General features: G+C 40.4%; 1 protein-coding gene across 1 annotated transcript; it reads left to right on the top strand.

Annotated features, from left to right (window-relative positions):
- The first annotated feature begins 59,497 nt into the window (after positions 1-59,497).
- On the top strand, positions 59,498-137,084 carry srpk1 (SRSF protein kinase 1). Its single transcript, NM_001017351.2, has 16 exons — positions 59,498-59,532; positions 64,080-64,134; positions 64,687-64,808; positions 69,368-69,476; positions 75,592-75,679; positions 93,812-93,899; positions 97,068-97,174; positions 100,018-100,183; positions 108,542-108,567; positions 109,168-109,333; positions 109,436-109,774; positions 110,075-110,175; positions 118,867-118,974; positions 133,503-133,572; positions 134,516-134,608; positions 136,386-137,084. The coding sequence occupies exons 1-16, from the start codon at positions 59,520-59,522 to the stop codon at positions 136,568-136,570; spliced, it is 1,836 nt and encodes a 611-aa protein (NP_001017351.1). The 5' UTR covers positions 59,498-59,519; the 3' UTR covers positions 136,571-137,084.
- Positions 137,085-144,179: the final 7,095 nt, after the last annotated feature.

Here is a 144,179-nt window from a genome sequence, read left to right as displayed (position 1 = left end):
CACTGTTTATGGGGGACTCTGTGGCCATATTCCGTTTTTGATATGTGGAAGCTTGTGCTTCCGTGCCTGCTTCCTGAGATCGGTGTTTCCATTTGTGTGTATTAAATTAGCCCAGCCTTTTTTTCTGTCTATTTTTACTTTGCTTTATTGGTTTTCTTTATTGTTCATTCTATGGATTTACATTTGTATGTTTTCACTTCATTTTCACTGTATGTTTGGGTTGCCTAGCAACAACTTTGGCGCCCTTTTTGGGTTTAAATACGCTTGCACTGCACTTTGGTGTTGTTGTCCCTGATGAAAGTTCCAGTCGGACTGAATAAAAACCTCACTTTTGTTTTTTATCTGATGTCTCTGGTGTGAAAATTCCTGTGACTGCCGTCATCTCTTCTCTATGTACAAATTTACTACACTGCACTGGCACCCAGGTAGCATCTAATACTTATGGTGTGCAGCTTTTTGACTGTGTCTATATATTTATATATATATATAAAGCACAGTAAATCCTATTAAAACTGTATATACTGGAGTAGTTAAGTTACATTATTACCATATTAAATATAAACATAGCTTAGCCCACTGTGTTACGTGGAGACATGATGGGCAGAGCAGAAGCTGACACAGTAGTAGAGGAGGAGACTGCCTGCAACTCATTTATGCCTCAAACTACGGCCCACAGCAGCGGGGGTGGTGGGCTGGGTAAATGGCCGCAGGGGGGTGTAGTTTGAGGACCCCTGTATTATGTTGAGTAAGGGATTGTCCTTCTCACCCAGTAGACACTTTGACATCTTTGAAAGAGTTTTACATGTTAATCTTTTTATTAGGAAGGTAGTACTTAAGAAATATTTTTTACACAGTCCAAACTAGAGACCACAAACTATCAGTGACAAAGCTGGTGTTGCTTATATTGATACCACTAAACTTAAAAACCGTAGTTGTTTCTACGCTACTCATTTTAGGGGTCCCCTGGTTGATATTTAGCAACAAAGAGTTGAAGAAGCTCTGTTAGTAACTTTTGCATTAGACCAAAACTTTTAATCAGGGTACCCCCAATTTTACTAAAGGTGGCCATACACATAGCAATTTTGATCTTTCATCCGACCATTGGTCACACGAAAGATCGGTCCCACCCTCCACTGACGTTCAGGACTGAATCGTCAGATATGGAGGTAGAAACAATAGAAATTCTACCTCCACCTGCCGATTCAGCCCTGAACGCAGATTTTGCTCAAATCTTTTAAAGGACATGTAAAGCCTACATTTGCCTACAGTGTAGGCAAATAGTTTATCAGATAAGGAGCTTCCATTGTTACAAGGGAAACAGACTAATTTTCACCTTAGCTCTAACTGTCCTTTAGCTAATGTAAGCATCAGAGGAAGAAGTAGTAATCTCCGCTGCATGCTGGCTAATGCGCGTAGCTTGTCGGGTAAATTAGGGGAGCTGCAGGCTATTGCATGTATTGAAAATTATGATTTAATTGGTATCACTGAGACCTAGTGGGATGAAAAATGCGACTGGGCTGTGAATTTAAATGGGTATACGCTTTTTAGGAGGGACAGAGTGATTAAAAAGGGTGGAGGGGTTTGTCTTTATGTAAAGTCAGATTTAAAGCCATGTAATAAAGACATTACCAATGAAAACGTTGAATCTCTTTGGGTAGAAATTTCAGTAGGGCTGAAGGTCACAAAGAAAATGATCATTGGTGTATGTTGTAGATTGTAAGCTCTTTTGGGCAGGGCTCTATTCACCTCTTGTATCGGTTATTGATTGCTTTATATGTTACTCTGTATGTCCAATGTATGTAACCCACTTATTGTACAGCGCTGCGGAATATGTTGGCGCTTTATAAATAAATGTTAATGTAATGTAATGTAATATGCTATAAACCACCCCGTATAGATGAGGGAGGAGGCTTCAAAATTGGGTCAAGTTGTTATTATGGGGGACTTTAATTATCCGGACATTGACTGGAGTAATGGGGTGGCTAAGTCAGAAAAAGCTAGTAGGTTTGTAAACATGCTAAATGACAACTTTTTATTTCAGGTGGTTCAAGAACCTACTAGGAATGATTCTATTTTGGACCTGGTAATATCTAATAATACTGAACTTATCTCTAACATTTGTGTGGGTGAGCATTTGGGGAACAGTGATCACAACATGGTCTCCTTTGAGATAATGCTACAGAGACAGCTCTATAAGGGAGTAACTAAAACGCTCAATTTTAGACGTGCAGACTTTGCCAGTATAAGGGCATCTCTGCAATGTGTCAACTGGGAAAGGCTTTTCATGGGGTTAGACACAGAAGGAAAATGGAACATCTTTAAAACATTGCTTTGCAGGTATACACAACAGTATATTCCCCTTGTAAGCAAGGAGAGGCATCGCAAAGCAAAACCTTTATGGCTGAATAAAAGAGTTAGGGTCGAGGTTGGTAATAAAAAACGTGCTTTTAAAGCATTTAGGTTAGCTGGGACAGCGGAAACTTTCATCAGGTACAAGGAAGCAAATAAAGCATGCAAAAAAGCTATCAGGCAAGCTAAAATAGAGATGGAAAGGGATATTGCAGCTAGGAGTAAAAAGAATCCAAAATTATTTTTTAATTATGTGAATAGTAAAAAAATGAAGCAAGAAGGGGTGGGAACTTTATTATCACGGGGGGGTACGTTGGTTGATGAGAACGGGGAAAAAGCAGAAATTTTGAACTCTTATTTTTCATCTGTCTATACATCTGAGGAGCCACCTAATGAAGGCTTCCCTTTTAATATACCCAGTGCTAGTAATTTAGCTACTGACGCGTGGGTCACTCAGGAGGAAATTCAAAAGAGACTTGAACATGTAAAGGTAAACAAAGGTCCAGGACCGGATGGGATTCATCCCAGGGTATTAAATGAGCTGAGCGCTGTGATTGCCAAGCCTCTTCACATAATTTTTCAGGATTCGTTGAGGTTTGGCATGGTGCCGAGAGACTGGCGAATTGCTAATGTGGTGCCATTATTTAAAAAGGGATCTCGTTCTCAGCCTGAAAAATATAGGCCTGTTAGTCTGACATCAGTAGTAGGAAAGCTTCTGGAAGGGGTAATAAGGTATAGGATAGTTGAATACATTGCAATTCATAATACTATTAGTTTGTGCCAGCATGGTTTTATGCGTAACAGATCTTGCCAGACTAATTTAGTTGCCTTTTATGAGGAGGTGAGCAGGAACCTGGATGCTGGAATGGCAGTTGATGTCATCTACTTAGATTTTGCTAAAGCGTTTGATACAGTACCTCACAGAAGGTTAATGATTAAATTGAGGAATATTGGCCTAGAACATAATATTTGTAATTGGATAGCGAACTGGCTGAAGGATAGAGTACAAAGAGTGGTGGTAAATGGAACATTTTCTAATTGGGCCAGTGTGGTTAATGGAGTACCGCAGGGGTCAGTCCTTGGTCCTTTGCTTTTTAACTTGTTTATTAATGACCTGGAGGTGGGCATAGAGAGTAATGTTTCTATTTTTCTAATTCTAATGCCTTTAAGAGGGGTCTGGATGAGTTATTGAACAAGCAGAATATCCAAGGCTATTGTGATACTAATATCTACAGTTAGTATTACTGGTTGTATATATAGTTTATGTATGTGAGTGTATAGATTGGTTAGTATAGGTTGTGTGCTGGGTTTACTCGGATGGGTTGAACTTGATGGACAATGGTCTTTTTTCAACCCTATGTAACTATGTAACTACATCAGTGTATGGCCGGCTTAAAGAGGAACAAATAGCTCTGAAAGAATTACCAGACGATAATGATTACAAATTCAGACAAAGGAGGTATGGTTGTTATACTGGATTCGAATGTATACAGAGAAGAGGCTTTGAGACAATTAGGTGATAAAGCTGTAGATTTAAATCTAATTTATATTCTGATTAGAGAATTTCTCATACCTAAACATCTTAAAACCCAAATGTTTTATCATATGCCTAAGGTACACAAGGAACAAAGACTTCCAATAGGGAGGCCCATCATCTCAGGAATTAATTCACTTAACAAACAACTTTCAGTTTTACCTGGATAGCTGTGTTAGAGATACTGCTCATGTCCTTTTGAAACTTAGGAATGTTGAGAGGCGGACTGGGCAGTTGGGCCACATTAGATGTGGCCTTGCTGTACTCATCAATACAACACGATAAGGGTTTGGAAGCGGTGTGTTACCATCTTGAGCATTATACATATATATTATATATATATATGTAAAAAATGCTGATGCACACCAGGAAAATTTAATCAAAAAAAGATACTTATTTTATTTAGATCGACGTTTCGGTCCTCACCCGGGACCTTTATCAAGATCATCTTGATAAAGGTCCCGGGTGAGGACCAAAACGTTGCTGATGACACTAAATTGTGCAAAACTATAAGTTCCATGCAGGATGCTGCCGCTTTGCAGAGCGATTTGACAAAATTGGAAAACTGGGCAGCAAACTGGAAAATGAGGTTCAATGTTGACAAGTGCAAAGTTATGCACTTTGGTAGAAATAATATAAACGCGAACTATCTACTGAATGGTAGTGTGTTGGGGGCATCCTTAATGGAGAAGGATCTAGGGGTTTTTGTAGATCACAAGTTGTCTAATTCCAGGCAGTGTCATTCTGTGGCTACTACAGCAAATAAAGTGCTGTCTTGTATAAAAAAGGGCATTGACTCAAGGGATGAGAACATATTTTTGCCTCTTTATAGGTCCCTGGTAAGGCCTCACCTTGAGTATGCAGTGCAGTTTTGGGCTCCAGTCCTTAAGAAGGATATTAAAGGGACAGTAACACCAAAAAATGAAAGTGTATAAAAGTAATTACTATATAATGTAATGCTGCCCTGTACTGCTACAACTGGTGTGTTTGCCTTAGAAAGACTACTATAGTTTATATAAAGAAAGCTGCTGTGTAGCCCCGGGGGCAGCCATTTACAGGAGAAAAGGCACAGGTTACTTAGCAGATAACAGATAAAACCCCATTATATTCTAAAAAGCTTATCTGTTATCTGCTATGTAACCTGTGCCTTTTCTCCTTTTTCCCAGCTTCAATGGCTGCCCCCGTGTTGACATAGCAGCTCATTTATATAAACTATAGTAGCGTTTCTGTTGCAAACTTACCAGTTTTACCAGTGCAGGGCAACAGTACATTATATTTTAATTACTTTAAAACACTTTCATTTTTTGGTGTTACTGTTCCTTTAATGAGCTGGAGAGAGTGCAGAGACGTGCAACTAAACTGGTAAAGGGGATGGAAGATTTAAGCTATGAGGTTAGACTGTCGAGGTTGGGGTTGTTTTCTCTGGAAAAGAGGCGCTTGCGAGGGGACATGATTACTCTGTACAAGTACATTAGAGGGGATTATAGGCAGTTGGGGATGTTCTTTTTTCCCATAAAAACAATCAGCGCACCAGAGGTCACCCCTATAGATTAGAGGAACAGAGCTTCCATTTGAAGCAGCGTAGGTGGTTTTTCACGGTGAGGGCAGTGAGGCTGTGGAATGCCCTTCCTAGTGATGCTGTAATGGCAGACTCTGTTAATGCCTTTAAGAGGGGCCTGGATGAGTTTTTGAACAAGCAGAATATCCAAGGCTATTGTGATACTAATATCTACAGTTAGTATTACTGGTTGTATATATAGTTTATGTATGTGAGTGTATAGATTGGTTAGTATAGGTTGTGTGCTGGGTTTACTCGGATGGGTTGAACTTGATGGACAATGGTCTTTTTTCAACCCTATGTAACTATGTAACTACATCAGTGTATGGCCGGCTTAAAGAGGAACAAATAGCTCTGAAAGAATTACCAGACGATAATGATTACAAATTCAGACAAAGGAGGTATGGTTGTTATACTGGATTCGGATGTATACAGAGAAGAGGCTTTGAGACAATAAGGTGATAAAGCTGTAGATTTAAATCTAATTTATATTCTGATTAGAGAATTTCTCATACCTAAACATCTTAAAACCCAAATGTTTTATCATATGCCTAAGGTACACAAGGAACAAAGACTTCCAATAGGGAGGCCCATCATCTCAGGAATTAATTCACTTAACAAACAACTTTCAGTTTTACCTGGATAGCTGTGTTAGAGATACTGCTCATGTCCTTTTGAAACTTAGGAATGTTGAGAGGCGGGCTGGGCAGTTGGGCCACATTAGATGTGGCCTTGCTGTACTCATCAATACAACACGATAAGGGTTTAGAAGCGGTGTGTTACCATCTTGAGCATTATACATATATATTATATATATATATATATATATATATGTAAAAAATGCTGATGCACACCAGGAAAATTTAATCAAAAAAAGATACTTATTTTATTTAGATCGACGTTTCAGTCCTCACCCGGGACCTTTATCAAGATCATCTTGATAAAGGTCCCGGGTGAGGACCAAAACGTTGATCTAAATAAAATAAGTATCTTTTTTTGATTAAATTTTCCTGGTGTGCATCAGCATTTTTTACATATTTACATTGTTTATCTGATTTGCACCCAGGTTGTGATCCCTATAAGTGTGTGCCTAAGCCTTTATATATATATATATATATATATATATATATAGTCCAAACATCGGCACTCACCAAGCTAATAGTCAATGTCCGGGTGCTGACCTTAAATGCATAAATAGTCTCTTAGAAAGCACTCACGGAAAAATATAAAAATAAGACAATTTATTAAACCAAAAGGTCTACGCGTTTCGATCCATATAGGATCGTCATCACCCTGATGACGATCCTATATGGATCGAAACGCGTAGACCTTTTGGTTTAATAAATTGTCTTATTTTTATATTTTTCCTTGAGTGCTTTCTAAGAGACTATTTATATATATATATATATATATAAACACCAGATTAATTCTATAAGTCCTGTGAGTGCGGATCTCTTCGCTGCTGTATCTAATTTTTCACTTGGACGTGCGCCCAGGCTACTGTGACCCGATTGACGTGAGTGCCGGCTCTCTCCTGATGTATATATATATATTTATATGAAGTAACTAAAAAACTTTCTTTTGACAGCCATTGATTATCTTCTAAAACATCATTATTTTATGTTTGATTCTAACTTGATTGATTACAACAATGAGGGGGGAATGCGTTCTTAGCATTCTTGAGGGAGGGGGAGCAGGAGAGGGGAGAGAGCTGCATGTCTCTGGCAGAGGAAAAACAGACGCAAGAAATCTTTTGACGGAGAACTGATGTGCAGCGTCTGAGTGCTTATGGCTGTATTCACATAGACCTTTCTGATAAAGCTTACTTAGTTTTTACCTTTCTTTCTCCTTTAATAGAGAAAGGTCTGGGGTTTTTTGTAGATAACAAGTTATCTAATTCCAGGCAATGTCATTCTGTGGCTACTAAAGCAAATAAAGGGCATTGACTCAACGGATGAAAACATAATTTTGCCTCTTTATAGCTCTCTGGTAAGGCCTCACCTTGAGTATGCAGTGCAGTTTTGGGCTCCAGTCCTTAAAAAGGATATTTATCAGCCGGAGAGAGTGCAGAGACGTTGGAAGAGGCCTAGCTTTACCAAATCTCAATATCTACTTTTTAGCTGCCCAGCTAGTTTTTGCCCGCTGGTGGATGGTCCACAACATTAACAATCCAGCAGTGGTCCTGGAGCCTGCTACATTAGGTTCATATGTGGCCCTATCCCCTTTCTATGCCACTACACCCCCCATGGCTACAGTGGTATGGGCCTTCCAGAAATCACAGAAGCTGACCCATGGCTTTCTTGAGACCTGGTCGCCACGGGCCCCACTTTGGGGTAACAAGCAACTTCCACACTTTAATGCTGTCCCAGATATTGCAAGATGGGCACAGCTAGGCATCAAAACTCTAGGGGACAAATTCACCGGGGGTGAATGTAAAACATATGTACTAAGACAAGAGGTGCACCCCCCCAGACATGCTCTTTAGATTCCTGCAGTTACGCCATGCCTTCAACATCCAATTTCCTGCAACGCTTTTAAGGATAGCCAAAACAGCCCTGGAGTCCTATCTCCACAGACAGGACCTGTCCAAACCCCTCTCTTGGTTTTACATCATACTGTCTTCCTCAGGCCCTTCCCCTCTACAGAAAGAAAATCAAATGGAAGAGTGATATCCCCGCGCTTGATGACGAAATGTGGTGGGATGCCCTTAAACAAGTGACAGAAATATCAATCTGTATGAGGGACAGATATATTCAGATAAAATTTTTAAATAGAGTGTACCTAACCGCCTGGCCAAAATCTATGAAAACTTGTTTTACCAATATCCCAAGTGCAGAAGTGATGTAGGTACTCTGTATCATGTTTTCTGGTCCTGCCCAGTGATACAGAGATACAGAAGTATTACAGTTTCTTAATGAGAAGCTTTCCTTCCCAAACATACGCTCTCCGGAACTTTGTCTGCTAGGACTAACCGGTGACCTGCAACTCCGCCCCTACTCTAGACTGTGCTATCTGCAGTTGCTCTACTATGCTAAGAAATCCATTCTCATGCACTGGAAGTCCCTAGATCCTCCTCCTCTTCAATTTTGGCGAAAATTGGTGGATAATTCCCTTCCTAGCCATAAACTGACTTATCTAGCAAGGGGGTGCCTGGAGAAATTTAATGCCGTATAGGGCACATGGCTGGACCTATAAAGCATGAATAAATATAGATAACTATTAATCCTGTATAACCAGAACCGCTACCTTAGCCTTACCCCCCCCCCCTTCTTTTTCTTCCTTCCTTCTTCTTTACTTTGTCTTTCTGTTGTTTAATTGTTTGAAATTTAAAAGATGCAAAATAAAATCTTTTAAAAGGAAAAACTATGAGGTTAGACTGTCATGGTTGGGGTTGTTTTCTCTGGAAAAAAAAGTGAGGGGACATGATTACTCTGTACAAATACATTAGAGGGGATTATAGGCAGATAGTGGATGTTATTTTTTCCCATAAAAATGATCAGCGCACCACAGGCCACTCCTTTAGATTAGAAAATTGGAGCTTCCATTTGAAGCAGTGTATGTGGTTTTTCATGGTGAGGGCAGTGAGGTTGTGGAATGCCTTTCCTAGTGATGTAATGGCAGATTCTGTTAATGCCTTTAAGAGGGGCATGGATGAGTTCTTGAACAAGCATAGTATCCAAGGCTATTGTGATACTAATATCTACAGTTAGTATTGATGTTAGTATATATAGTTTATGTATGTGAGTGAGTATTGATAGGTCAGTATAGGTTTGTGTGTGCTGGGTTTACTTGGTAGGGTCAACCAAAAGACTCTGCTCTTTTTTCAACCCTATGTAACTATGTAAGTATATCTTTATAGCTAACAATTCAAGTTACAGGTTGTACTGTGTCTAGTGCACATATTCAGTACACTTCCTTTTGTAACAGTAATGTTTTCTGATTAGTACCCACATGGTATGGGTACTCACAAGAGCATTTCAGATGATAAATACCATTGCTGGACATGCATGTAGAAAAAGGCTGTAACTTTAATTTCGATTTAGGCAAAATTCTCCCCTAATAATTCCATTGCAGTGAGTAAAGTTCATATAAGAAAAAAATACCTTTCTTGTTCTTTTATTGTGACTGTGGGATCTTGTTAAGTAAATGTTAGGTGTAGTTCCAGCAACGTTATGGGTTAATCCAGGGGTCCCAAACCTTTCTTACTTTGAGCCACAGGCAAATGTAAAAAGACTTGGAGAGCAACACAAACATCATAAAAGTTCATGGAGGTGCCAAATAAGGGATAAGATTGGCTATTAGGTAGCCTCTATGCACACTATCAGCTTACAGGAGGCTTTATTTTGTAGTAAATCTTGCTTTAATGCAACCAAAACTTGCCACCAAGCCAAGAATTCAAAAATAAGCACCTGCTTTGAGGCCACTGGGAGCAACATCCAAGAGGTTGGAGAGCAACATGTTGCTCACAAGATACTGGTTGGGGACCACTGGGTTAATCTTACCTGCACCTCTCCCCCAATCAGCAACAGGAGAAACCTTTTTATAGACCCTTCCTCGCTTTGTTCCTTCTGTTCTGAGAGAGTTTAGCATTTGTGCTCTGATTTCTGTGCTAGGCTTCCCAAACTGCTCTGTTGTATGACGTGACTGAGGCTTTCCCCCACAGACTGCTCTCACATCTGAACACCACGGCTCCAACTGGAGTTAGCAAAGCTAAATAAGCTGTGCTGACTTTCTGAGTTACTGCTGCTATCTGTGCCTGCACAGTTCTCTAGCCTGTAGTACTCATTACAGGGGTGTATTCAGTGTAAGCACCCTTGGGTCTATAACACCCTTTATGTGATTCCCTAACAGTAACATAGTAAGTTAAGTTGAAAAAATACACATCCATCAAGTTCAACCTTAATGCCTATATACTGTATAGCATGCCAACTGCTAGTCCAGAGGCAAAAAACCTCTACTGAAGCCTCTTATTTGCCACAGAGGGGAAAAAAATTCCTTCCTGACAAGATGGCAATCCGACCGGTCCCTGGATCAACTTGTACTAAGAGATATCTCCCATAACCCTGTATTCCCTCACCTTGCTAAAAAGCCATCGAACCCCTTCTTGAAGCTATATAATGTATCAGCCAGTACAACTGGTTAAGGGAGGGAATTCCATAATTTCACAGCTCTCACAGTAAAAAATCCTTTCCGAACATTTAAACAGAACCTCCTTTCTTCTAAACTAAGTGGATGCCCTCATGTCAGTTGGAAGGACCTACTGTTATATAAAGTATCAGAGAGGTTATTATATGATCAGTCTTTCTTTATAACGGAGACTTTACATACCCTTCACTGCTTAGTTGCCCTTTTCTGGACCCTAATTCAGTAATGTCCTGTTTGAGCACTGGAGACCAAAAGTGAACGGCATATTCTAGATGGGGCCTTACCAGCGCTCTGTAAAGGGGAAGAATAACCCCCTCCTCCTGTGAATCTACGCCCCTTTTAATACAGCTCAAAACCTTGTTTGCACTTGCAGCTGCTGCCTGGCATTGCTTGCTACAGCCAAGTTTATTATCTACATTATGGATTTGCCAAGTGCAGTCCCATTAACAGTGGCTTGCATATTTTTATGTCCCACCTTACATTAATCCACATTAAATCTCATCTGCCACTTAGCTGGCCAGATTGTCAGTTTGTCAAGATCCTGCTGCAACGATGCCACATCCTGGATAGAATTGAGTTTTGTGTCATCTGCAAACACTGATACATTACTTTTTACATTACATTTACTATAATACCCTGATATTATACCCTACTTGTAATATCAAAAGCAATATAAAATCTGCGGTATTAGATCTCACCTGGACCACACAATTCACTACTTTCCTCACTCGTGGTGCTGTTGCTTAAGGCACATTCCAAAATGGAACTGATGCATGCATTCCACTGACATTCCACAACTCTGCACTTGCAACTTTTTAAAAACAATTTTGGTGTTCTAAGCATTCAATAAAAGTTGCTACGAGTTTCACGGATATAGCTTTCAGCAACCATATCTCGTCCACTCATGTCTTGTCCTTATATCAGATATTTTTCCATTGGTTTATTCATAGATTTGGGCAGTACTTTACTATACGGTCTTAAAGGAGAAGGAAAGGCTAATAAAGAGTTAATCTCAAGCTGCAGGCATACCTTCAGTTTTCTTAATAGTGCCCTTAAGTCTCCCCATATTTCACCTGTTCAGAAGATCAGAAGCCAAACAGGAAAAAGAAACGCTGAGCTTGGTAGAGAAGATTCCCATAATGCAGCGCTCCTGCACTGACAATAGGACCAGATCCGTAGCTTGCACATGCGCACACATCAGGAGCATGTGGTTGCTATGGCAATGGCAGATGAGGACAGCCAGCAGGAGGAGAAGAAAGAAGCGAGACGGCAAGTGTGGGGAGCGCACAGCGGGGGGTTGGTTCGAGACAGAAGGGGGAGCATGGCAGACACAAGTAGGAGGAGGAGGTCAGCAATTTTACAATATTAGTATATTGTCGGAGCGGAGAAGGGGGGGCTTCTGGAGTGCCAACAATTTGTGGTTTGTGAGCAGGTAGGTCAGAGGGGGGGGCAAGTGCGAGGATCGGGGGGGGGGGATGCTGTGTTTGTGTGCCGTAAAGGATCAGAGGGGGAGGCGGTGGCAGGGGATGGCGGCGAGTGTGCTGGCAAGTGCAGGGATTAGAGGGGGGGGATGCTGTATTTGTGAGTCGGCAGGTGTGGGAATCACAGCGAGTGTGCCGGCAAGTGCAGGGATCAAGGGGGGGGGGGGGGGGTAGATGCTGTGTTTGTGAGCCGGCAAGTGCGGGGATCAGAGCGGAGAGGGGGAGAGACTTGCTTGTGCTTTTCAAGAATAGCCCATACAGACATGCTGGACAAGATGGCGGCGCCGTTCACTGAAACAAATATGTAGTTGTAGTATGTGTATCTCTGTAAATGTTTCATTAAGCAAGCCAGAAATATAGCGTTTTTACATAGCAATAGTAGTACTATTTAATAGTATGCTTAATAGATTTTGACTTTCCTCCAGTAAGGGTTAGCTTCCACTAATTAAGCAGCACTCCAGCAGCCACAGGGTTAATTTACAATCACACTCTCCTGCTGACAGTCCACTAGTTAATTGGCCTGTACACAGAATCTGCCCCCCTACTTAACACATATACAGCCACGCCGTTTATACATTTAGGCCCGAGCATTTATACAAGGTACGTGGGGATCTTTATAGAGCCAAAGGACGTAACTTATTAAATTTTATATTTAATATTACAAGGGTAAACAGTGCTTTTTAAAAAGAGACATATACATACAAACAGTAAATAAAATAAAAGGAAATAAAACACAGAGAAAACCCTATGTATGTTACCGAGTTATCTTTTGCGTCCTCCTGAGGCAAGAGTTTAGAAATCCTGAGCCCATCCCCCAATATAAGTTGAGACCTCCAGAATGAGCTAAATAATACCTGGGCCTGTGTGCTTTTATGTTCCGCTAGGCCCCTCCCTCATTACCATATGCATGAGGAGGGAGTGCCCAGAAGCTTGTCACATGACCCCCCCCATCCTGTAGAGAGCTACACTTCTCATGCCAGTTTCTTGTCATATAATATTGGTACTTGCCAGTACCCAATATTATTATGAAAGTAGGGGCTTGTTTTAACCCATATGTGGGTGATCAAAATGATGCCAAACATGAGGGGTGTCTCATGTCCCAGTCCCCCATAAACTATCCCTCCTAACTGGTGGGTATAGGAAGTCCCTGTTTGGTATCATTGGGAAGCATGGGGCCTCCTCATAAACCATATACCGTATATACTTGAGTATAAGCTGATCCGAGTATAAGCCGAGGTACCTAATTTTACCTAAGCAAACTGGAAAAATTTATTGACTCGAGTATAAGCCTAGGGTGGGAAATGCAGCCATTACTGCTAAGTCTCAATAATCAAATATTTAATGAAAGGACACTCAGCGTGACCCCCTGTGAATTCTACATAAATATATAATGTTGGCAGCTGCAGATTAAGAGCAATATTATAGTCAATTAATATATCTCCAAAACACGTATGTATTAACAAATATATTTCTATTAATGTTAAATATTAATTGGAAGTTTGTATATTACAAAATTCACATCACATTTTTATCACATTTAAAGAAGTATACAGAAATTTAGATAATGTCTTCTTTATTTTTTTGCTGCCCAGTCTATGGTTGATAATGCCCCATCTACCCATTTCCTTTCTCATTCTGTGGCCAATAGCACACAGTGCATTTCAGCATTAGGTCTGCCACAAACAGCAACGCTGTCTGTCACATTGCTAGGATGAACAACAGCAGTGCTAGCACTTTCATACACATTAAACTCCGTAGAAGACAGCAGTGGGTGATTTTGGGAGCTTTGGCACCAGGCTGTAAAATAAAGCAGCCCAACTGCCAAATAACCACCCGCTTGACCATAGACCTTAAGTCCATTTTACTTGGATTTACTGGTTCTGGTGTGGCTGTATAAACACAGTTCATACACGTAAGATATTTATACTACTTAACATCCCCCCCCCCGTGCCTGCGTGCGACGAGCGCACCCCCTCGTACCTGCGTGTGCCGAGCGCACCCCCCCGTACATGCGTGTGCCGAGCGCACCCCCCCCCCGTTCCTGCGTGCGCCGAGCGCACCCCCCCCGTGCCTGTGTTCCTGCGTTGATAAGGAGAGAAACAGGCGAAGAGTCTTTGCTTGGTGGGACACAATTACCGTATATACTCGAGTATAAGCTGAGGGTTCCTTTTTTAGCACATTTTTTGGGCTGGAAAACTCGGCTTATACTCGAGTATATACGGTATGATTTATGAGGATGTGAACCCTAAAGCAAAGGAGATATGGATCCCTTTCTATGATCCATATTTTCTCCTAGCTGCACCCTCCCCCCGCTGTTCCTAGGTCCACACTTGGCTGGCTTTGATCAACAGATCAAAGAAACCAATAGCCTCAGGTTTCCCGCCCTCTAGCCAGCCCGTCTGCTTCCGTGTCTTTAGGGGGTATTTGTGAATTACCCCCTATTGTGAAGGGTTTCCCTCAAATGTGGATTCCAGCCAGACTTTCTAAATTGGAAACTTAACCCTTTACTGCTGGACCTAACATTACATCCAGCATCACAGGTACTAACCAGCCAACATTACATGGCACAGTTATATCCAGCATCAAAGGCACTGACCAACCAACATGAAATGGCACAGATATTTCCAAAATAACAGACATTGACCGCCCAACATTAAAAAGCAGTTACGTCCAGCATCACAGGCACTTACCATCCAACATTAAATGGCATTGATGGCTAAACTTTAAATGGCACAGATATGTCCAAAATCACAGGCATTGACCACCAACATTAAATGCCAGTTACCTCCAGCATCTCGCGCACTGAGCACCCAACATTACTGACGGACCAACATTAAATGGCACAGTTATGTCCAGTATCACAAGCACTGATCGCCCAACATTACTATGGCCAACATTAAATGCCACATGTACGTCCAGAATAACAGTAATCGCTTAACATTTAATGGCATGGTTACGTCCAGCATTATTAGCACTGATCTCCAACATTAAGGGGTATATTTATTAAGCTGTGTAAAAAGTGGAGTGAAGCATTACCAGTGATGTTGCCCAGGGCAACCAATCAACAGTTAAATCAAACCAAAGCATGAGCAACATCGCCGGTAATGTTTAACTCCATTTTTTACATAACATGATAAATATACCCCTTAAATATTAGTTACATCCATCCAGTATCAAAGGCACTGAACGGCCAACAATAAATGCAGTTACTTCCAGCATCACAGGCACTGAAAACCAAATTTTAAAAGGCCAATTAACTTTCAGCATCTCAGGCACTGATAGGCCAATATTAATAACCAACCAACATTAAATGGCCAGCGACCAGCATCTGGCATTAAACATTAAAAGGGAAGGAAAGTAATTTTGCCATTTTACTGCCAATAGATTTGCCACATTAGTGCCAACTAGAACCCTATATTTATTCAGCAGAAAACTTTACTATACCTGAGTAAACAGCCCTAGAAGCTCCCTCTGATAGCAGCTGCCATTTTAACTTGGTCTTGGTAGCTTCCTGCTGCAGTTATAGCCGTTGGAAGATCAGATCACACAGGGTGGGGGAAGAGAGTTCTTGTGCATTCTTATGGGAGGGGGAGCAGGAGAAGGAAGGGAGAGAGTTGAAAACTGAGCAGACTCAAGCCCAAAACCTGAAGGATCCCTAAAAGAGAGGAAGTCTGATACTGAAGAACATGTTCCTATGTTTCTTTTGATAGAGGACTCAGTGCAACGTTTTTGTGAGTGCTTATGGCTGTATTTACGTAGACCTTTCTGATTAAGCTTACTTAGTTTTTACCTATCCTTCTCTTTTAAATGGCACAGTTACGTCCGCCATCCCAGGCACCAACCACCCAGTATTAATTGGCAAAGTTATGTCCAGCATCACAGGCACTGACTGCCCAACATTAAATGGCACTGACTGCCCAACATTATATGACACTGTTATGTCCAGCATCACAGGCACTAACCACCCAACATTAAATGGCACAGTTACGTCTACCATCACAGGCACTAACCACACCACCTTACTGACTGGTCAACATTAAATGGCAGAATTACGACCAGCATCACAGACACTGACTGTCCAATATTAAAGGACAAGGAAAGCCCACAAAATATGAGAGGCCTAACTACATCACCTTATAAAGTGCTCTTGATTCATCTGAAATCATGTCTATTTTCATGTGGCACTAGTATCTTTACCAAAATAGCACTTACTAGCCCTATCACAATTCTCCATGATGCTTTGGTCTAAGTCTCAGACCAAGACTGTGATTCTGCATATTGAAATCTGTCAGGTAACTGGACTATGCGCATAAAACAGCAGGTAGAACAAGTATGTCAACATCACTAGTGACCTCCAAAATACCCACCTGCCAGAATACCTCAGGAAACAGCAAACTGAGAGTTCCATTGCCATAGCAACATGGGCTTTCTCCATGAGGAAATTACCAATCGGCAACTGAGTTAGTTTAGTCCAGCACCATTTAGGGACAGGATTCTCTGGCTTTCTTAAAGGAAAACTACTCCCTTCGTCTAAATAAACCATTTTCATAAAAATACACTTTTTTAATAGTATGTGCTTTTGGGTACTCCTAAATTGAAAATTGCCATTTTAAGAATAAAGGGCTGCCTCCTGGGATCATAGGATTCATGGTGCACACAAACAAACCAAGGGCATACATGCTAGGCCACATCAGCCAATTAATGGACAGAGTTCTGTCTTTTGCTTCCACACTTCTTCCTGTTACAGTTAGAGCTGCAATATTTCTGGTTATGTGGTCTCTGTATTTGATTTCCTCTCTCAGAAAAATCCTTCATTCCCGGGCCAGAGTCTGCAAAGCTCTCTCCTGCTGCCCTCTCCTATAAGAATTCATAAAACTCACTCCTCCCACCCTTAGGAATCTGTGATCTGAGCTATAACGGCTAGACTGCAAGCAGGAGACTATGAAGACCAAGCTAAAATGTCAGCTGCAATCTTAAAGAAACAGAGAAAGATTTTAGGGCTGTTTACTCAGGTATGGTAATGCTTTCTGCAGAATAAATATAGCATTCTAGGTGGCACTAATGTGGTGAATCTATTGGCAGTAAAATTCCAAAATGACTCCTTCTCTTTTAAGTATTCATTCTGGGGTTATACTTTTCCTTTAAATGAGAACTAAAGCTTAACTAAAGAAATAGTACATTATGTTTTGGCCTTCTGTACCAGTTCAAGGCAACCACAGCCCTTTAGCAGGGTTGATCTGTGCCTCCAAAGATGCCACCAGTAGCTCCCCATCTTCTTTTCAGTTACTGACGCACAATATACTGTATATATAGAATATAAATATAACACTATAAGGCAGATTAGTACCGTAATTAATTCAGATTCACATAACATGGCAGCTCTAAAACCAGTTCAATTAGCATCAGAATTTAATAATCAGACCTGTAGCATCAGTTTATATGTCAGGCCAGCCTCATTTTTTGCTTGATAATTTGCAAGGACCCTTAAGCCAAGCTTCTCAAGAGCTGCCTAGAGCGCACTGAGCATGTGCAGTGTCCCAGACAGTTCTAACAGAATCCAAGATAAAACTCCTGTGATAACTGAAAAGACCTATATCATTACTACTAGAGATGCTGAAACTTTTGTTTCCTTTTATTAAGGAAAATATAATTTTTGGGGTTGACATGTCCTTTAAATGGCACAGTTATGAGCAGCATCACAGGCAATGACCACCCAACATTAAATGGCACAGTTATCTCCAGCATCACAGGCACTGGCTGCCCAACATTAAATGGTATAGATACATCCAGCATCAGAGGCATTGTCTGGCCAACATTAAATAGCAGTGACCACCCCAATATGAAATGGCACAGTTACATCAAGCATCACAGGCACTAACTGGCCAACATTAAATGTCACTGGCCGCCCAACATTAAATGTCACTAACCATCCAACATTATAGGTAACAGTTATGTCCAGCATTACAAGTACTGAACACCCAACATTAAATGGCACTTTGATGTCCAGCATAGACTCCATTTAATGTTGGGCAGTCAATGCCTGTTATTCTGGACGTTGAACATTTAATGTTGGGCGGACACTGGTTGTGATATTGGATGGTCAATGCCATTTAATTTCAGCAGTGATGCTGGATGTAACGTTCCATTTAAAGGAGAAGGAAAGGCATACCTTCAGTTGTCTCAATAGTGCCCTTAAGTCTCCCCATACCTCACCCGTTCAGAAGATCAGAAGCCAAACAGAAAAAAAAAACGCTGAGCTGGGTAGAGAAGATTCCCATAATGCATCGCTCCTTCAAGACTTGGCGACTTGTTACTGCAGGCGGCACATGGCAGGAGCGTCCGGTTGCCATGGCGATGCAGCATCGCCGAACTCTGTGACAAGCAGGTGGGGGAAGCGGGGGGCAGGTGCTGCGAGCGGCGGAGGGTTTGTGGCAGCAGCGGGGGGGGGTTTGTGGAGCTTGGGGGGGTTTATGGCAGGAGTGGGGAGCTGCAGAATCTTTGTGACAGGAGCGGGGAGCTGGCTTGTGCTTTTCAGCCCATACAGACACGCTGGACAAGATGGCGGCGCCGTTCACTGAAACAAGTATGTAAGTTCTAGTATGTGTATCTCTGTAAATCTTTCATTAGGCAAGCCAGGAATATAGCGTTTTTACACAGCAATAGTAGTACTATTTAATAGTGTGCTTAATAGATTTTGACTTTCCTTCTCCTTTAATGCTGGGGCGGTCAGTGCCTGTGAGCGTAACTGTGCCATTTAATGTTGGGCACTGACTGCCCAATAAGAATGAGATAGTTATCTTCACATGATCCCATTTTTTATATAATGGATTCTTATTGGAGGCAAAACAATCCTATTGCACAACACCTACATTTATCAATGATGAGGGCTGCTGCCAGGGATGCCAGTATTTGACCGGTAATTTTGTAAGGGTGGCAAGCCTACCTATAAATTCGCCCTTGTCTGAGACTTTTAGAAATGCAGTGACCAGAGTCTTCATTAAATTTATAAAGCTTATAGCAGACAGTGAGATTTCTGGGTTACAGGTAAATCTGTGCTACCTCAGGGGACAAAATCTCCCAAAAATGCTTTCCCACCAGCAATAAAATGAATTGCAGTTGGGAAAACATATGGGGCTCTTCTTTTTCTTTTCCAATCTATCATTACCCTAACACCTATTGACCAATTGGCAAAGTAGGCCTGCCAAGGCTGAGACTGGTATTACAAATACCAGTATTACTGGTATTACAACTACAACTACAGCAATGTAATTGTCCCAATCTTACCTCTTCTCTTCCCTGTAATCTGGCCTTAATGCCCTGTGTCATTGATCCATCCTATTTTGTCAACACCCCTCCCCTGTATAAATTGTATGTCATGGCCCTGCCCCCTTTATGCCACACCCTGCCCCTCTTTATGTCTGACGAAGCCTTTTCAACTTCGCCTCCACTGCCCAGAAAAACATTACATTTTGATAAGGGTGGCGACCCTTTTACTGCCAGCCGATTTTTTGTAAATGTATTGCCAAGCAATTTTGAAGCATTTTGCGCTCATTACATTTGTTAAGCTTTTTTGACAGGAAAACCTTTATGAAATCAGGGTTATTTTATATTGTTTTTTCCGGTACGAAGTGGACATTAACATACATGCTTTATTTTTTAATTATTCTTAATGTGTAACCACATTTTTTGGGTAAATATGCAAAAAAAGAAAAAAAATATCAAAAGATTTTGATAGTGTTTACTGACAAATTTTTTTTTGTTTGAAAAAGCCCTGGTTCTGCTGAACACAACAATACCGAACATGTGTAGGCCACCCACTTTTTCTGTCCAGGAGACCCCCCAAAAGTAAAATAGAATTTTGTAACATTTTTACAGAAAAACTGAACAGATAAGCATATATCTAAGTTAATTGGTGTAACTAACATCTAAATGTGAAACACCCCCAAGTTGTATATTTTTAGAAACTACATACCTCTAGGTTTGTAGTTTGGTATACTTTTTGGTGTAAATGTACTCGTAGAGGAATCTCAAGAATTTCAGCTCAGCAGAAAAGGGGCAGGACTGGGTCTGGTCTAAACTTATATACCCCCAACAGTAACACGTGTCTGCTGGTTGGGGTTATGAAGCTAATCATCAGGTCGGTGGGAGGGAAAGAGGCTCTGCTCGTTGCCTAGGAGGTATGCTGGGTGCGGTACAGGGAGGAGGCTGGGGGGAGGGCTGCTTATTGCTGTCCAAACAGCATATACGTACCGATTACGTATCTGCTGTTTAGAGATACAGGGGAACTGATCCGATCTGATTCGATCGGTGGGAGAGGAGGGGGCCTCTGGTCTTTGCCTAGGAGGTATGCTGGGTGCAGCATACCTCCTAGGCGATCAGAGGCGGCATTCCTCTTTACAAGCAGTAGATACGTACTTATAACTTATATGGTGTTTGGAAGCATGGGGGCACAAATCCGGGTGGTGGAAGGGTTAATGAGCAGCCTGTTGTTTGTACCCACACACACACAGAAGGCTTTTGCTGAAGGCTTTATTTTATAAAACTGTAAGGCTGCCAGCTCTGCTCACATGGCTGTATCAAAACCATAGTGACTATGATACTATCTGGCTTGCTGGAAAGGGCACCTTCTAATGTCAGCAGTGCTGCATTGTATTGAACATTAACAAAACATAATAAACATCTTATAACAGTTGTTGAACACTACATCCCTCCCTTAATTCAGATTTGAAACAACATAAGATACATTGGCTAAAACAGATAATAGCAATGTGGTCAAATATATTTAGGTCTCATAGTCTTTGAGATATGCAGGAGGCTTTCTTCCGGTTCTCACTGGATATCTGTTAGTGGACACAGGGGTCTGCTGTACTGATGTGTTTTCTTCTTCTGAGCTCCTCTCTGTAGGGCCATCATTGTTTGTTTCAGTGTTCTCTTGAAATAGTCTTTCCAAAGGCACCACTGGGTATCTGGAATAATCATCAATGATAACCAGCAGGTATTCACCAGTATGAAATAATCCATAAAAATCAATGCTCACAATACACCAGGGGGCTGCTGGTAAAACAGACATTTGTAATGGTTCCTTGTGTGTACCAGGTGTAGTTGCCTGACACGCAATGCATCTTTGCACCACCATCTCTGCTCTCTGATCTGTGTTTGGAAACCATACTTTTTCTCTAAGAAGTCTTTTCATTTTTACTATACCTTGGTGTCCTTCATGAGCAAAGACAACACTCGGTTTTGTAGAAAGTATGGAATAAGTATTCGGTTACCCCTTAAGAGGATGCTGTTATCATCAGTGACTGTGAGCTCCTTTGCAACTCTTTTGAATGTTGTAAGCTTTGCTGAATGTTCGGTGCTTTTGTCTACAGTGTACCATTTACTATTGCGTATCAGTTGCGCAAGTGCTTCCTGAAGCTCTTGAATTGTAAGAGCCTTTGGGACTGCATGGCTGGACACAAAATTTACATACTTTTCTGCTACTCTACAATCTCTGGAATTTTTGAAAGGAGTAGACGGTATGGGGTGGCGTGACATGCTGGATTATCTTTACCAGATTTGTATACCACACAGAAATTATATGGCTGTAGTCGTAGGCCCCCTCTCTCTATTCTGGCTGGAGGTTTAGATTTAGGATTATTCCAGATAAGCTGTAGTGGCTTGTGATCTGTCACTAGAGTGAAAGGACTCCCATACAGGTACAGGTGAAAATATTCACAGCTCCATACTATTGCCAATGCTTCACGCTCTGTTTGAGAATATCATTTTTCTTTATCACTGAGTGAACGGCTGCCATATGCAATGACATATTGTTTACCTTTGTGTTTCTGTGTTAGCATGGCACCAAGGCCAACTGGACTGGCATCAACTATTAATTCAGTTTCTCTGCAAGGATTGAAATATGGCATAATCAGCTCACTCGTTAAGCTTTGTTTTAGTGTTTGGAAGGCACTCTTCTCAGTTTCTCCCCAGTGCCAGGTGTCATGCCAGGCACCATATGGCCCTGGCATGGCAAAGGGTTAACCTCTAGCCCCATCTGGTCTCCTGCAGAGACCCTTAATTAAATATGCACCCAGGGAATGCTGGAAGGTGACAACTTCAGCAGAGGGAGCAGACTATCCGTATCCAGCCATTTGGAGGGCGGGAAACCTGGGGCTATTGCTTTCTTTGATCTGTGATCAAAGAGGTCAGCTGGGGACCTAGAGCAGCAGGGGGGGTGCAGCTATCAGAAAATATGGATTATAGAAATGGATCCATATCTCCACTGCTTTAAGGTCCACATCCTCATAAATCACGTAGTATTTATGAGGAGGCCCCAAGCTTCCCAATGATACCAAACAGGGCGGCCTATACCCGCCAGTTAGGAGGAATGGGTTCTGGGGGACTGGGACATGAGACCCCCCTCATGTTTGGTATCATTTTGATTGCCCCCATATGGGTTAAGACAAGCACATACTGTCATAATAATATTGGGTACTGGCAAGTACCAATATTATATGACCAGAAATGGGCAGGAGAAGTACAGCTCTCTACAGGGGAGGTCCTGTGACATGCCCCTGGGCACTCCCTCCTCATGAATACAGTAATGAGGGAGGGTCCCAGGAGTAGGATAAAAAAGGGCACAGACCCAGGTACCAGTTAACTCATATTGTGAGGCTCCATGTTCTTTTTGGATTGTGAGTTCACTGTTTCAAACTCTTGCCTCAGGAGGGCACAACAGATCACTTGGTAATGTACTTAGAGTTTTCTCTGTGTTTTTATCCCCGTTTATTTTATTTACTGTTTTGCGTGTATGTTTCTCTTTTGTAACATCTTTTTAAAATTGCACTGTTTACCCTGGTAATATTAAATATAAAATTGAATAAGTTCTGTCCTTTGGCTCTATATCAATTCCCATGTACCTTGTATGACTGCTCAGGCCTAGAGGTGTATTAACTGCTTGGTTGTGTGTATGCTAATTAGCTAGTGGACTGTCAGTAGGACAGTGTGTATGTAAATTAACCGTGGCTGCTGCTGTGTGTGTGGAAGTAGTAGAACTATCCCTCACTAAAGTAGGACAGTTGGTGTATGAAATATTTGGGAAATTAGGTTTCTATCGCCTGTTAATGATAGATGGTGGCAGCGAAATAGTTGTATTTGGGGCGGTGGTGTGTTTGGGGGTGCTTGATGTTAGTCTAACCTGGGTGAAAGGTGACTGAATGTAACCCCTTGTTCCCCGTCCTGGTGTCAGGCGCATCTGTGAGTGGCGTTTCCCTGACACCAGGGTTCACCTTTTTTTGTCAGATCTCTCAGTGGAGCTGCAAGAGTAGAAAAATGAGGAATGAAACTAAAACAATAGTTAGCCATTCCAAGGAAACTGCGTATTTCGCAGGCATATTTGGGAGCACTTGCCTCATGAATGGTTGCAACCTTTCTGGGGTCTGCAGATACACCATCTCTAGAAAAAATAAAAACATAGAATTTCAGCTGAGTCTTGTTAAATTCACATTTTCTGCGGTTCAATGTTAAACCTTTTTCATGAAGTCTTTTGAATAATGCTGTTAGATTATCATCATGTTCTTTCTGGGTTGCCCCATACACTAAGATGTCATCACTGAAATTTTTCACACTTGGAAGTCCAGACAGCGTTTACTGTATTACATTCTGGAAGACTTCAGCAGCAGAAGATACCCCAAAACGCAAGCGTTTGCACCTCCACAGTCCAGTGTGTGTGGACAATGTTGTTATGTATCTGCTGTCTGGATGCAGTTCAAGTTGATGATAACCTGCTTTTAGGTCCAACTTCGAAAATATTTTAGCCTGGTTGAGGTCATGGATAATATCATCTATGGTTGGCGTGATATGACACTCTCTCATCATTGCATTGTTAGCTTGTCGCATGTCAATGCAGATTCAAACATTGTCAGGGTCTTTGGGTTTTGGTGCTGTTACTATTGGGGAGACCCAAGGAGTGGGCCCATATACATGTTCAATAATACCCTGCTTTTCAAGGTTTTCTAGTTCTATGCTGACTTTTTGTCGTAAATGGAAGGGGATTCTCCTGTGTGGCTGTATTAATTCAAATTCAAATCAAATTCAAATTTTATTTGTCACATACACAGTCATACACAGTACAATATGTAGTGAAATGCTTATATGACCACCATTGACCTTAGAAAGAGAATTACAGCTTGTATAAGAATTCAACTAGGATACAATAGAAATAAAAATAGAAATAAAAGTAGAAATATACAATAAAAATAGAAATATACAATATGCATATACAATAAAGTAGAAATATACTTGTACACAAGAATATACAATAAAAATAAAAATATACTAAGGTGCCTTTTAAGTGACTTTGTGCAATGGTCCAGAATGTAAACATAAACATGTAAGTGAAGATATGAGTATAGATGTGCGTGAATGTGTCCATATTGTCCATGGATGTTTAAGAATTGTATTAATTCTGCGTGTGGGTGTGGTTGAGAGACCTTATCGCCTGCGGAAAGAAGCTCATTCGAAGATCATTATTGGTTTCACAGCAGGATTAATGTGAAGTTGAACCTGAAAGTCTTTTAACCTTCCAATTCCCTCAAACAAGTGATTATATTGAAACACTAAGTTGTTTGCAACAGAGTGTGAAGTAGTTGAGACTGCGTTCATGAGTTTGATTAGACCCAGGCAAGAAGATGTTAAAACTCAAAAGTGAATTATGATTTCTCTTGGTCACATAAAACCATGTTTTTAATTTTTTGTCTCTGAATGTACAGGTGGTGATGAATTTACCACATATATCAAGGGGTCTTTCTGCACCATATGCATATATTTTAATACTGCTTTCTAACAGTTGTTATTTCAACAGCTGAAATGTAGATTCTCCAATGAGATTCACAGCAGAACCTGAGTCTATCATTGCAGTGATTTTAGTGTTGTCAAGGAGAACATCTACCTGTGGTTGTTTGCCTTTGCACTGGGTAGTGGCCACAAATGTATATTCATTTTCATAACTGAAAGTCTCAGGCTTCATTATTGTGTGGGGTGTGATGACTCACTTGCCTTGGTTGCACTTGTGTGTAAGAATGTGATTCACTTTTATAAAGCAGTTTTGTCCTGCAGTATTTTGCAAAATATATAGGTATATATATAGGTATAAGTTTGTTTGCATAGAAGCACGGTAGGCTCTTGGTATGTCTAGATTTCCCTCCCGACTTCCTCTCACGTAAATTCAATTAGCAACGAGATCTAGTGTGCAGATTCTGTGCTGGGTAAGACACGAGATATTACGTATTATAATTGGGAATCAAACACATCCACGGCTAAGTCTCAGTATGCGTTTGAAATGTAGGTTGCAACACCTATAGTCGATCAGAAAATGTGGAGACAATAGTGGGGTAATGGGGTCTCCCTTAATGGTTTACTTACCTGTAGCTCCCTTGCCGTGATTAAAAGCACTGTGAATGTTTAGGTTTGTATAAATATATAGAAGGTGGATTGAAGTGATCAAGAATAGATCAGTATTGCTATATTATATACTAATAATACCTACCTTGGGAACCATACTGCACATAAATTTGGCAGAGAGTATAGAAACAAACAGGAGACCGAGATAAGTGTTTAAAAATCTTTATTGTTATACCACATATAGAAAGAGAATACTTACCTTAGGAATCACGCTGCACACTAAATCTGAGACAAGAAATCGAGTAAAACCTATAACCTCGATTCCCCAGGTCTCAGAGCAGCACTGAAACATTTTAGTAACTTTGTAGCCTCTATCCCAATTTCCCTCAAAAGGATTTGTAACTGTAGCGGTTATTGTGGTTTGTAAGCTAAAGGATTGTTATAGTAGTAGCAACTCTTACGATAAGCCCATTCAATAGAGAATGATTTTAAATTTAAATTTTCTTCCTACTTTTTCTATCTAGGGTTTTATAAAGGGGTTTCAAGTGATTGAATAAAGACCAAATTTTAATTGTGGAATACAGGTGTGCCAGAAAAGTTTTTGTGTGCCTTCCTTCTAAGGAATCTTTTTCAGTTACGATTACTACCACACACTGTGCACCCTGAAACTATAGTGCAGGGCCATTTCTTTCTTTTGTTATAGATATCATACACCTTTTCCCCAGCTAAATGCAGTAACATAGTAACATAGTAAGTTGGGTTGAAAAAAGACATACGTCCATCAAGTTCAACCATAATGCCTATATATAACCTGCCTAACTACTAGTTGATCCAGAGGAAGGCAAAAACACCCCATCTGAAGCCTCTCTAATTTGCCACAGAGGGGAAAAAATTCCTTCCTGACTCCAAGATGGCAATCGGACCAGTCCCTGGTTCAACTAGTACTAAGAGCTATCTCCCATAACCCTGTATTCCCTCACTTGCTAAGAATCCATCCAGCCCCTTCTTAAAGTTATATAACGTATCAGCCAGCACGACTGATTCGGGGAGGGAATTCCAGAACCTCACAGCTCTCACTGTAAAAAATCCTTTCCGAATGTTTAAATGGAACCTCCCTTCTTCTAAACGGAGTGGGTGCCCTCGTGTCCGTTGGAAGGACCTACTGGTAAATAAAACATTAGAAAGGTTATTATATGATCCCTTTATATATTTATACATAGTTATCATGTCACCTCTTAAGCGCCTCTTCTCCAGTGTAAACAGACCCAACTTGGCCAGTCTTTCTTCATAACTGAAACTTTCCATACCCTTTACCAGCTTAGTTGCCCTTCTCTGGACCCTCTCTAACTCAGTAATGTCCCGTTTGAGCACTGGAGACCAAAACTGAACAGCATATTCTAGATGGGGCCTTACCAGCGCTCTGTAAAGGGGAAGAATAACCCCCTCCTCCCGTGAATCTATACCCCTTTTAATACAGCTCAAAACCTTGTTTGCCCTTGCAGCTGCTGCTTGGCATTGCTTGCTACAGCCAAGTTTATTATCTACAAGGACTCCAAGGTCCTTCTCCATTATGGATTTGCCTAGTGCAGTCCCATTAAGGGTATACGGGGCTTGCATGTTTTTACATCCCAGGTGCATGACCTTACATTTATCCACATTAAATCTCATCTGCCACTTAGCTGCCCAGATTGCCAGTTGGTCAAGATCCTGCTGCAGGGATGTCACATCCTGGATAGAATTGACTGGTCTGCAGAGTTTTGTGTCATCTGCAAACACTGATACATTACTCATAATACCCTCCCCTAAGTCATTTATGAACAAATTAAACAAAAGTGGACCCAGTACAGAACCCTGAGGGACCCCACTGAGGACCTTATTCCAAGTAGAGAATGTACCATTAACAACCACCCTCTGTACCCGATCCTGTAGCCAGTTTTCTATCCATGTGCAAACGACTTCACTAAGACCAATAGACCTTAGCTTAGAAAGCAGTCGTTTGTGGGGAACGGTATCAAATGCTTTGGCAAAATCCAAATAGATGATATCTACTGCATCCCCACTGTCCAGCTTCTTACTTACCTCATCATAAAAAGCAATTAAATTGGTCTGACATGACCTGTCCTTCATAAAGCCATGCTGATTACTGCTCATAATGGCATTCTCCACTACATAATTTTGAATGTGATCCCTTAACAAGCCTTCAAATAACTTGCCCACCACGGATGTCAAACTTACAGGCCTATAATTGCCAGGCTGAGATCTTACTCCCTTTTTAAATATGGGAATGACATTCGCCTTCTTCCAATCCCTAGGTACCATACCTGATGAAAGAGAGTCTGAGAATATCAGAAACAAGGGCCACTGCAATTCTGCCCCTAGCTCTCTCAGTACCCGAGGGTGTATTCCATCTGGCCCAGGTGCCTTGTTTACATTTATCGTGTGTAACCCTTTAAGCACCATATCCTGTGCCAACCACTGTGTAGTTGGAGCTGAGGCAACAGTGCAGCTATTGGGTGGGACTTGTCCCACTGGCTCCTCTACTGTATACACAGAAGAAAAGAACTGGTTAAGCACATCTGCCTTTTCTGTATCCGCTGTAACCATATTGTTATTATAACTCAATGGGGCCACACCCTCAACCTGCATCTTTTTACTATTAATATACTTAAAAAACTTTTTGGGGTTAGTCTTGGCCTCGGCCGCGATGCGCTCCTCATTTTCTATCTTTGCCTTCCGGATTGCTGTTTTACAACACTTGTTATAGTGTTTATAATCATTAAACGCAGCTACTGTCCCCTCTGACTTATATTTCTTAAAAGCTTTCCTTTTTCTCCCTATTAACTTCTTTACCTCAGAGTTAAGCCACATAGGGTGATTCTTAACACTTCTACTTTTTCTTATTAATGGAATAAATTGAGAACAGTAATGATTTAATATCATTTTAAATGACAACCATTTCTGCTCTGTATTTTTATCAGAAAACATAATGCCCCAATCTATGCCCTGAAGCGCTGCCCTTAAGGAGCTAAAATTTGCCTTCCTAAAATTCATTGTCTTTGTTGCCCCCGTGTAAATTTGTTTCCTGCACCAAACATTAAATGAAATAACATTATGGTCACTATTACCCAGGGGTTCAACCACTTGCACATTTGCTATACGTTCTGGGTCATTAGAGATCACTAGATCTAGTATAGCATGGTTCCTGGTTGGCTCCTCAACAACTTGTGACATAAAGTTGTCATGCAGCAAGTTTATAAACTTGTTCCCATTTACTGTCCTGGCAGTACTATTGCCCCAGTCAATATCAGGGTAATTAAAATCCCCCATTATTATCACTTGCCCCAAACTAGCAGCCTTTTCTATTTGCAACAGGAGCTGGGCCTCCTCCTCTTCGCTTACATTAGGGGGTCTATAGCATACCCCTACAATTAGTTTGGTAGATTCCTTACTATCTGTGAGAAGCTCAACCCATAAGGATTCAGCTCCCTCTGTTAACCCCATCACTTCCTCCCTAATATTTGCTTTTAATTCCTGCTTAATGAACAGACACACTCCTCCTCCTTTTCTATTGCCCCTGTCCCTCCGAAACAATGTATAACCCCCAATATTAACTGCCCAGTCATGAGACTCATTCAACCAAGTTTCAGCAACTCCAATCACATCATATTTCCGCTCCAACGCCAGTACCTCCAGCTCTCCCATTTTACCAGTCAGACTCCTTGCATTGGTAAACATACATTTAATACTGGTTCCGGCGTGAGAATGACGTGTAAACAACTTATGGGCCTCCCTGCCATTATCAGTATCCCGAAGCAAGTCTCCTCCCCCATTTTCCCTTACTATGCCCACTACCTCATCTATCCTGTCTACCACAGAATTTCCCTCTGCACCCTCCCCCCCACTCCTAGTTTAAAATCTCCTCCAACCCTCTAGCCATCTTTTCCCCCAAAGCAGCTGCCCCATCATCATTGAGGTGCAGCCCATCCCTGGCAAAGAGCCTGTAGCCGACTGAGAAATCAGCCCAGTTCTGGAGAAACCCAAAGCCCTCCTCCCTACACCAATCTCTCAGCCACGCATTAATCTCCCTAAGCTCCCGCTGCCTTCTTAATGTTGCTCGTGGCACAGGTAATATCTCTGAGAAAATTACCTTGGAAGTCCTCGCCCTCAACTTCGCACCTAGCTTTTTAAAATCGTTCTTGAGGACTTCCCCCCCTCCTCTAACTTTGTCATTGGTACCTATGTGTACCAAGACCGCCGGGTCTTCCCCAGCCCCTCCCAACAATCTGTCCACTCGTTCCACCACATGCCGAACCCTAGCACCAGGCAAGCAACACACAGTTCGGCATGTAGGGTCTTTGCGACAAATTACCCTATCTACCTTTCTAATAATTGAATCCCCTACAACTATAGCCTGCCTTCCCTTCCTAGCACTATTCCCCCCACCTGTATTAGAGGTGCCGGCTCCCAGGGTGCTCTGAGAGTCAGCCCGCTCCATACATGCTAGCTCAGAGCTGTCTTCCCCAGCATCTTCACCTAAAGCGGCAAATCTGTTGGATTGTACAAGCTGTGAACCAGCCCCCCTACCCTTGTGTCCCCTACTTCCCCTCTTAACTGTTACAAATTTGTCTCCCTCATTAACCTCCACTGTCCCTTCTCCACCCCCCACTACACTGGCCCCTGCCAGTGGTTGCTCAGTGAGCCTCCTGTTCTCCCCCATGCTTGCAGCTGCCCTCAGTGCTGCCAGTTCCCCCCTTAGATTCTGCACCTCAGATTCCAAGAGTAAAACCCACCTGCATCTCTCACAAGTAAATGCTGCATGGAACTGCTGCTCCAGGACCACATACATGCGGCAAGATGCACACTGAGTAACACCAGCAATCATACTGCAACTCATATTGCCACTGGGTACTTACAGTCTCCCGAGTGCAATCCCTTGTATGGTGCCTTTTAAGTTTCAAACGCCTTTTTTGTTTTTAACGCCTACTATACACTTAATCTACATGCAACACTTTAAATTACATGCAAAACTCGCTAGCAGCTCCCAAACTCGCTGTGCAGTCAGAAACTTATTGAGGTTCAAACCAGTAATAAAGCTTTCTTTCTGTCAGCATTAGTGACATCAATAGCAATCAGATAATTCTCAAATCTTTGTATCCATCTCATCCACCTTTGTCCAGCAGAGTTAGGTTTAGTATCAGAGTCAAATGGTGGAAAAGTGTACTCAGTGCAAAGGACCATGACAGGGGAGCATAAATGCAGGCTACTCACTTTTAGTAAGATTCAGTCAATAAAATTATGTAGAATGTTGACCCCCGTCGGCAGTTGTAAAGCTTATACCCACACACACATAGAAGGCTTTTGCTGTAGGCATTATTTTACAAAACTGTAAGGCTGCCAGCTCTGCTCACATGGCTGTATCAAAACCATAGTGACTATGATACTATCTGGCTTGCTGGAAAGGGCACCCTCTAATGTCAGCAGTGCTGCATAGTATTGAACATTAACAAAACATAATAAACATCTTATAACAGGGTTGCTGTTGAACACTACACCTGTCCTTGTTGCCGAGCTGCTTCCAGAGTGGGCTGATGCTGGGTGGGAGCGGCTAAAGCCGCAGATGCAGTGTGCAGTATTGGTCAATTCTGCACCAGGGCAGTAATCCATGGTGACCAACCAAATTTTTGCTTTCGTAGTTCTACCTGCAATTGGCTGAGCTAAACTAGTCACTGATTGGTTGCTAACGGTTACTGCCCAGTACAATCTCCCTTAGAGCGATGCTCTCTTAGAGGATTGGTCAAAGCAAAAAAACACATCCTAAATATGAAAGCCAAGGGTCCACTGAACAGTTTGATGCCCATTGTTTGTGTGCTTTTTTATACTAACCTGGGGACAAGCAGGCAGACAGATCGTTCTGAAGGAGGCAGGAGGGACCCAGGAACCGGAGCAGCAGCTTCTTCCTCTGAAAACTCACCCTCTTGTAATTTTACACTTTGATAAATCTGCCCCAGGTTTTTTTGAATGATAACTTTGCCCTCTTTGGAATTTTTTAGTAGACACCCATGGTATCCAAGCTCAGGGCCATGCCTAAACTTGAGTAATAAACTGTTTTCTAATTCAAAGTATCCTTGGTATACTTATGCACTTGAAATGTTAATCACAAAACAAAAACTGTAGTACCGTGTTAGCCAGTGTCAAAAATAATAATAAAAAAAAAAAACAAAACAAAACACAAATACAAGAGTATTGTAGAAATGATACCTATATTGGCTAACAATAAAAATACATTGCAAGCTTTCAGAGCTCTAAAGCCCCTTCATCAGGCAAAATACAAATGAGAACTGAAATGGCACAACATTTATACTGATAGATCAGAGAGAAGTGTTTACAAGCAATAAATTAGGAAGTTACAGATAGATAGAGATAACTTGTGAAGATAGTGAAAGTAATTAAGGTTTATTAGGGTGGGTTGTAAATAGTCCAGGGGTCTGGATTCAGTCAGATCAGATAGTGTGACATGAAACCTGACCCCAAATTAAGGCCCTGTCTTAATGTGTTAAATAACTCCATACATTTGAATTCATAGATCTTCCTTTCTCGTTCAGATCCAAAGTTCCCTTTTAGAATTAACACCTTCATGTCCTGAAGCCTGTGGTCCTGATTGCAGAAGTGTTGTCCCACTGGTGTATCACATGCTTTGGTTTTGATCTTATGTCTGTGATGGTTCATCCTTGTGCGCAGTTTTTGCCCTGTTTCTCCAATGTACATTCCTCCTGTAGGGCACTTAGTACATATGATCAAGTACACAACATTGGAGGAAGCACATGAATAGCAGTCCCGAATGGTGTAGACTTTTTGTGTATTCGGTATTGCAATTTGATCTTTGCACAGGATGTATTTGCAAGTCTCACATCTTTTGCTGTTGCAGGGAAATGTCCCTGCTTTAGTTGTTTGGGGAAGAGCACTTCTAAAAATCATTTTCCTCAGACTGGGTGGTTGTCTATAGGACAGAAGGGGTAGTTCAGGGAATATCTCCTTTAGTCTGGTATCTGTATGGAGCATGGGCTGCAGGTCCCTGGCTATTTTTCTTATAATGTTCAGCTGTGGGTTGTAGGTGACTACAATTGGTACCTTGTTGATTTCTATTTTTTGTTTGTAATCCAAGAGTGTGTCTCTGGGTATTTGAGTTGCTCTGTGGATCTGATCATCAATAACCTGTGGATGGTAGCCCTGATTAACAAAAGTTTTCCGTAAGGAATGGAGATGTTTATTTCTTTCATCAGGATTTGAGCAAATCCGGTTGTATCTAAGAGCCTGGCTAAAAACAATTGATCTTTTAATGTGATGTAGATGGAAACTGTCCCACCTAAGATATGCTGGATGGCCTGTTGGTTTTTGGTATAGGGATGTCTGTATGATTCCATTCTTGATGTAGATAGTGGTATCCAGGAAATTGATGTGTGAAGAGGAGTGGTTGAGGGTAAGGTTAATCGTGGGATGAAATTGGTTGAATCTTTGGTGGAATGTCAATAGTTCCTTTTCTGATGCTGTCCATATTAAAAGTATGTCATCTATATACCGTAAATAGGTCAACGGTCTGGTGTTGCAGGAAGCCAGGAAATTTTCTTCTAAATGGGCCATAAACAAGTTTGCATACTGAGGTGCCATTTTGCTTCCCATAGCACTTCCCATCAGTTGGAGGTATATGGCATCTCCAAATGAGAAGTAGTTGTGTGTTAGTATAAATCTGATTAGTTGTAGAGTTGGCATTGTGGACATATGAGATTTTTCAAGGAAATACTGGCAGGCTGCAATACCATCTTCATGTGGGATGTTGGTATAAAGAGACTCTACATCCATGGTAGCTAGGATGGTGCCCTTTGGAAGTGGACCTATGGTAGCCAGTTTGTTTAGAAGGTCAGTAGTGTCCTGTATAAAACTGGGTGTTCTCTTGACAATTGGCTTCAGAATGTTTTCTACCCAGCCAGATATGCCCTCAGTTAATGTTTCAATACCAGAGATGATGGGTCGTCCTGGGTTGCCTTCCTTATGTATTTTTGGTAACATGTAAAAAGTACCAATTCTGGGGTTAACTGGCATCAAATCCATTAAGTGTGTCTGTGGGGGGGAGAAGCTTCTGATGACCTGTTTAAGTTTCTTTGTATATTTATGAGTTGGATCCTCTTCTAACCTTTCATAATATGTGGTGTTAGACAATTGTCTATTGGCTTCTTTTATATAATTGGTAGTGTCCATTATTACCACGGCACCCCCTTTATCAGCTGGTTTTATTATCAAGTCTTTGTTGGTTTTCAAAGCCCGTATAGCCCGTTTCTCCTGGATACTAATATTGTGAGTCAACTTTCTTTGTTTGGCCAGAATATTAGATTTAACTCTGTTTCTGAAGCAATCAATGTATTGGTCCAGTTTCGGGTTTTGTCCTGGTTGTGGGGTCCAGTTGCTCTTCTTTTTTGTTTTGATTAAATGAATGGGTTGTCCTCTGGTGTTATATTTGGTCTATCATGGAAGATACTTTGGTCTATATTTGGTCTATCATGGAAACAGAGCTCTGCAGTGACATGGAGGAATTTTTCCGGAGATTACGACTCAAAGAATTCTTCCATGATAGACCAAATATAACACCAGAGGACAACCCAGAGAAATCAGATTTATACTAACACACAACTACTTCTCATTTGGAGATGCCATATACCTCCAACTGATGGGAAGTGCTATGGGAAGCAAAATGGCACCTCAGTATGCAAACTTGTTTATGGCCCATTTAGAAGAAAATTTCCTGGCTTCCTGCAACACCAGACCGTTGACCTATTTACGGTATATAGATGACATACTTATAATATGGACAGCATCAGAAAAGGAACTATTGACATTCCACCAAAGATTCAACCAATTTCATCCCACGATTAACCTTACCCTCAACCACTCCTCTTCACACATCAATTTCCTGGATACCACTATCTACATCAAGAATGGAATCATACAGACATCCCTATACCAAAAACCAACAGGCCATCCAGCATATCTTAGGTGGGACAGTTTCCATCCACATCACATTAAAAAATCAATTGTTTTTAGCCAGGCTCTTAGATACAACCGGATTTGCTCAAATCCTGATGAAAGAAATAAACATCTCCATTCCTTACGGAAAACTTTTGTTAATCAGGGCTACCATCCACAGGTTATTGATGATCAGATCCACAGAGCAACTCAAATACCCAGAGACACACTCTTGGATTACAAACAAAAAATAGAAATCAACAGGGTACCAATTGTAGTCACCTACAACCCACAGCTGAACATTATAAGAAAAATAGCCAGGGACCTGCAGCCCATGCTCCATACAGATACCAGACTAAAGGAGATATTCCCTGAACTACCCCTTCTGTCCTATAGACAACCACCCAGTCTGAGGAAAATGATTGTTAGAAGTGTTCTTCCCCAAACAACTAAAGCAGGGACATTTCCCTGCAACAGCAAAAGATGTGAGACTTGCAAATACATCCTGTGCAAAGATCAAATTGCAATACCGAATACACAAAAAGTCTACACCATTCGGGACTGCTATTCATGTGCTTCCTCCAATGTTGTGTACTTGATCATATGTACTAAGTGCCCTACAGGAGGAATGTACATTGGAGAAACAGGGCAAAAACTGCGCACAAGGATGAACCATCACAGACATAAGATCAAAACCAAAGCATGTGATACACCAGTGGGACAACACTTCTGCAATCAGGACCACAGGCTTCAGGACATGAAGGTGTTAATTCTAAAAGGGAACTTTGGATCTGAACGAGAAAGGAAGATCTATGAATTCAAATGTATGGAGTTATTTAACACATTAAGACAGGGCCTTAATTTGGGGTCAGGTTTCATGTCACACTATCTGATCTGACTGAATCCAGACCCCTGGACTATTTACAACCCACCCTAATAAACCTTAATTACTTTCACTATCTTCACAAGTTATCTCTATCTATCTGTAACTTCCTAATTTATTGCTTGTAAACACTTCTCTCTGATCTATCAGTATAAATGTTGTGCCATTTCAGTTCTCATTTGTATTTTGCCTGATGAAGGGGCCTTAGAGCTCTGAAAGCTTGCAATGTATTTTTATTGTTAGCCAATATAGGTATCATTTCTACAATACTCTTGTATTTGTGTTTTGTTGTTTTTTTTTTTTTTTTATTATTAATTTTGCACTTGAAATGTGAAATTGTATCCATGCCCAAGACCTGTTTTCCCATGTTTAAGTGTTGTATGTATATATGTATGTATGTATGTATAACTTTATTTATAAAGCGCTACTTATGTTCGCAGCGCTGTACAGTAGAATACATTAATGTAAACAGGGGTATTAAAATGGATAAATACAAAGTATTACAATAAGCACAAATAAATACAAGATACAGTTGCAATAAGTTAAGAGTCAGAGACACAAGAGGATGGAGGTCCCTGCCCCGTAGAGCTTACAATCTATATGGGAGGGTTGCAACTAATGATACAAAGTCATTGAATAAAAATTTAAAAAAGGCATTATTGAATTAAATAGACATATATATCAATGTAGCCCAGATAGCTAGCTAACCTTTCTTTTCCAATATTCAGTTAAAGGAGAAGGAAAGGTAAAAACTAAGTAAGCTTTATAAAAAAAGGTTTATGTAAATACAGCCAAAAGTACTTACAGTAATGCTGCACTGAGTCCTCTATCAAAAGAAACACAGGATTTCTTGTTTCTTTTTTTGTAAATATGATGTTCCACTGTCTGACTTTCTCTCTCAGAAACAGCCTTAATGCCCTCGGCCAGAGTCTGCACAGTTCTCTCCTGTCTTCTGCTCCTGCCTCCCCTTTCCTGCTCCCCCTCCCACCAAAATGCTTAGAACTCCCTCCCCCTCCCTTAGGAAGGTGTGATCTCAGCTATAATGGCTAGAGATTGCAGGCATGAAGCAACTTAAAATGGCAGCTGCTATCTTAAGCAAACCAAAGCAAAGCTTCTAAAGCTGTTTACTCAGGTATGTTAATGGTTTCTGCAGAATAAATATATTGTTCTAGGTGGCACTAATGTGGCAAATCTATTGCTACATGCTACAATGACTTTCCTTCTCCTTTAATGTGCCGTAACCATTCTGAAACTTAAAGGAAAAGTAACACTAAAAAATTTTAAGTAAAAAATCTATTCTACCCTGCCCCAATAATTACCCTATCCTGCACACCATTTATTATTTTGAATGCTTTATTAGAAAATACCTGCTAAAACTTGGCTTCCGGTCATTTGAAATAGGGGGATATGGCAATGCAAGGCAGAATCCACTATGCGACGATTGGTTGACGATCCTAGCCTTCCGTCTGTATAGGAAGGAGTTGGGCTAGGATCGATCAATCGATTGTCGCATAGTGGATTCTGTAATGCATTGCCATATTTCAAATGACCGGAAGCCAAGTTTTAGCAGGTATTTTCTAATAAACCATTCAAAATAAGTGTGACCAAAAGTAGGTGCGGCCTTATTTTTGTCACTTTTTTCTATTACCTGTAAACCCATTTTCCAAAATGCTTTATTGTTCAAACAGACCTATTTACTAGCTTAAAGTGATAATGACATGTTCCTATGACAATTCATAGGAACATGCCAGCAGTACCTACTCAGCAGTAAAGGGACAGATACTAGAAGCCATGCTGTTTTCCTTCTGTCAAGCTGGTGTGGGGACGGCGTGATCCTTTAACAGGCTAATTACAAAAGAAAAAAGTACTTAAGCCCGTGGAAAGATTGTGCCACCTCTAACTCAGTGTGAATGTCACAGCTGCAGAAGGTAAATATTGCTGGGCAGGGGCTGGCTTTGGGGGACCTATGGCTAGAAGGATTTTGGTGTTGCAACTCCTTAGTAATAATGACATGTTTATACAGTCTCAGGCAGTTGCAACCCTGAGAGTGTAAAATAAAGTCACCCCCATTTCTAAATAATTCCTCCACCCCTGAGTAAAATGCAAACTACTATTTTCTTTTATTGATGCCTAATGTGCATAGATTTACCAAAGTATGTGGCCTGTAGGGACCTCAAAATGAAAATTGTGCATATGACTTTTCTTGGCTGGCAATTCTTTAACACCGGCCTGTGTATTATATGTTGTAACACAGCACAACCCCTGTTTCCTGTTTACTGCACTCATGGCAGTGGGTCACCTGTATGTACTCCTGCCCCGTCAGGATTGGACAGCAACTAATTAGCAAAGCAATTAAAAGCTCCTCCTCCCCCTCTACCTTCACTTCTTTTTTCTGTCCCCATGTCAGGATGTCAGGCTTACCCTTAATGATCATTCCAGTCAGGTCTCAAGCTCTTTCTTCCTGGTCTGAAGCTCTGGGATAAGTGCTAATCGTAACCGCTACCCAGGGGCCCTGTTTCTTCATGCGACCAGGGACTGAGGCAGCAGGAATCCATAGCTGCCAGGCATCCAGGCTGCATGCAGCAGGCGCCATCTTGGAAACAGCTTGCTACTCGCGTTGCTATGGTGATGCGCCATGAACGTTTTGACGTCAGGTGCGCCTGAATCTTCATATTTCAAAAGCTAATGGTGCCTCTTTCTCCATCAGCTGCCATCCAACCGGCTGGAGAGTATTTTGCTGCATCTGGTGAGTAATGTAGTTTTATTGGGGTTTATGCTTTCCATCTGGCATTATATTAAAGTTTATTTTTATGATGTTTTAGGATTAACCCTTCATCTACATCAGTGAGCTCAAGTCATTTATTTTTGCTGGCAAAGTGAGTATTTTTTTCAATGGATTATCTGCTATTTCTCTGCAGAGTTATTTTTTTTATCTTTTCAGCACTTACTGTTTAAAGGAGCCATAAGGTTGCTTTATTATACAGGGGTGAGTATGATGGATGTGCTTTATTTATCATTATTCAATCCTAATGGTGTTCCCTATGTTCAGGCATTCTGGGGATCAAGAGCAAAAGAGCATAAAAAAAATTAAAATGTGCAAATCCTGTGATAATGCTGCAGAACAAGGCAGAAGATTATGTCAAGACTGCATTAATTTAGCCTCAGGAAATATGACAGGTCAATTGGAAGATTTCATAGTCGATTGAGATGGCTTTGTCTAGAGATACAGGAAAATTTCTGAAAAGACCTAGAGTACAGGAGAGGTCTTTGTCCTCTTCCTCTGAATCGAATTTTGATTAGATGGTACAAATTTCAGAGGGTGAATTGGAGGATTCTCAGGAGGAGAATGAAGTAGACCAATCAAATTTTGATCTAAACTTGGTAGCACCTCTAGTGGAGTCCTGTTGAGAGCCTTGGAGTTGGAGGATCGTCAGGAAAGTTCTTCAAAAAGAGGTAAGCTGCAGAAAACAACCCTGCTTCCCTGTGCAGGAAGTCTTCAAAACTGAAATTCCAGGGTGCAATCCAAACACAATTATAGGGGTGATCACAATTTTTCATGTATATAATAAATCTTACCCATAGTAAGGATGGGTCCGGGTGCTCATGCCCCAGACCTTTCAGCTTAGGGAGCCATCATGGGAAAAACAAGAATAAAGCAGGCAGGCACTCCGGATATTCAGGAAGTTGTAGAAAAAAAGCAGGCAAAAAAGGTAAAAAAAGTATACATTTTATTTAATCCATATGTAAAAACAGGGGAAGCCTTGCGCGTTTCGTACTGGAGGGTACTTAATCAAAGGCTAAATTCAATTTACAGAAGGCACGTTATTTAAAGACAGGATAGCCAATGGGAAAGTTTCTACAATCACAGACATGGGGGTCACATGACTAAGAAAGGGTAGTTAAAAAAAAGTCAGTAATTTACATAAGGATATATTGGAAAAAACAGTATAAAGTGGATATCTGCATAATGTTTAGGCTAAATATTTATTAGACATAGCAAGTTACATCGTAATCAAAGTTTAAACCATTTGGTTGTCTAGTTTTCAGGAAGAAAATCCATTTTGTCTCTTTTCTTACTAAAATGGAAGAAATATTACCTCCTCTGGGATTGGGAATTACTTTGTCAATTCCTATAACATTAAGGAGTGATAAAGATCTGTTTGAACACTCGTGAAAGTGTTTTGCAACTGTTGTGTGGCAGTTTACATTAGTTACAGTAAGTGTGGATCAAGCTAGGTGATAGTTGATTACTTAAAGTTTCTGTCTTTCTAGTTACAAATCTATGTCCATTGTTGAGAATTTGTCTCAGGATAGGATCAGTTTTTAAAATGGTTAAATTGTTGTTAATGATATTTTCTATCATTTTTTGTTGAGGGCTGTAGGTTAAGATACATGTCAAAGTCTTATTGTCGTTCTTATGGACATTTTTCGCATTTTTGGATATTGTAGAGTTATGCATTTTATATCTGTTGAAAAGGCTGGATCTGTCATTAGATGCAGCCTTTTCAAAGGCTTTTTGGATAATGGCCATTGGATAGCCTCTTTCTAACAATCTATGAAAGAGGTTGTTTGATTTAGACAAAAATTCAGATTCCTCAGAACAAATACGCCTAATGCGTAGAAACTGACTATATGGGATATTGTAAATATAGTGCTTCAGGTGACAGGATGTTGCATTAAGCAATGTGTTTGCTGAGCAGTCTTTTCTAAAAATAGTACTTGTGACGGACTGGTTTAAGGTGCTGAGCGTGATATCCAGAATTAAACCACATTAAATCTCATCTGCCACTTAGCCGCCCAGATTGCCAGTCGGTCAAGATCCTGCTGCAAGGATGCCACATCCTGGATAGAATTGATTGATCTGCAGAGTTTTGTGTCATCTGCAAACACTGATACATTACTCATAATACCCTCCCCCAAGTCATTTATGAACAAATTAAACAAAAGTGGACCCAGTACAGAACCCTGAGGGACCCCACTGAGAACCTTATTCCAAGTAGAGAATGTACCATATCCTGTGTCAACCACTGTGTAGTTGGAGCTGAGGCAACAGTGCAGCTATTGGGTGGGACTTGGCCCACTGGCTCCTCTACTGTATACACAGAAAAAAAGAACTGGTTAAGCACATCTGCCTTTTCTGTATCCGCTGTAACCATATGGTTACTATAACTCAATGGGGCTACACCCTCAACCTGCATCTTTTTACTATTAATATACTTAAAAAACTTTTTGGGGTTAGTCTTGGACTGCGCTCCTCATTTTCTATCTTTGCCTTCCGGATTGTTGTTTTACAACACTTGTTATAGTGTTTATATTCGTTAAATGCAGCTACTGTCCCCTCTGACTTATATTTCTTAAAAGCTTTCCTTTTTTTCCCTATTAACTTCTTTACCTCAGTGTTAAGCCACATAGGGTGATTCTTAACACTTCTACTTTTTCTTATTAATGGAATAAATTGAGAAGAATAATGATTTAATATCATTTTAAATGACAACCATTTCTGCTTTGTGTTTTTTTCAGGAAACATAATGCCCCAATCTATGCCCTGAAGAGCTGCCCTTAAGGAGCTAAAATTTGCCTTCCTAAAATTCAGTGTCTTTGTTGCCCCCGTGTAAATTTGTTTCCTGCACCAAACATCAAATAAAATAACATTATGGTCACTATTACCCAGGGGTTCAACCACTTGCACATTTGCTATACGTTCTGGGTCATTAGGGATCACTAGATCCAATATAGCATGGTTCCTGGTTGGCTCCTCAACAACCTGTGACATAAAGTTGTCATGCAGGAAGTTTATAAACTTGTTCCCATTTACTGTCCTGGCAGTACTATGGCTCCAGGGCCGGAACTAGGGGTAGGCAGAAGAGGCAGCTGCCTAGGGCGCAATGATTGAGGGGCGCCAGGCAGGAGCCTCTCCTGCCTACCCCTAGTGATACTTTGTCATTGCCTCCGCCGCTTGTCATTAGCGGCGGAGGCAATGACCAATCTAATCGCCCCGCCCCCCCCTGCACCTCCTGAGCTTTGGCACGCATGCGCCTTTCAGGGGGGCGGGGAGGTGGGCGGAGTTGGCCGACCGGGTTGCCTAGGGCGCCTGGTCGGCTTGGCCCGCCCCTGCTCCAGTCAATACCAGGATAATTAAAATCCCCCATTATTATCACTTGCTCCAAACTAGCAGCCTTTTCTATTTGCAACAGGAGCTGAGCCTCCTCCTCCTCACTTACATTAGGGGGTCTATAGCATACCCCTACAATTGGTAGATTCTTTACTAACTGTGAGAAGCTCAACCCATAAGGATTCAGCTCCCTCTATTACCCTCATTACTTCCTCTTTAATATTTGCTTTTAATTCTTGCTTAACGAACAGACACACTCCTCCTCCTTTTCTATTGCCCCTGTCCCTCCAAAACAATAATATAACCCCCAATATTAACTGCCCAGTCATGAGACTCATTCAACCAAGTTTCAGCAACACCAATAACATCATATTTCCGCTCCAATGCCAGTACCTCCAGCTCTACCATTTTACCAGTCAGACTCCTTGCATTGGTAAACATACATTTAATACTGGTACCAGCATAAGAATGATGCATAAACAACTTATGGGCCTCCCTGCCATTATCAGTATCCCAAAGCAAGTCTCCTCCCCCATTTTCCCTTACTATGCCCACTACCTCATCTATCCTGTCTGCCACAGAATTTCCCGCTGCACCCTCCCCCCCACTCCTAGTTTAAAATCTCCTCCAACCCTCTAGCCATCTTTTCCCCCAAAGCAGCTGCCCTATCATCATTGAGGTGCAGCCCATCCCTGGCAAAGAGCCTGTAGCCGATTGAGAAATCAGCCCAGTTCTCGAGAAACTCAAAGCCCTCCTCCCTGCACCAATCTCTCAGCCACGCTTTAATCTCCCTAAGCTCCCGCTGCCTTCTTAACGTTGCTCGTGGCACAGGTAATATCTCTGAGAAAATTACCTTGGAAGTCCTTGCCCTCAACTTCTCGCCTAGCTTTTTAAAATCGTTCTTGAGGACTTCCCCCCCTCCTCTAACTTTGTCATTGGTACCTATGTGTACCAAGACCGCCGGGTCTTCCCCAGCCCCTCCCAACAATTTGTCCACTCGTTCCACCACATGCCGAACCCTAGCACCAGGCAAGCAACACACAGTTCGGCATGTTGGGTCTTTGCGACAAATTACCTATCATGTATCACGGTAGTCTGGTGATAATTAGCCTCTCCTGCGCTTCCCACTGGGCCTGAACACCGGGAGTGGGAACGGTAACAGACCCAGCTGAAGAATAGCAGTAGTGCCGTTGAAGGATAGCCAGTAATTAACAGTCTGTATAGTGAAGTAGGCAAAAATGCACCTGGAAGCAGGGATGGTCGAAGAACAGGCCGAGGTCACAACAAGAATCAGAGTCTGAATCAAAGCCGAGGGATAACCAGAAGAATAACCAGGAGACGAGCCAAAAATCAGAAGTCAAGTATCAAGCAGGAAAACACAGGAACGCTTAGTGTCAGTTGCAGGCAAAAGATCACTTCGCAAAGGTATCCAGGCCTGGGCGTCCTTAAATTCACAGGGAGCATGCGCGCAGCGTCAGTCGCCGCGTGCGTCTGTACGTGGCGTGCGTAAAATCGTGCGCCCGTGCACAACATGCGTCAAGTCGCGCGCCTGTGGATAGCGCACGCCTTGTCGCGCGCCTGTGGATAGCGCACGCCTTGTCGCGCGCGTCCTGTCGCGTACCCGTGTGCGGCCTCCTTCCGGCTGCGCGACTGCACCGCCGCACACCTACGCCGGAACCGCCGCGCACCCGTGCGGAGACTCACAGCACCGGGTAAGTGCACACGGGGCTGACATTACCCTACCCACCTTTCTAATAATTGAATCCCCTACAACTATAGCCTGTCTTCCCTTCCTAGCACTACTCCCCCCACCTGTATTAGAGGTGCCGGCTCCCAGGGTGCTCTGAGAGTCAGCCTGCTCCATACATGCTAGCTCAGAGCTGTCTTCCCCAGCATCTTCACCTAAAGCAGCAAATCTGTTGGTTTGTACAACCTGTGAACCAGCCCCCCTACCTTTGCGTCCCCTACTTCCCCTCTTAACTGTCACAAACTTGTCTCCCTCAATAACCTCCACTGCCCCTTCTCCACCCCCCACTACACCGGCCCCTGCCAGTGGTTGCTTAGTGAGCCTCCTGTTCTCCCCCATGTTTGCAGCTGCCCTCAGTGCTGCCAGTGCCAGTGCGTGTTGTACGGCGAAAGAAAGCCAGTGGTTGCTTAGTGAGCCTCCTGTTCTCCCCCATGTTTGCAGCTGCCCTCAGTGCTGCCAGTGCCAGTGCGTGTTGTACGGCGAAAGAAAGTCTCAGTCTTATAGGCAAGCTAACAGTGGCTGCTTATGCAGTGGAGTGGGTGCATTTTTATTGTCACCAACTACAGTGGGACTTCTTGATGCAGTGGTTCAGGGACCCTTTCAACCTCAGACAGAAGATTTTCTTGAAGGGAAAAACCAAAGAGAGTCTCAGGTGGTGGCTCCGTCCATTTTCAAGAGGGGAAGATACTTCTCATTGCCTCACTGGCAAACCCTAACAACAGATGCCAGCGGCATAGGTTGGGGAGCAGTTGTCAACAACCACTCAGTACAGGAGTTGTGGTCGATAGAGAAGAGGAGATGCTCTTCAAACCTGCGAGAGCAACAGGCTGTCTGGGAGGCTCTTCAGGCCTGTCAGGGTCTCCTTAAGGGGTTAGCTGTGAACATTCTGTCAGCATCTTACTTGTCCTGCTCCAGCGACGTGCGCTTCGGTGCACAGATCCTCTCTGACTTTGGGCCAAAATGGCCGTTCGTTGCTTCGCGTTAGCGCGGTTTGGTACGGAATGATGACGCCATGACGCGGATGGCGTGACAAAGGCGGAAAAGCACTACATTGTAGTACGGACATTGTTTCCCTAGCTGTGTTTTGTGATTCAAATCAGGGGCAGGCACTGGTGCTAACATTTCCTAAATGCTAATCTCTAAAAATGCATTTATTTAGAGAAGCTTACCCTAATCTAGTTTAGCAATACCCAGTGCCACACCTCTCACAACTCTGGTCATGCCCATTCCCACACCTTGTGTCTCAACCCTTTCTCCTTGTAGATTGTAAGCTCTTTTGGGCAGGGCCCTCTTCACCTCTTGTATCGGTTATTGATTGCTTTATATGTTACTCTGTATGTCCAATGTATGAAACCCACTTATTGTACAGCTCTGCGGAATATGTTGGCGCTTATAAATAATAGAATAACAGATTTCTGTTCTCACATGGGCTGTTCAGGATCTCCAAGCGGCTACCAGGATATTCAGTCTCAACTGGCTGAATTGCCCACGGCTCAGCTGTTGCAAGCCCCATCTTCATCGTCTTCCGAAGCTTCCTCAATTTCACCTGTACTGCACCCTGAATTTAAGATCTGCATATTTTTCATGACATTCTGGATGTATTTGCGGTAGCTTATTTGGATGATATCCTTATCTACTCTACTTCCCTTGGGGAGCATCGTAGGCACATGAAGTTTTTTCTCAGTTACGGCTACACAATCTAGTTGTTAAAGCCGAGAAGTGTGAATTTGAAAGAGACAACATTGAATTCTTGGGGTTTGTCATTTCTACTAAGGGAATAGTTATTCCCTTAGTAGAAATGACAAACCCCAAGAATTCAATGTTGTCTCTTTCAAATTCACACTTCTCGGCTTTAACAACTAGATTAACAACTAGTATTGTAGAAACCTTCTCAGTTATGTACACTGAGAAGGTTTCTACAATACTTGATTGGCCTGTACCAACGGACCACAAAGCGGTACAAAGGTTTGTGGGCTTTGCTAACTTTTATCGTAAGTTCATTTGCAGTTTTTCTGAGGTCATTAGACCCCTTACTGACTTAAAGAAGAAGGAAAAGCTAAGTCACTTGGGGGTGCAAAAATGTTAGGCACCCCCAAGTGACTTGAATCGCTTACCCCGTACCCCTGTACGGAGAGAACAGCACCAGCCCGGGGTACCTGCAGCGCTTCCTCCTCCCTGCTTCGCCGCACGTATGCGCAGTAGAGTGAAAAGCCGAACTTTAACAGAGAAGTCAGCTTTTTCACTCTACTGCGCATGCGCCTGACTCACAGTCAAGGCTGAACGGAGCAGGAAGGAGGAAGCGCATCGCCCCAGGTGCCCCGGGCTGGTGTGGTTTTCTCCTAATAGGGGCACCAGCCCGGGGTACGAGGTAAGTGATTCAAGTCACTTGGGGGTGCTTAACATTTTAGCACCCCCAAGTGACTTAGCCTTTCCTTCCCCTTTAACCAAACAAAAAGTTAAATTCAATTGGTCTCCACAAGCTCAGTTTGCTTTTGGTAAGTTAAAAGAGACTTTCACCTCAGCTCCTGTTTTGGCTCACCCAGTGCCCTTCCAACCCTTTATCATGGAAGTGGATGCTTCCGAATGTGCTGTGGGGGCAGTCCTTTCTCAACGCTCTGTTCCTCAAGGTCTTTTACATCCAGTGGCCTTTTTCTCTAGGAAACTGTCAAAGACTGAACAGAATTATGATGTCGCGGAGAGAGAGTTATTGGCGATTAAATTAGCCTTGAAAGAATGGAGACATTTGTTAGAAGGTGCAGCACATCCCGTCCCAGACAAGCTCGTTGGGCTTTGTTTTTCTCTAGATTCCAGCTTCATATCACGTATCATCCAGGCTCAAGAAATTCTAAGGCTGATTGCTCTGTCACGGATGTATTCTTCAGATTCTTCTTTGGTTAAGATCCTGCTCCTATTCTTCAGCCCAGCAGTTTTTTGCTCATTCAACCTTCTCTATTGCATAAGATCAGGCAACACAACAATTCTGATGTTGCAGATACAATGCTTAACAGACTCTTTGTTCCAGTCGATGTCAGACTAGATGCCTTTAGATGCCTTAAGAAAGACTTTGGATTTGGTCCATCGTTATTTTTGGTGGCCTAAGTTGGGGAGTGATTGCGCTAAGTTTGTCCGGTCCTGTGAGGTGTGTCAAATGTAAGGGGACAACTTTGAAACCTTTGGGGCTTCTTTATCCTTTATCTGTTCCGGAGCGCCCATAGGGATCTATCTCTATGGATTTTATTACTAACCTATCTGCTTCGTCTTACTAAAATGGCCCATTTCATTCCACTCTCTGGTGTTCCATCTGCTTCCATACTGGCCAAAGTTTTTATTAAAGAAATTGGCCATTTACACGGTTTACCTGAAGATATCATCTCTGAACATGTAGTGCAGTTTACTTCTAAATTCTGGCAAGCCTTGTGCAAAGGATTACAAATTGATTTGTCTTTTTCCTCAGGCTATCATCCACAGACTAATGGACAGACAGAGAGAACTAATCAGACTTTAGAACAGTATTTAAGATGCTTTTCCTGTTTTCTTCAATATGATTGGGCATCGCTTCTTCCGATGGTGGAGTTTGCTTACAATAACACCATACAATAACATCATCCAACAAACAGACTCCATTCTTTTCCAATGTTGGCTTCCATCCAATCATGATTCCTGGGATTCCCCAGGATGTCTGTTCCTGCAGCTCAAGACAGACTTACTTTTCTAGCTACAAATTTGGGTACTCTTCACTAAAACTTACTTAAAGCCCAATTGAATTTTAAGTTTTTTGCGGATAAGAATCCAGATCTGGAATTCGAAGTCGGGGACAATGTGTGGCTCTCTACTTTAAACCTAAGACTTACTTGTCCCACTAAGAAGCTTGGCCAACGTTTTATTGGGCCTTTCGAGATCCTTCAGAAGATCAATCCGGTTTCTTTTAAACTACTGCTTCCTAAGACCTTGTGCAGTCACCCAGTTTTTCATGCAGCGCTTCTCAAACGCTTTGTTCCAAGTCAGTTTCCTGGTCACGGATCCCTTTTACCGGATCCTGTGGTTATCTCGGATCACGACGAATATGAGGTGGAAGCAATTGTGAATTCTAAATTAAAACGTGGGGAAGTGCAGTACCTTATTAAATGGAAAGGGTTTGGTCAGGAAGAGAATTCTTGGGAACCAGCAGTTAATGTACATGCTTCCAAACTGGTAAAGACTTTTCATCAAAGATTCCCAGATAAGCCTGTTCATTTTCACGTCCGGAGGCCGTCTCTAAGGGGGGGGGGCAATGTCAGCATCTTGCCCGTCCTGCTCCAGCGGCGCGTGCTTTGGTGAGCAGATCTTTCCTGGCTTCGGGCCAAAATGGCCGCGCGTTCCAGCACACACATGCAAGTTAGCGCAATTTGGCACGGAATGATGATTTAGACCGCCTTAGGGTCATTGTTTTCCTAGCTGTGTTTTGTGATTTAAATATCCCCTGTGTACAAACAAAACAGGAATACGCACAGATTTTATTCCAAAATCTTGTATCACCAAGTGGAAGGAAGAGATGCGTTCTTCATTCCTTGGAGGTTTCATCTATCTTAACTGTTCCCTCCTTTTCCTCTAATTCCAAATATATTGAGGAATTTAAGACAAGGCCGGGGCGTGAGTAGTTCTCATAACTCCTTGGTGGCACAGGAGGTCATGGTTTGCTCAGATCCTGAATATGGCAATAGACCATCCCTGTTTGCAATCCAAACCCTCACAGGCTACAGCTGACGGCTTGGCTACTGAAAGGAGGAATTTAGCTAAGCCTGGATTATCTGGCGCTACAGTAGATACAGTGTTGCAATCCAGGAAGTCTTCTACTTCAAACACATATTATAGGATCTGGTGTAGTCAGAGAAGGATTGATCCAACTATGAGTTCGGCAATCCATGCAGCTGAATTTTTTCAGTCAGGTTTGGAGAAATGTTTGGTGACTAACATTTTGAAGACTCACATTTCAGCTTTAACGGCTTTCTGGGATAAGCCTTTGGCTTCAGATCCAATAATTGTAAGATTCATTCAGGCTACAAAGCACATAAAGCCACATAAATCAGATCCAGAGTACCTTCATGGGATCTCTCTTCAGTGTTAAAGGCGTTGGTGGACAAAACTTTTGAGCCACTGCAGTCAATATGGTTGATTCACTAAAGTGCGATAAATGTTATCGCACGCTTTTTTGCATTAAATAAGACGCGTCAATTAGCGCGCGATTCACAACAGTATTACCGCGTGCGTTAAGTCGCGTATCGCATGCGTTAATTTTAGCGCTAGTGCATGCGGTAATGTTAACACATGCGTTAATTAGTGCGCAGAAAAGAATACGAACGCATGATTCACAAACACTTAGGCGCGCTACATATCGCATTGGTCTATGCGAAAATTAACACCTACTTCAGGCAGGCGATAATTATAGAAAAATACAGTAAATGAGCTTTTGGCAATAAAATATGGACTTAGCAGTGGGATTTATTCAAGTATGTGTTGGCCCTAGAGTGATGTAGCCTCCAATTTTCAGGGAAATGGTCATTTTTAATATAGTAATTTTACGAAAGTATTGGCATGTATGGCTAACATGGCGTGCGTTTATTCACATAATTTCGCTACTATAGCGGTAAATATTTAGTCGCCATAATATGCAGTACTATAGCGGTAAATATTTAGTTGCCATAATATGCAGTACTATAAATAAAATAAAGTAAATATTTATTCTATTTACCATAAATACATTACTAGGTATATTTTGGGTAATCTTGCGACTTGCGGCCATTTTATAGCGACTTTGTAATCTCGTGACATGTGCGACTTGCGGCCATTTTGTGTCATAGAGCCTGCTGTCACCAAACTGAGAGCATCATGCCTGGGGTTTCTGAGCTGCTACCGGGGGAGAGGCGCTATATTATTGAATGCTTCCTGCGCTCAGGGTATGACAGGCTGCCGCTGGGGCCCATAGGGGTCCATGAGAGGAAGAGGGCTATCCTGCGTGACCTAATAGATGGGTTGCGCAGGGGCTTCAACCTTCAAATGGACCTCCGCCGGCTCCAGTGGATTGGGTCGGACCTGAAGCGCAGGAATTTGGAGCTAATTGTGGAGATAGCACAAGGTAATTATTGTGTAATTACTGTGTAAATATTGTGTAATATGGTTTTACACAATACGTTTCTTAAAAGATTTAGCAAGTAATTTGAACTAAAAGTACAAATGTAAGAAATGTATATTCTATATATATATATATATATATATATATATATAGATACATGTGTATATGCATGTTTTTTCAAAAACACACTATAAAGTTCACAATAAAGAGGGAATTTTAAATATGTTGTGGCATTTTGGGGCCCAAAAAATGTTCTTGTGAGGGGCCCCGTTATTTATGATGGTGGCCCTCTGTGTATGAATGTATATATATATGTATAATAGATTTTAATAACATCTTGCAATACTATCTCACAGAACTCCAGCTGGATATTGCGCCTCTTCTCCCTCCAGAGGCCCAACCCCAGGCTCCTGAGGCCCCCTAGGCTCCCGAGGCCCACCAGGCTCCCGAGGCCCCCCAGGCTCCTGAGGCCCTCGAGGCCCACCAGGCTCCTGAGGCCCCAGCACCCACCCAGGCCCCCGAGGCTCCAGCACCAGGCGAGGCCCCAGCTCAATCAGAGGCCCCAGTGCCACAAGAGGCCCCAGAGTCCCCCGAGGCATTTTGGGGCCCAAAAAATTTTCTTGTGAGGGGCCCCGTTATTTATGATGGTGGCCCTCTGTGTATGAATGTATATATATATGTATAATAGATTTTAATAACATCTTGCAATACTATCTCACAGAACTCCAGCTGGATATTGCGCCTCTTCTCCCTCCAGAGGCCCAACCCCAGGCCCCCCAGGCCCCCGAGGCCCACCAGGCTCCCGAGGCCCCCCAGGCTCCTGAGGCCCTCGAGGCCCACCAGGCTCCCGAGGCCCCAGCACCCACCCAGGCCCCCGAGGCTCCAGCACCAGGCGAGGCCCCAGCTCCATCAGAGGCCCCAGTGCCGCAAGAGGCCCCAGAGTCCCCGGACACTCCCCCCCCTGATTTCTCCCCCAGTTTCCCCCCAGGCCCCAGACTCTCCCCAGGCCAAGCACTGGGCACCAGGTCCTCCTGCGGACGAGGGACCATCACGCTGAACCAAAGATGTGGGGACCCAAACAACACCTGGGTGGACTGACCCCACACTTCGGTCAATGCAGGAGGATCTGGACACTATCAAGGCCCAGTTGGCCGAGCTGCGGAGGGACATGCGGGAACTCAAGGGCAGCAAGCCCTAAGTTTTATTTTTTATATTTTCTAATTTTTTAATGTTAAAATAAAAGTTTTTAGTTTTCTACTTTTGAACTGGTTAATGTCTAATTATTTTGCCTTCCTTGATATGGTATTCTATACTAAACATGTAGTTTCTCCTACACTCTTACATTTATCAGTAACTGCATCAATATGCTATATGGTTTAAATTTTTGCAAATATTCTGCCAACAATTTTGTCTTTAGCCCATTTTGCTCAATAGTAAAGCTTGCGTTAAAGCGGACCTGTCACCTTAAGAAATAATTCCAAATTGTTTTCTATTGTGTTTTTCAAGCAAAATAAACTTTACTTACACTATATAAATTATTTTAATCTTAGTTTCTTCAGCCTTGGAATTCACAATTGCAGCAAGCAGGCAGGGGCCATTTTGTGGACACTATTATCAAAGCAGGCATTGCATTCTGCCAATATCTTGTTTCTGTGCCAGTATGGGGGGACCTGATGCCCAGGCCCATGCACTGGTTACATAATTAGATGGTGAGGAGGGAGGGGGAATGTGAGGGGTGCAGCAACATCTAAAAAGTTCTGAATTGAAAGTGAAAGTAACTCTCTGCCCCACCTCTATGCCTGAGGCATAGAGGCGGGGCAGGCAATATATGACTGACAGCTGGGATTTTTAAATGCTTTTATAATGGGTATGGATGTGGTAATAAAAAAATGATTTTGGGTTTCATGTTTAATTTGAAAAGGGCTTTTATTATACAGCTTTTTATGTCTGGGTGACAGGTCCACTTTAATTAGTACGTAGTGTATTTTCTGCCAATCAAATGTTTTGTTGACAGAATAATTGCAATATTATATTTGTTCCCGTTTAATAAAGTGCCCATAACATATTTGCCATATTTGTCTAAAATCTCCCACTTAATTTAAGCCACTTTAGTAAATGGACCCCTAAGTATTTGCCTAAATATTCTTAAATGCCCCCCTATTTTATTCTCTCTAGCACTTCTTTTTTTTTGTTACTTATATTTTTATTGGGTTTTTTTTTTTTGCAAATAAACATTTATACAGCACCTCTCTAGCACTTCTGTGCTCTCCCAGGGCAAATGCGCAAAATGTCGCCAGTTTTATGCTGCCGCAATTGCGCGTGCGTAATGTCACGACAATTAGTGCAAGCGTAAAAGCTATCGCACTTGCGATAATTAGCGTGCATGCGAAAAATACCGCGCTGCGCGTGTGTTATTTACGCTATAAATAGCGCACGTTAAAACGCACTTTAGTGAATCAGCCCTAATATCTCTTAAAATGTTAACTTTCAAAGTAGTTTTCTTGGTGGCAATAACGTCAGCAAGAAGAGTAAGTGAGATGCCACTCTGTGGCAAAGGATTGTCTTATTTTTCATCAGAAGTTTGTTTCAAAAGTTTTGTCTTCTTTCCATTGCAATAAAGGATATTGTACTGCCAGTTTTTCACAAAAAACCCTAGTAACGAGCTAGAAGATAGACTTCACAAACTGGATTTTGCCCGGGCTCTGTCGATTTATACTCAAAGAGTTGAGAGTTTTTTGATTAGTGCGCACTCAGTCAGTGCAGCTTCGTGGGCATCCGTTCCTCGGTGAGTCCAGAGCAAGTGTGTTGGGCAGTGGTGTGGTCCTCTATGCATACGTTTATGAAGCATTACTGTATGGATGTGACCGCTGCTTCAAATGCTAATTTTGGTTCATCTGTTTTTAAAATTATTTGAATTGATTACTCTCCCTTCTTTGTATTGCTTTGGTATATCATACAGTTGACCCACTGCCATGAGTTATGTGAACAGGAAAAGAGAAAATTTATTTTACTTACTGTAATTTTCCTTTCCTGGAACAAACTCATGGCAGTGGGTCACAAACCCTCCCTGTTCCTAACTTGGGGGAAACCTAGAACTGAAGGTGGAGGAGGACATTTTAATTGCTTTGCTAATTACTTGCTGTCCAATCCTGATGGGGCAGGGATACTTACAGGTGACCCACTGCCATAAGTTTGTTCCAGGAAATGAAAATTACGGTAAGTATAATAAATTTTCTCTTATTTTCTATTACCCATGTGATTAAATATATATCATCCTCTCACCATTTGTCAGGCACTTCTGGGTTGCACTGGGACACGCACACGCCAGGCAAATTGGCGCGCTCTTATGCTCGCGACAGTCTGTGCGTCAAAATAGCCCACTACTAGCCAGCATTGAAACCTTCATTCAAGCCTTATCCTCCCTGTATGATGACCCCCACCAAGTGGAAACTGCAGAAGCCACTCTCCATTCTCTTTTCCAAACGTAGCCCTTTTTAAACCCACTGAGGGAATCACTTGGTGCTTGATTATAGGCCTAGCTTCCCTGCTACTTTCTCGTTAATTCTGTATTTTACGACTTCTGCCTGAGTTTGGACCTTGCAGATTTCTGGATTACTGACCCTCGGTGTCACGATCGGTATCCCAAAACTCAGAACAGATGCCAAGGGTCCGGTCTCGGCTCACGCTTCTGCCTATAACAGCCTCCTTTCACGTTGGGAGGAGCCCTTCGCTACTCGGATACCACCAGGTCTTATTGTGAGAGACCCAAGGAGAGAGTTCTGAGCAGGCAAGGGAACCGAAGGTGTAGCAGGGAGAGGATCAATTCAGAATAGTCAGGGACAGGTCGGAGTCAGCAACAATCATGCAGCGTAGTACAAAGTTGAAATCCAGCAGACTGGTCAAAACAGGCAAAGGTCGGTCCAGGCGGCAATAGAAGGATAGTCAAGTACAGGCAGGACTCAAAAAACAGCAAAACAATACATAGAACACACCCAGGAACTAACAGGAAGTAGACCTACGTTGGGCAAGGAATACAGGACAGTGAGCGCTTTTAATATTTGAATTTTGTGCCAAAATGACGTAATGCGTACGCCGGGGATAGAACGCAAGTGTGCATGCGCATGCATCAAAAGCGCATTAAAAGGCAGACTGAGGCGCACGCCCGCACCTAAAGGATGATGGCGGGCGTCTCCACCTCCCCACTAGACCACCAGGTATTGTTACACTCGGCCTGACACTGGATTTGCTTGAACGCTGCCTGCCTCGACTTTTGCTTGTTAAACAACTACGTCTTATTCTTCTGCCTTGGATTAAGACATCTCTCGGATTGACCCTCTCCTGTCCCAGTTGCCAGCATTAATTCTTCACGTGGTCGAGCTCCGCTACCAGGTAATCATTACAGTATAACCAAGCCATCATGGAGCCCAAAGAAGAGCCGTCATTCAACCTCTTACCCAACAGATTGCAGCACTAACTCAAGTGGTACAGGATCTGCAGGGTGGCTTCCAAGTGATGCAGGGGCAGTTGCAGGATCTCCAGGATTTTTCAACCTCTTTTGCTGCAGCCGCTGCACCTTCTGGACTTTTGACACCTCCTCCTCCTGTTCCAGCACATGAGGCTTCCACGTTTCCAGAGCCAAAGATTCCTATGCCTGATAAGTTTGCCGGAAATCGTGCTACTTTCAGAACTTTCATTAATAGTTGTAAATTTCTTTTTACTATAAAACCTTATCCAACCGATCAAGTCAGAGTTGGGGTAATGATTTCTCTGCTCCAAGGCCAGCCACAAATATGGGCACATCTTCTACTGGAGCAAAATAGCCCACTACTAGCCAGCATTGAAACCTTCATTCAAGCCTTGCCCTCCCTGTATGATGACCCCCACCAAGTGGAAACTGCAGAAGCCACTCTCCGTTCTCTTCAGCAAAAGCCTGTGGAGGACTACATAGCTGAATTCCGTCATTGGGCTCCTGATACTCAATGGAATGATCAGGCCCTGAAGCATCAGTTTCGTTCAGGTCTAACTGAGCTTCTCAAAGAAGAGAAGGGGTTAATTCACCTGTCTATTCAGATTGATAAAAGGTTAAGAGAGAGACGTCTGGAGAAAGCTTCCTCATCTACCTCCCTATCTTGGCTCCTTCCAAAAGCTCCAACACCTGTTAACCCAACTACTACTTCTGAGCCTGAACCTATGCAAATCAGGGTTGTCCGAGGAGCACTACCAGCTGAAGAACGACTTCGCCGCAGGCGATTCAACTTCTGCCTGTATTGTGGTCAAGCCAGCCATCTTCTAAGAAACTGTCCTATTCATCCAGAGGGTAAATCTACTTCTAGCTCTCGTCCTATTGCTTCTACTCCCGACCTAACGAGCTCTTTCATCACTATTCGTCTTATTTTGCAGATGGATGCAAAGGAAATTGAAGTAGAAGCTGTGGTGGACTCTGGGGCTTGTGGATGTTTCATGAATAAGACTTTTGCTCTATGTAATAATATTTCTTTATGTTCTAAGTCACAACCTTTAAATATTAAGATGGTGGATGGTACCCTAATTTCTTCAGGTTCTTACTTGAGACTTCCTTGCTAAATGTTACTATTTCTTACAGTCACAAGGAGTTAATAAAATTTGATGTGATGGAATCTCTGCTCTTCCCTGTGATCCTTGGTCTCTCGTGGTTAAAGATTCTTAGCCCTCTGATTGATTGGCATCAAAAAACTGTAGTTTTTAAATCTAATTTTTGTAAATAGAATTGTTTTTCATCTCGGTCACCGGTTAATCTAGCTCTTCTGGACGATGAGAGACTTCAACTGATTCCTCAGGCATATAATAATGACCTCGGTGTGTTCAATAAGAAAGGAGCAGACTTCCTTCCTCCACACTGGGAGTAAGATTGTCCCATGGACTTACTTCCAGGGGCCACCATTCCCTTTGGCAGAATTTACCCTTTATCTGAACCCAAACTTCATACCTTAAAGAATTAGATAGACGAGAATCTCGAGAAGGGGTTTATTAGACCGTCTACGTCTCCTACCGGTGCTGGAATATTTTTCATTAAAAAGAATGATCTTACTTTAAGACCATGTATCAATTATTGGGAATTAAATAAAATTACCATTAAAAATCGGTATCCGCTTCCTCTTGTTCCAGAACTATTTCAGAGGCTCAGCCATGCCAAGATCTTTCCTAAGTTGGACCTTCGGGGAGCTTACAACCTCATTCGGATTTGCGAGGGGGATGAATGGAAAACCGCTTTTCATTCTCAGTTTGGGCATTTCGAATACACGATAATGCCCTTTGATCTTTGCAATGCTCCAGCAACATTCCAACATTTTGAGCTCTTTGACGAGTATGTCATTGTTTATCTGAATGATATTTTAATTTTTTCTAAGGCTTCACATCAGAAGCATGTTAAAGAAGTACTCTCTCGACTTTGAAAACATCATTTGTATTCTAAGGCCTCTAAATGTGAATTTGAGAAATTGTCCATTGAATTTCTGGGGTTTGTGGTTGCAACTGATGGTTTTCCAATGGATCAAAAGAAAGTGGAAGCTATCCTTAAGTGTATATGTATAAAGATTTGTTGGCTTTGCGATCTTTTATAAAAAATTCAAAAAACATGTTTCAGCTATTACTAAACCTATTACGGATCTTACTAGTAAAAAGATTACTTTTTTTGGTCCCTAGCTGCTCAAGAAGCGTTTGAAAAACTTAAAGCCTTGTCTGCCTCTGCTCCTATTTTAATTCATCCTGACTCATCTAGACCGTATATTTTGGAAGTGGATGCCTCCGAAGATGACATTGGAGCAATTCTTTCGCAAAGGGCTGGTATCAAAGATATTATACATCCTATCACATTTTACTCTAAAAAGCTTTTGCGACTTCTGCCTGACTTTAGACCTTGCTGATTTCTGGATTACTGACTCTCGGCCTGGATTTGCATAAACTCTGCCTGCCTCGACTTTTGCTTGTTAAACAACTACGCCTTATTCTTTTGCCTCGGATTAAGACATTTCTCGGACTGACCCTCTCCTGCCCCAGTTGCCTGCCGTGACTCTTCACATGTTTGTGCTCCGCTACCAGGTAATCAATACACCATTCCTCTGTCTGCTCCTGTTCACTACCTTTATTTTCTCTTTTTGTTTCCCGTTTACCTTTTTTTTTTTTTTCCTGTTTACCCTCCTGTTCTCTATAACCCTCTTTGATGCCTCCACCTTCTAATAAGCTTTATCTCCTCTCTACCAGCAATCTTTTCTCCCCTTTTACCTTCCATATGCTCTTTTTACTTGAACTTTTTTTATTTGCATGCAGAACTGGGAAGCAGATTACAATAAACAAGTTCCACAATTCAAAATTCTTGCATCCACTCTGAGGGGATGCTATTTCACAAATATTAAGAACTGGAGGGATGGGTGGAATCCCTCACCATTTCCAGCACTGCTGAGCACTCCAGACACATACCCCCCCCCCCATATATATTGGATATGAAGCAGCAATCCTTCTAATCATGGTGTTTTCATGCTTGCCTGACCCTAGGGAAGTCTGACACGCAAAGACGCACATTTAAGAAAAAAAAAAACACACACACACCAGGCTTTGGAAATCCATCCTCCATTAAATAATTCCTCCACCCCGGCAACAAGCAAATAGGGAAGGCACCAGACAAAACATGGAAACCAAGACTTTTGTTGTCAATGTTTCCTGAGCCCCCAGAGACATCTTCCGCTTTTCATATGGGGCATGTAGAAGCCCTCTAGTGGTGTCTCCATGCCTGCTGACCCAAGGAAAGTGCTACACATTGGGGCACATTCATTAAAGTACGATTGAATCCGAATACAAAAAAATAGTATTTTTTCTAAGTTTTCGTACTGTGCGTATTTTTTGCGACTTTTTTGTACCTTGCGACAATTTGCTCGACAATCTGTGCGACAAAATTGTATTTGTTGCGCCGAGTACAAAGGTTTCGGATTCATTAAAGCTTTGTTATCGTGACTTTCCTTGGGCCAGGTTGGAGCTACAGAGTGCCATTGAGTCCTATGGGAGGCTTCCAAAATCATGCACTGAAGGTTTAAAGTCAAAAAAGGTTTTCCCGCCGTATATAGTAACATAGTAACATAGTAACATAGTAAGTTGGGTTGAAAAAAGACATACGTCCATCAAGTTCAACCATAATGCCTATACCTAACCTGCCTAACTACAAGTTGATCCAGAGGAAGGCAAAAAACCCCATCTGAAGCCTCTCTAATTTGCCTCAGAGGGGAAAAAATTCCTTCCTGACTCCAAGATGGCAATCGGACCAGTCCCTGTATCAACTTGTACTAAGAGCTATCTCCCATAACCGTGTATTCCCTCACTTGCTAAGAATCCATCCAGCCCCTTCTTAAAGCTATATAATGTATCAGCCAGTACGACTGATTCGGGGAGGGAATTCCACAACTTCACAGCTCTCACTGTAAAAAATCCTTTCCGAATATTTAAATGGAACCTCCCTTCTTCTAAACGGAGTGGGTGCCCTCGTGTCCGTTGGAAGGACCTACTGGTAAATAAAACATTAGAGAGGTTATTATATGATCCCCTTATATATTTATACATAGTTATCATGTCACCTCTTAAGCGCCTCTTCTCCAGTGTAAACAGACCCAACTTGGCCAGTCTTTCTTCATAACCGAGACTTTCCATACCCTTTACCAGCTTAGTTGCCCTTCTCTGGACCCTCTCTAGCTCAATAATGTCCCGTTTGAGCACTGGAGACCAAAACTGAACAGCATATTCTAGATGGGGCCTTACCAGTGCTCTGTAAAGGGGAAGAATAACCCCCTCCTCCCGTGAATCTATACCCCTTTTAATACAGCTCAGAACCTTGTTTGCCCTTGCAGCTGCTGCCTGGCATTGCTTGCTACAGCCAAGTTTATTATCTACAAGGACTCCAAGATCCTTCTCCATTATGGATTTGCCTAGTGCAGTCCCATTAAGGTTATACGGGGCTTGCATATTTTTACATCCCAGGTGCATGACCTTACATTTATCCACATTAAATCTCATCTGCCACTTAGCTGCCCAGATTGCCAGTTGGTCAAGATCCTGCTGCAGGGATGTCACATCCTGGATAGAATTGACTGGTCTGCAGAGTTTTGTGTCATCTGCAAACACTGATACATTACTCATAATACCCTCCCCTAAGTCATTTATGAACAAATTAAACAAAAGTGGACCCAGTACAGAACCCTGAGGGACCCCACTGAGAACCTTACTCCAAGTAGAGAATGTGCCATTAACAACCACCCTCTGTACCCGATCCTGTAGCCAGTTTTCTATCCATGTGCAAACGACTTCACTAAGACCAATAGACCTTAGCTTAGAAAGCAGTCGTTATGATATTATCGTGACTATTACGATTTTTTCGTAAGCATATTCGTGACATTTCCGATCGTCAGAAATGATCGCATCTGATCCGAATTTTACCCATTTTGGGATTCAAACTTGTACTTTGATGAATCTGCCCCATAGGACTGCCAAATGGTATTTCACCAGTGGAGCCAGTAATATAGCAGCCCAGGCTGGCACAGCAGTGTATTTGCCAGTAAAATTATAATTTCCACCCCAGTCATTCTGCCCCTGGCTAGCCACAATTTCCCTTTAACCCCTGACTACTAGCCCAATCCGCTCTCTGTAATAACGCAAGTTTTAAAGTATAGCTCAGCCCTTCCTGGTCCTATCACGCCCCCTTTTTTTATCCAGACCTTTTACCCTGCTGGCTTCTACTCCTTGGTAGACGCTGACAACACTAAACACCCGCACTTTTTTTTTTTTAATTGGATTGAGGGTTTTTTGCATATTTACAACAAACACATATGCACACGTGTCATGCTATGTACTTCGTTCTTTATTGTTCTTCACTGATAGCATTTTTTACGTGAAATTGCACAACGATTCAAGCGGAATTAAAAAAAAACTCATGTTTTCTTATTTAGTTTTACTAAACAAAAGTTCCTTTAGTCTGTTGTAAAAAATAGGCGCACATTAACTCAAAAGTCCAACTACAACATGGCTACATCCGCCCAGGCGCCCCTCGAGGAAAAGGCGTAGCCAAAACGAAAGTGGGAGTGATATTTTCTCGTCCAAACAACTTACGCGCTTTTGGCGTTTGTAAGCGCACACTGGTGACGTTTTGGGGGTCGCACCATAAGCGCGTGGTTTCACCGGCGTACCATGGAGAGAAAAGGTGAGGGAGTAATAAGGGGTTCTATGATTATAGACGGATCATGTAATATAAAACTAAGACAGACTGACTTACAAGCCATGTATTACTAGTGAGTGGTTGCGGTTTTAAATGTATGCGAATAGCAAGTGTAAAGCTGTGAACGTTTCTTTATATTATCTTGCAATTCTTATTGAGAATAATACCATTTGTATGGAAGTGTTTTGCAATTCCTTTTAGCATATCAAGACTTTGTTTTATTACTGTACTTGATAACTTAAAGGAACAGTTCAGTGTAAAAATGAAACTGGGTAAAAGACTGCACAAAAGAAAAAAATATTTGTAATATAGTTAGGCAAAAGCAGATGTCTTAACATAATAGCCAGAATTCTACTTCCTGCTTTCAACCCTCTAACCTCTTAGTTAGTGAGTGACTTTAGGGTGGGCCACATGGGACATAACTGTTTAGTTAGTTTGTGAGCACACAGGACAGATTAAATACAAACCTTACATTTATCAACATTAAAAATCCCCAGGCTTAGTGGCAGATGATATTCAGTTTTTCTAGATCTTGCTGCAAGGATGGATACATCTTGGAAAAATTAATTTACCTGCATAGTTTTGCATGAAATGCAAGAACTAAGTCACTAATAAATAAAAGTGCACTCAATACAAAACCCTGCAGGACCACACTAAGAACAATACTCCAAGCTGTTTTTCAAAACGCATCAGTTAATACAGCTTCTGCAGCAGAAGCCTTGAAATCCATTTTTCAAAACACAATTTTTTTTTTATATTTCAATTTGAAATTTCCCATGGGGCTATAGCCATATTCTTTATTTCCCAGGGTGCCAAAGCCATGTGCCTGTGATCTGATAAACTTTAGTCACACTTTACTGCTGAGCTGCAAGTTGGAGTGATATCACCCCCTTCCCAGCAGCCAATCAGCAGAACAATGGGAAGTTAGCAAGATAGCAGCTCCCAGTAGATATCAGAATACCACTCAATAGTAAGAAATCCAAGTCCGGCTTGCTACTTCTCCAGTTACATGGGAGGGTTTTTCCTACCTATCAGTTCTAATGTGTAGCACTGGCTCTTTCTGAAAACTCAGGCACAATGCACTGTGAAATATTAGCTTTGTAAACTGTGTTTACAGACAATGGTTTTCAGAAGTATTCTCAAACTTGTGCAGTCATTTTCAGTACATAATCCTGTATGTTTTTAATGCAGTGCTGCCCGAAGATATAATATTGGCTTCTGGCCTTGTCCTTGCACACACAGATTTCTCTAATAATATTATGCACTGTAGGTAATGATATCTTTGCAGTTTTACATATTATTCTTAATTTGTTGCAATATTTGCCCAAGCAGTGATTTGTGGAGTGGTGTATCTCTCCTATCTTTATTTTCAAAGGCCCACCCTCTCTGGGATGCTCTTTTTATCTTTACATAACTTTACTAGACTTTAGTTGCTCCTGTCCCAATTTGTTTTTAAGGGCCGTGGCAAATCTCCGTTGTCGCAGGCGACTTATCTCCCAAATATGACATCCCACCGGCGAGAATGTAAATAGCTGGTGAGATGGCATACACGGTGCGGCAATTTACCGAAATCGCAGAAGTTGCTGTGAGAGGCGATTTCGGCACCGCGTATGCCATCCCACCGGCAACATACATTCTAGCCGGTGGGATGGCATTATGGGGAGATTAGTTGCGCGCCGACTAATCTACCCGTCTCTCATGGCCCTTAAGCATTGCTGGCATCATATTAGAATTGAGCATATATTTGATAAGTTTATTTAGTGCTATTTGCAATTACATTTAGGGTTTAAATGATCTGTAACTCATTCCATTCTTTTTCATTTTTTTAATATTTTTTTAGGGTTATGTCCAAATTTATGTACTGAAGTAAATTTAGATTGTTAATTTTAGCTATCCTAAATTGTATAGTCTTTGTTGACCCAGTGTATATTTGCTTTTTGCAGCAAATAAATGAGATAATATAGTCACTTTTGCTCCAGGAGTTGTAATACTTGCAATGCCGGCTCCCCTACACATCCAGAGAATTCAGCCAGCAGGAAGTGGGAGAGATGGGTGTGGCTAGTAGGGTTTGGGGGGGAATTTCTCAATAAATCAGTCCGAAGTACAACCTTTTTAATCACAATCCTTCTATATTTAAAGGAGTATAACGCAGTGGTACATTTTTAAATTTTTTTTTTTTGTAATTTAAATTTTAGAAATTTATAGAAAGAAAAAAGGCAAACAACATCGACAATATACAGAATAGCTATTTTTCATCTTAAATGAAGTGTGGGCTTATTACATAGTGAATTTGTATGCATTCACTTTTTCTTCTTTTGTGATTGTTACTCTTTTCTGTTGAGCTCTGTTTAAACAGTCAGAGTTTGTATGTTAGATCAGGGGTAGGGAACCTATGGCTCGGTAGCCAGATGTAGCTCTTTTGATGGCTGCATCTGGCTTGCTGCCAAATCTTTAATAAAAAAATTAACGGGGACGTGGCCTGCGCTTGGCGGATAGAAGACGTGTTCTAAGCCTTAGAACACGTCTTCTATCCGCCGTGCGCAGGCCACGCCCTCCTCCGCATCCCATCCACATCCGGTATCCTTGGGACCCACCCTACCTTGCCCTGCAGCATCCGCGGCCAAACATATTGTATGGCTCTCACGGAATTACATTTTAAAATATGTGGTGTTTATGGCTCTCTCAGCCAAAAAGGTTCCCGACCCCTGTGTTAGATAGAGTAAAGGTGGAAAGATAGGGTTGGTAGAGGAAAGGAAGACACAGAGGGATGGGGTAAGGTTGGGGTTTACCGGTTTCCAGATTGTTTCTGACATTTTTAATTTTAACATGTCTCCTTTAACAAACTGACTTCCCAAAACAAAGTGAAGTATTTCCTTTTACATATACTGTCAAATTGTGTGACGCATACAGCCACATTTTAGCAATTCCAATGACATCATATTTCTCATCCAGTTCCATTACCTCCAGCTCTCCCTTTTTATCATTGTCTTGCATCTATAAACAAACGCATGCAAGCTTGTATCAGCTTTTATAAAAACTTCTGGTCCTCCTGTGACATAACTTACCTCCATACAAATTTCCACCCCAATTTCCCTTTCTATGGCCAAATTCTCTTCTTGCACACTTCTACCTTTCACAGAATTGGTCGCTGCTCCCTCCCCCCTTCAACTTTTCTCTTTCCCAAAACAGCAGAACCATTATCAGTGAGGTGCAGCTTATCGCTGGCAAATATCACTCCAGTACTGTAAAAACCCGAATCCCTAGACTAAACTTACACTGTAACATCCCTAAGACCCCTCTGCTTTATTAATGTAGAATATGACAAAGGTAATAATTACTTTAGAAGTCTTTCTCTTCAGCTTTTCATGTAGTTTTTGAAGATTTCCACCTTCTTCTAAAGAACCAATGTGTACCAAAAACGTCTTGGTCTATATATATATATATATATATATATATATATATATATATATATATATATATATATATATATATATATACATATATACATACATATACAGAAGAGATGACGGCACTCTCAGGAGTTTTCGCAAAGGAGTCAAAGTTTCAGAAGAAATGAGCTGAAGATCTTTATTTGTCCGACGTTTCAGTTCCCACTGGAATTTTCATCAGCATTTGCGTTGGCTCAGTCTGAAACAATCTTTATGTGTCATAGGCAGATCTTTGTTATTATTACAGGTACAGGTATGGGATCCGTTATTCAGAAACCCGTTATCCAGAAAGTTCCGAATTACAGAAAGGCATAGACACCATTATAAGCAAATAATTTTAATTTTGAAAAATGATCCTTTTTCTCTCTAATAATAAAACCGTACCTTGTACCCAAACTAAGATATAATTAATCCTTATTGGGGGCAAAACAAGCCTATTGGATTTGTTAAATATTTAAATGGTTTTTAACAGACTTAAGTTATAGAGATCCAAATTATGGAAAGATCCCTTATCCGGAAAACCCCAGGTCCCGAGCATTCTGGATAACAGGTCCCATACCTGTACAACACATATTTATAAAGTGCCAGCATATCCCATGGCGCTGTACAACAAATGGGTGTAGACATTAAACAAATAGATTACGTATAAAAATACAATGTATACAAAAGTGTTTTCCATTCCTACAGATTTATTTGGTTTTAGGCCATATCATTGTGCAGGGCAGTCATGTTCTTCCACTCCCATTTCTGTAAACAAATTCATTATGGATCTTGCTTTATGTACAGGAAGGAGCCTACCCCAATCTGTTGCTGCATAGGAGACCGCAGCATCTTCTCTACTGATTTTAGTTAGTAGAGGAGCACCCAAACACCACCCCTTCTGTTTCCCTTTTACTTTATTGGTATTGACAAGATAATCTGAAGAGTATCACTACTGATGGTGTTAGGCAGTTATTTTGTCTTCTTTACCAGCTGAAATATGCCTGTTAAAAATGCCCGTTAAAAGTGCAAGCTGCTTAACATTAGTAAATGCAATGCAATCTGAATTTATATTAGGTATTTTTTTCATGTTCTCCTCAATAGTGCTTGCCTTACAAGCTCGGAAAAAGCGGACAAAAGCAAAGAAAGTACCTAAAAAGTAAGCACGTGAAAACCTTTTTTTGTTAGATTTTTTTGGGCATATTATACTTTAATCATTTATTTTACATTTAATGTCATATACAACTTTGATACTATGCAACACTTTACTATAGGTAGGAGAACAGTGCATTGCAAATTAATAGTGAAGTGAATGTGCACTGAAAAATGTTTTTCTTTGTAGGTACAAGTGATGGGCAGATAATGATACCAATTAAAAAAATTTAAGGGCCAGTAACATAAAAAATGAAAGTGTTTTATATGCCTTTTAATATAATGTAGTGTTTCCCATGAGGGGCAAAAATAGGCCAATAACCTTTCATGGCTCTCTATACGACTATAGAACGAAAGCCTTTATTATATAAAATAAAGGCCAATAAATAGTTTATTTATAGGTGCTCAATCAACAAATACAAGTTTTAAATATGAAAACCATTTGGGCACTCTTTGACATCACTGGCCCATTAATTATGTGGGATAAGAATTCTTTTTTTAAGAATTGGGGTTTTTTTTTGTACTATATAAATAATAATAAAACATTTATATCCAATAGACAAGAGGCCACTCAGCATGCCTCTGTTCGGGAAACTGAGGGGGTCTTACCGGAGGAAGATGAAGAGGAGATTTTGGGATCTGATGATGATGAACAAGAAGATCCTAATGATTACTGCAAAGGTTTGTGGGCAGTGAGTAAATATAGCAGTTGCGGGAAACACTTTGAAAGTAATTTCCTTTTAGGTTTATTTTTAGCTGTAAATTTAGAAAATAGTGTATATTTTCATTTTATGTACAGCAGAGCAGTGGAACTCCTATCTCTGAGTTATGCTGCCTTCAGAATAAACACATGCAAAATGGGAAAATATACCTAAGAATTCTACCATTTATTATAACAGCCCACTGTCCTGGGACTTTAGGAATTACTGAGTTTAATGAAAGCACTGCTACTGTATCTGCTTGTTGGGGATCTTCTAAGGCGGTGACTAGGGGAAATTTGATAAATGCTATAACTTCTGCTCGCCAAATTTTAGGCACCCCCCCCCCCCCCAGTGACTGTAATAACTTACCTAATACCGGTGATTCTGTCAACCCTTCTGCACTACTTTTCTTCTTCTCAACTTTTAAGGTTATTGTGGCATTATTGTTGGGGTCCATTTAAATGCTGGGTAGTAAAACATTTATTTTTGAAAGTAGAGCTGCTTTCATAAGTAAGTTGTTCTAAACTACTGTGTCACAAAAGGAACCACATTGAGGTGCTTTTTAATATGCATAATCGTTGCCACCAATTAGATTGTACCGCACTCAGCAAAACCCCTAGAATATCCCTGTCCCCAAATTTTTTTTTTTTTTTGTACTTGTAGTACTGTTTTGCTGCCTCCAGGGCAAGCCTGGCTTTAGAAGCTTTATTATAACATTTTACTTTATACAGAAAAAGGCAAAGAATGTGAGGGTATAAGTCTTTGAGTAAGCTAAAATAAAAATTGTTTAGATTGTAGTGTGTAAATTCTACTTTGGGTAAATTTTTGGCGCATTCTGTAATCCGTATACTTACACACCAGGAAAAAAACCCAGTATGCTGTGCATTTGTTAAACAAATTTTAGATTCATAGTAGGTCATTTTCATTAACACTTGGGGACACCAAGTCCAAGACACACTATCTGTAGGAGTATATGAAAGACTATAAGGGGCAGATTCATCAAAGTACAAGTTCGAATCCCGAAATGGGTAAAATTTGGATCAGATACGATAATTGTAATAGACACGATAATATCGTATTGACGATCTGAAAGTCACAAAAACTCCAATGCACTCTGCAGCTCCAACTTGGCCCAAGGAAAGTCACGATAATGAAGCTTTAATTTCGTACTCGGCGTGACAAATATGATTTTGTCTTGCAAATTGTCTCAAAGTACTAAGAAGTTGTGCTAATTAATGAAAAAGTTGCAAAAAAATACGCACAGTACAAAAACCTAGAAAAAATACGATTTTTTTGTAATCGGAAACAATCGTACTTTGATAAATGTGGCATGGCATCCCCAAGTTGACATTTGATCTAAGCAATGTAATCTGTTATGTCCATAGTCACAAACACGGCTTGTCTTTAGGCTTCTGCTAAACATATTTATCTGGTGTAATTCGATCCAGGTCAAGTCTTCTCGTGTGTAAGATTATTGGGAAAGTGAACATTTCTGATGCCATCTTTAGCATTCAAATAATTGTCAACTTCCCTGCCAATCAGCTAAATAGCTGTTTCTGCAGCATGAGCAGAGGTGGGTGGTATAAAAGTACTTTGGCTTTTTATTAAAGGACATGTAAAGCCTACATTTGCCTACAGTGTATATCAGTTGGGCACGTCTCACCCACCCAAATGGCATCATTTGTACTGCATTTATCCCCTCCGTTTGCTAGCACCATCACATTTTTTTAAAGCAAATAGCAGCTTTCAACTTGTGGCCATTTTTCCTCTGATACATAATCAGTTACCTTTAAATTTGCAAGCAATATACACACAGAGACCCTTATTCAGCATACATTTCATCAAGAATACAGGCTCAAACAGGCAGAACTGTCTTTGATAAAAGTTCTGCTTTGTTTGAGCACTGTAATGGTAAAGCTGAGCTCAGGAGAAAAAAAATTAAGCAGACAGCTAGAACTGAGTTTCTATGGGAACCAGCAATGCCATCTCTTTACTGGCTAGACTGGAGGGCATGTTTAGTAATCTGAGCTTAAAACAACTGAGCATGTCTGGCAAGCCAGGAATCAAAGCTAAATTCCCAAAAGGAGGGGGCGGGGCGAGTGGGTTACAGGAGGAGAAGGAAATCTAAGTGATTGAGGAGATGTTGCAGCCTTACTAATAACCTCTGGATAACCAGTGTGGCAGGTATTGAAAGGTTTCAAAGAGGCTGTTCACTGATTACATTTTTGTGTGTGGGGTTTTATCTAAAAACCCCACTGTATGGCTCCTATCACCTTCCAGTGTGGATTTCTTGTTGGCAAAAAAATACTTTCTCATTATATTTTCATAATCATTATACATCTGCATGCAGTGAGAAAGTGTGTAGTTTTAGTGGCAAGGCAACAACTTGCAGAAGATTTTAATTGGTAACTTTTCATATTCTGGCATTGTTACATAATCTCCCAATGTCATTTTACTGCTCCTGAGGTATCCACGTGTGGGGTTTCCACACCTTTGTTTTGAAGTAACATAGTAAGTTAGGTTGAAAAAAGACGTAGGTCCATCATGTTAAACCAAAATGCCTATATATAACCTCCCTAACTTCTAGTTGATCCAGAGGAAGGCAAAAAACCCCATCTAAAGCCATCCTAATTTGCCGCAGAGGGGAAAAAATTCCTTCCTGACTCCAAGATGGCAATCGGACCAGTCCCTGGATCAACTTGTACTAAGAGCTATCGGCCATAATCCTGTATTCCCTCACTTGCTAAGAATCCATCCAGCCCCTTCTTAAAGCTATATAATGTATCAGCCAGCAAGACTGATTCGGGAGGGAATTCCACACCTTCACAGCTCTAAAAAAAAAAAACCTTTCCGAATATTTAAATGGAACCTCCCTTCTTTCCACACCTTTGTTTCCACAGTTTGTTGCTGGTCACGGTCCCTGAATACACCCTGGAGACCTGGGGTCCAGCAAGAAGAGTAATCTTCTGCATCAAGCATAAACTTGCTGTGCTTGTGATGTCTGTCAGTCTTGTAAAGGTGCTTATAGAATCATCTTGTTTGGCTTTCAAAGACCCCAGTTCCTATGGGTTGCACTCTCACCTAGCAGTTGCTCAGCCCTTTTAACCTGTTCAGACAGTGAACTTAACTTGTTCTCTTACCATTTAATGGTAACGGTCATAATATCTTGGTAATGTATATTCAACAAACGGGTATTATCCAGAATGCTCTGAATTACAGAAAGGCCATTTTCCTTAGACTCCATTATAAGCAAATAATTTCTATGTTTATGAAATGATTTCCTGTCTCTGTAATAACAAACAGTACATTGTACTTGATCTTAACTAAGATATAATTAATTCTTATAGGAGGCAAAACAATCTTACTGGGTTTAACTAATGCTTAAATGATTAAAGTGATCCAAATTATAGAAAGATACCTTATCCAGAAAGCCCCAGGTCCCAAGTATTCTGAATAATAGGTACCTTACCTGTACCAGTATATTTGCGGCAATACTCCAAATTTTCTGAGAATACAACTGGGTTTTAAATGCCCTCATAAACTATAAAAAATGTTTGAGTTTCAACCCTCTCTGCAGGGTGCATCTGGCCCAGAGGACTGCTACTGTTACATACAGATGACACACAAAAGAAAGTGTCTTCTGTTGCAGTCACAAATTAAGTATAATATTGATGTGAAACTGCCACAAATATAGTTTTTGCCAAAAGCATTAGTTATCTCTTTTTTTTTTTTTTTTTGCATAGACAGGTATGGCACCCATTATCCAGAAATTTACTTGACATTTTCTGCAATAAACAATACCTTGTATTTGATCCTAACTAAGATATACAGTAATTAATCCTTATCGGTGGCAAAACTATCCTATTGGGTTTATTTAAGGTTTAAATGATTTTTTAGCAGACTTAAGCTATGGAGATCCAAAATACAAAAAGATCCCTTATCCGGAAAACGCCAGATCCCCAGCATTCTGTATAACAGGTCCCATACCTGTAGTAGGTCAATTTCACTATTTTTCAGCTCTAGAAATTCTCTGGAATAGTGTTGGATAGACTAAAGTTTTTGAGGTGGGAATAATTCTAATTATTGCCAACTGTTCCTAAATACAGAAGCAAGTATCCTATTGTTAGTGTTTCTGCAATTTACTGAAAACGATTTATGGTAAGTATACATTGTGGGTGGTTTTCTTGTATGTCACACTAAAGCCCCACCCTACATATGTTTGCCTATCCATTTTACCAGGCAAAACGTGCCTGCTCCTTATACATAATTTAATGACACACACCCACACTTCCTTTTCACAGCTCTAAGCTTTGATTTTCAGATTCTTTTGTCAGCTGTCCCCTAGTATTTTACAAGACAAGTTCTACAAACCAGTTACAACTTTTATTTTAGAGTTTATCAACTTTGCAACCCTTTTTGTAGCATAAATGTTCCTGAGTGGGGGCTTTACAAATATTATAAATACTTTTGGGCGTGTTTCTACAGTGGGTGTTTTTTTTTTTTTTTTTGTCATTTTTGTGATTTATTAATCTATTTCAGGTGGGTATCATCACGTGAAGATCGGAGATCTGTTCTGTGGCAGATATCATGTGATCAGGAAGCTAGGATGGGGTCATTTCTCTACAGTGTGGTTATCCCGGGACCTCCAGTAAGAGCAGGGGTACTGTTAAAATGGGGCAGGGAGGTAATGCATTTGTTTTGGGATTTTTTTTAATGTCGTCCTAGAGCAACCTACATAAAGGAGAACTAGAGTTTAAATCATTGGGGGGGATGGGGTACCAAATGTAAGCCCCCCCCCCAGTGGTTATAATCAGTATATACCCCAGGCTGGTGCCCTGGCCTCAGTTTTTCTGTAGAAGCTGTTTGGTGTGATCTTTTTCCTTTATCATCTTATCTGGGGACAGAGGCAGGCATGTGTGTAGTAGCATTAAAAAGGCAGATTCTCATGACTTAGTTCAGCTTTGACTCTACTGTGCATGCCCAGATCTTTACAAAAAGACAACTGAAGAAGCTAAAGAAGATGGTGACAAGGATCTTGTACAGAAATACCCTGGGCCTGTGCAGTTTTTAGCAGACAGGAGCACAGCCCAAGGTATTAGGTAAGGTATTGCCGAGGGGGATCACCCCAGTGATCTAAATATTAGTTCTCCTTTAAAGGGAATCTTATCATAAAAATGGATTGGTATAAACTTAATTCTGATGTATAGTCTTCTGAGCACATTGCAGTTTACATTCATGTTCTATTCTGGTACTTTCCGATATTTCAGAATAGTTTTAGACTGCTATTACAGTCAGACAGGCTCAACAGCAACCTATCTTCAGTTAACCCTAGGTTTGCTGACTCTCAAGTGAGCCTAAAGCCAAGTATTAGCAGTCAAAAATGCAAAAATCTTAGTTTACTATTTTAGGAGTTTCTAATTGGAATTTCTAAAGTGGTCAGAGAAGCATTATAAGTAAGTTTGCATCAATTGCTATTTTGAGTTTAGAACCTCTAAGAAATTTCTTAGAACTAACTTCAAAAACTTAAATAACTATATGTTCTGCAACCTTATGACAATGGTGCACAGCAAAAATTTCCACAACAAGTGGAGTATGGAGAATTATAACATCTTGGGTTTCGTTTCTGTATACTTTTACATACATACTTGGCAAAAAAATGTAAAGACACATACCTTTCATTTAACTTTTACTGACCATTTCTGCAGGTGATAATTTTGATGGAGGATGATGACTTGACTGTCAAAAGGGATGCTGTTATGTGATGGCTGGCAACCTTTTTGCATTGTCTCACACTAGCACTTTTCTCCTGTGCCCTCTGTTACCTCAGTGGAGCTATCTGCAAGCAATTAGGAAAAAGTTAATTTTTGACAGACTTTAGTGCTACAACTGAGCACCAAAATGTTAAAAATCTGGAGTCATACTCAAGAATATTTCAGTACTTCTAAACCTTCTCTTGCCCTTAAAGATCTTTCATAATTTGGGCAAAATTTAGTCTATACTGTAAAAACAATGCCTGTAAGTATAACTGTATAACTTTATTTATAAAGCACCACAGGGGTACGCAGAGCTGTACAATCTTACAAAATTGCACAAAGGGAGGACAAGTGTTATAGTAAATACAATAAATAATACACACAATATATAATACACAGGGAGTAGGTGCCATGTGGTATGAGACGCGGTAGGAAGAAGGTCCCTGCCCCGTAGAGCAATCTTAAGTGTGTAATTATTTAGAGCTTGCACACAGCTAGTCTTCAAAATAGGTTTGCCATTTTGGGTTAAAATGTGCAGGAGAATAGCTGTAGCATGCATGACTCAAAGAGTGCCCTTTGGCAGGCAGGGATTCGGTTATTAGAAAGGTACACAGAGTATTCCGTCTGAAGGAACCGACTTAGTTTGACTGGTGCTGTTGTTCAACATGTGTAGTGGGCAGATTATTGGAAGGGGTTGGGAAGACTCAGTGGCTGTGGTACAGGTTAAGTTCAGGGAAGCGGTGAGTACTTAAAAATTGCTTATAGAAAAGTTTTAGGTGAATGACTCCTGTATACATATCTCAGAGGTATTACCCATGCAGCACGTAAAATGTACAACATTTCAGCCCTATTTCTTTAGTTAGGCTTTAGTTCTACATAGTAACACAGTAAGTTGGGTTGAAAAAAGACATACGTCCATCACATTCAACTATAATGCCTATATATACCTGCCTAACTTCTAGTTGATCCAGAGGAAAGCAAAAAACCCCATCTGAAGCCTCTCTAATTTGCCTCAGAGGGGAAAAAAATCCTTCCTGACTCCAAGATGGCAATTGGACCAGTCCCTGGATCAACTTGTACTAAGAGCTATCTTCCCATAACCCTGTATTCCCTCACTTGCTAAGAATCCATCCAGCCCCTTCTTAAAGCTATATAATGTATCAGCCAGCATGACTGATTCGGGGAGAGAATTCCACAACTTCACAGCTCTCACAGTAAAAAAACCTTGACGAATATTTAAATGGAAATGGAGTGTGTTTGTTGGAAGGACCTACTGGTAAATAAAACATTAGAAAGGTTATTATATGATCCCCTTATATATTTATACATAGCTATCATGTCACCTCTTAAGCGCCTCTTCTCCAGTGTAAACAAACCGAACTTGGCCAGTCTTTCTTCATAACTGAGACTTTCCATACCCTTTACCAGCTTAGTTGCCCTTCTCTGGACCCTCTCTAACTCAATAATGTCCCGTTTGAGCACTGGAGACCAAAACTGAACAGCATATTCTACATGGGGCCTTACCAGCGCTAAAGGGGAAGAATAACCCCCTCCTCCTGTGAATCTATGCCCCTTTTAATACAGCTCAAAACCTTGTTTGCCCTTGCAGCTGCTGCCTGGCATTGCTTGCTACAGCCAAGTTTATTATCTACAAGGACTCCATGGTCCTTCTCCATTATGGATTTGCCTAGTGCAGTCCCATTAAGGGTATAAGTGGCTTGCATATTTTTACATCCCAGGTGCATGACCTTACATTTATCCACATTAAATCTCATCTGCCACTTAGCTGCCCAGATTGCTAGTCAGTCAAGATCCTGCTGCAAGGATGCCACATCCTGGATAGAATTGACTGGTCGGCAGAGTTTTGTGTCATCTGCAAACATTGATACATTGCTTGTAATACCCTCCCCTAAGTCATTTATGAAAAAGTTAAACAAAAGTGGACCCAGTACAGAACTCTGAGGGACCCCACTGAGAACCTTATTCCAAGTAGAGAATGTACCATTAACAACCAAGTACATAATTTTGTATATGATCCCTTAACAAGCCTTCAAATAACTTGCCCACCACGGATGTCAAATTTACAGGCCTATAATTTCCAGGCGGAGATCTTACTCCCTATTTAAATATAGGAATGACATTCGCCTTCTTCCAATCCCTAGGTACCATACCTGATGAAAGCGAGTCTGAGAATATCAGAAACAAGGGCCACTGTAAATCTGACCCTAGCTCTCTCAGTTCCCGAGGGTGTATTACATCTGGCCCAGGGGCCTTGTTTGCATTTATTTTGCGTAACCCTTTAAGCACTATATCCTGTGTCAACCTCTGCGTAGTTGGAGCTGAGGCAACAGTGCAGCTATTGGGTGGGACTTGGCCCACTGGCTCCTCTACTGTATACACAGAAGAAAAGAACTGGTTAAGCACATCTGCCTTTTCTGTATCTGCTGTAACTCAATGGGGCCACACCCTCAACCTGCATCTTTTTACTATTAATATACTTAAAAAACTTTTTGGGGTTAGTCTTGGCCTCTGCCGCAATGCGCTCCTCATTTATTATCTTTGCCTTCAGGAATGCTGTTTTACAGCACTTGACATAGTGTTTATAGTCCTTTAAAGGCTATTTGCTAGGGTCTTAGAATGTTACATAATCATTTCTAGTGCAAAGCCAAATAGTCTCAGAAACGCTAACTGTGCTGACATAACAGACTAGCTGTTTTAACAGAGATACCTTTTTGGGCTATTGTGCTGAGACAGTCAGTCAGCCTTTCCTTGGTCAGAAAGATACAATTATGCTAAAACAAGAATGATAATTGAATGCCACAAGATCTACCCCATGAGTAAGTATTTATTCATATCCAAGAGTGACTTACTCATTGTGAGCTAGTATCATGGATTATAGTACTTTTTTAATGTGAAAAAGCGCCCGCTTTTTTTGTAAAGTACCTTTATGTATGTAGAGAGTATATTCGCTTTTAGTCAGCCCATTTTCTGAGATGCAAATAGAGTTTTTTGCAGTGAGAGCTGTTAAGTTGTAGGCTAGTTTCAAGAGAGTGTTGAATGCATTTTTGGCAATTGAAAAAATGCGAAGTTAATGAAGTTAACTCTTGGTCCAAAGTTTGGCCAGGAACTAGTCTGATTACCCTCTTTGGCTAATATCACTAGTCTGTTTATCCACCTGTGCTGAAACAGCCAATCTGAGTGGATCAGTACCCATCCTATGGAAGCCTATGTGTAGACAGGGAAAGATTTTGGCACAAAAAACATACCTTTGTGATTTTGCATAAAGAATAACTAATACTTTTCCTTTTGGTGCACCTAAACACAAGGGAGCAAATTTTGGTTTGAAAACAAAGTTATGCATTTTTGCGCCAAAATCTGCTCCCTGCGTGCACACAGTGTGATGCAGTGCCTAACAGTACACTTAACACACAGAGTGTAGAGGATGAGTGCAAATCCGCTCTGATTCACTGTTTCTTTGCAGGTGGAGAAACAGGCTAGTGTATCCTTAGAGACGGGTAGAACATTTTTCCCGTACTGAGGCACATTGGAGCTGCTTTAGATTTTGTTAAAAATCTTCCTCTTGATCAACTAGCAGTTATGAAAGTTTCACTATGCTATGTTGCTTTTTGTATTTTCAAATATACATGGTTTATATCTTTCTACTGTAATGGTAAAGCTAAACTCAGGAGAAGCTAAACTCAGGAGAAACTCAGACAGCTAGAGCTGCATTTCTATGGGAACAGCAATGCCATCTCTTCACTGGCTGCTAGACTGGGGGGCATGTATACTAATCTGAGCTTAGAACAGCTGGGCATGCCCACAAGCCAACAGCTAAAGCAAATTCCTGAGGGAGGGGGACACTGCCGCCCTTACTATTAACCTCTGGACAACCAGTGTGGCAGGTATTTCAAAGAGGCTGTTCACTGATTACATTTTTGTATGTGGGGTTTACATGTCCTTTACGTCTCCCCATATTTCTCCCATTCAGATGATTAGAAACCTCATAGGAAAAAAAACACTGAGCTCTGTAAAGAAAATTCCCATAATCCCACTCTCCTGCACCAAGACCAGAACTGGTGCAAGGCTGGTGTAATATAATTGAATTAATACAGTGTTTGCACATATGTTAATATAACTTGTTTGTGGTTAAGTGATGGTGGTGCATTGTATCATAAAGGGGTTCATTGCCCAAAAACAGTAATTATTCATATTAAAAGTAAATCTAAAGCTGACCATGCATGCACTGCTTTTGTCGTACAAAACCAAGTTTCATAAGATATTCAGTGCGTGTATGGCAGATTGACTATATGACAGATATCGCGAAAGCTTCGGATATTGGTCCTCTCAACAATCGAGTGGGACAAAAGATATTGCTCGGGTGCCGTTAAAGGCACCTGAGCAAAATCTGCGTTTAGGGCTGAATCATCAAGCGGAGGTAGAATCCCTGTTGCTTATACCTCCATATCTGACAATTCAGCTATGAAATGTCAGTGATGGGTGGGAACGATCTTAATTGTAAGGCGTATGGCCACCTTAAGTCTAAGCTTATTTTCAACATGTTGATAAAAATTGTTAGTGGTTATTAAGGTATTAGTAACTGTAACTGCAATTGAAAGCATATGTGTACTTCATTCTTTGCAGTACTGGTTCTAATTAAGAGCTGTATAGCACATTGTAATGTACATTGTTCTCTGCTTATGTCAGCCTCCTTTTATGGCACCACCCTTTAAATGAATCTAACTGCTATAGATTAGCAGCAATATTTTATTTGTTAGTTGTATTACAATTAAATATGTGGCACAGAATTTTCGGTCATTGACGAGTGTCATGTGGCATTGTTAAACCACAACTTTCAGGATTGACAATGGCTTATTTGCTTGAGGGATGCAACAATGTTTGTAGTTCTGCAGGTTGCCCATGTCTGGCTATTGATGCTTAAATTTAAAAGTAAAGTTAATTTATGATGGCTGTGCTGCAGATTTTTCTTATTTGAGATATTCTTTTTCTTAGGGCAAAGCGTTTTGTGGCCATGAAAGTTGTGAAAAGTGCCGAACATTATACAGAGACTGCATTGGATGAAATAAAACTACTGAGATCGGTAAGGAACATTTTAAAATGACAGTATACACATACCCATAACAAGAAAAAGTTGTAGCACAAATCCCTACTGTTTAGGCAAATGTCAGACAAGGCGTCTGGCATATATTTTCGGCAAGCTGAAAATCACTTGCCGAAAATAGCGCTATCCGCTTACTACCTGTGCCTGCACCCAAATGAATGAAATACGCTTGGGTGCAGGCACATGTAGCCGATATCCGCCGAAGATACAAAGTCTTGTGGTTTTTAGCAAAAAAATACCCCCCCCCCAAAAAAAACTAAGACCAATTGCAAATTATCTCACAATGTCACTCTCTACACCAGGGATCCCCAACCTTTTTTAGCTGTGAGCCACATTCAAATGTAAAAAAAGTTGTGGAGCAACACAAGCATAACAGTTGTTCCTGGGGGTGCAAATAAGGGCTGTTATTGGTTGTTTGGAAGCCCCTATTATTATTATTATTATTAACATTTATTTTTGTGGATTGGTTCTATTTGTCAGTACAACTGTTTTTATGCAACCAAAACTTGCCTCCAAGTCAGGAATTTAAAAATAAGCCTCTGCTTTAGGACCACTGGAAGCAAACATCCAAGGGGTTGGTGAGCAACATGTTGCTCACAAGCCACTGGTTGGGGACCACAGCTCTACACTATACTAAGGGGCTGATTTACTTACCCACGAACGGGTCGAATGGAGTCCGATTGCGTTTTTTTCGTAATGATCGGTACTTTGCGATTTTTTCGTATGTTTTGCGATTTTTTCGGATTCTTTACGAATTTTTCGGATCCAATACGATTTTTGCGTAAAAACGCGAGTTTTCCTATCCATTACGAAAGTTGCGTAAAAAGTTGCGCATTTTGCGTAGCGTTAAAACTTACGCGAAAAGTTGCGCATTTTTCGTAGCGTTAAGTTTTAACGCTACGAAAAATGCGCAACTTTTCGCGTAAGTTTTAACGCTACGAAAAATGCGCAACTTTTTACGCAACTTTCGTAATGGATACGAAAAACTCGCGTTTTTACGCAAAAATCGTATTGGTAACGAAAAATTCATACAGAATCCGAAAAAATCGCAAAACATACAAAAAAGTCGCAAAATGTTCGTTTTCAAGTCGGAACTTTTCCAATTCGGGTCGGATTCGTGGGTTAGTAAATCAGCCCCTAAGAGTTCATTTTAAGGTGACCAATCCTTTTAAATTGTGACCTCTTAAACTTAAGATATATAGGTTTTTTTTTTCGTTTCTCAAAGAATAAAAGTTTGCTGTAAGTATTGATTATTTCCCACCTGTTAGAAAGTGCCACATCTGTGAGTAGACCAAGATTTCATAAAGGTTAGTTCAGGCACTTAAAGGAGAAGGAAAGGCTAAGTCACTTGGGGGTGCCAAAATGTTAGGCACCCCCAAGTGACTTTAATTGCTTACCTTGTACTCCGGGCTGGTGCCCCTGTTAGGAGAAAAAAGCACCAGCCCGGGGTACCTTTAGTGGAGCGCTTCTTCCTTCCAACTTCGTTTTGCAAGGACTAAACGACAGGCGCATGCGCAGTAGAGCGAAAAGCCGACTTCTCTGTTAAAGTTCAGCTTTTTCACTCTACTGCACATGTGCGCGCACTGAAGCAGGAAGAAGGAATCACTACATGTACCCCGGGCTGGTGCTGTCCTCTCCTAACAGGGGCACCAGCCCAGGGTAAAAGGTAGGCGATTTAAGTCACTTGGGGGTGCCTAACATTTTGGCACCTCCAAGTGACTTTGCCTTTCCTTCTACTTTTAAGCATCACTGTGTTCAGTCTTAGTAGACTTAGGGGCTGATTTACTAACCCACGAATCCGACCCGAATTGGAAAAGTTCCGACTTGAAAACGAACATTTTGCGACTTTTTCGTATGTTTTGCGATTTTTTCGGATTCTTTACGAATTTTTCGTTACCAATACGATTTTTGCGTAAAAACGCGAGTTTTTCGTATCCATTACGAAAGTTGCGTAAAAAGTTGCGCATTTTTCGTAGCGTTAAAACTTAGCGAAAAATGCGCAACTTTTCGCGTAAGTTTTAACGCTACGAAAAATGTGCAACTTTTTACGCAACTTTCGTTATGGATAGGAAAACTCGTGTTTTTACGCAAAAATCGTATTGGTAACGAAAAATTCGTAAAGAATCCGAAAAAATCGCAAAACATACGAAAAAATCGCAAAATACTGATCATTACGAAAAAAACGCAATCGGACTCCATTCGACCCGTTCGTGGGTAAGTAAATCAGCCCCTTAGTGTGGGGATCCATATTACAGGAAACCCCAGGTCCTGAACATTTTTGATAATGTCCAGGTCCTATACCTTTATTTAATTGTTACTCTTCTCAGTTCTTGATAGATCATATTCCTTTATTTAATTGCTATTCTCAATTCTCTCAACTCTTAGAGTTGAAAAACAGAGTAGTCCTTAATGTTCTTACATATCTTCCCTTTTTATGCCTCCTCGCTAGCATAGAGGCTTGCTGGTGTGGGTGCTGGGGGACTTAGGGGTGGGTTGTAGGAGCGGGTGATGTCTGTGGGTTATGGGGCACCACCTGTTATTTCTCTGCCTTTATTCCCTTTCCACAACCTTACAACCTAGGAGACCTAGCCCCCTCCACTTTACATCTGTCCCCTTAATTTGCCATTGTCTCTGTTCCCCTTTACAGTGGCAATTTGAAGTGTCTCTGGTTTCCCACTTTTCCATCACCTGCTCTCCTGTCTCTGTTCCTGTCCAAAGTTTCCCCCAGCAGTACTCCTCCCCATCACCACTACTTCCTATGGCGAGGGATTTCAGGTAGCAGGTTGGAAGGCAGGTTGCAGCAGCGAGCAGACTAGGGTACAAATAGAGCAGACATAAGGTGTAAAATATGGGATGCCGGTAGCTGTACACAGGGCCTCTAGCAGCTGGGTGTTGAGAAGAAAGCAGCACATTTAAAGAGGACCCGTCACCCAGATATAAAAAGCTGTATAATAAAAGTCCTTTTCAAATTAAACATGAAACCCAAATTCATTTCTATATTAACACATCCAAACCCATTATAAAGGCAATTAAAAATCCCAGCTGTCAATCATATATTGCTTGCCCCACCTCTATGCCTTAGGCATAGAGGCGGGGCAGACAATAATTTTAGCTTTGCGTTCAGCACTTCCTAGATCTCACTGCACATCTCACTTTTCCCCACCCTCCTCATCATCTAATTGTGTAGCCAGTGCATGGGCATGGGCATCAGGCCCCCCATTCTGGCACATACACAAGATTTTGGGGTGATACAAAGCCTGCCTTCATAACAGTGTCCACAAAATGGTGCCTGCCTGCTTGCTTTGATTAATTTGACGGAAGGAAACAAGATTTATATTATTTATAAGTTTATTTTGCTCAACTAACATTATAGAAAATAATTTGGAGTTATTTCTTAGGGTGACAGGTCCCCTTTAAGGGGAAATGCAGAAAAAAAAACCATGCAGAATACCATGTCTGTCTCTCTTAATTATAAATGACGCCTTCTGAAACAAAAAGGCTTGTATATTAATAGTAAAAAGATGCAGTTATGGCTCCATTTAATGATAAAGGCATTTGGTTATGAAAAAAAATGTGCTTAAGGTACTACAATTTAATTGTTACTTTTTTGTTACTTTGTATTACAAAATTCCTGTTCCTGTTCATATTTAAACCACTGCCTGGTTGCTATGGTATTTGGACCCTATCAACCATATAACTGCTAAAATTGGGGGTGTGGCCCCATTGAGTTATAGTAACAATATGGTTACAGCGGATACAGAAAAGGCAGATGTGCTTATTAACCAGTTCTTTTTTTTTTGTGTATACAGTAGAGGAGCCAGAGTGCCAAGTCCCACCCAATTGCTGCACTGTTGCCTCAGCTCCAACTACACAGTGGGTGACACAGGATATGGTGCTTAAAGGGTTACACAAGATAAATGTAAACCCCTGGAAATTATAGGCCTGTAAGTTTGACATCTGTGGTGGGCAAGTTATTTGAAGGCTTGTTAAGGGATCACATACAAAATTATGTACTGGAGAATGGCATTATGAGCAGTAATCAGCATGGCTTTATGAAGGACAGGTCATGTCAGACCAATTTAATTGCTTTTTATGATGAGATGAGTAAGAAGCTGGACAGTGGGGATGCAGTAGATATAATCTATTTGGATTTTGCCAAAGCATTTGATACCGTTCCCCACAAACGACTGCTTTCTAAACTAAAGTCTATTGGTCTTAGTGAAGTCGTTTGCACATGGATAGAAAACTGGCTACAGGATCGGGTACAGAGGGTGGTTGTTAATGGTACATTCTCTACTTGGAATAAGGTTCTCAGTGGGGTCCCTCAGGGTTCTGTACTGGGGCCACTTTTGTGTAACTTGTTCATAAATGACTTAGGGGTGGGTATTACAAGCAATGTTTCAGTGTTTGCAGATGACGCAAAACTCTGCAGACCAGTCAATTCTATCCAGGATGTGGCATCCTTGCAGCAGGATCTTGACCAACTGGCAATCTGGGTGGCTATGAGATGAGATTTAATGTGGATAAATGTAAGGTCATGCACCTGAGATGTAAAAATATGCAAGCCACTTATACCCTTAATGGGACTGCACTAGGCAAATCCATAATGGAGAAGGACCCTGGAGTCCTTGTAGATAATTAACTTGGCTTTAGCAAGCAATGCCAGGCAGCAGCTGCAAGGGCAAACAAGGTTTTGAGCTGTATTAAAAGGGGTATAGATTCACGGGAGGGGTTATTCTTCCCCTTTTACAGAGCGCTGTTAAGGCCCCATCTAGAATATGCTGTTCAGTTTTGGTCTCCAGTGCTCAAATGGGACATTATTGAATTAGAGAGGGTCCAGAGAAGGGCAACTAAGCTGGTAAAGGGTATGGAAAGTCTCAGTTATGAAGAAAGACTGGCCAAGTTGGGTCTGTTTACATTGGAGAAGAGGCGCTTAAGAGGTGACACGATAACTGTGTATAAATATATAAGGGGATCATATAATAACCTTTCTAATGTTTTATTTACCAGTAGCTCCTTCCAACGGACACGAGGGCACCCACTCCGTTTAGAAGAAGGGAGGTTGCATTTAAATATTCGGAAAGGATTTTTTTACTGTGAAGTTCTGAAATTCCCTCCCCGAATCAGTCGTGCTGGCTGATACATTATATAGCTTTAAAGGGAACCTGTCACCCTAAGAAATAACTCCAAATTATTTTCTATATTGTTAGTTGAGCAAAATAAACTTTACTTACTCTATATAAATAATATAAATCTTGTTTCTTTCCGTCTTGGAATTACTCAATCAAAGCAAGCAGGCAGGCACCATTTTGTGGACACTGTTGTTAAGGCAAGCTTTGTATAATGCCAAAATCTTGTTTATGTGCCAGAATGGGGGACCAGATGCCCATACCCATGCACTGGCTACACAATTAGATGAGGAGGAGGGAGGGGAAAAGTGAGATGTGCAGTGACATCTACATATTGCTGAACGGAAAGCTAAAGTTATTGTCTGCCCCGCCTCTATGCCTAAGGCATAGAGGCGGGGCAAGCAATCTATGATTGACAGCTGGAATTTTTAAATGCCTTTATAATGGGTTTGGATGTGTTAATATGAAAATGAATTTGGGTTTCATGTTTAATTTGAAAAGGACTTTATTATACAGCTTTTTATGTCTGGGTGACGGGTCCTCTTTAAGAAGGGGCTGGATGGATTCTTAGCAAGTGAGGGAATACAGGGTTATGGGAGATAGCTCTTAGTACAAGTTGATCCAGGGACTGGTCCGATTGCCATCTTGGGGTCAGGAAGGAATTTTTTCCCCTCTGCGGCAAATTAGAGAGGCTTCAGATGGGTTTTTTTTGCATTCCTCTGGATCAACTAGAAGTTAGGCAGATTATATATAGTCATTATAGTTGAACGTGATGGACGTATGTCTTTTTTCAACCCAACTTACTACCGGTATGAAATATGAATTCCCAACTGGAGAATTGCTAAACATTTCAAAAGCCGCAACTAATAAAATGTGGCAACCAGTTGCAAGTTGTTTTAGAATAGTACTCTCTATAAAATACCAAGTTAATTTGAAGGTGAACTACTTTAATCAATTTATTTCTTTGGTTTATAGAGTAGTCAGAGTTTCAAGACCTACATGATAAGGGCACAGATGGACACAGAATATGGTACATAAATGTTTATTGTAAACCAGGCTCCAGGGTCCGATGGATGATTTTTTAATTTTTTTTAAAACAAATCATTTAATAGAGCTAATTTAGAAATAAAAAGTATACCATACACTTCATGACAGTATCCCTTTAAGAGATCACATACAAAATTATGTTCTTGTTTATGGTATTAGAAGTATTTATTAGCATTGCTTTATGAAGGATAGTTCATGTCAGAAAAGTTTGATAGTAGGTTACATTAGATGTGATCTGTTTGGATATTGTCAAAGCATTTGATACAGTGCTGTGTTTTGGTACAGATGCTGCTGCACACTGGCTTCTGCTTCTCTGTACATTCCTAGAAAGCTTCTTCTCTTTTGGGCAAGCCCAGAAAGCTCCCCTCTTTGACTGTCCCTGTCAAAGAGATGAGGAGAGCTCAGCGGGAAGAGGGATGGGGCTTCCTGCTCTACCAGGAAGTAAAGGAAAGGAGCTGGAGATTTTAACTGTATAGAGTACTTTTAAAGATAGAAGAAAAAAATAGGTTTACTTCTTCTTTAACCAAACGTGATATAGAATATATACAGTCATATGAAACTTTGGGAACCCTTCTTAATTCTTGGGAGTTTTGTTTATCATTGGCTGAGCTTTCAAAGTAGCAACTTCCTTTTAATATATAACATGCCTTATGGAAACAGTAGTATTTCAGCAGTGACATAAGATTTATTGGATTAACAAAAAATATGCAATATGCATCATAACAGGTGCAAAAATTTAACTCCAACAGAGATATAACATCAATACTTAGTTGAGCCTTCTTTTGCAAACGTAACAACCTCTAGACGCCTCCTACAGCCTTTGATGAGTATCTGGATTCTAGATGGTGGTATTTTTGACCATTCGGCCATACCAAAACTCTCTAGTTCCGTTAAATTTGATGGCTGCTTGAAATCATCCCATAGGTTTTCTATGATATTCAAGTGGGGGGACGGCCATTCCAGAATATTGTACTTCTCCCTTTGCATGAATGCCTTTGTAGATTTCGAACTGTGATTAGGGTCATTGTCTTGTTGGAATATCTAACCCCTGCCTAACTTCAACTTTATGACTAATGCTTGAACAGTATGCTGAAGAATTTTTTGAAATTGGGTTGAATTCATCAATCAATCAGAGCCACAGTCCCTGAACTAGCCACACAGCCCCATAGCATGATGGAACTTCCACCAAATTTGACAGTAGGTAGCAGGTGTTTTTCTTTGAATGCGCGGTGTTCTTCTGCCATGCAAAGCGCTTTTTGTTATGACCAAATATCGCAATTTTTGTCTCATTAGTCCAGAGCACTTTGTTCCAAAATCATTGTGGCTTGTCTAAATGAGCTTTTGCATACAACAAGCAACTCTGTTTTTGGCATGATTGCAGAAAGGGCTTCTTTCTCATCACCCTGCCATACAGATGTTGTTTGTGCAAACTGCGCTGAAATGTCTGTAGCCATTCTCACAATCCTCCGCATATGCCGCTCCTGTATTTTTCTTGGCCTGCCAGACCAAGGTTTTACAGCAACTGTGCCTGTGGTTGAAAGGAACCTCCGAGATAGCTTTTGTAGCCTTCCCCTAAACCAGGGGTCCCCAACCTATCTTCTTTTTTTTTTTTTTTTTTCTATAATTTTTTATTGGTTTTTAACAACAAAATAAATGTTTCACATTACATAAATCAAGTTGTATCTGTTTTTTTCCTTGTGACAGTTAGATAATGTTGTCTTAATGTTACAAGTTATCGCAAAACAGAGTTACGGTTGTCATAATCTATCAACAGTATAGTGAGACAGTTCCAAAAATAGCCATAACAAATCTGTCATTAGTGATTAGAAAAACTTAATAGTAGAGGTATATTTTGGGCATAATTCAGTTTAAACACATTTTACTACTATTGCTCGTTAGATGGATAATAATTGAGTAGGGAGGGTCCCTCCAAATCTATAGTCTATCCATGGTTGCCAAATTTTAAGAAACAATGGGTATTTATCGAAAGCGATACTTGTTATCTTTTCGTTTGTAAATATCGAATCAATTTTGGGTTTAAAGAGATACTGACACCAGAAATTAAACCTTTTTTACAACTATCATAGCTTTGTCTTTTTATGCTGTTTATAATTTTTCCTTAGAAGTATTTGCCCAATGCTTTTACATTACCTATCAGATCCCCCATGTCCTTCTATAAGGATGTGGCCATATTTTGGCAGGAGGCCGTTAGCATAAGATGCTCTAACTGACAGGCTGAGAAGGGACAGTCAGGTTGGCAAAACGGTCAGGTTTAGGAACTTCAAGTAACAATTACTTACAAAAGCAGCCATATCAGTGAAAAACGATCAACATGACCTATAGGTAACATTTTATGTACTTTCAGATTTTGAAGAGTAGTTTTTTAGTGTCAGTATCACTTTAAGTAATCTATAGTTTATAGAAGGAGATTTCCATGATCTCGCTAAGATTTGTCTGGCGTCCAGAAATATTTGGTTAACTAGTCTCCTTCGTGTATTTGTCAGCTCTTGAGCTGGTGCTCCCATTAATGCGACATAGGGGTCTTTTTGTAGTTTAACTGCAAATATCAAATTGTATACCCGTATCTAGTTGCTTGTGGACATGTCCACCATATATGAGCCATAGTCCCTGATGCAGGGCACCCCCTAAAGCAGTTCTCGCTAGTGTTAGGGTAGATATGTGCTAGTTTCCTTGGTGTGAGATACCATCAAAAGAGCACTTTATAGCCTGCTTCCAATAGGATAGTGTTGTTTGAGCTTCTCCGTGTATTTTCCCATAGTTTCTTCCAGTCAGAGTCCTCAAGTGTCCTACCTAGTTCCTTATTCCAAGCATTAATATAGTGGAGATCTAGTAGTTGTTTTGGGGAGTTAATATGCTGATATAAAATTATTATAGCCTTCGGAGGTGTAAAACCAACATTGTGCTACAAAATGGAGTATTTGGCATACACGAAAATATTCGTGGTTTGGAAGTTTATACCTCTCTCTTAAATATTCAAGTGTAAATGGACCTCTCACCGTAAGTAGGTTCTTAACTCTCACTAGGTTTTGGGTTTTCCACCATTGGAATAAGCAGGTTTGGTGTCCCGGGGTATAAGTATCCCAGATTGCCAAGGAATGTCGCAAAGTGGGGCTAGTGATAAATGGCCTATGTTTCCTTTGTGTCCAAAGTAAAGAATCAGCAGTATAAGGGGCTTCCATATTATTTTCTAGGTGCACCCATAGGGGGGAGATATCGTTAGTGTGTAAAAAGGGGATGTGTGTCAATTGGGCGGCTATATAATATTTCCAGAAGTTTGGGAGTCCAAGGCCACATTCAGTAGTTGACCTTTGTAATATATTAAGCTTTATTCTAGGGGCTTTCTTAGCCCAGATAAAGGTAGATATCAATGATTCCATTTTTTTTTTTAGATCTGTTCGCTTAATTGGGATAGGGAGAACTCTAAATAGATAAAGTAACTTTGGGAGTAAAACCATCTTTATTGCTGTTATTTTCCCTATCCATGATGTATGATATGATAGTCTTCCAGAAGTTTACTTATTTTACCGTACAGCTTAGGGTAATTAGCTTAATATAGTAATTCAAATGATGTGGTTGGTTTAATTCCTAAGACCGTTATATGGTTTTTGTTCCATTGAAATTCAAAATTAAGGGTCAGTAATTTTGTTCGTGTGGTAAATTTATGCTTAGTGCTTCTGTTTTTGCGTGATTTATCGTGAGGCCTGAGATAGAACTAAAGCTGTGTAAGACTGAGTAAAGGTTGGGCAATGATAATAATGGTCGAGTGATAAATAGTGTAATATCATCTGCAAACATACTGAGTTTATGGTATTGGTCGCCCTGGCTATAGCCTTTGATATCTGGATTGTTCCGTATGGCTATGGCCAATGGTTCTAGTGCTAAATCGAAGAGCAATGGGGGGATAAGGGGCACCCCTGACGTGTACCTCTCTCTATAGCGAATGAAGGGGTGTATGGCCCAATATGGATTTTAGCTGTAGGATTATCATATAGTGTTTTTCCCCATTCCCCATTTTTGTAAGGTGTAGTTCAGATAGGGCCAAGCCAAAGAGTCGAAGGCTTTTTTTACATCTAGCTTCAAGATCATAGAATGAGTTTTGGTTTTGTTTGCCCAGGTTGTGAGTCGAATTAATCTCCTTATAGCGTCTGTCTGTCTCCCTCGGACGAATCCCACTTGATCTCTCAGGATCAAGTGTTGTAAAATTGTGCTAAGACGATTAGCTAAAACTTTAGCTAATATTTTTATGTCCAAATTCAAAATTGAAATTGGTCGATAGTTTTTACATTCTGTCAAGTCTGTGTCTGGCTTAGGAATAGGTATAATTGAAGCCATTAGAGTTTGGGCTGGAAATTTATCTCCCTCTAAAAGGTGGTTGAACATTTTTGTCAGATGCGGAATGAGGATGTGGGAGAGTTTCTTATAGTATAAGGCTGGGAAACCATCTGGGCCAGGTGTTTTGGGGAGCTTAAGAAGCTTTTTTTTGCTATTTCGACTTCCGCTTCTGTTATTGTGGGTCCCCAACCTTTCTTACTCATGAGCCACAGTCAAATGTAAAAAGACTTGGAGAGCAACACAAGCATCATAAAGTTCATGGAGGTGCCAAATAAGGGCTTAAATTGGCTATTAGGCAGCCTCTATGCACACTATCAGCTTACAAGGGGGCTTTATTTGGTAGTAAATCTTGTTTTTAATCAACCAAAAGTTGCCACCAAGTCAGGAATTCAAAAATAACTACCTGGTTTAGGGGCACTGAGAGCAACATCTAAGGGATTGGTGAGCAACATGTTGCTCACGAGCCACTGGTTGGGGATCACTGCCCTAAACCATTATACTGAACATTCTTTAGTTTAGTCTTTCAGATCTTTTGAGAGTTGCTTTGAGGATACTATGCTGTCACTCTTCAAAGGAGAGTCAAACAGAAACACATCTTGCAGCTGGCCAACTTAAATACCTTTTCTCATGAATTCACGCCTGCCTATGAAGTTCAAGGCTTAACAAGCTAATCTAACCTATAATCAGTATTGAGCAGTTACATGCATACAAATTAGCAAACTTACCCAAATTTTTGCACAGCCAGTTTTTCACATTTGATTTAATTTCTTACAAATAAATACTGCTTCACTAAATATCTTTGTTCAGAAAACACCCCAGTACTCAGATATTCCTGGGAAATGAAAGACATATCACGGTTATCTTTTTTTGTTAAAAGTGGAGTAAATTATTATGCAGGCTGAGAGGGGTTCCCAAACTTTCATATGACTGTATAATAATTGAGGCTATAAAAAGTCACACGGCCATCACCGTTAACTTTCTGTGTCTGTAAGAAACCTGCCTACCCGCCTAACTGATAGTTGATCCAGAGGAAGGCAAAAAAAAAAAACACTCTCTCCAATTCGTCTCAGGGAAATAAATTTCCTTCCTGACTCCCCAATGGCTGTCAGACCAGTCTATGGATCAACTTAACACACTGTATTTTCTTACTTGCTAAAAACCCATCCAATCCCTTTCTTGAAGCTATCTGTTATCTACCAGCACAACTGATTCAGAGAGAGAATTCCATAACTTGACAGCTCACTGCAAAAAAACATTTCTATATATTTTATGTAACCTCCTTTCTCCTTATTGGAATGGATGCCCTTGAGTCTGCTGGAAGGACCTGCGATTATTAATATGATCCCCTTATATCGCTTCTTCCTTTATATTGGCTTTTATCAGTACCTAGTTCAACCCATTCTGGAAAATAACATCAAAAAGCCTTTGATTTTAACAAATACATACTCCACTGTTAATTATCTACTGTGCACTAATCAGTAGATTTATTTATTTCTTATTTTCGGTTATTCATATAGCGCCAACACATTTTTGCAGCACTTTGCAGAGATTATTCATCATTCACATCAGTCCGTGCCCCAGAGTATTTTATAATCTAAGGTCCCCATCACATTTACACACACTATTGTCTGTTTGGTTAGAAGCAAATTAACCTGCCTGTATGTTTTTGGGGTGTGGGAGGAGAACAGTACCCTGAGGAAACAAACACAGACACAAGAAGAACATACAAACTCCTTGCCAATGGTTCCCTGGCTGGGATTAAACTTTGGGCTGCAAGGCAGGAGTGATACTCACTAAGCCACCATGCTGTGGGACATTGTTCCAGAAAATGTATCTTCCAATAAGGGTTCCAGGAGGGCCAAGAACTTAAGGTAGATGATAATGACTATGGTTCACTTAAACCCATCTGTTCCTGTATTTAGGTTTCCTCAACTGCAGTGACAGGTAGTTAGCACTCATGCTATGTGCTTTGCTTGGTGTCCCTGTGGCTTATAAAAGTGTTTTGGTTTTGAACGCCTGCTTAACTCTTCACATGCAACACTTAGATCACAGGGGTCAGTCCTTGGTCCTTTGCTTTTTAACTTGTTTATTAATGACCTGGAGGAGGGCATAGAGAGTACTGTTTCTATTTTTGCTGATGACACAAAATTGTGCAAAACTATAAGTTCCATGCAGGATGCTGCCACTTTGCAGAGCGATTTGACAAAATTGGAAAACTGGGCAGCAAACTGGAAAATGAGGTTCAATGTTGATAAGTGCAAAGTTATGCATTTTGGTATAAAATAATATAAACGCGAACTATCTACTGAATGGTAGTGTGTTGGGGGTATCCTTAATGGAGAAGGATCTAGGGGTTTTTGTTGATAACAAATTGTCTAATTCCAGGCAGTGTCATTCTGTGGCTACTAAAGCAAATAAAGTGCTGTCTTGTATAAAAAAGGGCATTGACTCAAGGGATGAGAACATAATTTTGCCCCTTTATAGGTCCCTGGTAAGGCCTCACCTTGAGTATGCAGTGCAGTTTTGGGCTCCAGTCCTTAAGAAGGATATTAATGAGCTGGAGAGAGTGCAGAGACGTGCAACTAAACTGTTAAAGGGGATGGAAGATTTAAACTATGAGGTGAGACTGTCGAGGTTGAGGTTGTTTTCTCTGGAAAAAGAGGCGCTTGCGAGGGGACATGATTACTCTGTACAAGTACATTAGAGGGGATTATAGGCAGATGGGGGATGTTCTTTTTTCCCATAAAAACAATCAACGCACCAGAGGTCACCCCTTTAGATTAGAGGAACGGAGCTTCCATTTGAAGCAGCGTAGGTGGTTTTTCACGGTGAGGGCAGTGAGGTTGTGGAATGCCCTTCCTAGTGATGTGGTAATGGCAGATTCTGTTAATGCCTTTAAGAGGGGCCTAGATGAGTTCTTGAACTAATACTAATATCTACAGTTAGTACTAGTGGTTGTATTTATAGTTTATGTATGTGAGTGTATAGATTGGTAGGTGTGGGTTAGGTGTGCTGGGTTTACTTGGATGGGTTGAACTTGATGGACACAGGTCTTTTTTCAACCCTATGTAACTATGTAACTATGTAACATGCTCCACTCACTTAGCAGCTCCCACCCTTGCTGTGCAGTCAGTAACTTATTGAGGTTCGAACATCTGCTCTGAATATTTACAAAACATATTATTAGGAGACAATAGCGGATAGGGCCCTGCTCACAAGAGCTTTCAATCTATAGTAAACTAGGCAAGGGGGGGTTGTTGGGTAAGTTTTATGGAGAAAGATAGTGTTGACCTGTCAGTGGGATTAGCAAGAGGTCATGGGGGAGGAGTGAGGGGGCTAAGGAGATTTCTCTGTTACTTAGAAAATGGCCTAATAGTAACTTCAGATCTAACTCTCTGTTGTGTAATGTCAATATCAGAGGGAAAAGTAGTTACCTCTGCATGTTGACTAATGCATGGAGCTTGTCAGGGAAATTGGGAGATTTCATTGGTATCAATGAGACCTGGTGAGTGGGGGTGGGGCTTGTTCTTAATTGCAGAGCAGGCAGAGAAAAAGGGCAAAGCTTAAGATTTGAAAAAGGTAAAATCGGAGCAAATGGTAGAAAAAGAGTTAAAAAAAGAAAGCATTCAGACAAGAATAGAAAATGAGAGACAACAAGAGAGAGAATATCAGCAGAGAGTGAGGGGATAAAGATGAGTGGTATAAAGGTAGCGTAGAAAACAGAAGTGGAAAGATAACACCTGCTGTCCTCCACTTGGTGAACTGTGTGCCTGTGTGTATGTTTGTGGACCAGAGCCATGTGAGTATATTTATAAAAGTTTAAAGTGTATAATAAAAGCCCTTTTCAAATTAAACATGAAACCCAAAATCATTTTTTATTACCACATCCATACCCATTATAAAAGCATTTAAAAATCCCAGCTGTCAGTCATATTTTGCCTGCCCCGCCTCTATGCCTCAGGCATAGAGGTGTGGCAGACAGTTACTTTCACTTTCAATTCAAAACTTTTTAGATGTTGCTGCCCTCCTCACATTCCCCCTCCCTCCTCCATACAGAAACAAGATATTGGCAGAATGCAATGCCTGCTTTGATAACAGTGTCCACAAAATGGCCCCTGCCTGCTTGCTGCAATTGAAAGTTTATTTTGCTTGAAAACCACAATAGAAAACAATTTGGAATTATTTCTTAAGGTGACAGGTCCGATTAAGATGGAAAGGAAATAAAACTTCACTACTGGTATTCTGCTTGTGCAAGTGTAGTTAATGCAGCTGGGGTTAATATGCTGATTATCCATTTTCTGTAGTATTCATTTTCTTTTTTAATCATACTGGCACGTTTTAGCTTTCTTCCCATTAACTATTTTGATTATATTGTATTGGCATGTCTGTGATTAATATGCTCATCCATTTTCTGTAGTAATTATTCTGGCACGTCTGGTTTATGTTTTGGTTAAACGGGTGTGACCAAAAGTGGGGATGGCTTAAAACATTTTTGCCACGCTACACGCGACAAGGATATACAGGACCACTATTTGGATTTTTGCCCAGTGCCCAACCAAGGCCTTAAGATGACCCTGCATTCCTCTGTAGAAGAATCTTTGTTATATCTCTTTTATTTAACATGTTGTAGAGATAAAACTTACTTGTGTTGAATGCAATATTTCTTGTAATATCAAATCTTTTTAGCAAGAAAAGGTGGCCTCTGTTTCCAGGCTCTTTTGGAACAATAGCTACTGCTGTGACTTTTTTATATCCCGTGCCTTTTTGTGTCTAGGAATTACTGAAACATGGATCACCCTAGCTGAAACCCAGTTGCCCTTTTTCTATGGTGGCCTTCAGTTTAGCAACAGTTCATTTGGAGTAGTTGGTACCTTAGTGCATGAGCAGTGCTTAATACTGTACATTGCATTGATAAAATGCCTTTCCTCACCTTTTCTTTTAAGTCAATTTGATTTGTCTATTTCTCTTTTGCTCTGCTGGTTGTAATTATCTATCACGCTCCTGGACCTTTTTCCTACTTTCTATATGATTACAGGTATGGGACCTGTTATCCAGAATGTTCAGGACCTGGGGTTTTCCGGATAAGGAATCTTTCTGTAATTTAGGCTTGTTTTGCCTCCTGTAAGGATTATTTATATCTTAGTTGGGATCAAGTACAAGCTACTGTTTTAATATTACTGAGGAAAAGGAAATAATTTGTAAAGATTTGAATTATTTGCTTATAATGGAGTCTATGAGAGATGGCCTTTCCGTAATTCGGAACTTTCTGCATAATGGGTTTCCGGATAAGAGATCCCATACCTGTACTCAACTTAGCTTCTAAACGTTCTCTTTTCATATATTTCTGCAATATGACTCCCACACATCAGGATGGCAATAGCACTGACTATTTTTTCTAACCTCTGTGCTAAAACTGATCACCATCTCCTAATGCTAACGCTTTACCTCTTTTACACTATTTCTCCACATGTGAAACACCAGATGCAAGAATCTTGAAAATGTTAATCTAAATTGTCTCTACTATATTCTACAGTATCTTTTTACACTGTTTTGTTTATTTTTTTTTCTAAACATGAAATTCTACAACATTCCACAATGATTGATCACCACTAATTTGGACAACATTTTTAACCATTCCTTCATACCACCTGTACAAAAGCACAACCATTCTAACAGGGTGTGATCAAACATATCTGCATGAAAGTTTTTTCGTATACAACAATTACCTACAACTATTGATATTTACAAAGTAAACTTTTTCATCTAACTCCATGCAGGACCCACAACAGTACAGTTTTTCAAAACTACCACTCTACAGAAACAACACTTCTGAGAGCAGCTAGTGTTCTGCTTGCTGCTAAATAGAAAGGCCACTACTTCTTTATGTTGCGCAACTTATGCTCACCCTTTGACTATGTTTACATTCCCTGCTGCTCCATATTTTGTGTTCAGAACCTTTTCCTATATTTCTAATCATTCCTTCTGTGTCTTGCATTTTGTCTTTAACTTCTTCTTGGTTGAATTACCTCAAGGTCCCATGCTTGCCCCCCCTTTTTTTTATTGTTAATCTACTCAACTGGTCTAAGTCAGATGACTCATCCCAAAGTCTCAATTGGGTTTTAGTATCATTTTCTAGACCCGCCCTCACCAAGTCTTGCTCTGCATTTTTGTCTTCTCATTGTCTAAAATCAATGAGACCAAAATTTAACTGGTTTCTCTCCACCCTCTGCATCTTTTCTCTTGCCTTACATATCTGAGTGTATAAAAACAATATAGTCACTCTAGACACTGCCCTCTCTTTTACACCCAGTGTCTGCGACACTTGCACACTCAGCCACTCTGAGCAGCTGTTGAGAAGCTGTAGCAAATTATTCAGCAGAAAATGAGGTTTGTCTGTCACATAAGGTGATGCTACAGGACTGATTATTCATTTCTGATGCTTAATTGCACTGGTTTAAAGGAGAAAGAAAGGTAAAAACTAAGTAAGCTTCATCAGAAAGGTAAATACAGCCATAAGCACTCACAGAAACGCTGCACTGAGTTCTCTGAAAAAGTCTGTAATTCCTGTGCCACAGACACGCAGCTTTCTGATCTCTCCTGCTCCCCCCTCCCTCAAGAATGCCAAGAACTCACTCCCCCTCCTTAGGAATGTGGATCTGAGACAATCAGCAGGAAGCTGACTCATAGTCTTACTAACTGAATATGTTCACTTGAACTGGGTGACTGTGCAGGAGTGAGGCATTATGGGAACTTTCTTTTACACAGCACAGTGTTTTTTCTTCCTGTTTGGCTTCTGATCTTCTGAACAGGTGAAATATGGGGAGACTTAAGGGCAGTATTAAGACAACTGAAGGTATGCCTGCAGCATGAGATTATTTCTTTACTAGCCTTTCTTTCTCCTTTAATAGGCCATGCACTAATAAACAGTATTGTTTACTAATCGTCCTTATGTCGGCACATATATATTATATATAGTGTACTGTGCATCAGTGCCTAAGCTCAGGAAAGTGACAGTAGCACAGAGCATGTGCAGTGAATCAGCAGAAAAGAAGATGGGGAGCTACTTGGGGCATCTTTAGAGGCACAGATCTTTACAGCTAAAGGGCTATGGTTGCCTTGGACAGGTACAGAAGCCCAAAACATAATGTACAACATTTCTAGCCTACTTCTTTAATCTTTAGTTCTCCATTAAGTGACCCCACTCCAATTATAAATGATGCTGACTTATCCTGCTCTAAGTTCTCCTCCTTTCTGGCAATCCCTGCACTGCCTACCTATAATACACAGACCTCACACATTTTTGTTCTCCCTTGCAAAGCATTCAGTGTCAAACCACTCCTCTCTAATTAATTGAGTACACCCTCAGACTTAACCTTTGGCCTGCATGTGGCCACCTTCTCTTCTCCTCATTTCTTTTCCTCGCTCACTCCTGCATCCAGGACCTTTTATTTGCTGCACCCATCTTACCTTTTCTATTATTAACCATGCAAATTTAAGTACAAAGGTAGAGAACAAAAAATATTTTGTTGTGCACATTTAACTTGTTATAAACATATATAAATATCCTATTTTTTTACCACAGGTACGTAACACTGATCCTACCGATCCAAACCGTGAGAGAGTGGTGCAACTTCTAGATGATTTTAAGATATCTGGAGCCAATGGGACACGTATCCTTGTATGAAAAATATTTAAAGAAGTAGGCATGGTTTTAAAAGTAAGTTAAAGTATCTTTCTGTGTCTTGTCAACCAGTGGAAGCTAAGCAGCCTGTTTTTGTTTTGTAGCAGAGGAAAAATTACAACTAATAAAGAGTCCTTGTGCTAATACATGCTCCTAACAACCTTTGGCATCACCATTGCACCTGTCTAAGCTAATTTATGTGGTGATAGTTCCAGGGTTTCACTAGCAAGTTGCATCAGTGGGCACTACCAACACAAAGCGAGTATACATTAAAGGAGAAGGAAAGTAATTTTGGCATTTTACTGCCAATGTATTCACCACATTAGAACACTATATTTATTCTGCAGAAAACTTTATCACACTAGTAAAGAGTAAAGAGCACTAGAAGATTTCTCTATTTGTTTAAGATTGCAGCTGCCATTTTAGCTGGCAGTTGCAATCTTAAACAAATAGCTGGCAATGTGTTTTATTAATTCTTAGGGCTCTGGTACACAGGGAGATTAGTCGCCCGCGATAAAACTCCCTGTTCGCGGGCGATTAATCTCCCCGAGTTGCCTACCCCTGCCATCCCACCGGCTAATCTCCCCCGTGTGCCAGAGCCCTTATGGGAGGGGGGAGCAGGAGAAGAGAGAGGAGAGACCTGCACAGTCTCTAGTCAGATTCCAAAGAACAAATGTGCAAAAAAGGAGAAAAGAAATCCTGCGTTTCTTTTGATAGAGTATAGTGCAGTGTTTCAGTGAGTGCTTTTAGCAGTATTTACATAGACCTTTCTGATAAAGCTTACTTAGTTTTTACCTTTCTTTTTTCTTTAATTTTATCAGTAACATTGAGCGCATAAAGTTACATTATTGTATCTATTTACAAAACAGATGGTAATTTAGCCAAGTGTTTAACTTGTGTGCTGAATGATGCGTTGGCTAAGCAGTTACTAAATGACAGCACAAAGGAGAAAATTTTTGGATGGCTTTATTTGCAAAGGAAAATGTATAGGGTTAAGTGGTTACACTGATCCAGGGGGAGGGGTTTGTTTGTTCACTTGAAAGTTTTTCTCCTTTAAGGCAAATTGGATTTGGTGGCTTCAGATTAGATTTTCCACCTACCTCTAGAGACCAACTAGCTGTGAGGCAGGTTTTATTTAGACAGAAAGGTTGGACACAATAGAGTTCATAAATTACTATAAATATTTTGTACTGCGGTACTATGCATATGCTATATTATTATGTTCAAGCATACAAATATTTCTGCAGGTAGTGGACAAAAGTTTCATATGAGGTCCACAGCTGAACATGAAGCTTCTGCCTGTTTGGCATCACTGGCTTAACAAACAGGGTGTTTGTTAGGGCTTGGAAAAACACCCCTTAAACATGTCTGCAATGCATTTGTGTTCTGATTCTATGAACATTGTCCCCTGTATACAAAACACTTTGTCCCTGTAACATAGTAAAACATCTGCACTTGTATGCAGTGTATACAGTGGTGTGAAAAACTATTTGCCCCCTTCCTGATTTCTTATTCTTTTGCATGTTTGTCACACTTAAATGTTTCTGCTCATCAAAAACCATTAACTATTAGTCAAAGATAACATAATTGAACACAAAATGCAGTTTTTAAATGAAGGTTTACGTTATTAAGGGAGAAAAAAACTCCAAATCTACATGGCCCTGTGTGAAAAAGTGATTGCCCCCCTTGTTAAAAAATAACTTAACTGTGGTTTATCACACCTGAGTTCAATTTCTGTAGTCACCCCCAGGCCTGATTACTGCCACACCTGTTTCAATCAAGAAATCACTTAAATAGGAGCTACCTGACACAGAGAACAAATGAGAACAAAAGTAATTGAGATCTATCAGTCTGGTAAAGGTTATAAAGCCATTTCTAAAGCTTTGGGACTCCAGCGAACCACAGTGAGAGCCATTATCCACAAATGGCAAAAACATGGAACAGTGGTGAACCTTCCCAGGAGTGGCCGGCCGACCAAAATTACCCCAAGAGCGCAGAGACAACTCATCCGAGAGGCCACAAAAGACCCCAGGACAACATCTAAAGAACTGCAGGCCTCACTTGCCTCAATTAAGGTCAGTGTTCACGACTCCACCATAAGAAAGAGACTGGGCAAAAACGGCCTGCATGGCAGATTTCCAAGGCGCAAACCACTTTTAAGCAAAAAGAACATTAAGGCTCGTCTCAATTTTGCTAAAAAAATCTCAATGATTGGCAAGACTTTTGGGAAAATACCTTGTGGACCGACGAGACAAAAGTTGAACTTTTTGGAAGGTGCGTGTCCCGTTACATCTGGCGTAAAAGTAACACAGCATTTCAGAAAAAGAACATCATACCAACAGTAAAATATGGTGGTGGTAGTGTGATGTTCTGGGGTTGTTTTGCTGCTTCAGGACCTGGAAGGCTTGCTGTGATAGATAGAACCATGAATTCTACTGTCTACCAAAAAATCCTGAAGGAGAATGTCCGGCCATCTGTTCGTCAACTCAAGCTGAAGCGATCTTGGGTGCTGCAGCAGGACAATGACCCAAAACACACCAGCAAATCCACCTCTGAATGGCTGAAGAAAAACAAAATGAAGACTTTGGAGTGGCCTAGTCAAAGTCCTGACCTGAATCCTATTGAGATGTTGTGGCATGACCTTAAAAAGGCGGTTCATGCTAGAAAACCCTCAAATAAAGCTGAATTACAACAATTCTGCAAAGATGAGTGGGCCAAAATTCCTCCAGAGCGCTGTAAAAGACTCGTTGCAAGTTATCGCAAACGCTTGATTGCAGTTATTGCTGCTAAGGGTGGCCCAACCAGTTATTAGGTTCAGGGGGCAATTACTTTTTCACACAGGGCCATGTAGGTTTGGATTTTTTTTCTCCCTAAATAATAAAAACCCTCATTTAAAAACTGCATTTTGTGTTTACTTGTGTTATCTTTGACTAATAGTTAAATGTGTTTGATGATCAGAAACATTTTGTGTGACAAACATGCAAAAGAATAAGAAATCAGGAAGGGGGCAAATAGTTTTTCACACCACTGTATATTATTAGCAATTAGATAACCCTTAACCCTACACTGGTTTTCTTAAATGAATGTGCCAAAAGTGTTTTGTGTGCATGATTAAAAGAGCAGTTCTCCTGTGCAGCCTTAACTTCGATAAACCCAGATGTTTGTATGGTATTTGAGGTACTTGGACACCATTTGTTGAAGTGGATCATCAAATCAAATTATCAAGGGGTTCCATTACCTTGTGTAAAGAGCATCATCAGACAGGTAATGTAAACTTCTGTTTATGTTGCAAAATGTTTGTTTTCTCGATTTTCTTCCCACAGTTTTTTTGAGTCTACTGCTTCTTAATGCTCTTAGGCCTATGTGAGCCAAGTCAGTTTTTTGTAATCCCATATGATATCCACTATATCAATTATCAAATATAGCAACTATACAGTTGTAAGTTTTAAACAATTGCACAATATTAAATAATACATATTTGTTGTGATGTATATATGCTGAACTGCAGTAAAACTCCTCAATAAACTTGCCTGAAAAAAAATACATATTTGTGATTTTTTTTTCTTGAATTTCTACCATATATATCTATGTACTAAAAAACCTTAAACACTGACACAGTACAGGCATGGGACCTAAAATGCAGAATGCTCGGGACTTTCAGGATAGGGATCTTTCCATAATTTGGATCTTCATGCCTACTTAAAATCATTTTAACATTAATTAAACCCGGTAGGTTTTTTATTTGCCTCTAGTAAGGATTAATTATATCTTAGTTGGGATTCAAGTTCAAGGTACTATTTTATAATTATTTGCTTAAAATTGAGTCTATGGGAGACAGCCTTCCTGTAAATCAGAGCTTTCTGGATAACTGGTTTCCGGATAATAGATCCCATACCTGTACCATGGTATAAAATGTAATATGTACAATTGTGTGTAAGAAAAATATTGTGTAAAAATTGGCATTGAGCACTGTTGCTTTTTACACCACTTTTACACAAAAAGTTATTCTCAGTCTGAAATTGTCCCATTAATTTAAGTGGGTTACTGCAGATGTAAAATAATGGCATAAATTGTAGCATCAGTCCAGTAAATCCACAAAAAAAAATCTCTTAATTATTTTTTTTTTATCAAATAGCTGTCTAAATATTACATCATTCAACATAATAATTCATAATTCAATCATAATTCATTTGCAAAACTATACTTTTTCACATCAAGTGCAATGCCTGTCAGTGCATGTGCCAGAGTGGTGAAATACACCTTAGTGGAAAACACTGTGTGCATGCAACACTAGCCTAAAGCAAAAATAAAGCCAATAAATGATTTGGTAAAACTGGAGGGAAAACCACACACATTAAAATGTATTTGTATAACATTTCTAAAGCAGAGACCTTCCCTAGAGTTGCCTGCATGATGTAGCACTGAAAAAGGTGTGTTAGCAGGTTACATAGCTATGATGGCCTTATCACTGTGGTTAATTATGATTTGGGTTGGTTGTCCTTTAACAGAATTTTAGGCAAAAAATGCACAACACCTCTAAGGCCACACATTGATTGTGATTCAAAATAGGCCTTGGCATTTCAAAAATATAGATGCCAAAACAGCCCCCTACCAGCCTACTGAATAGTGACAGTCTGTGGCAACTTAAAGGAAAAGTAACACCAAAAAATGTATATATTTTAAAGAAATTAAACTATAATGTACTGCTGCCCTGCACTGGTAAAAGTTGTGTGTTTGTTCAGAACAATTACTAGAGTTTATATAAACCCTGCTGTGTAGCCATGGGGGCAGCCATTCAAAAGAAGAAAAGGAACAGGTTATATAGCAGCTAACAGATAAACCCTGTAGAATACAATGGTGTCTTATCTGTTATCTGCTATGTAACCTGTGCCTTTTCTCCTTTTTTTCCAGCTTGAATGGCTGCCCCCGTGGCTACACAGCAGCTCATTTATATAAACTATAGTAGTGTTCCTGAAGCAAACGTCCCAGTTTTACCAGTGCTGGGCAACAGTACATTATATTTCCATTACTTTAGAACACTTTCATTTTTTGCTGTTACTGTTCCTTTAAAGCAGCCCCTCTGCCATTTGCTGGAATCCAGAAATTGCCAGTCCGGGCTTGATATAGACTAGATGCAAACAAAACTCTTAGCAGGCAACCCATAAATTACTGGGGATTGCTAGAATATAAGGAATCTCCAGTGAATTCAATCTCTTAAAGAAATATTGTCATGGGAAAATGTTTTTTTTTTTTTTTAATCTGTTAATAGAGCTTCTCCAGCAGAATCCAAAAATGCAAACAGATTTTTTTATAATTTAATTTTAAAATTTCACACGGGGCTAACCATATTCTTCACTTCCTGGGGAACTACTGCCATGTAAAGTGTATAAAAGTAACTAAAATATAATGTGCTGCTGCCCTGCACTGGTAAAATTTGTGTGTTTACTTCAGAAAGTCTACTATAATTTATATAAATAAGCTGCTATGTAGCCATGGAGGCAGCCATTCAAAGGAGAAAAGGCACAGGCACATAGCAGATAACAGATAAAACACTATTGTATTCTACAGAACTTATCTGTTATCTGCAATGTAACCTGTGCCTTTTCTCCTTTTTTCCAGCTTGAATGGCTGCCCCCGTGGCTACACAGCAGCTTATTATATAAATCATAGTAGTGTTACTGTAGCAAACACACCAGTTTTACCAGTGCAGGGCAACAGTGCATTATATTTTTATTACTTTAAAACTTTCATTTTTGGTGTTACTGTTCCTTTAAGAAATCCAAGCCCGGCTTGGACTCCTCCAGTTATATGGGAGTAGGGGAAACGATAGGTTATAAACAGTTCTAATACTTAGTGCTGGCTCCTTCTGAAAGGATGGCTGCCTACACACCAATATTACTGCAAAAAAAAAAAAATGGTCCGTTCAAGAATATAACAATCTTTTATGTGTTTTTGTTTTTTTTTACATGTTAATTTTTACTTTGCCACATTACTTTATCACCAAACTCTTCTTACATTATCAACCTTCTTTGTTTCTGCTGACTTGTTATAAGGAAGCAATATCTTTGCAGTTGTTTTATGTTTTTTTTTTTTTTTTCTGTAATTAGGTTCTTCAGGGTTTAGATTACCTTCACTCAAAGTGTCAGATCATCCACACAGACATTAAACCTGAAAACATTTTACTTTCTGTCAGCGAGACGTTTATACGTCGGCTTGCTGCTGAAGCAACGGAATGGCAACGCTCTGGTGCCCCTCCACCATCTGGTTCAGCAGGTACTTTCTTCTTTTTACTTTGTCTCACTTTTTATACCAACTTTTTTTTTTCTTTTTACTACTTGACATTAATTTCACTCTTAAAAGTAACTTCTCGTTTCATTTTCTAATGCTTATGGTATTGTTGCACTCAAATATGACACCTAAAGTTCTTAATAAATATGTAATCCTTTTAATATTAAAATTTCTAAAAAGACTCTTAACAGCCCCAAATAGAAACCCCCCTTTCCCTGCATTGAGTCCGGTGTCTTTCCTAAGAAAAAAGCTAAAACCTGCAGCTGAAATCTGTTACTTCATTATCTGGCATGGAGGTCCATCCCCCTTTAATAACTGAGCCTTCCTTCTTTGAATAGGATGTTGGTCAAAAAGCTTTCTACTTCACATGCTTGCTGCCTCCTGCTCCAATGGAAATGAGTTAGGCATGCCCAGTAGACAGCTCTTAGACCAACTTTCTATTCAAAGGAAAAGGAAGGCTCAGTATACTAGGGGGGACAGCATTTTACACTTCATACTGATTTTTCAGCTTGCCGTTGTCATTCAGGTCAATGCTGCCATGGTAGAATACTGGGAAACAGACATTCTGATAAAACGGCGGAACCCATTTCTAGGTTTAATTCTAGCGGCGTTAAATAGAGACATAGTAACTTTTTAATTAGTTTGGAGGTGCAAAATGTCAAGCAGTTATATAGGAAGCTTCCCTTTTCCCAACATAGTCCCTCTGCTTACCTGTAATGACTAGTTTGTCTAACATTTTACAGTGTGAAGCATTCCAGTAAGTGGAACTGCCAAAAAGAAAGCATATACAGGTATCGGACCCCTTATCCGGAAACCCGTTATCCAGAAAGCTCCGAATTACGGAAAGCCCGTCTCCCATAGACTCCATTTTAATCAAATAATTCAGAATTTTAAAACTGATTTCCTTTTTCTCTGTAATAATAAAACAGTACCTTGTAATTGATCCCAACTAAGATATAATCAATCCTTATTGGATGCAAAACAATCCTATTGGGTTTAATTAATGTTTTATTGATTTTTTAGCAAACTTAAGGTATGGAGATCCAAATTACGGAAAGACCCCTTGGTCCCGAGCATTCTGGATAACGGGTCCTATACCTGTACTGTCTTTAGCTCATGGACCTATGGCCAGGCTATAAGATTTTAAGTAATATAAATCAAAAGTAAGCCCATGGATTTTCCAAAGGCAGAGGACCTATGTACACAATTTTTTTTTTAATTTGATAGTTTTTATTGGTTTTTGTTAGACAGAAAACAGTACAATCAACATATCTGATTTGCCTTCAAACATTGTTTCTTAATGATTTGCAATAAAAGAAATTACAATCTTAACAGCATATTTGTTTTGTGCTTATTTTCTTTCTTCTAATAATCTGTGGTTGATTGGTTAAGGAATGTGATGTAGTGGGTTAGGTAAAGATATAAAGGTGGGGTTAATGGGATGAGAAGGGGGAAAAGTGGGGGTCAGGTGAGAGTAGAAGTTACCGGTTCTCTTCGATTTCTATTCAGATCTGTCTGTCTGCTGGCTCTCCAGATATTGGGCCCACGGATACCACTCCAGTATCCATCTAAATATGATCTTGTATGCTCTTTCGCTTGAGACTGCACAAATCGAAGTTTTGCTGCTGTGGTCCATATATGTGACCAGGTTTTTTCTGGTATTGTGGTCTCTAGATCTTTTTCCCATTTTGTCATGTATGGTTGTTGTAAGGGTGTTGTGTCTGCCGCTAGTTGGTAGTATAACAGGGAGATCAGGTGCTCTGGCCAGGATTGCTTATAGCAAATGTTTTCGAAATATGTGAATGTTTGGTTTATTTGCATTTTGATTTTTGTTTCTAGAAAGTGTTTGATCTGTAGGTATTGAAAGAGTTGAGTGTTTGGAATCTCATGCTTATCTGTGCATTCCTGAAAGGATATGACTTTTTGCTCTGGTACGAGGGCTTTTATCGTAGTCAAGTTTGCAGCTATCCAGGGTTTGAAATTCGTGGTGGTGCAGCCTGGTATGAATTCTTTGTTGTTAAAGATGGTTCTGAATTTGGAGTTGGTGGGGCTCAATTTTGATTTGTGTGCTATTGTGTCCCAGAGGTCTAGTGCGTGTTTGGAAGTTGGTAGTAATTCTGCGGTGGTTATTCTTGACGATTTAGGTATCCAGAATAGGTTTGCTAGTTGTAGGGGTGCTGTAAATAGGTTTTCAATCATTTTCCATGGCTCTTTTGTAGGTTTATGTGTATTTATCATGGCCTCGAGCCTGCTTGCTAGGTAATATCGGTATATGTGAGGGATTCCCAGTCCTCCCAGAGTTTTGGGCTTGGTCATGATTGGAGCTTTGATTCTGGGCTTTTTGCCTCCCCATACATAATAGGGAGAAAAAGGAAAGCTTTTAAGAAATATAAGTCAGAGGGGACAGTAGCTGCGTTTAATGAATATAAACACTGTAACAAGTGTTGTAAAACAGCAATCCGGAAGGCAAAGATAGAAAATGAGGAGCGCATCGCGGCCGAGGCCAAGACTAACTCCAAAAAGTTTTTTAAGTATATTAATAGTAAAAAGATGCAGGTTGAGGGTGTTGCCCCATTGAGCTATAGTAACAATATGGTTACAGCGGATACAGAAAAGGCAGATGTGCTTAACCAGTTCTTTTCTTCTGTGTATGCAGTAGAGGAGCCAGTGGGCCAAGTCCCACCCAATAGCTGCACTGTTGCCTCAGCTCCAACTTCACAGTGGTTGGCACAGGATATGGTGCTTAAAGGGTTACACACGATAAATGTAAACAAGGCACCTGGGCCAGATGGAATACACCCTCGGGTACTGAGAGAGCTAGGGGCAGAATTACAGTGGCCCTTGTTTCTGATATTCTCAGACTCGCTTTCATCAGGTATGGTACCTAGGGATTGGAAGAAGGCGAATGTCATTCCTATATTTAAAAAGGGAGTAAGATCTCAGCCTGGCAATTATAGGCCTGTAAGTTTGACATCCGTGGTGGGCAAGTTATTTGAAAGCTTGTTAAGGGATCACATACAAAATTATGTAGTGGAGAATGCCATTATGAGCAGTAATCAGCATGGCTTTATGAAGGACAGGTCATGTCAGACCAATTGAATTGCTTTTTATGATGAGGTAAGTAAGAAGCTGGACAGTGGGGATGCAGTAGATATAATCTATTTGGATTTTGCCAAAGCATTTGATACCGTTCCCCACAAACGACTGCTTTCTAAACTAAGGTCTATTGGTCTTAGTGAAGTCATTTGCACATGGATTGAAAACTGGCTACAGGATCGGGTACAGAGGGTGGTTGTTAATGGTACATTCTCTACTTGGAGTAAGGTTCTCAGTGGGGTCCCTCAGGGTTCTGTACTGGGCCCACTTTTGTTTAACTTGTTCATAAATGACTTGGGGGAGGGTATTATGAGTAATGTATCAGTGTTTGCAGATGACACAAAACTCTGCAGACCAGTCAATTCTATCCAGGATGTGACATCCCTGCAGCAGGATCTTGACCAACTGGCAATCTGGGCAGCTAAGTGGCAGATGAGATTTAATGTGGATAAATGTAAGGTCATGCACCTGGGATGTAAAAATATGCAAGCCCCGTATACCCTTAATGGGACTGCACTAGGCAAATCCATAATGGAGAAGGACCTTGGAGTCCTTGTAGATAATAAACTTGGCTGTAGCAAGCAATGCCAGGCAGCAGCTGCAAGGGCAAACAAGGTTTTGAGCTGTATTAAAAGGGGTATAGATTCACGGGAGGAGGGGGTTATTCTTCCCCTTTATAGAGCGCTGGTAAGGCCCCATCTAGAATATGCTGTTCAGTTTTGGTCTCCAGTGCTCAGACGGGACATTATTGAGTTAGAGAGGGTCCAGAGAAGGGCAACTAAGCTGGTAAAGGGTATGGAAAGTCTCAGTTATGAAGAAAGACTGGCCAAGTTGGGTCTGTTTACACTAGAGAAGAGGCGCTTAAGAGGTGACATGATAACTATGTATAAATATATAAGGGGATGATATAATAACCTTTCTAATGTTTTATTTACCAGTAGGTCCTTCCAACGGACACGAGGGCACCCACTCCGTTTAGAAGAAGGGAGGTTCAATTTAAATATTCGGAAAGGATTTTTTTTTTTTTACTGTAAGAGCTGTGAAGTTGTGGAATTCCCTCCCCGAATCAGTTGTACTGGCTGATACATTATATAGCTTTAAGAAGGGGCTGGATGGATTCTTAGCAAGTGAGGGGATACAGGGTTATGGGAGATAGCTCTTAGTACAAGTTGATCCAGGGACTAGTCCGATTGCCATCTTGGAGTCAGGAAGGAATTTTTTCCCCTCTGCGGCAAATTAGAGAGGCTTCAGATGGGTTTTTTTGCCTTCCTCTGGATCAACTTGTAGTTAGGCAGGTTATATATAGGCATTATGGTTGAACGTGATGGACGTATGTCTTTTTTCAACCCAACTTACTATGTTACATACAAAGTTTGTTATGGCTTTTTGTAGGGCCGTTGCTGTTTGTTCTGGGAATTGGATTGGAAGTGTCCTAAAATAGTATAATATTCTAGGTAGTAGGGTCATTTTTACTGCTGCTATCCTGCCGAACCAGGAGAGGTGGTATGAGTGCCAGGTAATTAGGTCTCTTTTGAGTTTTTCTATTAGTTTAGGGTAATTGGCGCTGTAGAGAGTTTGGTAGGAGGGGGTTAGATTGATTCTAGGTAGGTTATCGCGTCTTTTTCCCACTTGTAATCAAAGTTCAGCTGTAGTAGTTTTGATTCTGATTTCGACATATGTAAGGGGAGTGCGTGGGATTTAGTTGGATTTATTTTGTATCCCGTGGTGTTTTGGAATTTTTCCAGAGTGGCTATTAGGTTTGGTAGTGAAGTTTGTGGGGAGGATAGCAAGTAAGATGTCGTCGGCAAATAGTCTGATCTTGTATTCTGTGAGGCCAACTTGAAATCCTTTTATGTTAGAGCCACTGGTCCACACAATCAGGCAAAACCCTAAGGAGAGCGCAAAGATTAGTGGGGACATTGGGCAGCCTTGACGGGTTCCCCCGCGTATCTCGATTCGGTCTGAGTGGGTTCCCATGATTGTTACCTGTGCTGTTGGTTTTGTGTTAAGTTGTTTTAAACCTATTTTAAACGTTCTGGGGAGTCTCAGCTTTTCTAGTACAGGTATCGGACCCCTTATCCGGAAACCCGTTATCCAGAAAGCTCCGAATTACGGAATGCCCATCTCCCATAGACTCCATTTTAATCAAATAATTCCAAATTTTGAAATTGATTTCCTTTTTCTATGTAGAAATAAAACAGAACCTTGTAATTGATTCCAACTAAGATATAATTAATCCTTATTGGATACAAAACAATCCTATTGGGTTTAATTAATGTTTTATTGATTTTTTAGTAGACTTAAGGTATTGAGATCCAAATTACGGAAAGACCCCTTATCCGGAATACCCTTGGTCCCAAGTATTCTGGATAATGGGTCCTATACCTGTACTGTGAACATATATTTCCAGTCTAGCCTATCGAATGCTTTTTGTGCGTCCAGGGATAGTAGTGTGGAGGAATTCATTTTATGAGCTAGAGAGATTAAGTTGGTTGCTTTACTGAAGTTGTCTGCAGCTTGTCGGCCGGGTATGAAACCCACCTGGTCATAGTGAATTAGAGAGGGGAGCACTGTCTATTTACACATTTTAATTGTGTAAAATGTATGGTAGTTTGTTGTTTCTGTAGTTTGCATAGTGTAGGCAATGAAAATTCATATGCACATGCTACATTCCTCAATATCAATTACCAAACGGTTCTGGAGATGCTTGACATTCATATTTATAATGTTTTAGCATAGGGCATGTGAGATGTAGATGCAGTGATTTTGTTGCTGAATGATCTGTTATTTGATTATTTAAAATATTTACAATTTCTATGAATAGCCAGATGGATTTTCCAACCTATCCAATTTGAATATCTGTAACTCCGAATCTACAAAAAGTAAAACAAATTGCAATTTGGCTCAGAATAGCACTGTCTACATCATACTGAAAGTTAATTTAAAAGTGAACAACCCCTTAAAGCATGGGGAAGCTGTCTCACAATGCCTGCATTACAAACCTGATTACCTCATATATAATAAAGGCTACCTTGAACTACCATTTAGTATGAAAATTAGCACCTAGACTTACTTGAGGAAGGTGCTAAATCTGCAGACACATAGACACAGTAGCCTGTTTCGACACTTTGCTTAACTAGCTGATGTGTTCCTCAGAAATAGTGAGGTAGCTGAGCCAAGGGAGCAGCACACGGTTTCATACTTTGCAATCATCCTTTATTATGGAAATAACAAAGTAAAAATGTTGATTATAAATAGAAACAGTCTGGTAAAGTACAAATTAAAGGGGAATAAAGGCTGGTTCCACCATTGCATCCTGGTACATTACTCGGATGTGTCTGCAAGTACTGGAATTTGTATTTTTATATATTTTTTTTTTTTTTTTATAAACTGAGTTATACATGTGGGTAGCAAATTATGCAGTAATGTAGCAATATAGCTTACGTATGGCCACCTTTAGTCACCCCCCTTCCAAAAAAAAAAAAAAAAATCTTATGCCTGTGGCTTTTTACATGGGCGTGTGAGGGCAGCCATTTTGCACAACCTGGGAGTTTGTATAATAAAAACAAAATAATAACAAAAAATAGGAATAATGTTAATATGAAGTATCTGTTCTAGCTAATAATAAACATGAAATTGGCACTACATTTATCCTATCTTGTTTTTTTCGATAATTATACTTGCAAATGTCATTGCCCCTCTCTTTATTGTACCTCAATGTGCAGGTAGCCTCGTTCTAGTAAAGGAAATAGTCTCTAATGGAAGTCTGTGTGGCTTTAAAAGATGTGTATGGTATTCAAAAGGGGCATGGTAAAACGCTACATTGACATGAACATTACATTAAAGCATTATTCTGCTCTTTTTTTTGGCCCTCAGACTATAATATTCTGCAGCCTATGGCCCTAATTGTCAAATAATTCATTTCTATCCAGTTATTTTTGTTCTCACCGTTTGTTGGTTGTTGCCTGTGCTGGCATGCTCCTTGATAGCTATGTAATGATTTAGAGGTGGTCTTCCTAAAATCTTAAAAAAAACCTATACCCCAGAAAGGAGACAACCAACAGATCTTACCAAACTGAAATGTATTTTTCAGTAAATATTGCCCTTTTACATCTTTTCCTTTGAGAAAAGACAGAGCTTTTTTTATTCATTAAGAGAAAGAAAGTTTGCCAGCGCTTAGTTTGCCTTTAAAAATAATTTTTACAAAAAATTAGGTGTTAGTACCACACTTTGGCCAAAATATGTAAGCTCACGTGCCACGTCAAGGCCCCTCATTGTACGTGAGTCCTACACTGTCTAATGACTTTGAGTCTGTGATGCAATTAAAATAAAGTCCCCCAGCAAACAATGTGACTGAGTAGTAAGACCTATTGCGCACCTACCTTTAGCTCAAAAAGGCTTTAGTGGAAAAGCAGGGAGCTTTTAAGCCCCAGCTCATTAGCACACACATGAATGTGATTCATTGGTTTAAAGGCTACATAGCAGCTAGAAGCAAAATTTGGCTACAATTTGTACACAAAACACAGAAAGAAATCGCCAGCGCTCGGTCTAACCCACGCTGTAGCGTTGACCAGCTGCTAGAAAAACAATGATTGTGCCAGCGCTCGGTCTAACCCACAATCTGGAGTTGACCAGCTGCTATAAACGATAAAAAGCCATTAATTATACACAAAGAGAAAGAAAGTTTGCCAGCGCTTAGTTTGCCTTTAAAAATAATTTTTACAAAAAATGAGGTGTTAGTACCACACTTTGGCCAAAATATGTAAGCTCACGTGCCACGTCAAGGCCCCCCTTTTTTTATTCATTGGCTGTTGTGACCTAACATGTATGAACCATGAATTGTATAATCCCAGGGAATGGCCCTTAGTACTAAAAATAGCAATTTTAAGTATTTACCCAATGGCACATACTACTACTATGCAAAATTGCAGTGTGGTATCCTTCCTTTATTTTATTCGTCGTTGACTGTGAAAATTGTAAAGCCTATAATGTGCCTATTCCAGTGCCATCCTCCACTGTACAAAGTGATTGTTGGTAGTATTTCGGTAGTTGGGTGGGCCCATGCCTTAAATTAATCTCGGAGAATAAGATTTAGTTTTATGTGCCTCCTGCTTCTTTTCTTTACCCTCATAAATATTTATTATTCATATTTATTTGCCATATTGCATGCCACAAATTTTCTCTTATTCTTTGCGCTCACATTTTTTGTTTTCTTTTTTTTTTCCCCACTTTGATGTATGTTTCAAGTGAGCACAGCACCACCACCCAAACAAGTAAGTATAATTTTGATTACAATTTTTAAACATGAGGCTTAAAAGGGGGATCTGTCACCTTGACAAATAATTCCAAATTGTTTTCTATTGTGTTTGTCAAGCAAAATTAACTTTACTTACACTATATAAATTATTTTAATCTTCTTTTCTTCAGCCTTGGAATTCACAATTGCAGCAAGCAGGCAGGGGCCATTTTGTGGACACTGCCAATATCTTGTTTCTGTGCCAGTATGGGGGGACCTAATGCCCATGTCCATGCACTGGTTACATAATTACATGGTGAGGAGGGAGGGGGAATGTGAGGAGAGCAGCAACATCTAAGAAGTTCTGAATTGAAAGTGAAAGTAACTCTCTGCCACTCCTCTATGCCTAAGGCATAGAGGCGGGCAGGCAATATATGACTGACCGCTGGGATTTTTAAATGCTTTTATAATGGGCATGTATGTGGTAATAAAAAAGCTTTTTATGTTTGGGTGACAGGTCCACTTTAATGTAGAGGATTTACACTCTAGTTAGTGACAGTTCAGCTACTTTGAAAAAATTGTGACATTAAAAAAAAGTTTAGCATTCAGGGTATGCTGTTGATGTTTTAATATTTAGTCAACCAAGATGTCAAAGAATAAAAAAAGAAAACTGAAAAAGAAACAGAAGCGTCAAGCAGAACTCCTAGAAAAACGGGTGCAAGAAATAGAGGAAATGGATCGTGAAGATGAAAATCAAGATGAAGACAGCACTGAACAAGCCCAAGAAACCTGGACAGATCCAGGTATAAATGACAACGCAGTTGTCTTTATTTCTAGTTCTTTTTGATGGTGAAAAAAATATCATATGTTTCTCTGTTACCTTACACATACATCATGTTTTTTAGATACTCATTCATATTCCAGAGGATCAGAGCTGAACTGTAATGGACTGACCTCTGAAATACCATCAGAAAATAATGAAAGATTGCCTCAAAATAACACCTACTCCTGCACAGTTACCAGCTCTTCCAGTCTTGATAGCCCCTGTGAACAGCCCAGGGAAGACCCTAACCCTCTCTGTCTTGATACTGAGGAAAATAATCTACCTAATGCAGGGGAAGTAATACTATCCCAGACATCTGCTGTCCAATCACACAAACACATTGAAAATGAAGAAATTAGTAAATTGCAGGAAAGTATCAGGAAAGAGATGTGCTCTGAAGAGCAGGAAGGATCTCCTGCAAGTGAGTATTATAAACTTGTGGGGTCACTAAGAACTTTTTGGAAAAAAATAAGAAGTAGGGAAAGGATGTAGTGGTATTATTTGGGAGAACTATTTAACTAGGGTTTATCTTTTAAATAATGAGTCCCTTTATTTAAAAGGAACCTTTATTGTACTTGAGGAATGTTCAGATGTTCAGATGCCAATGCCAGTAGGGCAAAAAAACTTGTTCCAGAGTTTTAGGAGAGCAAAGGCACTACAATATCCTTGTGGTTGATGTATATTAAGTTGTGTGTTAAATTGTTTTCTCTACACTATACAGTGAAGATTAGTGCCAACACACTCCTGCTGAACCCTTTAGAACCTCAGAATGCAGAGCACCTGAAAGTTAAAATTGCAGATCTTGGAAATGCCTGCTGGGTGGTAAGAGCTTTATGTTTTTGACTGCATTTTTCTTTGAACTCATCTCTGTAGTTTCTGTTTACAGTTCCAAAACCTTTCTAGGCAGATGTGATTTGAAATAAGCCCTTCTAATCTTTTACGCCTTTTTCGATCAAAGGGAAGACTATATTTGCATGTTACTTCAAATGTGAGAATGAGTCTCCTACTCATGCCATAGCAGTGAAACACAGGCTTGTACCCTCCTTTTCCTACATTTCTTTAGGCAGCACTTGCTAATGAAATAGATAATATCCATGCAGGTAGGAAAAACCCCAATAATATGGTTTGAATCAGTTACCTAAGCCTAGTCCCCTGTTCTCCTGCTGATCTGGTTGACTACTTTAAGACTCAAAGTCCTCAGCCTTCCTTTAGCCTGCATCCTCCAAATCCCACACTTTCCTGCACATGTGATTTCAATAAGGAAAGTTACATCACAAAAGTGACATTGACACTAAGTACTGTTCAAAATATTAATGTACATTAAAAGTTACGTATATCTCATGTTGATTGTTTTCCACTAATTGGTCTGCTTTTCTAAGTTATTGTTTCTTGGAGCTCCTAAACCTAACTGTTTTGCCAACCTAACTGTCCCTTCTCAGCCTGTCGGTTATAGCTTCTAATGCCGATTAGGCTGATGCCGCACTCGGCGTAGGGCTGATTTTTTCGGCAAGCGTTTATCCGCTTGCCGAAAATTTCAGCCCTACGCCTCGTGTGGCATTAGCCTTACAGGGAAATATTCTTTACCGCCCTAATAGACACAGATACTCAAACTGTAAACTTCCTATACATAAACTCTAAACTCCCAATACCCTTCTCTCTCTATGACTGATAGTTCAGCACCAAAACATAGACGCTTTAAGTACAGGGTAATTCTGTACCCTTATTCAGGCCTCCTGGGAACAAAACGTTCAAAAAAGCACAAAGAAGCAAAGGTGAGAGATAAGAAGACTTATGTCTAATCCCATGTATCTGCTCTCTAGACCTTCTCTTTACTATTTACCTGATATTTAACCTTGTGCTCCCATCATGCTAAGACTGTTACAGGGTGGAGCCAAAATATAATAGTGTCAGCATCCCCTTAATCGCTAAGATTTCCTTCTCTACCTGTAACCCACTCGGCCCCCTCCCTCAGAAATTTGCTTTGGCTGTTGGCTCCTGGGCATGCTCAGTTTTTCCCAGCTGAGATTACTAAACACACCCTCTGTTCTGCCTCTATCTTCAGCCAATGAAGGGATGGCATTGTTGGTTCCTATAGAAACTTGGCTGTAGCTGTCTGCTCCTATTTTTTTCTCATAACCTCCTCTCCTGAGCTCAGCTTAATGATTACAGTACTCAAACAAAGCATTACTTTTTATCAAAGACAGTTCTGCCTGCGTGAGCCTGTATTTTTGATGAAATTTATGCTGAATAAGGGTCTTTGTGCATGTATGCTGTTTGCAGATTCAAATAAAAAGGGATAAAATGGCCACCTGGTGAAAGCTGCTATTAGCTTCTGTGCTGCAGCTGTAGTCGTTGGTAGCTCAGATTTTACCTTAACCTACGATTTACTTAGTTTTACAATTTCTACTGCCTATATCAAACCCAAACTGTAGAATGATGGGTTTATGTGAATCAAACGTGCCTGGCATGTTTGTGGTCAAATATCTTTTGTCTTGTAAGGCATTAATGGCCTAGGTTTGGTAAGATCTCCATAAGCAGCATTTCTCTTCATATTATTATTATTATTATTATTATTATTAACATTTATTTATAAAGTGCCAACATATTTCGCAGCGCTGTCCGTATTTAATACAGTTAAGCTCTCATTAGTAAATGATACCTGAAGGAACATGAGAAAAAGACTTTATAAAAAGGATTCCCTTTCCTTCTGTCCCAAATGCAGCACAATTATTTACCTGCCTATTAAAGTGTTTTTTAATATTCAGTGTCTTTTTCATTGTTTAAATTAAATTTTGTTTGGTTTTTTTTTTTGCAACATTTTACTTCTCACGTACAGACCCCAGCATTCAAAAAATGTTATTTGCTATGTGAGGCAACTGTTATTATTTTTAACTCATGTCCTCTCCTATTCTTATTACAGTTTCTTATTCATCCCACTGCCTGGTTGCTTGGGATAATTGAACCCTAGCAATCAGATAGCTGGTGTTTTTGGGGTCATGTGCAGTGCCATTTCTCCTCCATACATGGTGTGTGCAATCCAAAGAGTTCAATTTTGGTCTTATCTGACCAGTCTTTATTCTCCCAGAATTTCATTGGCTTGTCCAGATGTTGTGCAGCCAACTTTAACCGAGCTTCAACATGCTTTTTCTTTAGCACTGTTGCAACTATTCTGTACAACACTCTTAATATTCAGGGTTGATGACCTACCAGAGTTCCTTGGTATCCGATTCTTGCACAGAGTAGTGTAGTTCCACACAATCCTTTGCTGTTAATAACTTTTATTTAGAAGACATTAGTGACCATTTGTGAACCTTGTGGCCACCCTGACTGTGGACCTTGTAACCAGTCTGGCCCATGCCACCAAAGGTGATTTTTAATTAAGTCACTAGAACCAAGACCCCTTGTAAGGAAATCTGCTGGGTTATCCTTACCTACACAGTGAGACCATACTGTTGGTTCAGTGAGCGATTTTATCTCTGCTACTCTGTTTGCAACAAATGGTTTCCACAACTTCGTGAACTTTGGATCCAGTGCAATGCAATCATAGAGTCTGTACATAAATTAGGTTGAATAGACTGGATGCTCAGACGGTCCAGTAAATACTTAATTAATCTTGCACCTACTAATGCTCCAAGCAACTCTAACCTTGGAAGAGTGACTTTCTTTAGAGGTGCAACTTGTGACTTTGAAGCAACAAAGCAAGTAGATGCAATACTCTCCTTGATATACTGTAAATAAGCAACAGCTCCATAAGCAGATTCACTGACATCACAGAAAACATGCATTTTTACAGCTGCATCTGAAGGACACTGAGTATTGTCTGGGGATGGATAAAGTTTGTAACTGTGACAGCTCTAAACACCACTTACTTGTTAAGCCTGGTGGTAGTTCTTCATCCCAGCGAATGCCACATACCCATAAGTTCTGGAAAAGGATCTTTACCCTAACTGTTAATGGTGACAAAAATCCGATAGGGTCAAAAATACGTGCTGCTGTCATCAGAACACACCTCTTTGTATTTCTCCTGGTTTTTAAAAATACTAAAAGAGCTTGTAGGTCAAAAACAAAGTCATCAGTCTCTGTTCTCCATTTGAGGCCAAGTACCTTACAGTAGTTTGCTTGGTCCAACATAGCAGACCACTTTTCAGTGTTATTCTCTTGCCATTTTAACCTTAATTCACTTGAATTAGTAACCCATTTACAGAGAACCATACCTGCAGCGAGCATAATCTCCTTTGACTCTGCGGATATCTCATGGGCATCATCAACAGTGTCTGCTCCTGATATGAGGTCATCCACATAAAGGAACTGGTTAAAGGGATACTGACACCAAAAATCATACTGCTTTTTAAACCTCTCATTGCTATATTATTGTATTACCTTTCTCATTTCAGTGTAAAACTACTTGGCTATTACACTTGTATTTCCTGTACTATCCCCTATTTAACTGCCTGAGGGCGCCGCCATGTTTGTGCTGCAAAAGTCAGTTGGTGTTTAAAGCAAGACTTTTTTCTGTCAAATATCTACAGCAGGTCGCAAAATTGACCTCTTACAGCAAAGAGATAGAGTCTGCGGTTTCTCAGAGCAGCGTGCAGGACATTGTTCTGGGCTGTGTCCGACATTAAAGTATGTGGGAGCAGGGGGGGGTGTGGGAGACAACGCAGGGTGCACAGGCAAGAGCAGATAATAAACAGCCTGATTAATAGACCGCAAACTCACAGTTCAGATGTGAGGAGGAACAGGTCACTTGTTTAGGCAATGCACGGACTGCCTAGAAGTAAGGGGGGGAAAAAAAAAAAAGAGCAGGGCCTGCCTATGTCAGTGAAGAGATAGATAACAGACAGGGAAAGAAGTGGCAGTCGGGCTGTAAAACAGTCGGGATCAATCTTCAAGGTACTGGCAAAAGCAAAAGTTTAAACAAAAAATGGCCAGCATGACCTATAGCTAACTTTTGATACACATTATTATTTTGAAAAGTAATTTTTTTGTGTCAGTATCACTTTAAGAACCTGTACAGTCCATGGATGTGATCCTTCATATTGTTTCAAATGATGTTTGATGGGAGCTGTCAGAAGAAATGGGCTGGGTGATGCCCCAAATAACACACTTGCCATCCTCAAAACACATAAGGATGGTTCTTGGTTAGGTCTTGGAATATCATTAGTCCACAAGAATTTGACAGAGTCTCTGTGCTTTTCTGCAATGCTGATTTGTAAGAATGCCTTTGTAATGTCTGCCATCAAGGCCACCTTGTGAAGTCTAAAATTAACCAGGATTTTTAGACTGTCAGGATTAAGATTTGGTCCTGTCAGTAGGCAATCATTAAGTGATACTTGCTCCTTGTCATGAGAAGAAGCATCAAACACTATTCTCAACTTAGTTTTTGTCTTTTCTTCTTTTATCACAGCATGATGAGGTAAGTAATACTCAATATTACCCTGAGGGGCAGCTGAGGGTTCACCTGTCTCCACATCCTCAACAATACCATCCTTAAGGTACTCCTGGATTACACTGTTGTACCTGTAGAATTTCCTCATCTGATTCTGAGTTTACCATTTTTTCTCCAGTCACCCCTAAGGACTCCAATTCCCAAAAGGCTCACAGTTGAATGAACACAAGGGTTTCATCTGCAACACTTATATTCATCACTCTGATGCCAGTTGCACTAGATATCTGAACTGGCCCTTGTAGAGTCCACCCAAGGGTGGTTTTAAGTGCAACAAGAGCTTCTCCAAGTCTTTCTATTCTCCCAGATACTACTTTCCAATTGTAATCTCCTCCAATCTAGACTGCTATTTCTGAGTCTTGGCAGGTCAGTTCAGCTGAGTCAGCTAACCTTAGTCCCTTGGACTTCATCTCACATTGTAGATGTTCCTTTGGGATTTTCACAACTGCACTGCTGATGGTTGGGATTTCTAGAGCCTCCATTTCTATCCAGTTGTCACAGCTGTGGAGGTCCTTAAGGACGAACTTGACTCTTCTCTGGCTGGCACTTACATGCCTTTTTGACCCAAAAATGTGCAGCTTGAGTGTCTCTTTCCCCACAACAGGAAGTTTAAGGGATCTGGAAATGTCCTCACATGAAAGTTCTTTGACTTCCTCCATCTAGTAAACAGCGTACAATTTTTCTAGTTGTAGGCCCCTCTGCCCATGCTTGGGCAGTCTGCAGTAGAACAGTTTTGCTGTTGGCCATATCCTTGTTATCTGGAGATAGTGATGATAAAACTGTGTCCTCTGTTGGATTCATGGAGCTCTTGTTGGTTCTTCGGTCACACACCGAGTTGTGATGTCTCTTAACACATGTTGCACATACGACTCCCTTCACCCTGCAATTCTTTGCGATATGCTTAGGCCCCAAACACGCGAAACACAATCCCTTTCGTTTAAGTCTTTCTTTGCATTCCTCTGGGGTGAATTTATCACAAGTCTTATTCTCTGACTGGTCACAAAATACACAGGTTGCAGGGTTTGAAGCTGAGTACAGGGCAGCTGCTGTTGGCATTGTTAGTCTCTTAGGTTTATATTCAAGGTGTGCCCTTATTTCTGATGGTGCTTTTCTTGATTGTATAAAAGTGAAGGCTTTTCTGATCTGGTTAAGTGTAATGCGTGCTCTCTGCTCGCAACCTTCCTTTTTAGGAATTTCAGAAACATGGGCACATTACATTCCTGATATTCCTGCTGGCGACGAAATTCAATAGCTATATCCTCAGGAATCTGCTTCAGTTATATTGAGCATAGCAGGCCTCCATAACGGTCAGATACAACTCCCATAGATTGCAAACTGCGCACTCGTATTTCACACTCATCATATAAGTGACGCAGAGCTGGCAAATCAGAGGATCTCTTCACTGCAGTCAGGTTTAAGAGCTTATTCATGTGAGCATTTATTATTAAGTCCTTGCGACCAAATGTGGTTTGCAGTATTTCTATTGCCTCAGTGTAATTTTCCTTGGATACGGGCAGCCCAGCAATGGCAGTTGCAGCAGCACCACACATGTGTGATTTCAAATAGTTAAATTTATCAATTTCTGACAGGCTGCTGTTTTTGTGAATTGCTGTTTCAAACTAACTCCAGAATTCCTGCCAGTAACTGATCTCTCCTGAAAATTTCCCAATAATCAACTTTGGAAGTTTCATTGTGTTATTCTGATATGCTGATCTGGATTGGGAGACAGCATAGCTGGCTGCACTATTCACTTCCTTCCCTGTCTCTTTGTATTACACGTGTAATTCTGCTTTTCCACATAACAATGCAATCCTGATAGAACTGGACTGTTTCATACTCTGCCTCAATCTCCTCTGCAGAGGTTATCAGAGCTTCAATGTCCCTGACCAGTTCATATAATGTTACCTCTCTGAGGGAGAGCTGCTCTAAGATCTCCTGCAAAATGTCTGTCTGAGGTGCTGACTTGCCTAAAATCTTTCTACCATCCTCCTGGGTTTCGGCACCTTTGCTGTTAATAACTTTTATTTAGGAGAGATGCATATCAGCAATGTTAATCAGTAAAACACAGAAACAGAGAGAGCTCTCACACAGCAACAGGAACAGGAACTAATGATCAAGATCATGACACCCCCAGAACCAATAGCAATCACTTACATCACACACAGGAAATTGCATGGTAACATATGCCATGTGCATTCTGAGAACTGTAGTATTCTGTATAACATAACTAACTAACATATCTGTAATAAAGATTCAACAAGCACTGGAGTCTTGCGCGGTGAGTGTGCATTAAGGCCATGTCGGCTGAGTGCATTACTTATTGTTTTCTTTGAAACAACTGTACCTGCTAATTCAAGGTCTGTCTAAAGCTCTCTGCAAAGGAATCCTTGGGTCTTGGACAATTATTCTTATTTCTTATTCTTTTGACTGTAAGAAATCTTGTGTGGTCGTGGCCGGTTTAGGCTGAAATCATGTTCTTTCCACTTCTGGATTTTGACACCAGTGGTGCTCACTGGAACATTCAGAAGCTTAGACATACATCTGTAACCAATGCCATCACTATGTTTTGCAGCTATAAGGTTGCAAAGGTATTGAGAGCTCTTTCTTTTTACCCATCATGAGATGCTTCTTGTGTGATACCTTGGTAATGAGAAACCTTTTTATAGGCCATCAGTTAGGACTAAACCAGCTAATATAAATTTGCACTGGGGATTGCAGGATTGCTTTCTAAATACTGACCGATTTCAGGTTTCTTGGCTTTCCATGCGTTTTTGCACCTCATTTTCTGCATGTGTTAAATACTTTTTTACCTGTGTCATTTCTTTGATCTTTGCATGTGTGGATTACTTGGGTTGTTATCAACATCTGCTGTAAATTTCATGTCAATAGCCCCATTAGAAATATATTTACAGAGAAAAACATTGATGCGTTCAATACTTATTTTCCCTGCTGTATATGTAACCTGTCTAACTGCTAGTTGATTCAAAGGAATGCAAAAAATCTCTTCTGAGGTGGCAATCGGACCAGTCCCTGGATCAGCTTGTACTACGAGCTCTCACATATGCTAAAAAGCCATCCAACCCCCCTTTAAAGCTATCTAATGTATCAGCCAGTACCTGGCTTAAGGTCCACATACACGGGCCGATTATAGCTGCAATATCGGTCCCTTGGACTTGTATGGGCAGAACCGAGCGGCCTGGCTGAAATTGCCCAGATCTCGATCAGCCAGGTTAGAAAAATCCAGTCGGATCGGGGACCGCATCGGCTCATTGATGCGGTCCCCAAACCGACTGCCCCATGGCCGCAAATGTAATCCGATCATTTGGCCCCAGGGCCAAACGATCGGATTATTTATTTTTTTAAGGTACTTGCTGCCCGATATCGCCCACCCGTAGGTGGGGATATCGGGTGAAGATCCGCTCGCTTGGCGACATCGCCAAGCGAGCGGATCTTATAGTGTATGGGCACCTTTACCAGCACTCTGTAATTTGGAAGAATAACCCCCTCCTCCTTTGAATCTATTCCCCTTTTAATACAGCTGAAAACCTTGTTTGCTCCTGCAGCTGCTGTCTGGCATTGCTTGCAACATTGAAGTTTCCATATCCATTATGGATTTTCCTAGTGTTGTCCCGTTAGTCCCAAGTGATACTGATATGAAAAAACTGCTATTCAAAATATTAATGTACATAAAAAGTTACCGCCAGGTTTGCTTTTTTAAGTAACTGTTACATAAAGTTCCTAAACCTGACTTTTGGCAGCCTGATTGTCACTTCTCAGAATGTTAGTTATAGATTCTAATACTAACGAACTACTGCAGCAAGTCTACTATTATTTTTTTTTTTTTTAAATCCTGCTCTTGGATTTATTCCTTTACAACTATGGTCCATTCTTCTCATTTTAATGAGCATTTTTCATACGTGTAGGTATCGTAAACAGATCATAAAAATATCAGTGGTTATGGTTGGATTTATTTAACTCTGTAACCCTAGGTTAATGTGTTTAGGTTGACAAGTAATTTTGGCCCAAGATCTTTTAAAATAAAATAAATGTTTTGTTCTGCATTTTAGCAAAAACACTTCACAGAGGATATACAAACTAGACAGTACCGCTCTCTGGAAGTTCTTATTGGCTCAGGATATAGCACTCCTGCAGATATATGGAGCACCGCATGTATGGTGAGTAGCCAGTTTCTCTCTTCTTCCACATCCTGTAAAAGTTTAGTAATTTAGTCAATAATGGACTGCAGGGGAAGGTGCCTGGTGAAATACTTAACTGCACAAGGTTTGCTCATTGGCAATATCTAATTGCAGGAGGGCTAAACTGGCCATAATTTACTACAGGGGGCCACCATCAGGGGTTGTAGGGAGCCTGCACAGACATAACATGGGGCTGCAAGGACTGCCCACTGACAACTGAAAGAAAATTACAAAGTGGAAAGAATGGACTTCAGAGGAGCTGCCCAGTTGCACCAGTTGCTGCTGGATGTATGGTCAGTGGCACTGTAAGGATGTAAGGAATGAGTTTTCAGAGGGATTGAACTTGATGGACTTCGGTCTTTTTTTTAATCCAACTTAACAGTGTAAATATCAGAGAATTCCACAACTTCAAAGCTATTATAATGGAACCTCTTGTAAGCAGAAGAGATTCCCTCACATCTGCTCAATCAGAATTATATTAATGTGTGTAAATATTAATAAAGCACTATTTATGTACTCGGAGACGTACAGTAAAACAATATATTAATAAAACAAATGCTTATTACAATAATATATACATACAAAGTATGATAATAAATACTAGCTATGGTTGCAATAAGTTAAGAATCATAGTGACAAGAGGATAAAGGTTCCTGTCCAGTAGAGCTTACAATCTAAATGGGAGTGTAACTTACAGACACAAATAGGAGGATAATAGTGCTGCAGGTTACAGTGGGTGATACTGCAGTATAAGTGCTAGTTCCCAGTTCAGGTGCTTTGCGAGTGCTCAAAGAGGTAGTCTTTGAGTTTGGTTCTGAAGAGACTGAGGGAGGATTCTCTCTGGAGAAAATCAGAGATGGCATTCCAAATGTAAGGAGCCAGGAGTGTATGGAGACACAAGAGAATATATGTAGTGAGTTGCAGAGGAATGACGGGATTTTGAAGGTTAAGCGAAGGAGTTTGTAAATTATTCTTGGTTTTATGGAAAGACATGATAAGGACTTAAGCAGTGGAAGAGCCTAAACACTCCTTGATGAGAGAAGGAGAATTCTAGTAGCAGTATTTAAGACAAGACTGTAGGTGGAATAGATGGGAGTTAAGGAGGCCAGTTAGTACAGGTTACAGTAGTCTAGTTGGGATAGGATGAAAGCATGCATGAGCACCCTAGCTGTTACAGTTGGGGAAAAAAGGGGGGGGGGGTTTACAAAATTTGACAGGTTTTGACAGATGTGTTAATATGGTCAGAAAAGGAGACAGTCGTCGAAGATCACACCAAACAAGGGGCCGAGTTGACAGGGTGTGCCATTGATAGAGATAATAAAGGGGGTAGTAGGAACAGGCTTAGGTGGAAAGATTTAGTCTAGTCATAATTAAGACTTTTCATAACTTTTGCCAGCTTAGTTGCTCTTCTTTGGGCTCTCTCTTCTTGCATCTTAGCATTGCTTTGTAAAGGGCATGTAATGACCCTCTTCTCCCGTGAACCTTTACCCCTTTTAATCAGGGCTGTGGAGTCGGTTGATAAATTCTCCGACTCCTCAGTTTCTGATACTTCCGACTCCAACTCCACGACTCCGACTCCTCTTTTTTTAATATGCTAATGCAGTGCTGTCCAACTGGCAGCCCGTGGGCCACATGCGGCCCACGACCCCCCTCTGTGTGGCCCCCCACCTGTCTGGCTGCTTTGATGGTTTACCCTTGTGTAAACTTTAAATGGCATCAGTACTGAGATTAACTGCATGGTTCTCACCTTCAGGCTGTAATCCCTCTGTATTATTTAAACATCTAATCCCCTGTACTATTCACACCTTTTAATCTATGCATTGTTCACACCTCCTGCTCAGGCTGTAATCACCCACATTGTTCGTCTGTTCACACCTCAGATTGTATGTACTGCCTGGCCTATGCTGCCTGTGTGTAGGCAGCATAGAGTAGGCAGAGTATGGCACATAGGTAGCATAGGGCAGGGAGGGTATTGAACACACAGGCAGCATAGGGCAGGGAGAGTATATGGCACACACAGGCAGCATATGGCAGGCAGAGTATGGCACACACAGGCAGGGCAGGCAGAGTATGGCACACACAGGCAGGGTAAGGCAGAGTAAGGCAGAGTATGGCACACACAGGCAGCATATGGCAGGGAGAGTATGGCACACACAGGCAGGGTAAGGCAGAGTATGGCACACACAGGCAGCATATGGCAGGGAGAGTATGGCACACAAGCAGGGTAGGGCAGAGTATGGCACACAGGCAGCATATGGCAGGCAGAGTATGGCACACACAGGCAGAATATGGCAGGGAGAGTATGGCACACACAGGCAGGGTAGGGCAGAGTATGGCACGGACAGGCAGAGTATGGCAGGGAGAGTATGGCACACAGGCAGGGTAAGGTAGAGTATGGCACACACAGGCAGCATATGGCAGGGAGAGTATGGCACACAGGCAGGGTAGGGCACACAGGCAGCATATGGCAGGGTGAGTATGGCACACACAGGCAGGGTAGGGCAGAGTATGGCACACACAGGCATCATAGGGCAGGCAGAGTATGGCACACACAGGCAGCATATGGCAGACACAGGCATCATAGGGCAGGCAGAGTATGGCACACACAGGTAGCGTAGGGCAGGCAGAGTGCTGCCTGTGTGTACCATATACTCTTTCTACCCTATGCTGCCTGTGGGAGGTGAACCTGGCAGGGGTTTGTTCTGGGAGTTTGTTAGCAGTTGGAAATAGCCATTAAATGGTCCCTAAGGTGTGTAATTACATGCTGGGGGTTGCTGTGCTATCCACAGGGGAGGAGTCGTCATATGGATTTTAGGGTGTGTCTTAATTTGACATAATATAATTTTTTCACATATGAATGATGGTTGATATCCCTGCAGTGAGGACCAAGCCTTTGGGTTTTTGCTGCATTACCAACATTGTGATAAAATGAGTGTGGTTTGAAGTGGGTGTGGTTTAAAATGGGGGAGTGGTCAAAACTGTCTTCCATTAGCGGCCCTCCACCATGTATGCGCGAGAAATTCCAGCCCTCGGCACTGCAGAAGTTGGACAGCACTGTGCTAATGTATTTTATACATCCAGGAAGGGGCAGGGGGTAAGGGGCACTTAAAACACAACTGAACTGATAATAAACTGATAGACAATTTTATCTATACTCTTACTTCTAATGATTTCCCTAGAATCCCATAGTCATGTTTAAAGTTTAAGCTAACATTACAGCTGAATTACAGCAGTTTTTCAAATGTTTTAAAGCTTCAGTCTTAAACTATTGACTATCCATTCCCTTCACGTATACAAGTATTTCTAGTCCTGCAATTTTTTTTTACTTAATTAGTTATCAGTGAGAGTTAGGCTAGGTTCACAGGTGGGTATTGTGTTCCCTGTAACAGAGGAACATGACGCAGTGGAGCTGCCGCACCTTAACTGTGGGTTACGTCCCATTTAGTGAAGCATACAGTCAATGAAAAGCATGCTTCATGGTCACTCAACGTGTTCGCGCAATTTGAGGCCAGGGGTTACCTGGCCGCGTTATTGTCGGCTGTGTTATCTACTGCTCGTACCCGGAGTATTGTAACTGATAGGGCTCCTAAGCCCCATCCCGGTATTGTGTTTAGTACAGCTTTCAATGACAGATCAGACCATGTTAGGAAAGTCATAAATAAAAATTGGAATATTCTCCAGGCTGATGATGAATTTAAGCGAGTATTGCCCCGGTCCCCCTTGGTGAGCTATAGGAGAGGCACGAGTTTGAGTAACTTGCTGGTACACAGTGATCCTATTGCATGCTATCAGAAAAAAACGGGGTCCTGGTTACGGGGAGACAAAAAGGGATGTTTCAAGTGTCCTAGTTGTACATCTTGCAGATGTACTCCGGGTGAATCTTTTTTACACCCACAGACTGGCAAACGCCTGCTTATTAGACATCACATTACCTGCACTACTACGCACGTTATTTATCTTATAACTTGTCCTTGCTGTCTGTCATATGTAGGCAAAACCGATCAGACCCTTAGGTTACGGATGGATGGCCATAGTTCAGCCATCAGTACTGCATTCAGGGATGGCACTACAAATAAACCAGTGGCCAAGCACTTTCTTGAGAGAGGGCACAGGTTACCCACGTTCAGGTTTATTGCGATAGACCATGTTCCCCCCATTAGGGGGGGGGGCGATAGGTCTCAATTGCTTATGCAGAGAGAAGTTTTTTGGATCAAAACGCTCAATACATTATCCCCCTTTGGACTGAACGAGTATTGTTCCTACACGTGTTTTCTGAAGCAACGTTAAAGTATGCTCCAAGTGGCCTGTTGTATATATTTTTTGATTAATTTGTTTCTGATAATGTTATTTTACAGTGTTTAGCAAGACATATGCAAGTTTGTTTGCATGTTGTGGCAAATCTACATTGTATTTTTTGGTAATGTTCTATGCTATATTGTCAGTTCACTTTAACTTGCACTCTACACTTGAGGGTTAACTCTCCTAATTTTCCTCATTGTGTGTTCTAATATGGTTTCTCCTCGGTACAGGGTTTCTGTCTCTTTGGTGTCTGTTTCAGTCACAGGATTGGGTGGAACCCTGTCTCTGGGGGGGGGGGGGGGGTGTCTGTCTTGTTTTTACTATTTATATTTGAATTGGTCTTGATAAAGGTCTCGGATACATATATATATATATATATATATATATATATATATATATATATATATATATATATATATATATATATATATATATATATATATATATGGGCTTTTTTTGGTTTGGTTTTTAATTTGGGGTTTATTTTACTCCTCACTGCAATGCCATTTTCATCCTCAATTCTATTTCACTGAATTTACCCCCTACCTCCTTTTAACAGGGAAAATTATTCAGAGCTGCCTTTGAGCATCTCATTATTAGGGGCTTCTCAGTGTACTGATGATTAGTTTTATAATCTGCTTATTGGGACCAGGAAGTGACAGGATGTTCTAAAGTAAAACTGGCTTCATATTCTTGTTTAGTGCCATAAACTATTTATATTTCATAATGAAAACAGTAGGCAAAAAGTATATTCCGCAAAAGCCCAAATGATTGCACCTATATTGAAAAAGAGTGTATACTCTCTCTTCGGTATATTGCAAAGATGCAATTATATTGCCAAAGTTACCAAAGTCTTAGTTACTCCAATATTGTGTTGTCTCTGCAACATGGTCAAAGGAGGCCATGTTATCACAATTCAGCTTAGGTTACTACTTTGACTGATCCGTTCATGTTGTAAGGGAATGTGCAGATCAGCTGACTGGTAAATTTACAGATATTTTTAATACATCTTTAAGTCAGTCTGCTGTGCCCAAGTTTTATGACCACTACTATTTGTACCAGTACCTAAGAGACAAGTGACATGTCTTAATGATTACCGTCGTTACACCGATTGTCATGACATGTTTTAAGAGAGTAGTTATGCCATATATCAAAGGTATGCTCACTAATTCATTGGATCCATTCCAGTTGACTTATCTCCCTAATCGGTCTACTGATAATACTTTTCTGCAAGAATACTTATGTAGGAATACTGTTTACAGATTTTAATTCTGCTTTTAGTACAATCATTCCACAGACGTTGACTGTTAAGGAACTTGATCTAAATATATCATTATGCAACTGGATCTTAGATTATCTTACAACAGTGCCATATTTCATTAAGAGTGGAAATAAAACTGCAATCATAGTAAGCATTGGTTCCTCACAGAGTTGTGCTCTCTCCCCTTTGCTGTTTACATTAGTTACTCATGTCTGCATTTCTTGGTTCAGTTACATTAACATTATTTTTTTATGATGAAGTGTGTAAGAAGCTGAACTGTGGGGTTGCAATAGGTGGATTTTGCCAAAGCAATTGATACAGTTCCCCACAATTGACTGCTTTCTAAAGTATGGTCTGTTGGTCTTAATGAAGTAGTATGTATCGGGTACAGAGTGGGGGGGGGGGGGGGGTAATTAATTGTACATACTCTACTTGGAGTAAGGTTCTTAGTGGCGTCTGTCAGAGTTCTTTGTTGGATCCACTTTTCTTTAATATGTTCATGTTCATAATGACTATAAGAAAGGTATTGTAAGTAATGTATCATTGACACAAAACTCTGCAGCCCAATTAATTCCATCCTGGATGTTGCATCCTTGCAGCAGGATCTTGGCAAACTGGCAATTTGGGTGGCTAAGTGGCAGATGAGATTTAATTTTGTTTACTGTAAGGTCATGCACAAAAATATACAAGCCATGTGTACCCTTAATGGAACTGCACTTGGCAAATCCATAATGGAAAAGGACCTTGGAGTCCTTGTAGATAATGAACTTCACTGCAGCAAGCAATGCCAGGCAGCAACTGCTAGGGCAAACAAGATATTGAGCTATTTTAAGAGAGCACAGATTTTTGGGAGGAAAGGCTGAAAGCTCTTTCAGTTTACAGAGCTCGTAAGCCCATATGTAGATAATGCTGTGCAGTTCTTACCTCCAGTGCTTGAACGGGGTATTGAGTTAGAGAGGGTCCAGGGAAGGGCAATAAAACTGTTAAAGAGTATGGAAATTATGAAGAAAGACTGGCCAGGTTGGGATTGTTTACCCTGGAGGAGAGGCGCTTAAGGGTAAGGACCCATGGAGCTGTTCAGTCGCCTACAATAGATCTGAATTGGCTTTCTGCTGGCAATAATAGGAGTCGCCTGTGGAAAGCCCTTTGCACCTCTTCATTTTTTAAACTTGTGTGACGTTGTCTGCAGGAGGAGGAAAGCAGAGATCTATCGCAGGCAACTGAACCACTCCATAGGTTCTTACCCTAAGGGGTGATATGATAACTATGTATAAAAATATAAGGGGATCATATAATCTTTCTAATGCTTTATTTACTAGTAGGTCCTCTCGGCAAACATAATGGCTCCATTCAGATTAGAAGAAAGATGGTTCTGTCTAAATATTTGCAAAGGGTTTTTTAATGTGAGAACTGTGAAGTTGTGGAATTTGCTCTTTGAATCAGTTTACTGGCTGATACATTAGAAAGCTTCAAAAAGTGATTGGATGGCTTTTTAGCAAGTGAGGGAATACAGGGTTATGGAGGATAACTCATAGTACAAGCTGATCCAGGGCATGATTTTATTGCCATCTTGGAGTCATAAATGAGTTGAAAAAGGAACTAAAATGTTCTAAAAGCTTGCTATGGTTATCTTACTTAGCCAGGTATCACCTTTATACCACTTTTGTTATTCTTTTATTTCAAAAGGGTTACCCTGTAACATTATGCTGTTAAGAAAACAGCAACAAAATTCGCTACACAATGCCATTCATCCCTGCATAAAAAAGCGACATAACTTTTATTTTATGTGTATTTTCTTCCACCGCAACTTATGTGAAATAACTAAGATCTGGCATTCTGCAAAATTCGCCATTATTTTTTTTTTTTTTTTTAACTAAATAGGCCCCTTAACGTTGATAAAATAATAGAGACAATTTGGAAAGTCCATATGAAATTCCTTGGCGTTTATATCTTAGATTATCCTTAAAGGACATGCAAACCCCACACACACAAATATAATCAGTGAACAGCCTCTTTGAAATCTTTCAATACCTGCCACACTGGTTGTCCAGAGGTTAATAGGAAGGCTGCAACATCTCCTTAAAGGATTTGTTAAGCCTACATTTGCCTACAATGTATATCGGTTGGGCATGCCTCCCCCACCCAAATGGCATCATTTGTACTGCATATATCCCCTCCGCTTGCCAGCACCATCAAATTTTCCTAAACCAAATAGCAGCTTTCACCTGGTGGCCATTTTTCCTCTGATACATAATCAGATACATATAAATCTGCAAATAGCATACACACACAGACCCTTATTCAGCATACATTTAATCAAGAATACAGGCTCACACAGGCACAACTGTCTTTGATAAAATTTCTTCTTTGTTTGAGCTGAGCTCAGGAGAGTTGGTTGGGAGAAAAAAATTGAAGCAGATGGCTATAGCTGAGTTTCTATGGGAACCAGCAATGCCATCTCTTTAGTGGCTGCTAGGGGATGTTGCAGCCTTACTGTTAACCTCTGGACAACCAGTGTGGCAGATATTGAAAGATTTCAAAGAGGCTGTTCACTGATTAAATTTTTGTGTGTGGGGTTTACATGTGCTTTAATCACTTAGATTTCCTTCTCCTCCTGAAACCCAGATTCATGGGAAGAGGGGGTTATTCTTCCACTTTACAGAGCACTGGTAATGCCCCATCTAGAATATGAGGTTCAGTTTTGGTCTCTAGTGCTCAAACGGGACATTAAAGACTGGCCAAGTTAGGGTTTTTTACAATGGAAAAGATGCGCTAAGACCTTAGTTTAGAAAGCAGTCATGTGTGGGGCACGGTATCAAATGGTTTGATAAACTCCAAATAGATCACATCAACTACTCCCCCACTGTCCAGCTTCCTAACTACTAACCTCATCATAAAAAGCAATTAAATGACAAAGGCATGACCTTTCCTTCATAAAGCCATATATTCATTAAATGCCGCTTTTGTCCCCTGTGTCTTGTATTTCTTAAAGGGGACATACACCATCATTTTTCAGAGTACATTAATGGATGTTTTGGAATGTAAAATAGAAGGAATTGGCTATTTTGGTACATTTCAGGTCAAACTTTCCTGAAACTGGCCAAAAACTGCTCTTGTTATGCCCCTATCCTGGAGTTCCAGCTTAAGACTGTACAGTTTTCTAAAGAGCCGCTGGCTCTCGAGGGAAGCAGGACAGAAAGACTCTAGGGGGAGGGAAGGACAATAAGGCTGTCAGGGGATGGAAGACACAATCAGCTGAGGGGGATGCAGGCAGGGGAGACAAACTTCTTTTATTTATGTAAAAAATGGTTAATAGTTTGCAGGGAGTTTTATCACAACTGCACAATTTATGCCATAAGCTGTGATATAAAGGGCCCTCTAGCAGGCCCCCATGAATAAACCTCTTTCCTATAAAGAAAGTTATTATTTACCAGCTGTGTAAGTTGGAGTGCCATCCAACTTACATGCTTTCATGTTATTCTTATTGAAAAAAGGCCTTTCCTAATTGTCAGTGAAGCAAAACTAATACTGGGGCGGGACATTAGATGCTTCTGCTGAGTTTTGAATGTAACTCAGATTATGATCACTTCCTGAGGCAGAATGAAAGGACACGCCCAGACCTCATTTCAGCTTAGACGCAGAGGAGAAAGGATCTCTCTGCAGCTTTAGTATAATTATATTTTTAACAGTGAAAACATTTTTAAAACCTTCTTTTATAGAAGCACTATACATTTTAGAGAAAGGGGAATATACCAAAAAATTAGTATGATGCAATATGTCTCCTTTAAATGCCTTCCTTTTTTTCCCCTATTAACTTCTTTACCTCCGAGTTAAGGCACATTGGGTGACTTAACGCTTCTACATTTACTTCTTAAGGGAATCAATTGAGAACAGTAAAGATTTAATATAATTTTAAATGACAAACATTTCTGTTCTGCATTTTTAGCAGAAAACATGATGCTCTGAAGCACTGCCCTTAAAGGAACTGTAACAATTTTTTAACATTCGAAATATCCCTTCTATACACTTTGATTATCAGATATATCATACAGAAATTTCAATAGCAGCAGTGTTTTTTTTTTTTTAGAAATCTTACTTTAGCATTGATTTATAGAGAACAGGCTGCCGTTTACTCCCAAGTCTCGCACTACGCTTCCGTTCCGCTCCCCCCTTCACCCCCTCCCTCTCCTAATGCAGGCACACACAGCACTACTTCAAACAGCGATGCAGACTTAGCTGGACAGAAGGAACGGTACGTCTCTGATCCCTCTCCCTCTCCATGCCCCAACTGCTAACAGCCCATAAATCACTCACAACAGACTCTGAAGAATGCTGCATTTAACTTCCGGATTAAACCGGAAGTCGCCGTATCGCCTTTCAAGCTCTGCACAGTAAAGCATTGGTAATGTGATTTATTTTAAAACCATGTAGAATATTGCATTTTTTTTAAACACTACATATCTTAATAAAATATTTAGAATGGATATGTTGAAATTTATTTTTTTGTGTTACTGTTCCTTTAAGGAGCTAAAATTAACTTTTTTAAAATTCAGGGTAGAAAGATAAAGCATCATAAATATTAATGTTAAGGGTCTTTTTTTCGTCAATTTGATGCTTTGGATAGCCAGTATGTGAAATGTAGAGACCCCAAAATGAAAATAGTGCATGCAGATCGTCATGGCTTTTACTTAAGCTACTAAAAAAATCAACATAAATACTGAAATTTATGTCAATCCACCCTAGAAAACTGTATGTTTAATAAAGTACACATTATTCCAAATCCAATATGAGTCCTTTTTCCTCCATGCTTCAGGTATATTTGCTTATACTGAAACCAAATATGCAGAAAGCTTAGAATTACAGGATGCCCATCTGCTTCAGTGTCTGTTCTAAGCAAATATTTATTTTTAATTATTCTTTTTCTTTGTAATCATAAAACAGTAGTTTGTACTTAATGGTAACTAAGCTGCATAAATCCTTAAGCATGGCAAAACAATTTTATTGAATATATGAATTTATGTTCAAATGTTTTTAAATATATCATAATATTGTCTTTGAATGAGCTTCACAATTTGCCATAAAAGTATCTTCTGGTGGTTTTACATTATCAGTTCCCCAAGTTCGTTAGGGGCTTCCAAATTTGTAGTGCAGTAGTCCATTAGTGTCCATTAGAAATTCTAGATGACTGGTTGAGGAGTCAAAATAGCAAGGTTTAAGAGTAAGTAACAATTAGGGAAGCAAATCTAACAGTATGTTTTTACAGTCAGTATCACTTTAAATTATGGTGATGTAAAGATTAAAAAAAAAAAACCTAATGTGGAAAACCTGGATGTCCAACATAATACCATCAACATAATAAATCATATTCCATATATTAGATACTAAACTGCAATGTTGTAGAGAGTAATATTCTGAGACAATTTGCAATTGATTTTTTATTTGTAGGCTTTTAATTATTTGAATTTCTGTTCAGCAATTTTTCAGTTTGGAGTTTGTTATATGGTTGGTAGGTTGTACCTTAACTTAGCAACCAGGGAGTTATTTGAATGAAAACTGGCATATAAACAGGAGAGGACCTGAATACAAGCTGTGTAGAAGAGGCACTTTTGACGGCCAGTCCACGCTGTGCACGTGACATTACGCACAGTGTGCCTGTGATGTCGCATGCAATGTCACTTCCACAGATCGCCACAGCCCCCATACCCCCTCAACTCACAGCTCCATTACCGGATTTCCGTGGCGGAGGCTTGGGGCTTTTTTTTTTTTTTTTTTTTTTTTTATAAATAAAATTAAATATAGACACCTGCCCATGGGTGCCTTATTATAAAAACACCCTGTGGACTGTAGCATACCAGCCAGTCAGCAGCTAGGCACACCTGATAAGGAACTTTTATTGACTATTATTGGCTTCCCACCTACTACTGTGCTTCTTGCAAGGAATGTTTGGAAAAACCATAATGCCTATATATAAACTGCCTAACTACTAGTTGATCCAGAGGAAGGCAAAAAACCCCATCCGAAGCCTCTCTAATTTGCCTCTCTAAATTCCTTCCTGACTCCAAGATGGCAATCGGACCACTCCCTGGATCAACTTGTACTAAGAGCTATCTCCCATAATCCTGTATTCCCTCACTTGCTAAGAATCCATCCAGCCCCTTCTTAAAGTTATATAATGTATCAGCCAGCACGACTGATTCGGGGAGGGAATTACACAACTTCACAGCTCTCACAGTAAAAAATCCTTTTAGAATATTTAAATGGAACCTCCCTTCTTCTAAATGGAGTGGGTGCCCTCGTGTCCGTTGAAAGGACCGACTGGTAAATAAAGCATTAGAGAGGTTATTATATGATCCCCTTATATATTTATACATAGTTATCATGTCATCTCTTAAGCGCCTCTTCTCCAGTGTAAACAGACCCAACTTGGCCAGTCTTTCTTCATAACTGAGACTTTCCATACCCTTTATCAGCTTAGTTGCCCTTCTCTGGACCCTCTCTAACTCAATCATGTCCCGTTTGAGCACTGGAGACCAGAACTGGACAGCATATTCTAGATGGTACAATTGTATTGTAGGCTTAAAGGAGAAGGAAAGGTAAAAACTAAGTAAGCTTTATTAGAAAGGTCTATGTAAATACAGCCATAAGCACTCACAGAAACGCTGCACTGACTTCTCTGTAAAAAGATTAGTTGTGTCTGTTTTCCTCAGCCACAGACACGCAGCTTTCAGCTTCCTGCTCCCCCCCTTAGGAATGTGGATCCGAGCCAATCAGCAGGAAGCTGAGTCATAGGGGCACATTTACTAATCCTCGAATCCGAATCCCGAATGGGAAAAAAACCGTATTGGAAACGAAAATTTTGCTTTTTTTTTTTTTCTCGCTGTCGCGATTGTTTCGTATTTGTCGCACCTTTTTGGCGCCGTCGTGACTTTATCGTATATTCCACGATTATTTTGTCGCAATTTTTTCGTATTGCGCTATAGTAAACGGCGAAAAATCTGAATTTTTCGCAACGGCGACGAAAAAGTCGTGGAAAATATACGATAAAGTCGTAACGGCGACGAAAAAGTAGCGCAAAACACAAAACAATCGCGACGGCGACGAAAAAATCGCAAAAATACAGATCATTACGAAAAAAACGCATTCGGACGCTTTTGGACGTTCATGGATTAGTAAATGTGCCCCATAGTCTAACCAACTGAGCATGTTCACATGGTCCTGGTGTCTGTGCAGGAGTGAGGCATTATGGGAACTTTCTTTACACAGCTCAGCGTTTTTTCTTCCTGTTTGGCTTCAGATCTTCTGAACGGGAGAAATATGGGGAGACTTAAGGGCACTATTGAGACAACTGAAGGTATGCCTGCAGTTTGAGATTAACTCTTTACTAGCCTTTCCTTCTCCTTTAAGACACTGATTCAAGGTGAGTCCCCCTTACGGGGACATATGGCATAACTCAAAATTCCCCTAACCATGTAGGCAATCATAAATACTATATGGTGCTGGTTTCAATCTGGGCTAAAAATTATCATTATTTTTAAAAAGTACCCCTTTATTTGAACACCTCACAGACAGTCTCTAGTCCCTGTCTGTTTTAAAAATTTAGAGGGTTTTTCCAAACATTCCTTGCAAGAAGCACAGTAGTAGGTGGGAAGCCAATAATAGTCAATAAAAGTTCCTTATCAGGTATGCCTAGCTGCTGACTGGCTGGTATGCTACAGTCCACAGGGTGTTTTTATAATAGGGCAGGTGTCTATATTTAATTTTATTTATAAAATTAAATGTAAAAAAAAAGCCTCCGCCACGGAAATCCGGTAATGGAGCTGTGAGTTGAGGGGGTATGGGGGCTGTGGCGATCTGTGGAAGTGACATTGCATGCAACATCACAGGCACACTGTGCGTAATGTCATGCGCACAGCGTGGACTGGCTGTCAAAAGTGCCTCTTCTACACAGCTTGGGAAAGCGACAAACAGGAAGTGGAACAGATGGATGGTGCTAGTGCCTTTTTGGAGACATTTTTAATAAAGCAGCTTAAAGCACGACTTTCTAAACTTATTCTTCTTTATTTAAAGCAATATAAAGCAACAGCACATTCTAGCTTACACAACAGTTCCATTTATTCTATTATGAATATCTATGTATCTAAGTTGTATAAATTTACCCAAAAGGCCATCTGGCCCAGGGGTCCTCCTGCAGCCAAAAACGATTGCTCTTTGAGTATACAATTTTATTGTTATTGTTACTTTTTATAACTTATTTTACTACAGGTATGGCATACCTTATCTGATACCTTATCTGGAAACCCGTTATCCAGAAAACTCTGAATTACGGAAAGCCCATCTCCCATAGACTCCATTTTAATCAAATAATTTAGAATTTTAAAACTGATTTCCTTTTTCTCTGAAATAATAAAACAGTAACTTGTAATTGATCCCAACTAAGATATAAATAATCCTTATTGGATGCAAAACAATCCTATTGTTTTTTTTTTTTTAAATGTTTTATTGATTGTTTAGTAGACTTAAGGTATGGAGGTCCAAATTACGGAAAGACCCCTTATCCGCAATACCCTTGGTCCCGAGCATTCTCGATAACGGGTCCTATACCTGTATTTAGGTCCTCTCCTGTTTATATGCCAGTTTTCATTCAAACAACTCCCTGGTTGGTAAGGTACAACCTAGCAACCATATAACAAACTGAAAAACTGCTGAACAGAAATTCAAATAATTAAAAACCTACAAATAAAAAATGAAGATCAATTGCAAATTGTCTCAGAATATTACTCTCTACAACATTGCAGTTTAGTATATAATCTATATTGTCCTGTCTTTCACTGTCTAGGGTTAGTGTACTTTAAAATAGAAAGTGAAAGACAAGATAACATAGATTTTATTGCAAAGTGCAATTTATTTTTATAAATTACCCGGTTTCTGATTTATTCCTACTTCTTAGGCTTTTGAGTTGGCAACTGGAGATTACCTCTTTGAGCCTCATTCAGGGGAGAATTACTCACGCGATGAAGGTAAAAATCTTTTGTTGTTTTGTATATTTTTAAATGTAAAACACCTGCCCCCTTCAACAGAGTAGGCAATGCCAGTTGTGCTTAGTTTGCTTCTTAATAAATGATGTCAGTCTTTCCTCTTCAACCCTTAAAGTATTTGTATTTTGCTCTTTCTTTATGTGCTATGCTTGACATAAATTCTCTCTCATCTTTACTGCCTGTCCATGGTATAGGATCTGTTATCTGGAATGCTTGATACCATTTTTTTGTTTTTAAATAAGTGTTATGTACTCATTTCCTTTTTTGCTTTCTGCACCTTTTGCTTATTTATTTTCTCATCTTCAGTGCTTGCATTTTAATAGAAATCTATTATTTCCTGTTAATTGTGAAATGCTCCCAATATTATATTTTGTATACATGGCCTGTGTTACCTGGTTACAGCCCTCTTTACCTTCTGCACGTGCCTGTGATGTCAGTAAGACAGACATAACACACTTTACAAAGGAGAGAGTTTTTGCCCCTTTCGTTGTGCCCACACGCTCCTTGCAGAGTAACTCACCAGAGCGCGTGGGTGTTTTACCTGCAAATATTTTCAGAAACCATAATGGCAAGGAATTCTTACTACAGTTCAGCCCCAGAACTGTAAAGCTTAGGAGTAGAAACATTCTGTTTTTTGGCATATTTTTGCATTATTTTATCCTATAGCATATCTGTTACTCGTTCTTTGCTTTCCCTTTGCTTCATGCTCTCGATTTATCCTCATTCCAGACCACACTGCGCAAATTATAGATTCTAGGCAAGGATCCCACGTTACTTTGCGCTCTTTTGCAAACACCCAAAGAGGCAGTGTTTCCACTGTCATTTCCCATCTTAAAACAGGTACAATGAGATGTCAGATTTCTCTAGGTGGTTTTTCAGTCTCCTTCACAATATTTTGTATTCTTGCCTTGGTCCACTCTCACAGACCATATAGCCCTGATCATCGAGTTACTAGGACGAATCCCACGCAAGCTTATTGTGGCTGGAAAATATTCTAAGGAATTCTTCACAAAAAAAGGTAATCAGTTTGTGGCACACCAAAGCTAAAAGGTAAACAAACTTAAAGGAATTCTGTCATGGTTTTTGTGGTGTACTTTTTATTTCTAAATTACACTCTTTACATTGCAAATAATTCACTCTACCATTTAAAATTTTATTCTTGGACCAACTAATGTATTTTATTTAGCTGGAAAAAAGGTGCATAGGCAGTCATTGTGTCTGAGCTTTCAGAAAGAGCCAGCACTACATTCAAGCGGCTATTTAAACAAGCTATTTTTCTTCTTAATGTAACTGAATGAGTCATGAATTGGGTAAACCAGACTTCAATTTTTAACATTGAGTTCTGTTATCATATCTACAAATCTACAACTAGGTGGTGGGGGGGCGACCACTCCAACAGCGAAATAAAAATTAACTTTTATTATCTGAGGCCTAATGCAATTTGTGCCTGAAAGGACACTTACTCATAGGCTATGAGTAAGTGCCCTTTCAGGCACGAAACATGTTAATTTTTATTTTGCTGCTGTTGTGACTTTTTGGTTTTTCATATTTTTTTGGGGTGGTCTTTTTCTCACCTGAATTGCTGCTTAAAGAGGGCTACTACCTAAGAGGGAGTGAGATAGAAGCAGTGCTCTGGGAAGTCAGACGGGACAGGGACAAGCGTTTCAGATATCAACAGCACTTTCTGATTTAGGTGTGCCCCATTTATATGTCTACAATTTACAGTTCAGGTCCAATAGAGAAATTACCAAACTGTACATTATAAGGATATTTACAGTATATTTATGGCTCTAGTGAAGTGCTGTCTAACTTTTGTGGTGCCGCGGGCTGGAATTTTTCTGGACTAAATTGTTGAGGGACGATAATGGAAGACAGTTTTGGCCACTCCCCCTTTTTAAACTGCACCCACTTCAAGAGATTTTTAAGACCATACACCCACATTAATAGTGGTAGCACAGCAAAAGCTCAAATGATTGGTGCTCACTGACGGAATATCACCCTTCATTCATACTTGAAAAAACATTAATTATGTCATTAAGATATACCTTAAAATCCATATGCCTCCCCTGTGGGTACACCTCCAGCACAGTATACAACTTAGGGACCATATAATGACTATTAACAAATGCTGGCAGACTCCCAGAACAATCCCTGCCAGGTACACCTCCCATGGGCAGCATAGGGCAGGCAGAGTATGGCACACACAGGCAGCATGAGGCAGGCAGTACATAGTTCCACAATGCCTGTGCTGCTCCTACAGCCTGTCTAAGGTGTGAGCGGGTAAACAGTGTGGGCGCTTACAGTCTGAGCCTGAGTTGTGAACAATGCAGGGACTAAAAGGTGTTAACAATACATGGGTTTACAGCCTGAATCTAAAGTGTGAACAATGCAGGGGCAAGTTAATCTAAGTACTAGGGTTGCCACCTCTCGTGCCCAGAAACTCAGGCAGGGAGGCAGAGCATGATGTAAGGAGTGCGGCCTGCACCATCACAGGGAGGGGCAATCTTAGAGAATTCTGCCTGGCTTTCCAAATTGGGAAAACCGGGCAGGTAGTTTTGACCCGGACAGCCTTACCGAAAACCAAGCTGACTGGTTGTAACTCTGCTCAGTACTAATACTATTTAAAGCTTACACCAAGGTCAGATGGAGGAGGGCATGGGCTGCAAGTTGGGCAGCACTGCTCAGGTGTATGCAGTTTTCTTGATATCTACAAAGCACATTTGGAAATGACTTACATTATCATGTATAACTTCAGTTGCTAAAAATATTTAGAAGACTTTTAATTTCTAATTTAGGTGACTTGAAGCATATTTCCAAGCTTAAGCCATGGGGACTTTATGATGTTCTGGTTGAGAAATATGAATGGGCAGAAGAGGATGCAGCTGGATTTACAGACTTCGTGATGCCCATGTTGGAATTGGCTCCAGAAAAGCGGGCAACAGCTTCTCAGTGCTTGAATCATCCTTGGCTATTATCATAGTAAAGTCAGTGAATGTCTTCAGTTATAGTCCTTTATTCAATGATCTGGTAATTGGAAGACCAGAGAATAGATCCAAAAAAGATACTCATTTTAATGCCAAAGCAGCTTTCTTTCTGCCAAGCCATAAAAGAAAGAAAAGCATGTTCAAATTGAGGTTTATCATGAGTTATTTTAGTTGGGTAATAACAATTGTCACAGTCATCCATAATTTAGGTTGATTAGGTAAGCTACATTTATTCAGATAAAAAGTAAGGCATCATTGTCCTGTCAGTCATAAAACAAGCCTACCTCGCATTTTAACAAAATAAGGCCCAAATAAATGTTATCCTTCTGTAGCTTGTGGTACATTCCACTGGTGCATTTGGATTGTGTCAATTTTCCTTATAGATTTAATATGTATTAACTTTTATGTATTTACTTGTTAAAATAGGCTGCAATAGCTCTATTTTATGGGTTAATGTAACTGTCCAGTCTTCAGAATTATTTCCAAGAAATAAAATTTTCACAATGTGTACTCCAGTGTCTGCAGGTGTCATGGATACCAAACTACAACCTATAAAAATTATATTATTTCCAATTTCTATTAAAATTCTATATTTTCTGTTGCAGAAATAAGTTTTATATTCCACTTCGGAAAATTGTAGACAATTTTATTTTCATTCACAATTTCCTTAAAAAAATAATCACAGTTAGTTATTATTGCTACTAAAGCTTTATTTGTAAGACCTCTTTACAGCTGAACCAAAGGGAAGCCATTTCTTCATACAAAATTCCACATAAATGGAGGCCACACTAACACGAAAAAATTGTTAATTTATGAAAGAGGTGCCAGAACCAAAAGTACCACCATATAGGGCATCTTAAAGCAATGTTTCTATAGCATACCTTCTAACATTTGAAAAATGTAAAGAGGGACAAAAAGAAATGCCACATTTCTGGGGGTTTTGGGGTCTTGTTTTACGTGTTACTGCACACTTATTTTATATAATGTATCTAAGTGCAGGTAAGGCTTGTTAAAGGGGACCTGTCACCCTAAGAAATAATTACAAATTGTTTTCTATTGTGTTTGTCAAGCAAAATAAATGTCACTTACACTATATAAATTATTTTAAACTTTTTTCCTTCAGCACTGGAATTCACAATTGCAGAAAACAGGCAGGCTCCATTTTGTGGACACTGTTATTAAGGCAAGCTGTGCATCCTGCTAAAATCTTCTTTCTGTGCCAGTATAGGGGACCTGATACCCATATCCATGCACTGGTTACACAATTAGATGGTGAGGAGGGAGGGGGAATGTGATGAGTGCAGTGACATCTAAGAAGTTCTGAATCGAAAGTAACTGTCTGCCCCACCCCTATGCCTAAGGCATAGAGGTGGGTCAGGCAATATATGATTGACAGCTGGAACTTTTAAATGCTTTATATAATGGGTATAGATGTGGTAATAAAAAATGACTTTGGGTTACATGTTTAATTTGAAAAGGGCTTTTATTATACAGCTTTTTATGTCTGGGTGACAGGTCTACTTTAAGATTTCTGGGTTCTCTGACAAACGCTACTTTTTAATTAAGTTTGTATCTCTTTTTGCATTCAGTGCAGGAGACCAAAGGGAATCGAGGGACTTTTCAGTAAGAATCCGGGACTGCGGGTTGAGCTGTTAAGAGGGACTGTCCTGCAAAAATCAGACAGTTGGGAGGCATGCTATAAGTAGGCTTGTACTCTCCTCAGTAAAAGGAGCATGTGCACAAAAGCGGTATTTGCCAAAAAGAAGTTTGCTTTTTAGAAAAATATCTATCATACAGATTCAGGTTTTCCTGTCAGGTAATCATGGGGAGCACAAATACGTTCCAGAAAAAGGCAAATTTTTACACATGTATAGGACAATGTTGTCAAAATGATTATCATGCTGTTTTACTTTGGTCTCTGGAAAATCCCTCATCTAAGATGCAGCATAACTGCCCCTACATCAACAGATATAAATAAGCAATGAAATGTGAACACAGTAAGCCAACACCTTCATATTTAAATTTAGTAAAGTAATTACATTAATAGACTCCAGGTTGCTTTACTAATTTAATTAAAAACCTTTCTGTGCCAGCCTCATAACTCAAATGTGGAGTGAGTTTGCTATGTAAGTATGCAGTCAACATTGGATTAGGTGAAAACTGGAAACACATTCTGCAGCATTGTCTCAGAGGTCTCTGCATGTCTCTATATAATTCTACAGAGGGTTTAATGCTTGCATCAAATTGATTTATACTGAAAAAAAATCCACAAACAAAACGATCATCATGAAAACCAAATATCTGAAGGAAAGGAAAAAAGAAATAAGGAAGACTAAAACACAATAATATTTTTAAATAGTTTTTTCGCTGCTACTGTGTGACTTATTTTTCTCAGCCATTGGAGTTTATGTTAATTTTTTTCACGGCAAAAAAATGATCTCATCGCTATAGGGGAGATAACTCATTTTTGTGCTGTTAGAGCCTGGCTACTTTCTATTCATTTACACTGTATATTTGAATGAGAGATTGTCTGAAGATGTATTAAAAGTTTGTATGTTAATAGTCCGTGGAAAACATTCAGCTGCACTCTTGGAAATCAGACTCCGCTTCAATAAAAGCTAGAGGATGCTGTCTCTGAGAGCCATTGTGAGTAATCTAAACATTTGACCTTGAACAGGGATCAAAAGCTCCAGTACTGGTGGTGTTCGTAAATTATATACACCCTAGAGCATTTTGGATAATAACCATCGGCAATTTTCTTGGCTTGTAATGCAAAGGTAAGTGGTTATTTACAAATTTTTGATTTACATAGTAACATAGTAAGTTAGGTTGAAAAAAGACGTACGTCCATCACGGTCAACCATAATGCCTATATATAACCTGCCTAACTGCTAAGTTGATCCAGTGGAAGGCAAAAAAAACCATCTGCCTCTAAAAAAACCGAAAAGCCTCTAATTTGCTGTCGAGGGAAAAAAAAATTCCTTCCTAACTCCAAGATGGCAATCGGACCAGTCCCTGGATCGATTTCTAATAAAAGCTATCTCCCATACACAAGCCTGTGTTCCCTCACTTGCTAAGAAGCCATCCAGCCCCTTCTTAAAGCTATATAATGTATCAGCCAGCATAACTGATTCAGGGAGGGAATTCCACAACGTCACAGTTCTCACAGTAAAAAATCCTTTCCGAATATTTAAACGGAACCTCCCTTCTTTTAAACGGAGAGGGTGCCCTCGTGCCTGCTGGAAGGACCTGCTGGTAAATAAGGCATTAGAGAGCTTATTATATGATCCCTTATATATTTGTACATAGTTATCATGTCACCTTTTAAGCGCCTCTTCTCCAGTGTAAACAAACCCAACTTGGCCAGACTTTCTTCATAACTGAGACTTTCCATACCCTTTACCAGCTTAGTTGCCGTTCTCTGGACCCTCTCTAATTTAATAATGTCCTGTTTGAGCACTGGAGACCAAAACCAAACAGCATATTCTAGACGGGGACTTTCTAGCACTCTGTAAAGGGGAAGAATAACACCCTCCTCCTGTGAATCTATGCCCCCTTTAATACAGCTCAAAACCTTGTTTGCCCTTGCAGTTGCTGCCTGGCATTGCTTGCTACAGCCAAGTTTATTATCTACAAGGACTCCAAGGTCTTTTTCCATTAGGAATTTGCCTAGTGCAGTCCCATTAAGGGTATAAGTGGCTTGCATATTTTTACATCCTAGGTGCATGACCTTACATTTATCCACATTAAATCTCATCTGCCACTTATAAAAGATTTGAATCTTTTGGCCTTATATATATTGATTTTAAGACTTGAAACTTAGATCAAAAATTATAGGGCACATTTACTATGCAATTTTGAGAAAAAGTTGTTTTTGTTTTCTTACTGCTAGATATTTTCAAGATTTATGAAGGTTTTGGTTTTTTTTGGCAGTACTCGATTTTTCTGATATTTTCTAAAAACTAAAATTTTTCGTGAAACAATAACTCCCATAATTTGTGATTTATTAATATTTAACTTTTTTGTAAAAAAAAAATCCATCCAGCCCCTTCTTAAAGTTATATAATGGACCTACTGGTAAATAAAAAATTAGAAAGGTTATTATATGATCCCCTTACATATTTATACATAGTTATCATGTCACCTCTTAAGCGCCTCTTCTCCAGTGTAAACACACCCTTTACCAGCTTAGTTGCCCTTCTCTGGACCCTCTCTAACGCAATAATGTCCCGTTTGAGCACTGGAGACCAGAACTGAACAGCATATTCTAGATGGGGCCTTACCAGTGCTCTGTAAAGGGGAAGAATAACCCCCTCCTCTATACCCCTTTTAATACAGTTCAAAACCTTGTTTGCCCTTGCAGCTGCTGCCTGGCATTGCTTGCTACAGTCAAGTTTATTATCTACAAGGACTCCAAGGTCCTTCTCCATTATGGATTTGCCTAGTGCAGTCCCATTAAGGTATAAGTGGCTTGCATATTTTTACATCCCAGGTGCATGACCTTACATTTATCCACAATAAATCTCATCTGCCACTTCACAGTCGCCCAGATTGCCAGTTGGTCAAGATCCTGCTGCAAGGATGAATTGACTGGTCTGCAGAGTTTTGTGTCATCTGCAAACACTGATACATTACTTATAATACCCTCCCCCAAGTCATTTATGAACAAATTAAACAAAAGTGGACCCAGTATAGAACCCTGAGGGACCACACTGAGAACCTTATTCCAAGTAGATAATGTACCATTAACGACCACCCTCTGTACCCGATCCTGTAGCCAGTTTTCTATCCATGTGCAAATGACTTCACCAAGACCAACAGACCTTAGTTTAGAAAGCAGTAATTTGTGGGGAACAGTATCAAATGCTTTGGCAAAATCCAAATAGATTATATCTACTGCATCCCCACTGTCCAGCTTATTACTTACCTCATCATAAAAAAGCAATTAAATTGGTCTGACATGACCTGTCCTTCATAAAGCCATGCTGATTACTGCTCATAATGGCATTCTCCAGTACATAATTTTGTATGTGATCCCTTAACAAGCCTTCAAATAACTTGCCCACCACGGATGTCAAACTTACAGGCCTATAATTGCCAGGCTGAGATCTTACTCCCTTTTTAAATATAGGAATGACATTTGCCTTCTTCCAATCCCTAGGTACCATACCTGATGAAAGCGAGTCTGAGAATATCAGAAACAAGGGCCACTGTAATTCTGACCCTAGCTCTTAGAACCCGAGGGTGTATTCCATCTGGCCCAGGTGCCTTGTTTACATTTATCTTGTGTAACCTTTTAAGCACCATATCCTGTGTCAACCACTGCGTAGTTGGAGCTGAGGCAACAGTGCAGCTATCGGGTGAGACTTGGCACTCTGGCTCCTCTACTGTATACACAGAAGAAAAGAACTGGTTAAGCACATCTACCTTTTCTGTATCTGCTGTAACCATATTGTTACTATAACTTAATGGGGCCACACCCTCAACCTGCATCTTTTTACTATTAATATACTTAAAAAACTTTTTGGGGTTAGTCTTGGCCTCTGCCGCGATGTGCTCCTCATTTTCTATCTTTGCCTTCCTGATTGCTGTTTTACAACACTTGTTATAGTGTTTATATTCATTAAACGCAGCTACTGTCCCCTCTGACTTATATTTCTTAAAAGCTTTCCTTTTTTTCCCTATTAACTTCTTTAAGCCACATAGGGTGATTCTTAACACTTCTACTTTTTCTTATTAATGGAATAAATTGAGAACAGTAATGATTTAATATCATTTTAAATGACAACCATTTCTGCTGTGTTTTTATCAGAAAACATAATGCCCCAATCTATGCCCTGAAGCGCTGCCCTTAAGGAGCTAAAATTTGCCTTCCTAAAATTCATTGTCTTTGTTATAATCTATCACTTGTTTGTTAGGACAAGTGATAGATTATAAATTATTATAGATGTCAGGTCAGGCAAAAAAACAATTTAATGTCAGCTAGTGATTCAGCCTTTAGAACTATATAGTATCTGTGGGAGTGGGATGAAATCTGCAGCAAAAGTTGAGAGTTGGTTCTCAGGTAAAGTTTATAGTCTGCAGATTCTTCTTTTCAGTCTTTATTTCTGCACTGCCTTCAGTTTGTAATATCTCCCGAGCCCTGTCTGCATCTGTGCCTTGATTGGTCAATTTTACTGTCTGGAAAAGATCCAATCAGATCCAATCAAAGATCCAATCAGAGCACAGCAGAACGGGCTTGCAGGAACAGAAGATTTTCAAGACAGTGCAGAAACAGAGTGAGGTTTTTTTTTTTTTCTTAATGTGCCAATCAGGTTTGGGGAGGCTTAGCCTCCCCTAGCCTTATCGAAAATCTGCCTATGCTTGGTGTCCCTTCTTTGGACTCTCTGATGCAATAATACCCCGTTTGAGTCTGAAACTGTCCTGCATATTCTAGATGGGACCTTACCAGCATTATAATTCTAACAGTTTTGTACATATTTAACTAAATTGTGCTTGTCTTATTTCTTTTTCTGGCTGTTTGTTAAGCCTGGTCATTTTAAAGGGGCAATATACCCCCCTTTTCTACATTAGTTCAATAAACTGGCTGTAGTTTGGGAAGGGAGGCGTTTGCTTGCTTTCAGTGAACACTGGAATTCTGAATGAATTGTGAGAAAAAACATGGCAAATTGCATCTTAAAACTGCACTTCACACTATGCCTATTAAGTAAATGCTCCTTGTGGGCTCTAAAGTATGTATCATATGATAAAATCTTTTATTGCACACATTAAAAGATACTATTTCCAATATGTTCCGTTACATGGATATTATATTTTATTATACTGTTTATCATTTGGTTCCTCTATACTTCAGTTTCATCTCTTCTCTTCTTTTCTCCTTGGAGGTTTACTCTATAAAGAAACAGGCATGATCACTGGCTTATTTACTAATGTTGGACAGCAAATATGTCAGGCAGTAAGTACAGGGCTGCCCTGCACCTGCCAATGCTATTCTCTGCAGTTTGCACTGGATTTTTAATCTGGCACTAGGGGGAGAGGGCATCCATTTTCTGGACACTAGTGCTGAGCTAATGAGCACTAAGGGGTTGGTATCCCTTAGTGCTGTTGACCTTGTATCAGGGGTATTTGTAAATAGCATAATAAATCACGCAGAAGCAAGATAGCAGATTTAGGTAATTGTATGCTTTTATTTGATACAGCTGTTGCATTCCCATCAGCAACCCTGAAGTTAAAGCCAAAAATAACCAGCGGAAAAAGACACATTTGTTAAATATACATATTAATATATACAAATACACTAGGTTAAACGTGTCCTGTGTTATTTATTAGAGCCATTCGAGCATTTCATTTTACATGCATTTCCTAAAGGAACATTCAGTTTACCTAGTGTTTTCTAAGAACAACCTATGCTTTACCTGCCTACATTTTAATTTCATTTTACTACTCTAATACCTAAAAAGTTAATAAAATATCAGAAATATACATGAAAATAAAACTGATTTGCAAAGTCTCCTAGGTGCAGATTGCGAATTTATAAATTTAGAAAGTTTTTTCCTGACTTGCATAGATCAAAAACCCACAGCAGTGCATACCTTCCTACCTCAG

This window comes from Xenopus tropicalis, chromosome 2 (genome assembly GCF_000004195.4).
Source record: "Xenopus tropicalis strain Nigerian chromosome 2, UCB_Xtro_10.0, whole genome shotgun sequence".
NCBI lineage: Eukaryota > Metazoa > Chordata > Amphibia > Anura > Pipidae > Xenopus > Xenopus tropicalis.
This window is presented reverse-complemented; position numbering and strand designations above follow the sequence as displayed.

Coding starts and splice junctions, on each gene's coding strand:
- srpk1 (NM_001017351.2), top strand. Junction 93,900..97,067: donor ATCTGGAGCCAATGGGACAC/GTATCCTTGTAT, acceptor CGATAAACCCAG/ATGTTTGTATGGTATTTGAG. Junction 109,334..109,435: donor AGAAACCTGGACAGATCCAG/GTATAAATGACA, acceptor CATGTTTTTTAG/ATACTCATTCATATTCCAGA.